This window comes from Epinephelus lanceolatus, chromosome 1, assembly GCF_041903045.1.
Source record: "Epinephelus lanceolatus isolate andai-2023 chromosome 1, ASM4190304v1, whole genome shotgun sequence".
Classification (NCBI taxonomy): domain Eukaryota; kingdom Metazoa; phylum Chordata; class Actinopteri; order Perciformes; family Serranidae; genus Epinephelus; species Epinephelus lanceolatus.
In genome coordinates, this window is record NC_135734.1 from 16,632,508 (window position 1) to 16,764,170 (window position 131,663).

The 131,663-nt window shown below is 40.5% G+C and overlaps 6 protein-coding genes and 2 non-coding genes across 12 annotated transcripts; 3 read left to right on the forward strand and 5 right to left on the reverse strand.

Moving 5' to 3' along the window:
- Positions 1-11,613: 11,613 nt before the first annotated feature.
- On the reverse strand, positions 11,614-58,455 carry camk1b (calcium/calmodulin-dependent protein kinase Ib). 2 transcript variants are annotated; one of them, XM_033627114.2, is made up of 13 exons: positions 58,346-58,443; positions 55,703-55,715; positions 49,192-49,305; positions 25,178-25,309; positions 18,907-18,981; positions 17,526-17,664; positions 17,278-17,404; positions 16,838-16,913; positions 16,474-16,586; positions 14,295-14,373; positions 13,973-14,060; positions 12,690-12,813; positions 11,615-12,538 (listed from the first exon to the last, which is right to left on the reverse strand). In XM_033627114.2, exons 2-13 carry the CDS (start codon positions 55,711-55,713, stop codon positions 12,441-12,443), a joined length of 1,176 nt encoding a protein of 391 aa, XP_033483005.1. In that variant the 5' UTR covers positions 55,714-55,715; positions 58,346-58,443; the 3' UTR covers positions 11,615-12,440. The 2 variants fall into 2 exon arrangements, with proteins under 2 accessions (XP_033483006.1, XP_033483005.1); XM_033627115.2 differs by lacking the exon at positions 55,703-55,715 and having other exon boundaries at positions 11,614-12,538; positions 58,346-58,455.
- Positions 58,456-61,153: 2,698 nt separating this feature from the next.
- On the forward strand, positions 61,154-69,030 carry nek4 (NIMA-related kinase 4). Of its 4 annotated transcripts, none has more exons than XM_078166319.1 (16): positions 61,154-61,444; positions 62,265-62,531; positions 62,625-62,822; positions 62,908-63,015; positions 63,358-63,512; positions 63,743-63,869; positions 64,617-65,291; positions 65,373-65,423; positions 65,532-65,681; positions 66,064-66,228; positions 66,478-66,544; positions 66,841-66,953; positions 67,160-67,248; positions 67,375-67,592; positions 67,674-67,810; positions 68,312-69,030. In XM_078166319.1, exons 1-16 carry the CDS (start codon positions 61,358-61,360, stop codon positions 68,408-68,410), a joined length of 2,706 nt encoding a protein of 901 aa, XP_078022445.1. In that variant the 5' UTR covers positions 61,154-61,357; the 3' UTR covers positions 68,411-69,030. The 4 variants fall into 4 exon arrangements, with proteins under 4 accessions (XP_078022445.1, XP_033481456.2, XP_033481454.2 ...); XM_033625565.2 differs by having other exon boundaries at positions 65,535-65,681; positions 67,157-67,248; XM_033625563.2 differs by having other exon boundaries at positions 61,155-61,444; positions 67,157-67,248.
- Positions 69,031-69,203: 173 nt separating this feature from the next.
- spcs1 (signal peptidase complex subunit 1) lies at positions 69,204-70,631 on the reverse strand. Its single transcript, XM_033625566.2, has 4 exons — positions 70,474-70,631; positions 69,879-69,938; positions 69,699-69,785; positions 69,204-69,493 (listed from the first exon to the last, which is right to left on the reverse strand). The coding sequence occupies exons 1-4, from the start codon at positions 70,507-70,509 to the stop codon at positions 69,368-69,370; spliced, it is 309 nt and encodes a 102-aa protein (XP_033481457.1). The 5' UTR covers positions 70,510-70,631; the 3' UTR covers positions 69,204-69,367.
- A 285-nt stretch (positions 70,632-70,916) lies between these two features.
- Positions 70,917-76,005, forward strand: glt8d1 (glycosyltransferase 8 domain containing 1). The gene is made up of 9 exons (XM_033627275.2): positions 70,917-71,301; positions 71,462-71,560; positions 71,704-71,914; positions 72,070-72,187; positions 72,291-72,375; positions 72,520-72,632; positions 72,749-72,915; positions 73,083-73,195; positions 74,659-76,005. Exons 1-9 carry the CDS (start codon positions 71,286-71,288, stop codon positions 74,841-74,843), a joined length of 1,107 nt encoding a protein of 368 aa, XP_033483166.1. The 5' UTR covers positions 70,917-71,285; the 3' UTR covers positions 74,844-76,005.
- Positions 76,006-76,102: 97 nt separating this feature from the next.
- Positions 76,103-82,470, reverse strand: gnl3 (G protein nucleolar 3). Its single transcript, XM_033627274.2, has 15 exons — positions 82,345-82,470; positions 82,075-82,133; positions 81,773-81,913; positions 81,497-81,616; positions 81,322-81,402; positions 81,092-81,227; positions 80,866-80,969; positions 79,011-79,161; positions 78,695-78,782; positions 78,384-78,561; positions 78,131-78,273; positions 77,545-77,681; positions 77,046-77,194; positions 76,742-76,811; positions 76,103-76,654 (listed from the first exon to the last, which is right to left on the reverse strand). The coding sequence occupies exons 1-15, from the start codon at positions 82,430-82,432 to the stop codon at positions 76,554-76,556; spliced, it is 1,746 nt and encodes a 581-aa protein (XP_033483165.1). The 5' UTR covers positions 82,433-82,470; the 3' UTR covers positions 76,103-76,553.
- Positions 78,000-78,074, reverse strand: LOC117257575 (small nucleolar RNA SNORD19). The gene has a single exon (XR_004501712.1). It is a non-coding gene; the product is annotated as a small nucleolar RNA SNORD19 (small nucleolar RNA).
- LOC117257577 (small nucleolar RNA SNORA47) lies at positions 79,312-79,447 on the reverse strand. Its single transcript, XR_004501714.1, has one exon. It is a non-coding gene; the product is annotated as a small nucleolar RNA SNORA47 (small nucleolar RNA).
- Positions 82,471-84,705: 2,235 nt separating the features above from the next.
- LOC117256280 (uncharacterized) lies at positions 84,706-89,515 on the forward strand. The gene is made up of 2 exons (XM_033625588.2): positions 84,706-84,950; positions 86,934-89,515. The coding sequence occupies exons 1-2, from the start codon at positions 84,770-84,772 to the stop codon at positions 87,851-87,853; spliced, it is 1,101 nt and encodes a 366-aa protein (XP_033481479.2). The 5' UTR covers positions 84,706-84,769; the 3' UTR covers positions 87,854-89,515.
- The last annotated feature ends 42,148 nt before the right edge of the window (positions 89,516-131,663 follow it).

Sequence of the window (131,663 nt, forward strand, 5' to 3'; positions counted from 1 at the left end):
TGATGTCTGCTTTGATCTTTTGTCACCACAAACAAATCAGTCACATCACATTCTGGATGTGCAAAGGTGTGGAAACAACGCTCTTTCATGATTTTCCTCTCCATCTGTCCTGCTCTTTTCATGTTTTCTTCCTGACAGTGTGTTTCCTTTTCATCTGCCGTGGTCAGGGTCCGTGTCGTCTGACAGACAGAGTCGGGGTAAGCTCTCAGCACAGGCCAGTTTCAGATGTATTACTAATGCAAGTAACATGGATGTCAAGTTTCTGGCAATGTTTGACCCTAATTGCAGGCTGAATTTTCCCCAAAGTGGAAAATTAGTGGCTCTCCTCATGCTGCCAGATACTCTCCATCCTGCTCTCCATCCTGTTTGTTATTACCAACTGTGGTTTGCATAGTCATGCAGGACTTTGAGGTTCTGCAACTTTTCATAAAGTGCGGTGCTCTGGCTTTAGCAGCTGCTGCGTCGGTACTCAGAGAAGGCTGACAGTTCAGTCCATGTTTTTCACAGAGATCCCTGAAAGTCTTTTTGTATTTTAACAAACTTTGAAGAACTTTGAAATTTTATGTTGCAAAGCACTTTCACATCATCTCCCCCACGAAGATCTGCGAAAATGAGTCACTCACAGCGAGCAAACTGTTCACAAACTGCACGTCACTCATCTCCAGGGCACAAAGAGGAGGGTGATCTCACTGTTTAGTTGAGTCTCTTTCCCTCCGCTGTGCTCCAGCACCTCGGGGACTTTGACTCGCCTAAACTCAAACAACCTGGTTTTGCTCCTAAAACAATGTGAGGCCAAAGGACCGAGCAAACATGGAACTGGAAAATCTTTTTACAATAATGATTTTTGTCTGTTTTTCCGTGTTTTGGTCCAAAGAAAATATTTGGCCAAGATGCTCTGAACTATCTGACGCTGCATCCAAAACAAACGCACAACTGAGATATAAAGAAAAGATCCCAGTGATTAAGTGTAGAGGGAAACATGAGTCTGTGTGTGTGTTTGTGTTTGTGTGTATGTGTGCCTGTCTATATTTATTTGGTATTTTGCTCATAAAGCCACTCTAAATCTATCCACACAGCTATTTGTTAGTTAAGCTTTCAGGCTGCATGCCACGGTGTGTTTGTTGGCTTGTTCAACACACAGTCTGTAAGATATGTGTGTGTGGGAGGGTTTAAGTCTTGTTAAAAAGAAAGTCAACGCTGGATCACTTAACAAAATAATTAATTATTGTTATTTTTAGCTACTGCAAAACCTCAGCTGTTTTGGCAGCACACTCTTATTTAAAATCAAAACACACATCATATGACATCATACGCTGATCGTGCTAAATCTGCATAATGAGATTACATTTTGGATGTTCTCCTGTGTGTGATATGGAAATAAACAGCATATCTGACTAGACATAGCGTGTTATTGAATTTGTTGTTACCTCCACCCAGCAGGTTTTGTTTTAATTTGTTTATTTGTCTGTTTCTAATCAGATTCTGATTGAATTTGCTGTGAAGTTCAGCCATGGGACAAGGAAGAACTGATCTGAATTTAAGTGCAGATGCAAAATAAGAAATATAGGTATACAAACTATAAAGGAGTTTGGGTTTGGGGACCTCAGAATGGCGTCTCTGCTCTTTGTAGATGATGTAGTTCTGTTGTCTTCATCACACCGTGACCTCCAGCATGCACTAGGGGGGTTTGCAATCAAGTGTGAAGCTGTTGAGATGAGAGTTAGCATCTCCAAGTCTGAGGTGGTTCTCTGTTGGAAAACGTTTCCCCCTTTGGGGTGGGAGAGAGTTACTGTCCCAGCCAAAGGAGTTCAAGTATCTTGTTCATGAGTAAGGGTAAAATTGAGCATGGACAGAAGTAGAAGATATACTCTATTAATCCACAAGGGAAATTCAAATGTTTCACTCTGTTGTCATATACACACAGGCCTGAAATACACACATGCACAAACAAGACCTATAGATGCATTAAACTGAGGGATGTCAGAATGAAGGGCCTGCTTATGGATGGCACCGTGAGCAGCTGGGAGTTCGGTGCCTTGCTCAAGGGTGCCTCAGCAGTGTCCAGGAGGCAAACTCGCACCTCTCCAGCTACCAGTCCATGCTCCATACTTGGTTCATATGGGAGGGACTTGAACCTGTGACCCTCCAGTCCCTATGAACTGAGCTACTGCTTATAGCGCTGTGTCCGCAGTGATGCGAGCATTGTGCCAGACCCTCATGGTGAAGAGGGAGCTGAATCAGAAGGCAAAGCTCTCAATTTACCTGTCCATCCATGTCCTAACCCTCACCTGTGGTCATGAACTTTGGGTAGTGAGCGAAAGAATGAGATAACAGATACACCAATTAGCCAAAACATTAACATTAGGTGAAGTAAATCACATAGACCGTCTTGTTACAGTGCAATGTTCTGCTAGGAAACCTTGGGTCCTGGCATTCATGTGGATGCTACTTGACATGCTCCGCCCACCCTAATACTGTTGCAGACTAAGTAAACCCCCTCATGGCAACAACACTGGTCGATGGCGGTGGCCCCCCAGCAGGACAATGCACCATGCCACACCACAAAAACTGCTCAGGAATGACCCCAGGAATGGGACAGAGAGCTCAAGGCATTAACTTGGTCTTCAAATACCCCAGATCCCAATCTGATCAAACATCTGAGGAATGTGCTGGTACCCCAGAGGTACCGAGATCAAATGTGGGTCCTCCTTGGACAGGACTTGGTTCTGACCTGTCAAGGCATGAACACAGGATCTCTGGAGGGTGTCATTTGGTGCCTGGCATCAGGGCGTTACTTTCAGATCTTTTAAGTCCTGTGGGTTGTGAGGTGGGGTACCAGCATATCTTACAGATGTTTGATCAGATCGGGATTCAAGGAATTTGGAGGCCAGGATGATGCCTGTCACGTTCCTGGGACCATTCCTGAGCCGTTTTTGTGGTGTGGCATGGCGTATTGTCCTGTTGGGGGGTATCTGGTCTGCACAGGTGTTTAGGTGGGTGGAGCGTGTCAGGTTGTATCCATGTGAATGTCAGAGCCCAAGATTTCCCAACAGAACATTGCATTGTAACAAGATGATCAATGTTGTTCACTTCACCTGTCAGTGGTTTTAAGGTTTTGGCTGATCAGTGTACAATCAGCTGAATTGAGTTTCCTCTGCAGGGTGGCTGGCTCAGATTTAGAGAAAGAGAGAGGAGCTCAGACATCAGGAGGGAGCTCGGAGTAAAGCCGCCACTCCTTTATGTTGAAAGGGGCCAGTTGAGGTGGTTCATTTGATCAGAATGTCTCATGGGCTCCTCTCATTAGAGGTTTTTCATGCACGTCCAACTGGTAGGAGGCCCCGGGGTAGACCCAGAACATGCTGGGTGGATTATATATCTCATCTGGCCTGGGAACGCCTAAGTATCCCTTAGGAGGAGCTCAGCCTGCAGCCCCTGCGATCCAGCCCTGGTTAAGCAGGTGAAAATGAATGGACTATAAAGCACATTTTGCATGAACTGGCCCATAACTCCTGAGCTGTGAGGTACAGAGACAAAATTACTTTTTGCTTCACCATATTGCACATTGCACAAAAACATTATTCATTTCTTATTTGACATTCCATGTTTGCTATTCTTCTATGTCCCATAAAAAAATTGACTGAAAAGAGTGCAAAGCTCAAACAAGTGAAAACTCTCCACACTTATGACAGCGCAGATGTTCAAGGACAACACAGATATATCAGGCACATAAACCTCCTGTGAGCACTGACAGACAGAAGCACAATAGGCTCCTGCTGACAGACAGGAGGGCAGCATGTGCGCTCGCTCTTTTGCTGTGCACACAACACATTTCATTTCAAACCTTAACTCAACACTTTGACATAAGGTGAAACAGGTAACCTTGGATAATGAAGGGTTATAAAGATGTTTTTGATTTGAGAAGTACATTTATCCAAAAGATGCCATTATAAACTCACAGCTTGACCTACAGCATCTTATCAGTTATCTTCATAATTATTTGAGTATAAATGTATGCCAGGTACAGCAGGTCACCTTGGATTGGAATAACAAAGGTTTGTGGACTTTTGAGAAAGTATGGTGGTCAGAAACTCACTGAGGCCAACAGTGCTTTGGCTTTTTCTATCGCATGGGTTGACATGGAAATTTTGTACAGACATTCATGGTGCCCAGAAGATATATCCTGCTCACTTTGGTGATTATCTGACTTTTCCTCCAGTTCCACTGCAAAGTTAATTCATTTGAGTTTTTAAGTGAAATGTCTTGACAACTGTTGGATAGATTGTCATGAGATTTGGTACAGACACTTATGTCCCCCTTAGGATGAAGTGTAATAGCTTTAGTGATCTATTAGTTTTTCTTCGATCCCTAGATGTTCCTCAGAGTTACTACAGGAGGGGCCCCAAAATTATTGTTTGATAATTCTTTTCAAAAATGAAATATGCCTAAGAATACACATTAACATAATTCAAATATATTTCCAACAGCCTCTCTTTGTGAAAGTGGAGTTTCCTCCCTCACTTATTTGGACAGCAAACTGGTCAAGACTGCAGCCTAAGGCTGATATGGCCCTCTGCCTCACTACCTCCATCAGCCCAGTTTAATATGCAATGCAGTTTATGCAATGCAGTTTTATACAGTTTGTGTGGTAGGGAGTCTCTGATCCACCTCTCTTTCAGCTAAGGCCTGAAAAATGTTTAAGACTTCTGATCTAGCGCCATTAATGGGTCTAAATTTTAATTTGTTTATGAACAATTTCCTGCAATACTAATTCCCATCAGTGTCAGCTGTACTTTGTGTTTAGTGCTAATTGGAAGATGTTAGCATGCTAACACACTAAACGAAGATGGTGAACATGGTAAACATTTGCTGCCTTCAAATGGGATTGTGTTTGTTCACAAGGAAAGTCCATAATAAATGCCCCCTCTTGTGGGTATTCACAACACTGACATTTTTTGAAAGCTCCAAGCTCACATGATGTGTTTGGTAATGTTTTAAAAATAGAGCAGTCCACTGAAGTTCATTTTTTGGCGTCTGTTAAGTTAATGTAGCCTCTTGTAATTTTACCCGTATAGAGATTTCTGTCATAATTTTGTATGTCTGAGATAAATGTAAATATACCCAACATGCCCTATCTTTTTCCTCTGTCATTGGCCTTTGCATTCCCTGCATTACATTACCTGCTAGCTTGAAAAATTGTTAGCCTCGGTGGCTTTTACACACCGTTGCCTAGCAGCAATGTTCTTACAGTTTAACCACTTGAATGCTTAGCATATCATGGCAGGCTACCATTTGTGACCACAAGATGAAGAGTTCCATTTGAAGGGAGCAATTACTTCTGGACTACATAGCATCAGCATGTTAGCATTGACATTGTGACCATGTTAGCATTATGATGTTAGCATTTAGTTTCAGTTTAGTGCTGTCCTCCATTTACCCAAGGAAACTATAAAGAAGAAATGATCATGACAACAGTGACAGCTCTCAAGGAGCCAGATTTTGGTGTCAGATGGAGTCAATGGGGAGGGTGCTGCAAATCACACTTTAACCCATCATATCTTTAATGTTTCAACTTTGACTGGAAAATTGTTCCACCAGATTAAAAAACACACATGATGTTGACTTTTTTAATCTAAATATGCACATTTGTTTTCCTTGTTATTGGTCCCCAAATGGGTCATGGTCAAGGATTTTTCAGTCAGAATTGAAACAACAAAGGTATGAGGGGTTAAAGTGTGATTTGTCATGCCTGCCCCATTGACCCCAATAGAACTAACAGCAAAATCTGTCTCCTCAGACGCTGTCACTGTTGCTACAACCTTTCCTTCTCTATAGTTTCCTTGCATTTATGTTGGAAGTTGGAGGGCAGAGCTGGGAATGATGTCACACCCCAGTTTACCACATTCCAATAAGTCAGATAGCCAAGACGTTGTTAGCAATATGCAGTTCTTGCCAGGTTAGCCATTTTTGGCGGTGGCAGTCGAGAACATACATTGTGCATACAAACACTGTAGCAGCATGTTCATGTTCCTCCAACTTTGTAAGACAGAAATCCAACTTCAAGGGGCGTTACAGTTAAAATTTCTGACTGGGGACTTGAAAATTCTGAATTCCCATATGGAGCCCAGGCATAGATGACCGATTAGATAAACTAAGTAGGCTGGGCTCTCTGCCATTAATAAAAACTGAAATGTGCAAGCAAACAAGTATTTTTCCAACAAAAAGATTTGATCTCATTTCCCGCTCAATTTTTCACCTTCTGCATTCGTAAGTGTATGCTAGAAATTTTGTGCTTTGTTTACTTGATAGTGCCGGTCCATGATTCCTGTCACAGTAGGAATTTGCTAACAGTGCTCATTAGAAGAAGGTTTGAACTGCTGACACCACTCAGATAAATCAATATGCAAATGTTAGTCAGTCAGTCATACCAGTGTTGTTCGTTTTTGGCTTGTTTCTGTTTCAAGTCTCTATTTCACATTCCATGCAAGCATGGGCAACAACACGCAGGATTCATGATGGGAGGAGGATGTGGAGTAAGCACAATCCTCATCACTGCGCTGCTGCTCTCGTATTGTCGAGGGAATTAAAGCCAAGCATAAACATAAGTGTGTTAGCTTTAAAAAATGTAAGCTCACTGTCTTCTGGACCCATCCTTGATGTAGTTGTACTGTTCAACACGGTGCCAAGTTTCACCCTTGGCCATGTTTCACTTCATTTTTTCCGCTCCTTCACATCTAAACACCGCCTGCGTCTTTCAGCACTCTCTACCTTGTGATCCATGCAATTTCTCTCCCATTATTTTGAATCAGTCCCTTGTTTCTGGTTTGACCACATAATTTTTACTCTGTCTACTGTCTCCTGAATGAGGTCGACCACCAGACTCACGCTCTCTCTCTGCTCTCTGGTCTGCTCCAGCGCAAATGAGAGCCAAACCACAGGCCTCAATTACCCAGCATTCCTTGGAGAGGACGAGAGAGGCCTCATGTAGCAGACTATGAAATTAACATTCATGACAAACCTCTCAAGCCACATAACTATTTCATGAAAGCAGCAGTTGCAGAATTTCACCACTGAGGAAAGTATCACTCCCATTGTATCATTATTATTGCAACTTCCTGCTGGTTTCTTGTTCCTAACAATGGGTGAGAGTAGGCTAACTAAAAAAAAGTAACTAAAAAACTGTCATAACATTATTCTGTTATTCATTTTACCATATAAAATGTTTCAGTGCCATAGAAATACGGCACTTTTAAACAATAAACAATGTGTTTAATGTGCAGTTTACAAAAACACAGCTTAAAAACAAGCAACAACCAACTAGCTAGCTAGCTTAAGCTTAACTTACAATCCCCTCTGAGCGTCTCCTGTAGGCTTACTGAAACATATGAGTTTTTATTAAGTAACATCTTGGTATTTTTTTTCAATTCCATGGAAGTAAAGTAAAGTAAAGTAAAGTAAAAATCCTGTCACAAAGAATAAAGTCAGCTAAGCTAGTCTTTCTAACAAGATAATTAGCCTAGCTTAGCAGAGTAGCAGTAGTGGAGACCGGGAGTCATTTTTTTGGTTTTGATTACTCACAAACCTCTCGAATACATGTTTTATGAAGGTAACTTGGTTCCTGTGTTCCTCTTGTTGACAGTTATCAATTGTTGATTAAACACGAGAAGTCAAATGGTAGCCCATGTCTGTCTCCATGTGCACGGGCCATATGGGGCAATTGTGACAATAATACACTTAATGCCTTCATACCCAGGACCGAAGTGAAATCTCAAGAATAGAAATATGTAGTTACAACAATTTAATATCGACTGAACAATTAATTCCAGTTTAATAAAACAGTATATTTAATGGTATCATGTATTAGACATCAGTTTGTCTGTTGGCAGGCAGAGAGGTATCACCACAGTGTTGTTTGTAAAGTTTGTGTCAAGAAGGACGCCTCATCTTTTACTGCAAACCATATCTACCAACGGGTACAAATAAAGTAGCCTTATGTTACCACAGAGCACATACAGAGTTTCATGGCTCTGTCACATTTCTCACCGGTGCAATTTGAGATGTTACAAATGCTTCTTATATAAAATGTGTATCTGTCAATATGTCTATTTTGATGATGTTGCTAGGATGGACACCATTTTGATGGTACATGACACAAGCTACCCCTCTGGCTAAAAACGACAAAGCTAATAATTGTATATATCAAATGTTAGACAAGGGAATAGTCATCAAAACTAGACAAATTTAAATTCATAGACATTAAAGATTAAGACAGTACGAGGAAAAATACTGGAGATGAAAAAAAAGATTATACCTTAAAAATTAGTCCTGGCAGAAAAATGTCAACAAATACGAGGCATCAGTTTGTACTTTGGCAGGCAGAGAGGAGTCATCAAAGACCATGTGCATAATGAGTTTCATGGTTTCATCTCATTTCTGATTGGTGCAATTTGAGATGTTACAATTGCCCTGGTCCCCTAATTAGCTGTCATCTCAGTTTTAACTCTTTGTGCCAACCTAAATTAAGAATTTAAATAATGTGGCTTGATGTTTAGGGGTTGTGATGTGTTTTGCTTATGGTGCTCCGTATTGTGCTGGTGTTATGTGCAATACATGAGTGGCTGATGTGCAATACTGTTATGAATAGTTTATGTTTTTTTTATTTTATTGTGTATGGTTTTCAGTCCTTCTGAACTATTACTGTAAGCCAGCAATACTTGTGCAGCTCCTGAGTCCAAGACAAATTTCCCTCCAGGGACAAATAGTATATCGCATCACGTCGCATATTATATCATATCATATCGTATCGTATCGTAGCATATTGTATCATATCATATTGCATCGTATCGTTTCGCATCGTACCATATTGTATTGTATCATAGCGTAGCATATCATATCATATCGCATCATATCGTATTGTATCGTATCGTATTGTATCGTATCATATCATATCGTGTTGTGTCATGTCGCGTCATATCGTATCGTATGTACCTATGTATGTATTTAATTGGAAGTTTATTTATTAGATTTATTAGATTTAAAAGTAATGGCCGATGGGAAGCTAAAGGATTTGTCCCCCCCGGTATTACCTTAAGTTTTTCTAAAGGCCTGAATAATAACTGAATAACACAGTAAAATATAAAGACAGACATTACACTCTATATATTTGGCAGGATTTGTTTGCATTATTTCCGCATTACTGTTGAACATGTGTGTGACATGAAGCTTATAAAATGTGGTGTTTTTTTCTTTTACAAATGAACTCAGACAGATTCGTAATGCATAGACAGGGATTTTAATGTATGTTCACTTACAAATCTGTTTCAAGCACAAGTCACTGGCTTTCACACTGAGCAGTACAGTCACTTTTCAACGACCCGTGATGCACTGATACCGTAGGTACTGATAGCATTTCTTAAAAGGCAACATATTTATGGTACAAATACCCAATTGTATACAGCAATTCTTATCACACATCGGTCATTCTCTACAGGCAGTTAATGAGTGATCAGACTGTCTCTTTCCTCCAGGCTGATGCACTTTAAAATCCATGAACGCAGTGTACAGTATTTATGTAATATCACCCCTGCTATTTTCCTACCAAGGTGGTTGAGTGGTGAGGTAATAGGACACTTCTTGTATTTCATCGTCACTTGTTTCATTGCACTGGAATGTAAAAATCTTTAGTTTTCCGTTTCCAGGTTCTTAGCCTCAGCAGAGAACAAAAACAAGAACAAACATTCAGTTTTTTTATTACGCTTGTTTGTTCAAGCCTCACTCATGGCACTTAGATTTTCCTTAAAATCTTTTTTTTAAATATTGAATTTGTGGAAAACATTTTAATTTGAGCACATTTGGGAGTGAGTGTGCTGAGCCAACAGAAGCTGGAGTATGTAAAAACCTTTGGATAGTACTACAATAAAATTAATCATCATCAGTAGGCAAATTACAGGAGCTAAATCAGCCTGCAGGAGATTAATGACAGTGTTTGTGGCTATATGTCAAATTAGCTGAGTTGTTTTTGTCATCAGGAGATTAGCTGTGATACTGTCAGTCTGCCAACATTAATAAAAGACTGCGGATGATGATGACTGCCTCCATGCCTCAGTTTCTTTGTGCTTGTTTGGGTCTTCGTCTGTCACAGTAATTCATGAAGTACAAAAAAATTCACACTGAAAATCCCAGAGAAATAAATCACTCATTTAACTACGCTTTACAGTTTGGAGTCACCAGTTACATTACTGTCCAAATACACCACAACGCTTAGCCAATAGGAATGCAGAGTAAAGCTCAAAAATTTTGAAGCAGCACATTGAACTTTTTGACCCGCTGAAACTTTTGTTGCTCTTTATTTATCCGCATGACAAACTTTTAAAGAGGATTTTGAACTTGTTAAGAGTAAAACTTTGAGCAAAATCTCTTCTTGACCAGCACTCATCTCATGGCAACTGTTACATTATCACAAGAAGTGCACACACTATTCATTGTTGGTCATAGGATTGACAAATTTCAAGCCACATCATGCAATTCACATCAGTACCAAATGTTTATACTGTTGAATCAGAGAGAATAAAAAGTATGAAAAGAGACTGTGATCCTGTTAAAGACAGGGCGGAGCGATCAGAGGATGGAAGAAGCTCATGTTGGTGGAAGATCTCAGCATCTCTTTCACCACCCTCAGGTCCCGACTGGAACAGGCTCCAAAATGAAGCACAGAGAATCTGAGCAAATATGCATTAAGCTCCTCTACATCTGACACCCAACACCATTCTCCTCTCAACAATTTACATCGTAAAAGAGCCAACACTGCTGTAAGCGTGTCTACGCATGTTTTTAAAAAGGGCTGAATGAATGAAAAATGAACACAGAGTGCGTCTTCCTCATGCACACACAAACATACAAAGCACTGATGGACGCACAATAAAGATGAAGTGAGTCGAATGGATGCATATTCACATTCTTTAATCCAGGTTTCCTTTCTAAACAAGCTGCACGTGGAGGAAATGTGCCTGTGAAAGAATGTAATGATGGTATGATTACAGTACACACTGACAGATGCATATCAGATTTTGGTTGCAGTTTTTGTTTTGCTTTTTTTGCATTCACATGACCTACTTCAACCCACTAAGAAGTCTAGTCTTGAGTATGGCCAAGAGCACTGATCAATGATTTTTCAGGCTTGCAAATACAATTTTTTTTGCACAAAATGTACTGTAGGATGCGTCATAAAGGGGGCTGGAAAATACTTATATAATTCTAAAAAAACCCCCAAAACATTAATTTGAAAGATTTTTTTTAAAATAAATGAGGCTCCCGGTGAAGCTCTCCAGAAAGATTTAACAATATTACAGTTTCATATGCTAATATTGATGTTATTTTTTAATTTAGACCGGTGTATAATATGTATGCAGGCCTTCCCTCTGAGATTACAGTACTTAACTTTGAGACAAAAAGCATAAAAGCTGCATCTTAAAGCTGAAAATGTGATACATACAAAGTCCGAGCTGCAAGAAACAGACAAAAAAAACATTTCAGAAGTTACCCGAAAATAAACTCATCATACTGTATATCCTAAAGGCACCTTAGACAAAGATATATCCCTGTGCTTGAATGGGTAAAAAGGTTCGGGGGTTGAAAACTGCTGCATTGAAACTCTATATCGCCACAAGAAAGGCTACATAGTAGATAGATGGAGTTCATTGCATAAACTATTCTGTCACTGATTGTCTAAAAGCATGACTTAAAGACAGAATGCAGATCTGTAAAATTACAAGATGTGACTTTCATTTCAAATACTGCAACATATTTAAATGCTCTATGTCTTTCCACCTTTAAGAACTGTTCACACAACACTCCATCAGTTGCATCGTACTGCAACGCTGCATTTCTGCAACAGGGTATATTTCTAAGATAAAACATGCATGGGGGAAACTCTCTCCTGATCATGCAGATATTGTCTCTGGATTTACTCTCCACAGTGGGAAGATAAAGAGACAACACAAAAATATATAAAACAATAAAACAAACAAAGAGACAGGTTGAATCAAAAATCATGAATAAAAACAGTGTCCAACAACAAGCTCTGCCCTGCATCGGCAAAAAACAACCCCCCCGACATGCTGGTGGAGGAGGTTATCTTCCCCTCCTTCCATTGTATCCTCTCCCCATTTTAACTCATCCCAAACTACCAGCCCAGTCTGTAAAAGTAATCCTCCAATGCATCATCATCATCATCATCATCAAGTCTCCCTCTTCCTCCTCTCATCCCATTTTCTGTCTTCCTCCTCAGGCTGGACAGGCTTGCTCCCCCTGCAGGCGAGAGGTTGGAATGACGCTGTATTCCTAACCAGATAAGGGGGGAGATGGTGCCTCCGGTTCCACCGAGGGGGTTTAAATTGGAAAGTCACTGGGATTGATTAGGCAAGTAAGTGGAGCAGGCGCAGGGATCACACCCTGCTGGTCGGGTGGCAGCGGTAGGTGCAGTTGGAGAGGTGGTCAGCTCCCCCGTCGACGTTCTGGGAGCATCCACCCTCACAACAAGCCTCTGAGTGAGAAGAAGGGCATGATATCAGTACTGTACCAATACATTTGTCACACTGAAAACATCTGTAACCCACACAATTGTTCACTGCTGTATTCACAGTGTGTGTGAGACAAACAAAGAGGGACACTAGGAACTAAACCACAGCTTGTACCTGCGTCTTCCTCCAACAGATGAGTTCGGCACGGACTGGGCAGGGTGGGGTTGGGCCCCTCGCTACTGGTTCCCAGCTGGAGACGCCTCATGTGACGGACCACTGCTGTGGCATTAAACGCTTGCTGCAGAGGAAAAGACACAGATGTAATATAACCCAAAACCTGTAGAGTCTCATTCATCTGAATCTGAAAGTCGGCCAACTGGGACCCAGACAGCAGCCTACTGCTCCAAGATTTTTTCGTACAAAGCAATACTTCTCACAGCAGGGTACACAGCTGTGAGTTGTGAGCAGTTCATTTAAGGAGTGATTTGTGGCTTCTCAGATTATTTTATTTTAGTGGTTTTCTCAAGAGCTAAACTGTAGAGTATCTGGCTCGGAAAAGAGCAAAGATCAAAGAAAAGCTTTAAAAATCGGGAGTGGGGGATTCAAGTCACAAATGTGACAACTTGAGACTTGCTTGACCAACACTGATAAAGACCCGACTTTGATTTATTATTCATGACTTGAGTCTAGACTTAGACGTGAGACAGATGACTCAAAAGGACTATTTTAGATAGGACTATCTAGATACTGAGAAAGTACGTTTTGTTTTTGGTAAATTAATAGGCGACTTCTGGTGCAATGCATGCAAACCTGGCAACCTAGAGGGACGCAGCCGGCCAGCAATGGCCAACGCATGAGGCAGCTATCATAGAGGAGGCTAGCTCGGAAATAATGAAATTTGGATTCAAGGATTATGTTGTCGATGACAGTACTAAGAGAGAGCAAGGGTATACAAAGTCTGCAGCTACAAAAATTGGTGACACAACCACCACAACATCCAACTCCTCCATCACTAAAAACCCACAAAGAAAGGTACATGAGTAACTTGGGGACTTGCTTGAGTCTTGAAGGTTAAGACTTGCGACTTGCACATATGTGACTTACTCCTACCTCTGTTAAAAATACACTACTGAGTGGAGCATTTTTTCTTTTTCATATATTCCACAAATGCAACCATCTTGTGATCCCACAGATTCTTCTCAATCCCGACCCTCAGGTTGGAAACTACTGGCCCACAGATTTGTGACAGTCCCAAATCTTTAATGTTCCTGACAATTCAAACAAAACCCATTCCCAAAAGTTCAAATTAATAAAAGCTGTTCGGACCAAGATCAGACTTTTTATTGCAGCTAAACTCTTCTCTTTCCATGCACACTAAAAAGTGAAAAATCATATGGCATAAATCACGCATGTAAGAAATCAAAGCACATCCAAGATAAACTGAATGTCTGATTTACCTTCCACTTGCTCTTTGCAAAGTTCTTCTTGATCTGAGCACTGACAGACTCGTGGATATTCTTTTCCAGAGCAGTATCCCCAGCAATCCTGACAAACAGAGGGGTGAGGAAACATAGGAGTGTGTGTGCATGAGTGTATGTGCCATGGGTAGAGGTCACATGTACAGCCACAGTCATAATCAGAATTTCCTAAGCAGTAAGGGTTGCATAATACGCTCAACCTGGATTAGTTAAAACAAGTAAATCACTGAAGTTAGAGTATCATGGTTTAAACCAGATGACAGAGTGAGTGCATCATGATGGAGGAGTGTAGGACCAGTACCAGGGGTGCTGCAGAGCCTGATCACAAGTGTAACGTATGTTGGGGTCTTTCTCCATCAGGTGGACTATGAAGTCTTTAGCTATAACAAAAAAGAAGGGTTAAAAAAATTCAGAACTACAAACTTTACCAGTTGCACTGATGCAATAACATTTCAGTGCTGTAAACAAGAAAAAACTAATCTCAAGGTAATTCACATATGCCAGAAATTTGGCTGCTGCGTCAAGTGTAAAATTTGTTCTAAACTTTGGAGAGATCCTCGCCTAAAGCAGGGAACAGAGATCGAGTCCAAGAGCCAGGACTGGAGAAAAAATCAACATGGGATCATTGCCTTGGCTTGTGGGCTCACCACCTGGTAGGGTGAAAAGGAGGGACTGGATTTTCAATCTCAGAAAACTTGAGACATCACTCTCTCGAAACGCGAAGGAGGTTGACTGGCTCTGGAGACACATTCTTATATAAGAGGTGGTCTCTGTCTTGTACTCGGACTTGCTCGAGGTGAGAAGTGTCAGGTGGGTGAGAGGATACTAATAAGTCTGAGCTGCCTATGTCTTTATTTCTGCAGGATGAGAAGGTCTCTGTGTTGCAGAGAGGCTATATGCCGCTGTTGTTTGCACAACAATGAGCCAAACAGCTGCTCAGAGTATTCAGTCACCTTAAGGGAGAGAGTGCAGGAGAAGACTGTTTGAATTTTTTTAGATTGCTTTTAACTGTGAAAAATGTAATTGTATTCCAGTGTTTATCTGGGTGATTGTAATTTAGTTGCATATTTAAAAAAAGTTTGTTTACATGACTTTTTCATGACTGGAAGCTGCGTTAAACAATCCCAGGTTGCTGAGGTTTTCCAGAGCATGTGTTGGATGTGGAGTCGACTTTCCAACCCTCACATGTGATCACAAGCTTTGCGTTGTGACTAAAAGAGTGACATCACCGATATAGGCAACCGAAATGCAATTCATACTATAAAGTGAATGACCTCACTCTACGTGAGCTCAGTGAGGAAGGAGGATGATGGATTCTGGGCTACTATTCAAATAAATCCAGAGGAATTCAGATGCTTTTGGCACTGGGAAGATACAAGGCAGACCCAGGGCAGTGTCCGCACTGACCTGAGGTCAGAGAGGTTGTTGACAAAAGATGTTCTGGCTGCTCATTGTGTTTCCCTACTGACCTTTACTACATTATGCACCTCAAAAACATTAAAATTCTTAAGAACATTAAAGGACAGTTCACCCCCAAAATCAAACAAACACATTTTACTCATACCTGTGGTGCTATTAATTAACAGCCTGGATTGTTTTGGTGTTGGAGATGACTGCTTTCTCTCAAATGTTGTGGAACTAGATGGCACTCGGCCTGTGGTATTCAAAGCGCCAATCAGTCGTACAGATGTCTGTCATTTCTTGAATGTAATGGAACTAGGTAGCACTAGATGGCCAAAAAAATACATTGAAAAAACTCAACAGCAATGTCTCTCTCCGAAAAATCATGACCCAGTTTCTCAAGATAATCCACAGACCTTGTTGTGAGCAGTTTCATGTAGGACCCGTTTTCTTTCTACCGAACTACACCTGCCAACTGTATCACCATGGAGAAGAGAGTGTGCATCTACTGATGGACGAGAGGTACATGGTCATGACAGCGCAAAATGCAAACATTAATGGCGTCCTCCTTGGCTGAGCTGTGATGTTAGTTTGCTCAGTGGTGCTAGGTGAGCTCGCATTAGATGCACGGTTCCTTTTGGCAGTGATATGGTTGGTGTATGTAGTTCAGTAGAAAGAAAATAGTTCCTACATGAAACTGCTTACAGCAAGGTCTGTGGATTATCTTGAGTAACCGGGTCATGATTTCTGTAAAGAGACATTGCTGTTGAGTTTTTTTAAATGTATTTTTTTGGCCATCTAGTGCCATCGAGTTCCATTACATCGGAGAGAAGACAGACATCTCTACGGGCAATATCTCCAACACTCTGCAACTCACACCAAAACAATCTCGAATTATGAATACCACTAAAGGTAAGAGGAAAAATATAAAATATTTTCAATTTTGGGGTGAAGTGCCCCTATAATGCTCAGATCTACACATTGTAAAAGACATATACACATTTGTTCTGTCTCTGTGAGAAATCTACAACATGCCTTTATGAGAGGACTAGAGAAAAATAGCTTGATGCGCACTGTACCTGAATCAGAGATATCATCCCAGTAAGGAGAATCAAACTCGTATTCTGCCTTCAGGATCTGCTCAAACAGTTTGGCATCATTCTCATCGTAGAACGGAGGATAACCACACAACCTGAGACACACAGGAGAGCACAGACGTCAGGTTTCTCAACTAGGAGAATCCCAAGAGGTTAAAGTGACAATCACTGAAGTTATAAAAGCAGTCAGCAGGCAAAACGAGATGATTACAACTACATCAATGACTGGTTTGAAATAAGACTCAAATTACATGGTTGTTAAAGTACAGTTTCAAACCTTAAGTCAACATGATAAATGTTCTTATCCTGTGTTAGGCTAGGCTCGTGTCTTAGAAAGTGTACTCACAGAATATAGGCTATGACGCCAATAGACCAGCAGTCCACTGCTTTACTGTAGGGTTTCTGGGCCAACACTTCAGGGGCTGCAAGAACAAAAACAACGGAATGGAAATACATTAGCAAGACGAATGTTTAATGATTGTTCAGCACTATTAATGCCGTAAAAACCAAAGTAATTAATTTGGTAGTTGAGCATGTGGCATTCAGCAAAGATACTGTGGTTGCCAAAGCAATATACAAATTATGCTGACTTTTTTTTTTTTACTGAGTTAAAATGATTAATGATTTTGAATGTCTGTCTGAGCTTCCAAGTAGCTGTCAATGGTGTTTAATGAGAGATTTTGCAGATGGATTTGCTACTATTGCATCATTCTGTGTTCCCTGCCATGCAGCACTGATTAATTCAAAGCAGATTTTTAAATTTCAGACAGTCTCTGACTTCTTTACCAACATATCCAGGTGTTCCACACGCTGTCGACATCACACTGCCAGAGCCCTCAATTTTAGACAGACCAAAGTCACTGATCATGATCTTGGAGTCTTCATCCATGCTGTAGTACAGCAGGTTCTCTGGCTGAAATGAGGAGAAACCAGAAACGTTAATTAACACATATACACACATTTTTGGCTGGAGTGAAATAATGTCAGTGACACTTTCCAGTCATATCTCTGATATCTCTGGCCCACAGACTGACCTTGAGGTCACGGTGCACAATGCCCATGTCGTGGAGGTATTTGACAGCGTCCAGAATCTGCTGAATGAGCTTACTGGCGTCTTTCTCTGTGTAGAAGCCCTTCTCTATGATACGGTCGAAGAGTTCCCCGCCAGACACCCTGGATAAACAGGGAGAGATTTGTTCATTAAAGCAAAGTGAAGCTTGTGGAATATGTAGTATTGATATAATATACTTTATTTCAAACAAGTCAAACAAAACAAAAATAACAATAAATTAAAGGAACGATAACCTATAAAAGAAACTCAATGAATAGATACAGTAGTAGTACAGTATTGGGACAACAACCACCAAGGCATGGAGTGAACATATTACTTTGAAAATATCTGTAAACAAGACAAACTTAAGAGTTTGAGAGAGAAAGGACACGATGGAAATATAAAACCGGGACTTTGTTAAAGAAATCATCACTCATCAGAACAAGGAAAGTTAATTTCTTAAATAACTGCTATAAAACTCCTTTTAAAATGTACTTCAGTTATAGATCTCTAGTGAACAAATGCATGAAAGACAAAAGTATTTTATTTTGGAGTCAAAAAAAGTCCACTGTGGGGTGAATGAAAGCATCAACAGTGAGATAACGTCCGCTTGCTGTTATACGTAGAGGCCACTAGATGGAGACTTCACTCTGTCTACAGATAATCCCCAGCAGTTTGTTTGAGACGCCAGCATTAACACACACACACACACACGCGCGCGCACACACACACACACACACACACACACACACACACACACACAAATAAAGGAGGAAATAAATAAATAAAGAAGGTTGTTCAGGTCTTTCTCCTTTTTGACAATGAAATTAAATAAGTAGATCCATGACTGTAGCACCGGCTGTACTGTGGGAGCAATACGTTTTGTATTGTGAGGACACACAAATGCCATTCTGAGGAAACACAAATATATTGCCGGGGAACAGGGAAGTACTCAAGGAAAGAATAGTCCTTTCATTGATAAGCGCACACCCTCCCCCTCTGCTGCGCTCTTCTATGATTTGCCATTGAATGTGATTAATACATAAATGATTTACATCTTCTGGCACCTCAGTTAATAGCGCTTCTGATCCTCATCAGTCCTCTCTCTCTCTCTCTCTCTCTCTCTCTCTCTCTCTCTCTCTCTCTCTCTCTCTCTCTCTCTCTCTCTCTGACATTTCAGTGGCTGAGGTGGGTGGGAGGCTGACAGGCTGCAGGTGTGAGGGCGAACTCCCCACTGGTGTTCATGAGTAGGCATAGTACCGTTTTGTGTGTGTTGCAGAGTGCAATTAATGGCGTGTGACGTGCAGTGTGTGGGAGAGAGAGTATGGAACACATATCAAACCCACACACACGTGAATACTCACAGTTGCATGACAAGGTAGAGGTGTGATTTACTTTCAAAGATCTCTTCCAGAGAAACGATGTTGGCGTGTTTAATCCTGTGAAGACGGAGAGAAGAGGAATCAGACAAGAAATTCTTATAATATTATTAATTCTTCTGGTCCATTTTATTGAGCCATTAAGATGTCGTAGTTAAGGTTCAGTGTGTGTGTGTGTGTGTGTGTGTGTGTGTGTGTGTGTGTCCACCACAGAGTCATATGTACTTCTTCCTGACTGTAGAGGAGGCAACACTGTATGTTGGCATTCAGCTCCCTAATTGGCTGAACTCTGTGCTCTGCTGCCCCTTGAGACCCATGGGTGCAGTGACAGGGGTGTAAAGATGATCTCACTAGATTTATATTGGTATGGTAACAGTGTGTATCATGCCTGTGTTACACTTAGAGGCCACTTTATTAGGTACACCTGTACAATGTAATGCAATTCAGTACAACAGCTCTGCCATAAATTCTACCTTTACAAAACTAAGCATGACAGAATCATAAAAGTAAAAGGTGTACCTATTAAAGTGGCCAGTGAGTGAATGTCAAACCACTCTCTCATATACACACATTATCACATACTGCATGTTTCAGTATAATATGTATAACAAACTGATTCATGGGTTGCATAATTTGTTTTTAAATGTAATATTAAACAACATTTCAAATAATTGTCGTGTATTTATCATTAAATGTTCCTCACTTATTCAAAGGGACTGTGTTGCGTGATGTTGCGGCTCATTTGCATTTCTCCTGGAAGCATTTTCTGAGGTTTACTCTTCACAAGAAGACCTTGTTTATTGTAAACCACAGTGACGTAATTGTGTTCCTAAACCAGGGGACACAACAGTCCTGAGATATGTGAGGACAAGATGTCTGTTTACACCTGTCTCTTCCGTTTAAAAAATATGGGTATTTAATAAGTGTATCAATAGAAAACTGATACTTTAATATCTGTTGTTTTGTCATTCAGCTCAATGTTCAATTTGTCAAATAAAAGAATGTTGGAAATAATTTTCTTTCATTTTTTAAAGGTCCAGTGTGTGGGATTTAGGGGCATCTATTGGCAGAAATGGTGTGTAATATTCATAGCTATGTTTTAATTAGTATATAATCACCTGAAAATAAGAATCTTTGAGTTTTTTGACGTTTTTTTCAGAATGAGTTGTTTATATCTACATACGAAGAGAGTCCTCTTCCACGGTTGTCTCTACAGTAGCCCAGAATGGACAACACAAACACTGGCTCTAGACAGGGCCATTAACAGTTTTGTTTTGACCACCATAGTTCTTCCACACGCTTGGCACACTGGAAAAGGTTCAGTTTTACAACCTCACTGCTAACTTACACACTGGGCCTTTAATTCAAAAGCAATCTGGTGTATTTTGCCATTGAAGAAAGGCAGAACTGAGGAGTACATGTACACACGTACACATTTAAAAACATGTTTTTATTTCTAAAAGTAAGATACAGTATGGTTAAATGTACTGTTTTGTTATTGTACTATAACTCAAGAACCATATATGCAAATTTCAAATGATACCCAGCCTTAGATACACATGCACGTGTGTGTGTGTGTGTGTGTGTGTGTGTGTGTGTGTGTTATCATCCCATTCCAAAACAAAAGGAGGTTTTGTTTGCATTCAGTGTCTCTGACCACATTATGTGTAGCATGTTGAGCGCTTCTCCTTTCTCAAAAAGCATTTGCAAAGCAGATCTTTCAAATACATCTGAAACATTTTACCATATTTTTTGTGTGTGTGCAACCCATTCATTTGATTCACCTCAGTATTTCGTCTATGAATGACTATGAATGAGTGTTATTGAATTGACTTGAGGGTGGGAGGACAAAGCCAACACAAAGTGCCTGAGCTGCACCAGAGGTAAATGTGTGTGAGTCAGCGTGAGCTCATGCTGGATTACGCCAATGACTCTTATCCAGATTGTAACGATACATGGACACCTTCATTCAGCTGCTTAGCTTGGTGTGGAAGGAGAGATGGACCCGGCTGAGGATGAATGATGGATTAAACCTGCCGGGTGAGCAGGCACACGTAGAGCACATGTTGAGCATGTGAGCTCGAGCACACACTGTCACACGCAGGAAAGGGTCAAACACATGCAGTTAATGTGCACTGACTTGGATTCCTCTGCAGGTGTGTTTGAGCGTGTATATAGTGGACACCAATCATGGTGATTGTCAGTGAGCTGAGATGTCTATTGAGGGCTGGTGAGTCATCTGAACATAGATGTTTCCAGCTCTGCAGCCTGACATCTGGGTGAAACTGGAAGATCTACTTATTCTTTAATGAATATTCTGTTGAGTTTCTCAAATAATTACAAAGTTTATTAATTTATTTAAAGATATTTTAGGGATTACTCTGAATATTTAACAGCCTTGTGTCCACTGGCAGTGCATATATTCAGCTTTAAGTTTTTTGCAAATTGACTTTTGTATTTCATTTGTTTTCCTCACAGCTGTGACACCATTTTAATTTATTTATTTAGTGCTGAGTGAGCCGGCCATGAATGCATGAATGCTTCTCACAATATCTGCAGTCGGAGGAGGCGTATTTTTTTTCCCTTTAATTATCTGGATTAATTGAGATCAACCCACTTGACATTTCTAGCTACAGGTATGCTATACAGCCGTGGAAATAAGTCTTTTCAGAGTTCTTACAGAGCCTCCACACCAACTCCTCCGATTGGCACGGCTTCAGGTGACTTAGCACCGTGGGATTAGTCACTGTATTTGCACATGTCTATGCTTGAGTAAATATTTGGTCTGGATAAAATGGGACGAGGATGAACAGCCAGCTTACCAATATGATGATATCATATGGCTACATGAGGGGTATATGAAACTACCATTAGCAGGGGTGAGTTGACTGAGTGTATCCATGAGGATCCTCTGCCCCGACACAAACTGGGCCATTAGACACTAAATTGACAATAAATTAACTGATTGTCATATTCAGACCAAAACACTGTCACAAGTGCTTGACACACGTTGGAAAAATGAAATTAAACACCGATAAATTACAGCGGGAGACATAACAGAAGTCTTAAAAGAAAAACTGACAGGTCTGGTTCATCACAGGAAGGAGAAGGGGTGATAGCGTGGGATGTAAAACGTTCCGCCACCATTTCAGTCTCAGCATGTTTATGCTGGATAACATTTTTGTGTGCCAACTATCTCCTTTGGTCAAAAACAAGAGAGCAGGTTTACTTCACTGTTAATATTCAGTGTTGTGGGGAGGGATAAAAAGTATTCTGCAAGTTTCATTACATAGGATTAGAGTTACATAATCAATTTAGGGCTGTAAACACATGGGCTGATTTTTAATTGTTGTATTCAAACAACTAGCTGGACTGAATAATCCAAAGGGAGGAAATATGTTTTCAATCTGATGATTTCATGACCTTGTACACCAAAGGCAATGTTAATATATTACAGTGTTTTACTTACAATTACACCTTTTCAAAGCATTATAAAATATCTGGTTCTTAACTCATAAATGCTGCTGGAATAAGACCAATGGCAGCGGTGAGACCAAATCTAAACAAATTCAAAACAATGCTCTGAAAGACCGCAGAGCTAAGGGTGATGCTTCTCTATGAGCCATGCCTTCCACGTTACATGTAGTCATAATATTAAAATATATTAAAATAATATATAATATAAAAACATGAGTGCAGCTTTAAGGTGTTTTACCTTTTGATACCACTCAGTTAGACCCTGTCCCCGTGCTCTGTGTACTGAGGGGGAGTCGAGAATGACGTCTTAAAATGAGTAATGAAACCTTTCAGGTGTGATGTCTGCACAAACTTTAGACAAAGCCAGGATTTTCATGCCAAGTTTACCTCAGTTTACCCCATTTGTCAGAATCTGTAACTGCTAACAAACCCCCCGTCACTCTCATTCCACCAGCCTCACCTCAGGAGGGATCATAGCTGTATATTGGCTGGAGTTGTGTCTCTTGTAACCCAGGCAACAAGAGCTCTAAAAATAACTTTGGGACCCAATGTAGATCAGCCATTTTCACCATGGCTTGTAATTCCCTGCGTCTGAGGAGAAGTGTGTTTGAAGTGCTCAACAATTACAAGGAGAGTTACTGTCACTTGCCTTTGTCTTTATGTAACATAAAAGCAGTATCCCCTGCACAGGTAGAGAGGAAACGTGTGCATGAGCTCAGTAAAGAGGAATCATGTATGGTAGTTTCTGTAGGTGTGAATGCACCTGGGCTCATGACTCTGTATTACAAGCTAACATTTACATTGATGAGTCTAAAAGCATGAGTTAAGGTACTGTTAAATATTTAGGGCAGATCACAGGACACTTTGTACAGCACTGTGATCCTAGTTTACTGATGTATTGTCTTTATTGTAGTCTGTGCTTAGGTTAAAGGGTCCATTCTCCCAATTTACAAAAAAAATGCCAACTTCTTGTCACCCCAACAAAATGGAAGTTAATACTATTGTGTTTAGTGTAATGATTGTCACAGCATTGAAAATTTACATGTGAAGAACAACTGCAGTCTTTTTTCTCCAAAAGCTGCTGTTCGGGAAAACTCAGGTCAGGACATGATTCACAGGAAATATTTCCTCAGTAGAAACTAGTTCCAGTGAAATACCTCAGAGTGAGGTCTGTGGTTTTTCCAGATGAACCGAGATATCATTTCCTAAAATACAAGCTGCTGTGGAATTCCCTACCTTGATGGCTAGATATCAAGGGCGGAGCCAGATGCTGGAAACATTCAGGACTCAGCCCAAGTCTCTGGAGCACCGGGGGGCAGACTCTGCGGCAGCTATATGCAATGTTTTTTCAAGCCATTTGAGATACAGAATGCTAAAAAAACATCATTTGGGGAAAAACAGAATGGTTGCCAAAGAAAAAAAATCATCCTGTATAGAGCCCACATCCTGTTTTGTTTCTAATTGTTCTCCAGCTGTCTTCATCATTCAGAAACCATTACAAATGTTGAGGATGACTAATGTTCACTCCTGCCACATAAACAGAGGCGGAATGTGTCTGATGATAGTATTTTTAAGTTACATAACATAGATAGGTAGGAAAATGGGTGTAAACAGCATTACTAATCTTGAAACCTTATTTTGTCGTACTATGTTGTAGCAGAGTTCACAGACTGAATGTTTAGCTGACAAACGTGCTACATTTGAATCCATCCCATAGTAATCTGAGCCGCTTTAATTTCAAATGAAGATCCCCAACAATGCCAAGTAAATGTAGTCTTCAATATTCTGAACCGAACATTTACCCACTCATATTGGATTGCTTTAGGGAAGAGCACATCAGGGTGAACAGGAACGCAGAATGAAGGTTGTATGCCTCCACAAACCAGTCAGGTTGCAGTTAAAGTTTACATGGATGCTTCACACACACGTCGTCTCCCCCACAGCACAGAAGATCTGTACAATCAGCACACTTTCAAGGTGAAAACCCAAGATTAGAGTCACCAATTCAGTATCTGAACAAATGTCTCCCTGCTGTTCCTGATATGTGAGGTTGAAAGAAGTGTTTTTGCAAAACATTATGATGTCACAGTGAAGCTGACCTTTGACCTTTTGGATATAAAATGTCATCACTTAATCATTTTATCCTATTGTGACATTTGTGTGAAATGTTGTCACAATTAGGGTATAAATTCTTGAGTTATAGCCAAAAACCTGTTTTGTGAGGTCACAGTGACCTTGACCTTTGACCACTGAAAGCTAAGCTAAAAAGAGTCCAACTGGGCATTTGAAGAAGATCCCTCACAACGTTCTTGTGATATTGCACTCACAAGACTCAGACAGGAGTTATTTTTCAGTAATTAGAGTGGACTGGCCCTTTCTTTCTTCCTTTATTGAATATATACATCTAAATATATGGATCCAACTCTTACAGTGATCATGTGACAAGGTCAATGCGATGCTTACTACTACGTGCATCATATTACAACAGCACATATCATATACGAGACATATATGATATGAGGTAATGCGACACGGCGTACATGATGCACTAACGGAGATACAGTGATGAAAAATTTACCATGTGGAACCTTGTGGCTAGTATTTCAGATGCAGGCTAATGCTGCACATCGCTAAACATTGAACGGTTTGTGGTTACAATACAGACTGGCCTAGAAATGCAGGTTTATTTTATGTATCATTATGCATCATGTTATGTTGATTAATGAAGAAATTCAGGGTCTATTATTGCTAATGTCTGAAATCACAGACGTCCACTTACTTGTGCAGTACTGCGATCTCATTCTCGATGCTGTTTTCTTTGCCCTCCAAAGCCTTCTTGGGAATGCACTTGATAGCCACCAGTTTCTGGGTCCTCTTCTCCTCGGCCAGGACCACCTCAGAGAAAGCTCCCCTGAAACACAAACACAAAGGTCAGTCTGTCAGACCTCAGTCCATTTGTCTTCATGTGTTTAGGCAGAGCTCTTGACATGCATCAGTAGCATCGTGGGGAAAAGAAAGGAAGCTCCTGCTTTGATGTTTAATCGGCCAAACTTGTGCGATAACCCGGCGACTTACACCTAATAGCTGGTAGAAATTCTGGCATGCTGATGCCAGATTGGGTTTATTTTTAACTTCAGCCTCCTCCTGGAGTCTTTAGTGTTGCTGCTGAGTCAAGTTTTGGAGAGGGGACAACTTGGTGGGATGATTTGGAAGCATCAATATCAAACGCTGAGGTTCTGCTGACAAGTTTTGAGACTGACCCAAAACTGTTTTAAATTTAAAGTTTTACCCATCAGTCACTTGGATGGTCACTGTGTACATGATCAATCTGTGGAACGCACTGTAGAGTATGGCCTCTTTCTCTCTTTCTGCCTGTCTTTCTTTGTCTTCCTTCCCTCCTTTCTTTTTCTTCCTTTCTTTTTTCACTTTCATCTTTCTTTCTTTCTTTCTTTCTTTCAGCATGCTTTACTGATGGTAATTAATAATACTGCAACAGCATCACTTTGGTATGAAATATTTAATGGGTTGAAATATTTGGTGTGTGTGTGTGTGTGTGTGTGTGTGTGTGTTTAAACCAGTTTAGAAGTATATATGAATTCAGGAAGCTCCCCATAGCTTGGTTTAACAGTGGCCTATATGCCATTAACATAGCAGAGCAGCTAACTCATTATTCAATTTCAGCATATACCTGGACTAGCAGTAATATTATCACTTACCAGGTATTTTATTGCTTATATCTAAACACCAGGTACTGTATGTTCCATATGTGTACAGATAACATTGCACAACAGTCTACTGCGAGGCTGTGACATGCTGAAGCATACACTGGTACTACATCAGCCCTGGCTCCTTCTACAATAACAAACTACTACATGTCATTTTTTTCTCCCTGCCGACTAAAATCAATAATGAGGAACAAGTAAAGCAACAGAACCCAAACTAGCATTTTTTTTTTTTTAGCATTTTCCCACGACCCATTTAACTATAGAGGGAGACATTTCTTACAACCTCTGACGTTTTGGCCGAGATCCAGAGATTTTTTGACTCAGATCCAAAGCTGTGCAATAGCTATGGGGAAACCCGATCGCACAATTATATGTTTCCACTGAACATTCAACCAGTACTATTAGTAGTACAACTGCTATGACATATATGGTATAGGAAGGAAAGGGAACTGATGACACCAATACTGATTTTAGTTGAGCATAAGCAAAGTGTGAAAGTAATGCTGCTGCTGAAGATGGCGCAACATAAGAACCTGCGTAACTTCTGATTGTCTCATGTTTTGTGTTTTTGTGTGACAAACATATTTCTCCAAGCAGATGATTTAATAGTTAATAAGTTCTACAGTGGGAATCATCTCTTTTATTATATATATGAAGCTCCTTGAGGATTAGGCAACTTAGTGTCTACAGCAGTGATACTCATCTTACGGCCCGAGAGCAAGATAGGGTGCCTGTTGGCCTGCCAACCATTTCTAATTCACCATTGAAATAATTTGATCACACAGAAATTTTTCTTTGTAAGTTAAATGTAAACAGGGTGCCAGGGTGCATGAAAAAGCATCAAAATAGAGCTTGTTGATAAGAAAAATTGCCAGAAAAGGCAGGGCAGGACCCCCCAAAAGCCCCAACAGAGGCTAAATATTTATATATTAACTAATTAATCATTAATTCCTGTCATTTTGCAACTCTATTTTTATTCCATACATTTTGGGTCATAGATGTTCCAAAGGTATACTGGGAAAACAGAATGAAGGAACACTCAGGTGTATATACAGATACAGCATACAAACAAGTGTATATACAGTATATACAGTCTATGCTATATATAGACGTTCCAGTAATTAGCCACATTGCAAAACATCTGTGTATCCTACAAACAAGACCTTATGGTGCGTTCATGTCATATGGGATGGATCGCAGAGACGGGAGAGATCACACGTTTATCACGTTTCAGACTTGCAAGCGTTCTCTCACCAGACAACTCAAGACTGTTGTGTGATTGCAGAGTTGGCCACATCAAGGCCAAATCTTTTTGACTGTATTAATTCAGTTAAACCTTGTGGTATGAACGTGCTGCACTATATGAATACATCTATAAAACAACTGAGGTCCTGTTACATCTCTGGCTGTCACAAAATGTACCTAACTGCAGGAGGTAAATAGTTTTTATCTCTGTTCAGCTGCTCAAACAATAGCCAGCGTGTCGCACACAAACACAGACCACTGAAACGGGTTACCTCATCTCAAGAGGCAATACACCTGGATGATGGTGGCTGCATTTTCACAGGGAAGTTTGCAGATCATATCTTACCCACGCTTCCTCATGTTTTGCTACCAAGCAGTTATTCACGCCTCATCAACTCATGGTGAACAAATGCGTGTTTGTTTCGGAACAGGCTGTTATCTTATCAGTATACTAACAGTGCTGCAAATAAATGTCGGCAGTATCAGCATCTTCAAACCCTGTCTCCTAAATGTAGCAGGAAGGTTGAAGGGATGTTAAAACTCATTCAGATTTCCTGCATCACTGTTGGTGAGGTTGAGAACTGTTCACATTTGAACTGGTACTGATTCCTATACCTAAATTGGTACCAGTATCCAAACAATACTTTTTTGTTAGTACTTAACTTTTTCTTAAATAACAAAAATTACATTTTTGAACAAGCTGCAGGGGTGACATATAGACTAAAAGCAATTCTGCTCCTCTGCTCTTTCCTAATCACACGGAGCTAAACTTCTGTCTCTGTCTGTCGGCTTGTGTCTGTGTGTGTCTGCTGGTCTGGCAGTGATTCTACGATATTATTAAAATAATATAGAAAGTAAAGAGATAGACCAGATGAAACTATAGCGGCAGATCGGCGCTGCAGTGATAGTTTCAGCTCACTAAGAAGCAGACAGACAATCTGCAGTTACATGGCCAGCTTCCAGGCTTCAGGGTGCCTCGTAGCACTTCCACCTCTAGTCTTTAACTGGCGTTTTCACCCAGATGTGCGCTCAGGTACCAACATTTGGCACTAATTGATTTAATAGTGCCAACATAATTTGGTCAGTACCCTTAAAAGTACCGAGGTCAGTACCCAATCCTACTGTTGAGAATCAAACATTGACCACCAGCGGCTGATACAATTTGCAAACTGCTAAATGTAAAAACATCTCCTGAAGTTACGTTATTAGTCATTAAAACAAAACTGTGTGTGGGTGTGAGTGTGGGTGTCGGTATGGGCAAGGGTGTCAGCTGTCTTACAGTATCTCTTTGGCCACACATAGCCTGTAAGTGTGGGGAGAGGAACCACAATCATCCAGTCACTAGGTCTGTAGATACTTTATCAGCTTACAAACAAGGAAGGACTGCATGCTTCCATGCCACTGTGACCAGAAAAGAAAGTGCATGACCCACAAACCACAACCACTCAGAGCAACATCCTCTTCAGAGTAAAGCAACTGTCCAGAAAAATCATGCTAACAAGTACATTGTCAAAATCAATGACAAAGTAGAACCTCTTCTTGGTCCAAACACCGGAGAGGACTTAAAGATTTTATTTTTCCCATAACTCAGTTTGACTGTGTGTTTGACTGCTTGGACACAAACTATATTTGTTCTCCCACTGTGTCACTCAGCTCTGAACAGGAAAATGGTCTCTTCTCCTCAGGCAGATCCTCTGGGTGCTTAATCAGGAAAATAAGTGTGTACTTCCTGAAAGTGCACCAAGCGCAGCATGTACTCTCTGACCTGAAAATGTTTATCATGTTGCCGCTGTTATTACAAGAGTTTCCTGACCAAACAACTAAGGTGGGTTTGCTGATTCCATTTTTAAAGTGCTTACATCTATACTTGAATTTTGTACATTTTTGCAGCATTAAATCACTGTAGGATTCTCAAAGTTTTCTGGTACTGCAGAACGGTGTATTTCATGCAGAAGCGCAGCCTTTTGAACAGCCAAGAAACACCAATATATGTAAGTTGCAAATGTCCTGTGATCCCTGCCGCATATCAAGGAATACCACAAAGGGTCTGAAACCCAAGACTGAGAAGATATCATAGGAAAGAATGTAAAAATAATTATGGATATGAAGCAAGGTGCACTAGTTAAACAAGCAGTATCACAGCTAATATGTATCGAACTCATTAAACAGGTACATTTAATCTCTGGTTCCAAAACATACTTTGATCTACATACAACTTCTCTGGTGTTATTAACCTCAAAAGCTCAAAGCTAACAGAACACTGAAGCCATTTCCTGATCAAAGTAACAATTATCCTAGGATTGAGGCCTTGTGGTCACATCTCAACAAGAAAGTAAAACTGTCACAGAAAGGCCATTAGCTCTGGCAGGAATCCAGCTGTGTGGAGGAGGCTGTCAGTGCTGCAAATTCCTCTGTAGCATCTGGAGGATTTACTTGACATTCTCCATGCTCCCACCGAGGGGCTCTGGGGAAGTGTCAAACAGTGGTTCACACAAACATTGGGAAAATCTGAGAACACTAATGTATCTTTTGACTATGGATAGTCCCATTGCCTAGTTGATTGCGGGCAAACCCCCTTCCAGCAGAACATAGTTGTCTTGTGAAGTAATCACACACTGCATCATGTTTTCCCTTTTAAGTTATTCCCCAAATTACGTGAAACAACAAACATAGTTCAGCTGGACTGCAGAGAAGCCTGTTTTTCAGAAACAAGAGTCTTTCACCTCTGACTTCTTGTCATCAAATGGCACTGGGCACTGTTTACATGTAGTCCCAGAGAAGACTTCCTTCTTTCTGAATGTCAGTGAACTGCACGGTAACATTGTCATTGTGGTGGGCAATGATCTCTAACATGTCATTTAAAACAGGTGAATTCTGCATGTTGTGAACTATGCAGCACATTCCATGAAACAAGACCTTTTTGCACATGGTGATGTTTATTCTGAGCATGACAGCAATATTTATATTAAGCTACTGGCTGGCAGTGGTCTGCTCAGTTCTACTGCCAGTGCCACTTGCTTACAATAACAACTCACTGTTGTGTCATCCAGGTAAAAAATGCTGAGATTAGAAAGATTTTCATTTGCACTGATGAAGAAGATGGAGATGAGCAGGCGGAGAATAAAATCATGCGCAGTTTTTATGTTTGATAGAAACGCTTAGGTGTTGCAACAACGACATTGTTGAAAGGTTTACGTAGGGAAAAAATACTGGTTTTGCTGGTCTGGTCCGGTGTATGAGATTAAACTGGTTGGATTTTATGCGAACTGGCTGAACCAGAATTTGTCATTTTGATACGTTTTGGCAAATTAAAAAGTAGCCTAAATCTAAATCCAACTCATATAACATTAGTAACAAATAACACGGTTTTTTGGCGTAACAAGAGGAGACATGGCAAAATTTGTTTTTCAAGAAAACTAAAACTGCCCCAATATCAAAATATAATTAGATCTGAAGCCGACAAAATAGTTGTCCCAGCTGGCTGCAAGCACCGTTTTGAGCTGCACTTTGCACGCCATGTTTTGATTTATTCCTGTCACTTGCTTTAAGCGTTGCAATGGATGAAGAACAGTCGATTCACAAAGCTGAAATGAGGAATTATCTACATGATACCTGCTTCTTTCACCACAAAACCTAAATAGGGGAGCAACTGACTGGAGAAAGATTGCTGAAGAGCCAAAAGTTTCTGCTAACGTAAATGACCATGCTAATAACAAGCGAGGCTAATTGCTGTTGGCTACAATGTAAAGTTAAGGTCAAAATATAAAATGTGTGTTTTCTGCTTTAAGAAAAAAACAAGATAGCAAGAACTCACCCATCTTTTAACCAGTTCCAATCTGACCTGTAGCACACAGCTGATATTTACATGGTATGTTTACATGATGTAATGGAAGTGCATATTTAATGTATTCAATGTGGACACAGAGCTCTGATGTTATGCACTGCGCAATAGTCAGATGCTAGTTTTCCGTGGGAACATGGTGTCACTATGCTCTGCTCAGGAGCGGCTGCTGACTCAAGTGGGACACCTGGTAAAATTTGGTATACTGGTCCTATCCTGAGTTTGGCTTAATACCAAAGAATTTTGAAAATTTTCACAGTGGTCCAACCCTAATGTCAAACACTGTACTGTCTCTCTATTTCATTACTTTCAAAAGTACTAAAAAGCAGACAACTAGAATGTAATTTGAGTGCTGCATAGGCTATATCACTGTTGACTGCTATAGTTTTAGTAAGGAGTTAGTATGTCATAAAAAAGTCATAAAAAGTAAGTAAAGTGTGTGCATCTTTCCTGTGCTATCCTCAATCATATGCTGGCCCCCCAAAATGACATTCAGTCAACAAAACCTTCAGAATCCCTGATTTAAGATATAGTTTCAAAGTGCTCTATACTGTCAGTTTAGCTGTTAAGTTTCTAAAAATATCTCCTGAGGGGAACTGCCCCGACACCTGAGTGGAAGGTTGGGATTGCAGACGGTGCTGATTGAACAGGGTTCCCACACATTTTCACTGACATAATTTCAAAACTTTTTTTGCCACACTTCTCTTTCCCAGCATTTTTTAAACATGTCAGATTCAAACTCTATTCAAACGTAATTTTAGCAAGCTGGTAAACATGAAGTGAGAGACGTAACATGGGGAGAAGACGAAAAGATGTACGTGATGGTAACCAAAACGGGGAACTGCCCATTGGTCCGACATCCCATTGTTCCGACCATATTAAACCCATTGTTCCGAAGTCCGTTCCGAAATCATCATGATGCCCTGTGGTTAAGGTCTGGTTAGGTTTAGGCACAAAAACCACTTGGTTAGGGTTAGGGTTAGGAAAAGATCATGGTGTGGGTTAAAATGAAAAAGAAAGTAGCAAACATAAGCTGTGAGCCTGCTTCGCCGCAAGCCTTTTCCAGCTGACCCAGAGCCGGTCGCGGCGCACAATAAAGGTAAAAATACGCCCGCCGGGAGCCGTTCAGCACCGTGGACCGTCAGACTAATGGGATGTCGGACCAATGGGCTGTTGGACCAATGACATGGACCCACCAAAACGTTGTCACACATCGATGCATATTAGAGCTATGTTATGTCGACATCTTCAGGAGATAAATTTGCTGTTAGGTTACATTACGTGGAAGGTTATGACAAAATTCCATGACTATTCCAAAACTTTCTATGATTTTCACTAATTCCATGACTTTTCCAGACCTGTGAAGTGTGATTCAATGACTTTTCCAGGTTTTCCATGACCATGGGAACCCTGCCAATGTTAAGTAGCTGATTATGACCCCATACATTTGGAAAGCAACAATATTTCTACTATAGGGACAGAATGGTAGAAGATGCCTGTGTCCAGCTGTGGCACAGACATCACACAAACCTTACTTGATGAGGGCAAAGAAATACAATCTAATGGAAAAAAAAAAAAAAAAAAACCATACAAAAGTCAGTTTTTACCCTGCCACAATGCAGGCCCAAACAATATGGAGAGCATTTCTGTGATGAATATTTGATGGGTGTTGAGTACTGTGCTGAGTTTGCTGAGAGCCTACTCTAAGCAAAGGTTTTGGCTGGATTATAAGGTAAACAACTGTGTTTGCTGTTCCTGTTCCCAACAGGACATTCCTATCACCACGATGGGACCTGTGTCCAGGAAGAGGATACACACACACACACACACACACACACACACACACACACAGTTCCACTTCAAAGCTATTAGCTGTTAAACCTTCAATAAAGACACGCTTACTGCCACTATCCAAACAGTAGGGCGTGTTCTCAGGAGCTCACTGCGCAAATATGTTATACAATAGCTTAAATATAGGCAGGCAGCAACAAAATGTAAATGTCTATAGCCCCAAACAGAATAAATATTTACATGACAATCAATAACATATATCCTAGTGATGGACACTGAGCTATTGTGCACAAATTCCGTTTCCAAACACTTTGTATCCTGCACAAACAGTGGACAAGAGGCAGCCTTTTGGTTTTCACTGCTCAGTAAGTTCAAATATTAGCATAGTTCATTCACTCATCTCTTTATTACTCTTCTCTGTCTCCGAGTAAGCTGCCTGCTTAAAATACAGACTCGGCGTTGCTTAATTTCTGTTGCTACAAACAACCTTTTTATGTGTGTATCCCACGATGCCTCGCTCAGTGCATCAAAGGAATGAAAAAAACAAGGAATTAGGATCTCACATGCCATCATGCATGCATTATGCTCACTCCCATGCACCAAACACACTGGCACATTACATCAGTACAAACATGTTGTCGCAGACCAGTATAAAAGGCCGTGGCTACATCTACACAGATAAAACCAGTCCAGCTCTGATGATTTACAATGACGACAACCAGTACGGTCAACATATTGTTAACTATTACTGACACATTTTTACATGCAATCACCACAATACAAACACAATCTGCATTGTCTCATTGCAGATCCAAGCCAGGCCCGCTCTGTATGTCATTACTGCCATGACAGCTGTAGCTGGTTCTTGGATTTAACAGGAGCTTGTTCTGTTTTCTTTTTATGACAACACTTTTGGTCCTTTGTTACCATCTGGTGTGTTACATTGGTGTCTGTGCCAATGTAGACGTGCAGTACAAATGTCATTTGGAAGTAAACTCAATATCAATGTTGATTTTCATTATGAATAAAACAGGGAAGCTTTCCTCCTATGCTATGGCGTTTAGAGAATACTGAGCTTCCCTGATGATCTGCCATGTATTTTTTTCCCTGTGAATCCCACATTTCTCAAACTCCAACCAACTGTGCCATCTGTCCTGCTGAGAAGTTGGTCAAGAAGGTATGTAAGCAGATGACAAAATGGTAACTGTGGAAAGGTCAGAGAGACATAGGGGAGGACCATCTGGTCCAATCAGAGCTGAAAGATACCCAACTGTGATATTGGCCCTGATACATAAAAAGACCATCTTTGCTCTGTGGGTCCTCCAAACACAAAGATCTGCAAACCACAGTCGCTCTCCTTATCTGAGAATTAACACAGTGCTTAACAATGTCATGTAAGCTAGCAATATGAGCTAGATTTAATGCTCAATTGCAATATAAAGCCATTTAAATTCGAGATATATTTCCCAAAAATACTGAGGGGAGATAAATTGTTTTATACCAAGAGTGGATTAAATAACTCATCATAAACCCACAGAAAATAATCACCCGACTCAGCAGTTAACATGAGCTCCACGGAGTGTTTCAGCACATCAACTTTATGTGGTGATAATATGTCAATGTTGTGTTTGTAGCTTAATATACTGTCCCCAAGTGGCTGAAAAAAGCAGTTAATGACGGTTTAAATCAAAAATATATTTGAAAAACTTTACAGCAATGTCTCTGTCCAGAAATCACAACCCAGTTACTTTACAGTTTCATGTAGGAGTTTTTTCCTAACTACACCTGCTAACCTTATCACTGCTCAGATGGAAGGTTGAATCTACTGCTAGCTCACCTAACACCACTGAGCTTGCTAATGTTACAGCTCAGCCAAGGAGGAAGCCATTAATGTTCACTCCGTACTGCCAGGAGCACGAGCCTCTCGTCCATGAGTAGATGATTCCTTCTGTGTGGTGATATGACTGGGGGGTGTAGCTCGGCAGAAAGAAAATAGGTACAACATGAAACTGCTCACAACAAGATCTGTGAATTATCTTGTGTAACCGGGCCATTATTTCTGGAAAGAGACATTGCTGTTGAATTTTTCAAATGTATTTTTTTTGTCTCTTTGAGCACCAGAAGTCGAGTGCCATCTAGTTCCATTATACTGGAGAGAAGGCAGACATCTCTTTAGTCAATATCTCCAACACTTGGCAACTCACACCAAAACAATCTAGACTAATAAAAAGCACTACAGGTAAGAGGAAAAATATGTATCTTTGATTTTGAGGTGAACTGTCCCTTTAAAGTAACGTAACCAAACAGTTATCTACTGAGTCATTTTAATCATTTATTATTTAGTCTAATACTTAATATATATCCTGTGGTTTGGGGTGTATGTTTTAATTTCTTTTTATTTGTTTGGACAAATATTACACTCAACTGTATCTGGTGGGCCATAAATTGTCAATCCTGTGTTTCACTCTGAATTAAGTCACAGATGTGTGATAAGAAACATTCCTATGCTCTGATTGTGTACTGAACTAAAAATGTGTCAGGATGATTATCCAAAAATCGCAGTTGTGATAAAAAAGGGATATATTTAGTCTACTTTGAACTGATAACAAATATAATCTGCTGTTATCATCATGTTTTGCTCACTCTCATCTTAATAATCCCTTAATATGAGTGTTGCCATGGCGCTGGTATGTTTGACTCACTGCCAGTAACTGTGTCTTTTGGCTGAAGACCTCGGTGCACTCCACACTATGACTCACCGAGAGGAAATGTCATGACCATATTAAGAAATATAAAAATATACTGAGTAAACAACTGAGTAAATTTAGCTTTACATAGCAATGTTTTGACTTTGTTAATAGCCGGTGTGTGATGTATATCAGGTGGCTGGATCTTACACATTGCAAAATTACATTTGAAGTGCCCCAATCGCTCATGATGGGTCACAGTATGTGTGGTTAACTGTTTTATTAGGAACTGTTTTTTAAGGAGAAAGACACTCATACACAGATTCTTAGGCAAGTTTTGCTGATTGTTTTTAGTTCTATGGTCTGTGCATTTATTAGTTCAGTCTCAAACCTCTCAACAACACAGTTTCCAGCAGCAGTAAGTCACTTTTTCCAGCAAAAAATAGCTCCCATAAACCCACTGTAAACTATCTGCCTCACACCAAAGACAGGCCAAAGACAGGCCAATTTAGCAAGTAGCTGCTAAAGAATGTCAAACATCTAGCGAGCTAAACACAAATAATTTGCTCAGGAGGCTAAAGTGGAGCTAAAAGCAGAGCAAATGTCGACTTAAAATATGTCAGGTGGCCAGAAACATGACTCAAATGGAAGGATTAAGTTGCTCTTTAGTTTACTGACACATTAGTCGATTAGTGGCCTAAACTCAATTAATGCAACTTCAAGTGCTTTATTCTCCATGTAAGAGCAGAACAGATCCAAGTTTCCACTGTTTCGAGTCCATTTACTGGAAGGAATTGCTTTGAAACACACATGAAAAAACAATATCCCTATCCAAATCGTATAGTGGATTGTAATTAAGCTGCAAAGCAAAGAACTTCCTCCCTGAGGATTTCTGGACTAGAGATAAAACGCAGGGAAAAGTCTTCTGAAGCCAGTCTGCTGATATGTGGACAGCTCGTAATGTGGGGAATATGGGCAATAAGGGATTATAACAATTGTGAAAGACTGTGGGAAGATGTACATGACAAGCCTGCAAGTGTACTTAAAATTGTTAGGGGGGATATAATGCTGTGAGCAGATGGAGATGCATAAGTGTGCCAGACAGTGGGCATATATGTGTGTGTGTGTGGTGTGTGTGTGTGTGTGTGTATTCCAGGAACTGCAGGCTATGCCATGCTGAGCTGTGCTGTGCTGAGACGCAGGCTTCTGTTCGAATTAGGTCAGGGCAGGGCTGAAGGGCTGAGGGTGCCATAAGCAGGGATGGATTTTCAGGATCGGGTTGGAAATTTTTCCAAGTTGTCATTTTTTAAAAGAAAGGTTAAACTGTCGTTGCTCTGAAAGCTGGGGTGTCTGAGTGAATATGGCTTAGTCTCTTAGCTGACTTGTTTTTAGCCTATCTGTAATGTATCTTACTATGGATAACAACTTTGCCTACAGGTGACTATCTGCACACTTTTTGAACACACATAATGTCTGAGCACTGAAACAATAAAGATGCAGAGAGAGATGAGAAGACAGGTGACGAGAAAGAGGCGCAGCAGCATGCCAAAAGCCTTACTCATAACTCCCGTATGGTCTTATCAGTGGCTGAGACAGAATTACAAGGGCAGACATGGTAACGTGTTGTCCTGCATGTGCTTTGAGGTCCAGTACAGGAGCCGGGCACTGTGTGTGCCTCATCCCCTTTAATGAATCTTAGCTCGATCTCATCCTACAGCTTAGACACAATCAAACCGTATCACAAAAGAAAAGCCTAGCAAGGAAAAGTAATTCTTTTCTAGAAAGGCGGTGTGGGACATGCTTTTAGAGAAACAAAGGCATGATCAACGGACAATAAAGACGAGTACAAATTGTAACAAAAGATATCACAGGAGCGCAACGGAATAAATAAATATATATAATACAAATTATGGGGAGAGAGGAGACTTACGATAGAGACAGAAAAAGAGAGGCACAGAGGGAGACAGAGATGAAAAATAGATGAAGTGGGACAGCTCTCATGCTGCGAGACTCATCTGCTCTATAAAGGTGGCTGTTTCCTTTTGTCGGAACCACTTTGTTAATCATCATTTCGAAATCATTTGATTCTGACTCAGCACACAAACACTGAATAATGAAGAAGCAACAAAAATAGTACACAGAAAGTCGGTCTGGGCTAAAATTCCCTCAAACCCCATTTCTGGGCTCCCGCCGTCTCTACACCTCAAATAAATGTTTCAATTGCATGTTGATATTAAAAGTATGGTGACAGATGGTTACATGCTGCTTTACCTGCTCACTATCTGGAAATCAGAAAGATAGACATCACAGCAATGAAGCAAATTCAGTTTAACAAAAGGGATGCAACGTAAAAGTCTGGTACATCTTATTGATATCAAGCAATAGCTGCAATACAGTAATACTGTTATTAGGATATGGCTACGAATCATCTAAAAAATGTGCCAATACGAGTACACTTGAGGTGATACCAACAAAGTTCTTCATCTGATACCTTTTTTCTACCTTATTCAGTCCCCAACATTTGAATGAATTCATTCAGCTGTGTAAAATGCCACCATACGCCAGGTGTGGAGAACAGCCATACTTTAGTATAGCAAGAATGTTTTAATGGCATCTTTGCTGAACTGCCAACTCTGTCAAACACAATGCGCTTCACTTCACCACACCATAGACTGTGTGGGTTGTAGCTGCTACAGTTGTGGGCCAATCACAAGCTGCATTAAATCAAAGAACACTTGCGGTGATTGGCTGTGAGCAAAACTATTCAAATAGTCACCTTTTTCTAAATCTGGGTGCAAATGTAAATAAATCCTGAGGGTTTTTTTTGGTGAATACCTTAAAGGCATCGATACTAATACTGAGCCCTGTATTTGTATATGGATTTATTCAAAACGAATAAAAAACGATGCACCTCACAGTGTACATTTTACTTTGTGGATGAATTAATACTAAAGTATAAGTATGTATTTATTATTAATTTTGCCCATAACAGGCTTTTTCTGCTTTCTTTTAAATAATTTTTAATTGATTTTTACCATTACATTTGAAATTAAGAGTGACCTTAACTTTCTCAGAGATAAAATATACAAAATAGAAATAACAATAATTAAATAAATAAATAAAACAAAAACAACATCTATGCTCAAAAAAACTTCCATAGCCCAAGACTGTCACCTCACCTTTTCGGCTATATCCCCAAATCCTGCCTCTGTATCTCTTTACCACCCCACAAACCTCCCACCATGTTCCCCATCCTCCCAAAAAAGAAAGAAAGAAGGGGATTCAGCTGTTTCTGTTTAAATGTGACTAAGTTCTGGATGGACAAGGTTCATACTGTATAACCTTCAGCACATTCGTATTAAGCACATTTCCAAACAAAAAGGAAATGTTCTTGCATACAAAAACTTACAAGTTTGTCTTTTGCCTCTGGAAATGCACCCTTGTCCAGTAGCTCTCCCCTCTCTGTCCCCTCCCTTCAGACGAGCACACTCTTCATACATTAACTTAGTATTTCCCATACATTGCTTTATTTATTTCTCTTTAATGACCTGTGTCCACATGGCATTTCTCTTAAGCAGAAAGGCAGTTGCAGGGCGCTGGGGAATGCTTCATCCCTGTCCTGAAAGCACTCCCAGCGCTTTTTTTTTTTTGCCATGTGTGAGTTTTGTTTCTATAAAAACAATATCTTGAAACAAAAGTTACCTAGGTAGCCTGGGTTGACTACCCAGTTGACAACAAGCTTACAACGGCACAGTGATAAAAGCACAACACTCACCAACAACATCTAGTGTCAGCCACCCGATTTGCTAACACAAATGGGATTTTCTGTCTTTGTTGTGACAGTAGCCTAGCTAAAGGAGCAGTTGTGACATCCCCAGCACCTTTCTGAAAAGTTCAGACTTTCAACTTAAAGCGCTCGGAGCGGCCGCACAAAAAGCTGGAGCACTCTGAAAAAAGCACTGGGTGTGGCACTTTTTCTCTTGGTGGCGGCATGTGCTCATTCCTCATTCGGAACAACTGAAAAAAAGACGCTGGCATTTTGACTCTATATTGCTTTACAGTGTAGTCAGTTGTTGCCAATACTGGTATAGCAATTTTTATCTAAAAGATTATCTGCCATTAAATCAGGCTTACATTATCTGAAGGGACACGCACATCTGCATGTGTGGACCAGCCAATAGGAATGCGCTCTCTCTGAAATGACCAGAGATTGGCCAAAGTCTCCCAACACAGGCTACATTTTCTAAAGCCAAGTGGAGGTGCAGAAGTCCTGTTTTCTCTCAGACCACTTGAATTACAATGTGCTCAAAGAGGACTTTAGCCCCATGATGCCAAAATAAAACTGCCTACCCAAGCTTTAATGCGCTCTACTTTTGAGTTGAAGGCACCCTAACTTGTACTCAACTTCTGCAGTGCACACACAGGAATTAATAAAGTACATGACGTAATATGAGAACATTCAGGTACAGTGGTTCCCAACCCTATCAAATGATGGCTTTTTTTCCTTCAAATATATAAGTTACAGTCTGTGACTCATTGCATATGCTATTGTGTCTTGCACCTCAGTTTATTAATGGTACCATCTATCACCTGGCTGTAGAGTATTTCATGAATCCCGAGCACGTAAGCTTCATAGACATACAGTCTCAGACACCTCTCTGTACTACGGAAATATTCTGAGCGTTCCAACATAAAGTCAGGTCTAACGTGAGAGTAAGCCTTTGTCAGTTACATACAGAGTCTGCATTTTTTTTTTATCTCATAATATAATTCAAGTGCATTTGACATTATGGCAGAGCCAAAGCCTCATCTCTTGTCACACAATTTATAGTCTTTCACAAATGTCTCTGCAAGCACCAGTGCACGCACAAACACACACACACCCCAATGAGCGTCGAGTTATTGAACCCTTCCACTCAGAAGCAGAGAGCCCTCAGCCTGAGTGGTAAATCAACGTTAAAACCTGTGTAATGTAGCCGAGAGGCACGAATGTGAGGGCACAAGTGGAGCAAAAGGTTCCTCTCTTGACTAGCAGATTGTGTCCCAGCCCTGACAACAATCTGTGTGGATTCTGGGTACGAGATTTGAAACATTTAAAGTAACAAAAAGAAAACACCTAGTCTAATATATCTTGAGCATACTTGTCTAATGAAAATATATAGCGCTAAAACCACAGGTATTTCATGTTTGTAGTCTTTTATCCACTGAATGTGGATAAAGAGGCAATGAGAGATAGGTTCACTCAGAAGTTGTGATGCACATAAAATGCCCAGGAAAGGTTTAAATGAGAGATCCTCAGCCTGTCAAATCAAAAATAACAGCCCGTGGGCGAGAGGGCTCCTCACTGTAAAAAGAGAAGATGCGCTATGAATGGATGCTACTTGTTCATTCAGAGGGAGAGAGACGGGAACACTGGGGGCAAAGGTCATAAGAAGAAAACACAAGGGAGGAAAGACATAAAGAACAACTATGAACCATCAATTAGAAACACATACGCTCCAGGACACAAACAACAGTGCGGAAAAAACAAACACACAACTATGACCAGAACAAAGTGTTGTCTCTCTCGTCCGCACATCCACACACATTACTCTTCCCAAATCAATTCTGGCCAATAAGCTGATCATACGTGCGGCAGCGAGGGCAGGGGCTACTGGGTCGCTGTTCGACACGAGTGACAGAAGCAGGCGGGGGTTAGTCCATCAGCACTAATGATTTTAGTTGTTTACACCACGCTGCTCTGCCCTCCACTTCCTCCCATGCCCCATCTCTCCATCCCCTCCGTGATTTGCAATGTATTCTGGGCTGAAAATGCTGAGAATTTCCCCTCACTGCTCTCGGCATTTATTCAAATGTCAGAAAAGGCAACATGGCCCATTTGTGCAGTTTGTCATTAGGAGAGAAAAACCCTCAAAGCCAGAAGCTGAGTGTGGGAACATGGGGGGGAAAAAACAACAAAACACGAAGCTGATGTTTTGAATTTAAGAGCCTTCATGATTGTCTATCTACAGTATTTTATATCAATATTACAAGACATACAGATTCAAAATAATACTGATTAATAATGACTACATCCACCAAAGACCTGTGAGCTGGTAGAGAGTTGTTTGAGATGGAAACTGAAGTAGAATCAGTGCGCTGCTAAAAATAGTTTCTGCTGTCATGTAATAGAGTTACAGCAAAATACAGAAAATATCAATACCAATTTTCCAAATACGCAGACTGTGAATCTGTAAGCAGCCAGGTTTGAATGATGACATACTGAACAACATATGCTGGAGACTGCAGGATAAGTCAATATATGAAATATAGCCAAGGGAGGCTCCGGGGAAGCCAAGGGAATCCAAACTTTCCCAGCAAGAAGGTCTGGATTTATGTGTATGTGTGTATGTATGACGTGGTATAAAAAAGGTTTTAATTCATTTTGTGACCAAAAGCTAGCAGATTATTGTGACAGAGGTTTTTAATGTATCCAATAGGGTTCAGCAATATGTTAAAAACAGCCACATAGTCAGAAACACAGGCTTTGATTGGTCGACAGCTAGTGGGGATGGCTAACAATAGCAACTGTTTTCAACACAGAAAAACTGTTAATTACAGACGACACTCAGTGTTAGATTTATTATCATGGATTATTTTAAGTCTCCAAAAAGTCACTGCTGGAGTTTACGGCTGGATTACAGGGCTTTTAGGCAAAAGTAAGTATGTCTCTCACATGCAGTATTCAGACATATCTAAAGTTAACAATGTTTTGTCATGCATGACATCGTCCACCCCAGAGTTGACCGCTGTAGTGTCCAGTATGACAGATCTTTCTCAGTAGTTCTTTTCAATGCTTTGTAATGAGACAGACCCACGGACACAGCTAGAAAAGCTCTGCTTCAATGATACAGTACGCAGTTTATGTTCCGATAACATTACATTAGACATCCCATTTATTTTTCACTTGCCGAATCCAACAACTGCAAGAGGCATTCCACTTGCCCAAACACAGGGTTTACTTGCTCAGGGCAACCGTTGAACCCTGATTCCCCGCTGTCTCTCTCTGCTGCCTACTGAGCAGCATCTAAAATAAAATTACAAAAATCACCCAAAATGTTGCCCTAAAAAACCCCAAGAGGCCTTTCAATCAATGTTCTCAGCCAATCCCTGATAGACAATATATTCCTCCAATCACCCACCCTATAGTTTCCAACAATTTAAGTGTATGAGTAGATTGATGTTTGACTGTGTATACTATCTTACTGTGTATACTATCTTACACAATTACTCTGAAGAGGATCAGTGGTTGGCCCTGTGATTAGCTGTGTGTCCTCTCCCTGTATAATGAAAGCTTTAATTTCAGCTGAGAATCAAAGGGTGGCAGGGCGCATTGGGATCCCTGTTCTTCAGCAAACACAGTATGAAACCAGTAAACAGTCAGAGAGCAGGTGACAAGAAAGGGGAATCAGAACAGAGATGGATTTGTAACAGCGGGGATGTGGTTTTGGGCTGGGCTGGACAGACATAAACACAAACAGAAAGACAGAGAGAGGAAGAGAGAGAGGGGAATAGATTAACATAAGTAACAGACATGAGAAAAGAAGGAAAGCAAAAGAGGATTTGAGTTGATTGCAGTGACAGTGCTGTTGCCTGTGTGTGCATTATTAATTCCCATCTGTTTTGATTACAAAAACAGAGGCAGCAGCAGCTGGGGATTCACAGTACAAACCTGCACATGCCACTGGTATCTGCTTTACCGCCTTGTATCATTACTGTTTGTGTCACTGAAGTGAGACATTTGAAGGAAATCTGCCAATGTACCTGTCACTGTTAACATGGGCTAAAAACATATTAATTACATCTAATCATAGAAACAAGATCACTAATTCTATACTATGTTTGCAGAGGCCAATAAGTGATAAGTCACAGAAAGATTTGAATGTGCTCATGTTTTAGATGTAGCTCCTAATGTTCATCTTCTTCGTGGTCAAAATATCAGCAAGGGTGGCTGCAGCAACACGAGCACATTTATAGAGAAACGTCTGTTTCTGTGTTTTCCTGTAAAAGAGAGAGCGAGTTCATCTCTCGCACAATGCACACATATGCACCCGTTGGAGGATTATTAATAGCAAATCAAAAACTTTGTTTCCATAGTGACTGTTTGAGTCCATTATGGAAAGTGTCTGCTGTTGTTACCAAGACAACAATCCAGCAATGGCAAATGAATGTGGCGCACAGCTGAGTGATGCGGTGAGCTGGTGATCTCTCCATAAACAAGCTGAGCACCAAACTGGGGGCAGGTGGAGGACTGGAGGGATGACAATGAGAGGGCTGAAAGGATGGCAAACAGTTTCATGTATGCACCCATCAGCTGTGCTTAGACACTTATACAACTTCAATTTGACTTGATGATGCTATATTTACCTGAGTATAATATCCACATTCTGTTTATGTGCATAGTGTGCTTGCTAAATAATCTAAACATTTCATGTATCAGACTTTAATTTGGAAGTAACTAACACAGTTATGTAAGCTAGCCACATTAGGTTGCATATCTAGCACTGTCAGTCACTCCACATTTAAGTCATCCCTATTATAGAAGTTCTACACCTAAATTAAGAACTCCAATATGTTATTTCCATGGCCTAGGAAAGTTCAATCAGTATTTGTGAACATGAGCTACTCTTATGTCTCACACTTGTGATGTCATCAAGTATAATGTCTGGAGCTGCTCCAAGCATGATGAATGGGAGCTTGATTTTGTGGCTCCACAGATAGAGATGTTCTGATACCATTTTCCATCCTGATACTGACTCCATTTCCTAAACTTGCATATCAGTCAATACCAAGGACCAATCCAATACCATTGCTCCAAAAAAATTAACAGCTAAATACTACAAACCCTGTATGAATATGAAATGATTACAATCTTTGTCGTATGGCTTATTTTAATCCATTTGTAAAACAACAAATACAGAGAATGAGCTCCATAGAACTTTCTTTTACTTTTTTTTATTCTTTACTGCTGTAAGACAGTAATTGCCAGTGGCTGCACAGCGCATTTTTCTGTGAAGGCTACTGTTTTAGAGAAAACTGCCATTGTATCCAGGTCTGAAACTACTTTAAAGTTCATAGATAAATTACATGATATCGGATCGGTGCATGCACTTTTATAACAGCAAATGCTGGATACCCCATCCAGCATTATCAGAGGCATTTCAGATAATGGTAAAGGAACAACTCTACCCACAGAATGTTTCTTTTCTTTGTTGTTACACCTAAATGAACTTTATTCTATTGTAGTGTTCTCAATTGTGGAACATAAAAATGTCCCTGTATACGCACAACTTCCCCTGGCTGCTTTCAGTGTCATCTATAAACATCTCTCCCAATTCATTGTCTGTGGAGCAGGTCCACATTTTATACCCTTTAACATCACAAATTTGAGTTTTAGCATTCTAGTTTTTGGATTTGGGAGAGAGTTGTTCATGATTACTAACATTTTTGGACTGTCTTAGACCATGGGAACTGCATGTATGAAGTTTGAAAATAGACATAGTTTCCCTTTAAGTTCTTTGAACTGAGGTCCACTGATCCTCTTTCTAATGCAGTTTATCTGTGTTGGGTATGCTGTCTTAAGTGAGTTAGAGTCCCATACATCTTAAATAATTAATGCATTTTTTCATCAATGCCTGTGCCAATTATCCCATGGATAATTCAGCCTGTCTTTTGAGTATGATTTTGCCTTTAGTATGTTTACAGTAGTGATACCGACAGGACAGATTTTTGTTGTTTGTAACTGTGAAGTTACGTCAGTCCTTTTCAGTTTCTGTTTACACTATTTTTCTACCCTCTGTGCATCGGTGACTGAAGAAGCTAAGGAAGGCTTCACAAACTTAGAAAACAATCTTAGGTTTCATCTTGGATTCAGCTTGTGTTCACAAAACATAATCCTGGACTAACAAGGATGTGCGTGTATGTATAAGGTGCTTGGAGTGAGACACCTTGGATAAACATCCTGTCTTGTGACATTCAGCACCCATGATCAAGGATCATAAGCAAAGAGTAGCAGGATTAAAAGTTATACTTAACTACAGTGCAATTTGTTCTTTGAGAGCAAACTAGGGTCCAAATGGCCTCTACCAGTTTGGGAAGGCTGGGCAGAGGCTTCACTGTGGGATGGATAGCAGGACCATTTAGACAGGAGGCCCGAGTCAACCCCAGGAGGGGTTAAGAGGAAAGAAATGATCTTGTCTTGGTGATGGAATATGTTCTATTGTTGCGAGTGCCAAATTACATTTGGACAAGTGTACTGTATGGCTAACAGAATTATGCTCCTACTCACTTGCATAAATATAGAATAGACTGCCATATAAGTCGGGCCTGAGAGATCAGGCAGCAAATGAGTTATGGCTCCACAAATGACAAGCAGTAGGCATGCCATCATGCACTCCCAAAAACAAGCATGACCATTTTCAGACAAATGGGCGCGCGCGCGCACACACACACACACACACACAATGCTCTCAAAAGTTAAGAGGTTTAAGAGAGATTCCAAGGCACCAAGAAAAGCGGAGCAGTGGAGACACAGCGAATATAATTCATGGCAAAATACCCCGACAATACTCCTCAATATAATTCCCTTCTCAGAAAGCACTGCTGATGAGATTTTATGTCCCAATGGCTTCCAACAGGACTGTCATACGTTAAGGCAATGTCAACCTTTTTTTTTCATTTTCAGGTCAATTGAAAATACCAAAATAGGGATAAAAACATACTATATCAATATCAAGTTTAAAACAAAAAACTGATCAAAATAACAACCACAACATAAAAATGGATTGATTCCTTTCCAAGTCTAAAACATAAAGAAAAACAAACTTTCATACAAAAACCTTGTCAAAACGTGGGCCTGCAGTAGGACTGATCCCAGTTTATATGTGGGACTGAATGGGGTGGCTGTAGCTTGAAAGATAGAGTGGGTTGAACACTAATTGGAAAGTCAACTGCTAGATCCCCAGCTCCTCCAGTCAGCAGTTCAAGCCCTGGACTCCTTCAGTCCAGGGCAAGATACTGAACCCCAAACTGCACCCAATGGCTGTTCCATTTGTGTGTGTGTGTGTGTGTGTGTGTGTGTGTGTGTGTGTGTGTGTGCAGTGAATGGTTTCTGAGTAGCAGGTGGCATCATGTATGGTAGCCTTGGCCACCAGTATGTGAATGTGTGTGTGAATGGGTGAAAGTGTAAAACAGCTCTTTGAGTGGTTGGAAGACTAGAAAAGTGTTGTACAAGTGCAGGTACATCTACCATGTATAGCTCCTTTCACACATGCACTGCAAACCTGAAATTATCTAGACATTACCAGGAGGACCTATATGTGAGAATGCAAATGTCTGAATCAGTTGGATCGGGCATTAAGTGCACATTATCCTGCTAGTTCCCTAGCACAAAGTCTGTGTTATGTCCAAATGAGCCGATTGTGACTAGAGCAGGTCATTGACCAGAGAATTCATAGCAAGCAAGTAGGCATGTTCATGAAGCAAAACCAACAGAAAACATGCAAAGAAGAAGACGGGTAATTTATGTGTAGCAGAAAGATGACGAGATTGGCTGAAGCCAACATTGCCAGACAAATTCAAGGAATGGGAAGAGACGCTGTTGTTTATGACCAAATTAAGAACAGGCTATATGACTGCAGTGTAATCTGCATCATGTCCTGCCTCCTGCATGCTCTAGCCTATATAACATGGAGTATTTCCAGCAGGTGAGAACGCTTCTGACACATACAGTCTCCTGTCGTATGCTACATTCGAAAGAGAAACAATGTCGAGACCTGATTCTCCTGACACTGTCCAGAGTTTCTTTTCATATGAGAAAACGGCTTTTGTTATCCTAATGTATGAAGTGTTATCTTTACATAGGCACAGGTGTACATTAAGATTGCCACAGCAAAAAACCTTGTCCTAAAAACAAAAATAAAACTCATGCCTGACAGTAAAAAAAACAGCCCCTCCCCCTCCCAAAATATCTCACACTCACCAGCTATGCAGACATAAACACACAGTGAAAAATAGAGAAGCTAGAATCCAAGGTTGGAACTGATGTCAAGTAAACCTCATTACTGTCAATAATGGTCTATATTTTTTTCCATATAGTTAAGTTGGGCTGTGTTCAGCTTTGTTGGCAGCTCTAGCTTTATAAATGATTGTTGATAAGTTAGGTCTAGCTGTACTGTGCCTTTTTAAAATCATTTGACAAATTCTTGAGAGTTAAATCTTTATTCAGAACACCTATACAATCTAATGTAATCTAATACAACAGCCCAGCAATAACTTAAAGTGTATCAAGTTCAGTTTTCATCAACACTGTGTCAGAGGTGTTGACTCAACCCCATGTTAATTTATGAGGCTGTTTATTCAGTGGTGCTGTTCCACTGTGACCTGCATTTCCTTAAGAGGTGGTTCTTATGTTCTGAAAATTAAAAAATTATTTACATGCGGGGAGCAGAATATCAGCCTCTCAATGTAACGCTTTGTGGCTGGTGTGCTGACCCTGTGTCACAGAGGTGCAGTAAATCAACAGGGTCCTAATGACACAGTGTCAACAAAATGGAACATTATACGCTGCTCAAAGGTGTATTGTAGTGCTATTGTATCGCAGCATGGAGAGACTGACTTAACTGCCTGAAATATTGTATTTTAATGTGTTTTTAAATGTGAGAGAGGTTTACACCATTTTGTAGAAGTCTGTGTGTTTCAACTAAAGCACAAAAATAGCTGATAGTGTTAACATGACACAATTAGAGATGGTCAGAGCAGCCAACAATGCAGGTGCAATTTCATTCCAAAACAAGTTCAGTATAAAATTGCGATTCACGACCACCTGATGTACATTATTCAAACTCATCTGTGCCACACCACCTACCTTGGCAAAAACAGATTCATTAGGGGTCATGAAATCCCCAAACTGGTAAAGATGCAAAAACAACCTCAGAAAAAACGGCATTGCTGCTCCCACTGGCTTTGCACTGACACGGTTACCATATGTGTGCTGCTTGCACCACATCAGGTTCCCATTACAGCCTGTTTTGTCCGATTAAGCATCAAGCTGTTTGTATAGGAACATTGTCTGAAGCAGCCCAGCATAAATATCCACTGAGCAGAGACACATTTATAAAATGCAGCAAAACCTTGTCACGAGGCTAGATGCACTGTAATAAATTGTTGGCCTGTCAGTCCTTATCAAACAGGGTCTAATTAGTAACTACAAGGCAATATTTACTTGCCTTGCATGATAATTTATAAAGTTCAATCCATACAAAAGTATCATGATCAGAAACAAAACAAATGCATCTGTATTTGTCCATCTGAAAGAACGGCGAACAGATACACATTAAATGCATTATTAAAAATGCAAAACCCCACACCCTTTATTCAAATGGTGGTAATGTTCCCTAAAGTGTGAAAAAGCGATCATGCACAGCTGAAACACAAGCATTTTTGCCGCTGGCACTGACACACTTACGTTCCCAGGATCTCTTTGAAGTCATACTGATCCTTCACATCTGTGGTCTTCTTTTTCCAGGCATGGCAGTCGTCACCCAGTGGCATCTTCTTGTTGTTACGGTCAGAAACAATACTAGTGAAGAAAAAGAGGATAAGGAGGAAATGTTCATTAATATAAACAGTTTAACTGTCTCCATCCCCACCTACATTACTGCGCTGATAGTCCTGCTCACTTTTGTTTTCTGATTAATTATAAATGTGAACATAAAATAAGTTAAGATGTTTTTATGACTTGGATTACTGACAGTGGGTTTCTGTGTTTGCCACTCGTGATGACACACTAGTAAGCAACACATGATGTCGTGTTGGGAAATGCTGACATTTGACTGATGCCTCTTTCAAACAAAGAGGCAATGCAAATTACTTTACATGTACCATGTATGAAATTACAGGGTAGAGCTTTGCTTTGTGCACGTTATGATGTTGCTGTGTTATGAACATTCAAATTTTTTGGCATGACCGTTGGGAGTTTGCATTAGCCCTGTGGGTGTGTATTGCAGAGGAGCACTTCCTGCAGCTATAAGTCCCATAAGGAAGTGAAGTAACTGACTAATTGTTTCGCACAATTGCATGTCATGTTGCCAAAAAGATAACTTCTGTCTCACGGGTTCAGGCAAAAAACTGGCCTAAACCAGTGACGATGTTACAACCAGCTTGACAAACAGAATGTTGAAAAAATGTTGTTGGTCTGTCAAACAGACAATTATATGTGTCTCGGATGACTTAAGACTGTGGTAAACCTTGCTTCCTCTGTAAAGTGATTTTCACACACATTTGACACAGGCTCAGGCTGCATTTCATCCATTATACTGAAATACTACACAGGTAAATACGTGGGTCATTGTTGTTTTTTTGCAACTTAAGGGTGGTGACTGAAATTTTGTGGTTACTTGGAAGGTTCAACATGGCAGACAGTGTAGAAGATCTGGTCTAAATCAGGGCTGGGCAATATGGAGAAAGTCAAATATCACAATGTTATTGACAAAATACCTCAATATCAATATTGCAAGAATATTTTAGGGTTGACTATTGGTGCTTTCACAAAATGTTTACTAGGGCTTCCCCTGAAAGTCAGAGATTTGAATCATCAGTCAGAGACCCCTCAGTCGACTGAGATTGCTTCAAGTTGAGCAATCGGTTTTTTGTTTCTTTGTTAGTTTTCTTTTTTTTCCAGTCAGTGTACAGTGTAGGCTACTTCTGGGGACATTTCGCTTCACTTCCACTCTGCTCTTCGATACAGGCTGCTGTGGAGCACTTAGGCAGCTGCTGTGGGAGGAGAGGCTTTGTACCATAGGGCTCTGAAATAACATTATCTTCTGCCTTCTGCTTAGAAGTGATGAATTAACTTAATACGATACAGTCATCTAACTTCTGTTTGATATCTCGTTAGCGCAGTTAGCTTGTTTACTATATCACGTCTGTTACTGTTACACTGAACGTCCAGCTGAACCCCTTTCAAACACTCAAACTCTATGTGGAGAAATAAAGGAACGAATAGTGGAATATTTGTATTGAACAGCCAGATCTGGCTCACTGGCAGCTGAATTAGGTTAAGCTCTCATATTTATACAATGAGATTTTTGATAAATAATCATCAGTAATGTGGATATAATGACTAAGTGGGCAAAATCAAATACTTAAAACAGCTAGAACAGTCTGGTGATCATTTTATTATAAACCAGGAAAAGACAGCAGTCATGATATCCAAAATCAAAGAGGATATCTCATCTTTTATCACGATATCAATAAAGTATCAATACACTGCTTTGGTATGTTTGTCAGCAGGATTTGGACAAACTACTGGCCTTATTCTCACAAAATTTGGTGGAAGGGCGTAGCATGGGCCAAGAAAAAAAGCCATCAAATTGTGGAGCAGATCTGAATCACATGATAGATAAACAAATTATATTACACTGTCATTAACATTGCGAGACAAGACATACGACCCTGGGAGAGGGCTGTTCTCTCTGAGTGCCCTTCTAGTTCTGACGTTATGAAAAGTGTCCTGCAATCACATTTAGGTATTTTTATGATCATCAAGATTGAATTTTATTGTAGAGGAGGCTCAAAGTCATGGCCAATATCTACCAGGTTAATAAGTAAACTATAGTTTCACTCTAGAAACCCAACTGTTACTATAGAAGTTTGGGTACAGTGATTCACCTTTTTACACCAGAGCCAAGCAGTGTAATGTAAAAGAAACTGAGTCTTAGATGCATTGCAATTGTCTCTTAACAGATTATGCAGAAAAATCAATAATCATAAATTTAAAACCAAATTCTTCACATTATGATCACCTGTAACAATGTTGTGTCCTTATGGCTAAACCTATTGGATGGTGAAATGTAACTGAGGTAAATGTGTGCATCATGTTTACCATCAATCTTACTAGTACTGTATTAATAAAAAATAACAGAGGTAAATTCATCTGTTTATTTTAATTATGTCGGACTACAGAAATGCTATGTTTTTAGCAGCCAGTAGTCACACAGTTGGAGAAGAAAATCATTCATGTATAGGAATCAAAAATTCATCAATATTCGCTTTATAATCACCCTCCGAATCACACGTGAATCATGAGGCGCTTCGCTGTTTCCTTTGGTTTAACAATGATTTTGTCAAACTTACTGACTGAAACTTTAAGATGAGCCTCTGCCTGAAGAAGCAAAGTGTTGTGAAGAGCCAAAACTGTCAATCCATAAAATGTCAGCTTATCTGAAATATATTTGATACTCTACTGTTCTTGTGTAACGCTCAGGTTTAAGTGAGGTGACACAAATTAGCGCCACAAAACTGGGCCAAATCAAAAATCAGGCCAAAGTGTAAGGTACAAAATACCCCCCTAAGAGTAAGAAAACGATACAAACAATACGTATTCCACTTTAGTTTCACTTGCTCATTATTTTTTTTGTTTGTCCTCACCACACTCTGGAGTGCTGGAGTGATCACAGAGGACCCTGCTGTCACAGCTATCATCATCTAAACCCAGAAAGTGCCTATAACTCAGACCTGGGAGACTAAAATAGCTCTGTTCATATCAGCATGCCTCACTCCTCCTCTGTTCCTGCTGCCTGCCTGGCAACTTCACAGTCTGTCTATATGAGATGATGTAATGTATTGTTCTGGATCGTACAAGAGCCGTTTTGTTAAACACAATATAATGTCACAATTAATCATGTCTCTGTTAGCTCAGAGTCAGCTCATTTACATGCTGAATTGTGTGTATGAGTGGCATTAAGCGATAGACAGGGGTGGGCTTTACACCGCTGTTATCTCAGAATAAATGTTAATAGGACATGGCCTCTGCTAGCTGCATTCAGGTGCAGTCACTGATTGCTGCACACACACACACACACACACACACACACACACACACACACACACACACAAACATGGTGGCCCTCTCTCTGCCTTCACTAATGTCAGAAGTCAGCTTCATACGTGTCGTCATGGCAACCCAAAGGAGCTGCTATGGTATCTGAGAGTCGACATTGCTTTAGCGTCTAATAGCAGGTAGCAGCTAAGGTGGAAATCATTCTGGTCACTCAGAAGCTGGCTGCAGTGGTCTGGTGTGTGGTTATTGGATATGTATTAGATGGACATCTCACATGAAAAGCAGTGAAAAATGATACAACCTCATCAGGTATACACTACGTACAGCATCTGATAAACAATGTAACCAAAAGTGCCAAGAAACTAAGTGTACAGTTGAACAGTTGAATTGGTATCATTCATCATTTCCTCCACTACATTTTGCATGCCATTTAAAGCAAATGAAGAAGAAGGAAGTACCTCTGAAGTTTGCACAATATAGCAGCATGCAAAGTAAAGTGCTTAAGGGAAGCAGTAAGAGGAAGTCCAGTGTAATGTGTGTGAAAGCTTTACTGGTAAATCTGCTGTGTTGGGGCCTCTGTTCCTGTAGTCTAATAACTACTGTAGGGGACAAACAAACAATACATAGTAGACTGTAACTCTATTCCTCAGTACATCTTCAACTTGACACCAGTCCCTTTCTTTGAGTATTGAGGATCGATTACCGAGCATGATTTTTTTTTCCACAGTTTTCATTGAAAAAGGATCTCTAGTAGGTCAATGTGTGCTAAACAACCTCTGTAAGTACAAAAGAATACAGAGCAGTGTTTATGCAAAGAGTAGGGCGATTTTTGTTCTGACATGTTGAGATTCTTTAGCCTTTCTGAAGTCTGGTTGTGAGAGGAGGACTTTGAGTTTGAAGTGCTGAAACTAACAGACTTGCTGATCAATACGGAAATATTTTGTGAGAGTTATACAAATAAACATTGAGTAGGCTAATTATTTATTATTGAAGTATTTCACTGATGGAAAGACGGTGTTTTCATAAAAGTGGTCTGTCTATGCAGTAGAAAGATGCAAATACATTTGAAATTGGTGCTACATGACCAGAGGAAACAGTGGAAATGGGCTGTGACATTTGCTTTTACTCAAGAGGTGTAAAACCTGCAACTACCAGAATGCACTGCACCACACTGGACTAATAAACATCTCCGCTGGTGGGTGACATGATGCGAATTTGACACAGGAAACAGCACGGCTGCCAGCTGGTAACAAACAATCTCAAATTACAGTTAAACAGTAAGCTAGAAATATTTTTCTGAAAACATCTGAGGCAAGAAATAGGCAATGCAGTAACAGAATCCTGGTTCATATTTGAGCTGTGCTGCCTAGTTTTAAAATTTCAGTTTTTTTCAAGTGCCCACTTACTGTTCACAAATTCTCATTTACAGCCAAACAGTGCACTAAAATATGTCTCTGAAGACGTTTTAGGTGACAAATAGGCAATACGGTAATAGAATCTTGGTTTATATTTGATCAGTGCTGTCCAATTTTATCGTTCATTTGGAGTTTGGTCTGCGTTTGAGAGAGAGAGAGGTGGGCATATGAAAATGCAGAACTACAATCAGTAGTCCCTGCAACAGCTTCAGAGCCAGTGAAAATCTGCATTTCACGTCATCCAGTGGATTTAAGCTGAGAGATGAGCAGGAAGAGATAAAGAGAACTTTAGCACATTTCATTTCCACATACTATACACATTGTTATGAAACAAAGCTGCTTGAAAATTAGTGAAGTATCCCTTTAAGTACAACTGTCAATCATTTGCTGATTACAGTTTCTTAAATTTGATGATTTGCTTGCTTTTCTGTATTTGAAATTGATGTAACCCAAAACACTTTTTCATGAGTCCGCGTCAAAAAGAGCATTTTTGGCACTTCAAATGATCCGTCTTTTTAAATTATTTAAAGCTCTAGTGTGTAGGATTTAGTAGCACCTAGTGGTGAGGTCGCAGATTGCAACCAACTGAAACTTCTCTCGGGAGCCAAGCCTGTAAGGACACTACAGTGGCCAACGCAAATCTAGAGGCAGTGTTTGGTTTGTCTGTTCTGTGCTACTGTAGAAACAATAAGGCAGAGGACCCTTATTAAAGGCGCATCTATTTTCAGTTTTGGGTGATTACTTACACTGATAAAAATATAGCTATGAATATTAAATTCAATTTCTGCAAATGTGTCCCCCTGAATCCTACACGCTGGACCTTTAAATTATGAATTGATACATCGAAAAGATGTGTCATGAAAGAATAATTAAAAACAACTACATCTATACAGCTCTAACCTTATCTCCTGACCAGCATTATTTAGACACGGCATCACAGTATACCTGCTTAGAGAGTAGTAACCTTTAGGCTAAAAATACCCGCAACAGCACAAGACTGTTTGGAGGAAACAATGAAGGCAGAGAAACAGTGAAAACACCTCTCACAAACTGCGTGTTTGTAGCATCTCACCTTGCTCATATGGAGATTCATGGAGATTCATGTTAATTCATGCACTGAGAATGGATGATATCGAACATCAAAGTCATTTTGACATCAAAGTCATTTAAAATCTATGAACGCATCAACCGTCGCTTGACACTGGTTGTGCTCATTTTTGAACCAGGAAATATCAACATGCACCTAAATCTCCATTACACTTGGATTTCACTTAAATGGCACAAACATACCTGGATATGTTTTAAATTAGGCAACTTCATTGACACATTTCAAGCAATTTGAGTTTTATGGACAAAACTGAGCAAGGGGGTCTGTTTTTCAAACAGACAAATGCTATAAACAACAAAATAAGGATCAAGTTTATGACACGCAGGGGCAGATATGGGCAAGTTTAAAATGTAGGAGAGTAGAGGAGAGAGACACATGCAGGTATCATAGGAGCATGTAGAAGGCCAAAAACAGCCCCTTCATGTCCACTGATGACATGACTTTTGGCCAATGGGTGAAGATTAAGCTGCTCAAAAAACCCAAGAAGCAAAAGGATTGAAGAGGCTGGAAACAGGGAGATGCACGATACCATACACACATTCCCTGACTCATATGTGACATGCAGCATTCATCCTTGTTTAAGGTTTACACAAAAGAGAGTTGCTGTACTCACTGGTTTCCCATTCCTGTGATGTGCAGTGGACAGAAGAAACACACACACACACACACACACACACATGTACACACGACCACAGTTAAATGTGACAAAATGACACGTGGTTACGGTGTCAGGGCATGAAATCGAGTCTGCAAGGGTGTTGAAACTTTTGGCAACACTTGCATACACACACAAAGAATCAAACATTCAAACAGACAAACTTATGGAGCTATATTAAAACCACGTGTCGATACGTTAAATTAAAACAAAAACAAATTGAGCTCTTGAACACATTCTTAGTCACATCCACTTGTTATCTCTTAACTGGATGGCTCATGTCTCGACAGAAGTGTCGATAACAAACTAACACACTTACATGTTGGCTCTCTTTTGTCTTTAAACACTTTAAAAGATTGATCTTGGCTCGAGTTTTCTACTATTTCTCATATCTCAGCAGACAATCTACCGCAGAGCTCAAAACTGTGAGAAATTCTGCTGCCAAGTTAAGAACAGAGACTTAACTCATGTCAACAGACTGCATTCCTGTGAAAGCAGCTTCACTTCACAGGAAGCCAAATAGTTTTTGTAATGATTTCATTTTACTAATTCTTTTCAAGGCTATGTTAGGTCAGGTGCATAGCTACACCTCTGATCTTTTAAAGCAGGGGTGTCAAATATACGGCCCGCAGGCCAGAACCAACTGGCCAAAGTGTTTGGATGACTTGCACACCTAACATTGATGAACATCTGAGGGATAAGAGGTGTATAGTTTCAGGAGCAAGTTAAACAATGAGTGGCTGATTTCATGTAAAAATGTTAAAATAACAATGTATACTTATTGTGGTCATATTTAAAAGTATTAAACATTGTGCAAAATATCAATGTCAATCAGCAGCTTCAGTACAAAAGAATCTGTATAAGGCTTCTATCTTGAAACAATATTGGAGGAACCCTGTTGATAAGACTGCCAAAACTTTATATTTGTAAATGATTTGTAAGGCAGGGGATAATTTATCCTGCTCCCCCAACAGCTTCCACTTCAGTTTGGTGTGGTGATGCCAGAATACACAGGAGTGGAAATGAATGGGAAAATGCACATGTAATGACAGTGAGTAGAGGACTAACTAAATACGGAAAAACTGAGACATATTGTTGAAACTGCACTTAATTTTCTTCAGATATCTCAGGCTGTTCATCGTCTGACGGTTAACTTCAGCATGTTCATCATCTGTTTTGTTTCTTAACACTAAATAAAATGTAAAAAATTTGAATTGATACCCCTGTTTTAAAGCTTTCAGAGCTGCAAGCAGGACCCTCGTAGTCAATCTGAAATCAGGCCTAAGGACAAAAGCCAAGCCGTGTTTTTCACATCCAGCTGTCCAGGTTTTGTGTCACATTTCATGCAGTATGATGTATTTTTGAAGGACAGTAATTCCTGTTTAAACCCCCAGCGTTTATTTATTTATTAATTTGACCTTAATGGCAGTATTGTCTCTTTGAAAATCTGGGGTGTCGGTACAGACACACAAATTGGCCACGGTGAAATGCATGCAGCTCAAAGAAGCAAAACAGTACAACTCCATTCACACAACAAATACAAAATGATTCACTGGGTCGAACGGGTGAACTGACAAAGATCCCAGGTCTCTGCCGTGGTGGGCGAGTGTTTTTTCCTGCTTGCCAAGAGCAAAATGTTTAAAAGCACAAACACACAGTGTGTGATTCTTATTTTATTAACTTGTTCACATCATTACCTAATCGAGAAACAGAAAACTATCCAACTAATCTTCGCCATCGTCCCCTCAACAGATGCAAAATCCATGCTGTCCATCTAAAAAAACCCTATTAATAAAACCCATGCATCCACTGGTTGACTGTCTAACACAGAGAGATTTACTAACAGAATACTGATTGGTCAGCTGGTGTCAATGACGCACAACAAATCTCCTCTCAAAGTGAGCTTATTAATTGATAAGCAGACTTCTCCTTACAGGATCCCAGAGACAGAGAGAGGAGGAGGCGCGAGAGTGAGTGAGAGAGAAACAGAAAGAGAAAATGAGAAATGGGTAAGAACTAAAAATACACATCAAGTCTTGTTTACTGAGTAAACCACAAGACATTTCTGCTATGAGAAATAATAATAATACCACCAAGGTTCTCCCAAGACATAGCCTGGAGTTATTTTTATTTAATCAGACCATACTACATAAACATGACTTTATTACATTTAAATTAGAGCAGTCTAGTTATACTGGTTTGAATGGGAGAAAACAAGTAAGCTGTCACTTCAGTCCCTCCATACTCCATGTCAGTATCTGATCCTTCAAACTGCAGCTTCAGTTACATTGAGGTCCTCTTCATGTCAGTGACAATATCTGCATCTGCATAACGAGTCTGACGGTTAACTTCAGCAGCCTCCCCTGTAGTAACGCTACAGTGACTTACAGCTTTAAATCTCCCTCAGAGTTGTAAAGCGTCCCTCTAAAACCAAAGGTCCCCATATACCACGGAGTGAACGTTAAACTCCGTTAATGTTAGCTAACCTTAGAGCTGTCAAACCCCCCTGACAAGAGACCACGCTCCGGCACCTCTCGAGCCTCTGACACAGAGACAGAGATAAAGTTTGTGTCATGTCAGTGTGGCAGCAGCGGCTCCTACCTGAAATTTAGCGGTCACTAATGTCCGGCAGCAGTGTCCAGTGTCCGTCTGTCTATCTCCACAACTCGGAGCGCTCTCACGCGGAATCTGTACTTGGCAGCCTCACCAGCAGCGCTCATCCTGACGTCACCTCGGGGCAGGACGGCCAGCGGACCAATCATCGCCCGAGCTGGGAAGCACAGGTAAACGGTTCTGCGACACTATTGGTCACCTCTCTGTCCACCCGTGACACCCGTGTGCTGTGTTCATGATAAAGCGCTTGGAGGTGAGCTGGTGTCCGTGTGCAGGCTCGGTAATGCATAAAATAAATGACCCCAGCTGAAAACTAATACACACTCATGCTAAGGCCAGACACAGAAACATTAGCAGCTCCAAAACTAGGCCTTACTGTAGCAAGTAGTAATGGCATGAGTAGTCATAGTGACAGTGATAATGGACTTGAGGTTGTAGGTATTATCTCTAATGCTGGAGCCCTTAATCACTTACAGGAGATCTGGATTTGATCCAGAGGTAAACACACAGAAAGAAACTACAGACCCAGTGTTCAATACTAATATTAGCCTTTAAGACTACTATTAGGGACTGTTCGTTATTTATGAAGGGGGAGGGGTGGTGCAAAAAAAGAGGGAGGCCTGTCAAATATTTTTTAAGCATTGGGGAGGAACTTGTGCTTTCTATAATATTTTTACGGTTGCATTTCGTTTTTATTTTACCGCTGCCTTCCAAACCCACCCGCCAAAATGATACTATTTGTCATAGCTAGAAACCATAAAAACAAATAATATTGTTGGGTTTTCAAATTCCTTGGACACATCATGTGTTACAAACCCTTCCATCAGAAAAAAAAAAACTGAACTTAGTTATACTTCATCAACATCACTGCATCTCATTTAAAATTTGGCCCAAAAATAAAGCTTTTGCTAACTAACCACTAACCGTCTTGAACTTTTAACTTTGAAGCATCAAAGGATATGTTTTAAAAACCAGTGACTCGTTTATGGTGGAGGGAGGGTCATGCATTTTCTGCCAGGCTTGAGGCCAACCCCCTTCTCTGATAGGTAAAAAACAGTCTCTTGGTAGGCTGCTGGTTGTAGAGGTGGTAGTTGCTGCAAACTTAATTTGATTTCAAGAAGGTTTTCTGTACTTACTGCCTAACCCTTCATCCAGCAGCAACAATTCTTTTAGGCTCATTCATTCGTGTACGTTTGGTGTTTTTATCATGTGTCATGCTTCACCTTCAGCCACAACATCTTGTCTTTATCACATGCTACACATCTGTATACCCAAGCTTAACTGAATCTTTGTTTTTGTCTTATCCACATCCTATACCTATCTGTGGACAAGTAGGTCCACTTTCATTAATTTATTTGTGACTTCTCTTCAAATTAAAATCTAGTATAAAGCCCACAAAAACTAAATTCTCCTTGTCCATTCACCCTGCCAAGTGCGAAGGGACTTTGGTATGCAAGCTTGTACGGTCTCAGCTTGTGGTGGTCTTGTGCGCCATCTAGTGGATTGCATGTCCCTAAACAGGCAAGGTCAATATGGCAAGTCTAAAAAGAACTGATAGTATGCAGACACATTGAGTTGGGTGCACATTTTAGGCTAAGTAGACGTGTTGGTCATTTTTATGGCAGTAAAATGTTGATATATTGGTGTTTTGTTATTGTAAAAGGGATTAAAGGACAATGTATGTAATGACCATTTGCTTTTTTATAATAAATCATATAATTTATAATAATCTTAATTCCCTTAAGATTGTTGTTAGTTTCATGGCAGACATTAACATGTCATGGCAGAAAGAGTGGCCCACAGGTGTGATTCAAAACTTTAACCACTGAAAGTTCCATCTCATATAGGCCTACCTAGACGAAAGGAAAATTCAAAATAAGATCTTTTATTGTCCAGACTATTTCTCCTATTCATAACTGAGCTCAATATAGCATTGTTATAGGATTTTGACCATTTTCCATTACTTCCTAAATTCAGCTCCTGAGAAATAACCCTCCTCTTCTCTCAGCCCGAATTTAAGATCTTAAAATGCTCCTTAACCTCTTTCACTGCAGTAATCTTTATCTGTCTGAAATAATCAGCTGTTGAGATAACACTAAGTTCCAAAAGAAGACTTCATTGGCTTATAAATAAGCCTGCACAACTTTAGAAATTTGTCTCAATGACCAAATTCACATCTCAGCTCTGTGTATTTTATCTGTTTTAAGAGTTGAGAAACCTCTAAGAAGCATATGAGCACATAAAAAAACAACTCCTGCTTATTTATTATATTGCTTCTTATTTCTCCCAATGTAGTGATTTAAGAGAAGATCTGAAGTTAGTAATCTCCAAATAAGAAGCTGATTTATTTCTGACGAGACAAAGAAATAACTATTGTGAGCAGCAAAGTTTTCCTCTAGGTAATGTAGGCTAGCAGTTCCAGGGTCTGGTGGTGTGTGTGCTGGCTAAATGAAAGGGAACCTGGTTTAAATTACTGATTACACATATCGGTGTTGTTAATACACCCAGGCAACTTGCTTTTCCTGCCTTGACAATTTACAACAACTTGGCATTGTACAATTCCAGGTAAGAACGCAGAAAAAAATATTTAACTTCACAATTTTACATTTGTAAATAAAGAATTTCTCTGGTAAATTTGTAAGGAAATGACCTTTTGTTGCAGCTTCTTGTGATAGAGCGTCACCCTGCTGTCTACCTGCCGCCGCTGGGGGCGCTGTGGTGCGCGCACATCAGTTTTTGGACCCTCACGCTCTCCTTCCTCGACACTGAGCTGCCAGTTGCCTAGTGACGAAAAACTGTCGACTGCTGCTGATTTCCTGCGTTTTCAAAATCTCATCGCTGGCACTGTGAGCTAGCCCGAAGTTTTCCCACACAGATTTCATGCGTTTATCTTGTCTTTACTGCTGGAAGATGGGACGAAATAAAACCGCTGATATATTCGTTGCTGTCGACTAACGTTTTCAGTGTTTCAGGTCGCGTTATGAAGCGTTTTGATGAAGGATGAATAATTATCTTTTCATCAGGGTCGTTGGGAAAGGGAGCTATGGGGAGGTGAACTTGGTGAAACACAAAACAGACCGAAAACAGGTGAGAAACAAAAAAGTATGTTTGGAGTTCAGTACAGCCCACAACTGTTAAAATAATTAACGTGTAGATTTAACAAGTGTAACGTTAATCGCTTGAAACGTCATAATAGCAGGTTTGAGGCTACACAGACCAGCTAGGCTTCAACCAGTTTAAAGTTAGCTAAAGTAGGCTAAACATGACGGGTTTGTTTATGCTCTTTAACGTTATATTTCAGATTTATGGAAGAACAATAATTTTAGCACATCTAATGAGGTGGAAGACATGACGAAACAAAGTCATATGTTAGTAAAGATGATGTATGTTGGTATTTATAGGGCAATAACTCTCAGTTTGACCGTTGTTTGCTGTCTGCTGTTGTCCCTAAAGAGTCCTTGAAGGGTTTGAGACAACAGGGACACTTTATTTTAACTTATTTAACCTTAAAAATGGTAGCTGGATAATTAATACTTCTGACCATCCTGGTGGCCTGTAAAGAAAGTTTTGTAGTTTGAGCATAAGACAGAAAACATGAATTATACCAGGTGCAGGGCTCCTATGTCAGTGTTTCATAACTTGAGAAGCACTTATTAATATGTAGATCACTATCATTGACAGGGTTTGTGATCACTCATTAACTTTTATAAATGAATATGTTAATGTAAAACTAACTAAAACTGAACTTAATTTATTGCAATCTTCTTGGAAATTCTTCAGCTTCTCCACCATATGGTGACTTTTCCCAAGTGTATCGTTTCTAAATGTGTTCACAAATATAGTTTGACAGACATGTACTTTTCTTAATTCAGGGAGTTTGACTGTGAATTTTTCCTTTTTTTACCAGTATGTTATTAAGAAACTGAATTTAATCACCTCCTCCAAGCGGGAGCGGCGTGCTGCAGAGCAGGAGGCACAGCTTCTCTCCCAGCTGCGACATCCTAACATTGTGACATACAGGGAGTCGTGGGAAGGAGATGACTGCCAGCTGTACATTGTGATGGGCTTCTGTGAAGGCGGTGACCTTTATCATCGACTCAAACAGCAAAAGAGCGAGCTCCTACCTGAGAGGCAGGTGGTGGAGTGGTTTGTCCAGATAGCAATGGCACTCCAGGTACAGATTGAAAGTAAAGACCATGCAATATCAGTTTATTTTCTTTGAGAAGTATGCAACACATGAAGTCACCGTTGTGATTTTGCTTTGCAGTACCTGCATGAGAGGAACATTCTTCACCGGGACCTTAAAACACAGAACATCTTCCTGACTAAGACTAACATCATCAAAGTTGGGGACCTTGGCATCGCACGAGTATTGGAGAATCAGAATGATATGGCCAGCACACTCATAGGGACCCCTTACTACATGAGCCCAGAGCTCTTCTCAAATAAACCCTATAACCACAAGGTAATTTGGTCATCTGCTCTCACTCTGTTTAGTTATTTTGGACCTGTTACCGAACTGTCTTACAAATTGATGTTTTTTTTTCTAGTCAGATGTATGGGCCCTGGGTTGCTGTGTGTATGAAATGTCCACACTGAAGCATGCCTTCAATGCCAAGGATATGAACTCATTGGTTTATCGCATTGTAGAAGGAAAGGTGGGTTTCATCTTTTTACATTTATTTTGATATTCTGCTCTGGTCAGTCCTGTTTTTGCAAACATGTGTAATTTAGTGTTTGTCATTTCCTGAGAGTGTCAGAAGAGGTCAGGGTCATGAAGTTGGGAATAGTCTTGTCATCATCCCCAGTAACCACAGATAGAAAGCTCTTATGAGGGGATATTGATTGGTAACACTAGCCACCTTGATCAACAGTTTAATAATTGGTGCTCTTGTAGTTAATACAGTACATTATTTTTCTGAATCCTAATAATAAAAAAAATAGAATTTAAGGCAGAATAGTTTCACAATAACATGACATTTTCCTGTTTTTCTCACCAGCTGCCTCAGATGCCCAGTAGGTATGATCCCCAGCTGGGAGAACTGATCAAGAGCATGCTGTGTAAGAGACCTGAGGACAGGCCTGATGTTAAACTTATCCTCCGGCAGCCCTACATCAAAAGACAAATTGCTATGTTCCTTGAGGCCACTAAAGAGTAGGTGGCTCTGACAGCAGACTGCTGCTTGCTGTGATTACTAATGTCTGTAAAGCTTTATATTGGATGCACATTTCATTTCTTGCTGTGTATACTTGAATTGGAATTATTTTCTACTGTCAGATCTTCAGTTCTGTCACTGTTTTTTTTTCTTCCACAGTGTACTGCCAGCATTACATAGATTGATAAATCTCTTCTTACATGTTTATGTTTAATTGTGTTTTTACCAGAAAAACTGCCAAGTCAAGAAAGAAAGCTGTGGGTGGCAGTGGTGACTGTAGGGCCAACAGTGTGATGTCATCTCAGCCAAAACCTGAGAGAAGTCCCCAGCCTGAACCTATAGCCAGAGTGAAACGGGTGAGTGAGTGGAGAATATAAAATCTGATTCAACACAAATAACTTAACGATAATATTATTTTAGAATATTCCAATAGTAAGTCATGATGTCAGTCACTTAGTATTGATGTACTCTGTTGTCACTAATCAAAATGTATCCTGTGACTTTCTATTGCTTATATTATTTCTTATGATAGATGAATAGTAACATGCAGGTATTTTCTGTTACATTCAACAAAGTTTCAGTATAAGCAGGAAGTTTTTGATTTGACTAGTTGCTTGACATCATGTCTTTTGCTGCATTTTATTTTGTCAACTTAGTTGTTATAGTTGTTGAAATGAAATGCTCTCTTAATCTCTTAATCTTTTTAATGGACAGTATCACTTAGCCACTGAGATATGGCTGTAATGGAAATGCAATGGCTAAACCTGAACAACAGTTATGATTAATCCTAACAGTGGGCTAACAGCAATATGGACAACTGGTATCAGTATTTGTGAATTTAAAGGAATACTTTATCATTTTGTATCAAGGTTTTTCAAATCGCCATGACTAATCTGAAATAAGTTCCATGATTCTATATTTATTCTCAGAAGGTGTGTGTAAATTTATTGTGGTTGTGAAAGTAGTAAGATGTTAAAACGGTCCAGTGGATTGCTCCAATTACTTTTTAGTTGAAGCTGTTAACCCAAAGTTCTTTATTTCTGATGTCCGGAGGGGAATTGTCAGTGTTGTTTATTATGGTTTTTGTTTCTCTTCATTCCCAGAAAGACGAGAAATCACAACAACACAAAGTTCGGAACGGCATCGCAGATTGCACTCCAATCCAAACACCTCTGCCACCCAAACCCTCCTCACCTGATGCTCTCAAAGCCAGCTTGGCATCCCTGGCAACCATCAGCAACATTAATATTGATGTCCAACTGCAGGAGGAAGAGGACCTGATGAAAAGACAGGTGCAGCGGCCCCAGTCAGTTGTGTCACACCACAGTGCAGTCAATGAACCTGTGACTCACACTGTGCACAAAGACAGCAAGGGAAGAGTGAAACCAAATCCGTCTCCCCCTCCTTCCCCTGTTAAGCCCCCCCTGAAGTGTGTATCAGGTGTTGGCAGTCGGGGAACCGACGAGAGGAGGGCATCCAGTGGATTGTTAGACGTTCATCCACAGGGCGCACCACACCCTGGGGATACATTTTCTGTATGTGGGGGGAAGCGGATGTCAGATGTGGATGATAAAGAGGATACCATCGAGTTACTTAAAGAGGCTGATATGCAGAACCCAAAGACAGAGGCTGCTTCTAATGTCCCTGAGAGGAGATCTGCACACAAATCCAATGCAGAAAATATCGGAGGGCTTGTGGACGTGAATATGGACAATAAAAATTATACTGTGAACCTTCTTAAGGTAGCTCGGACACAACACCACACCTCTGACATCCAAGTAAGTGCTCTATAGTGGTATCACTGTGGTGTTCTTATATGATGTTCTTTTGTTTTTACGTATTAATTTATGTCTTTGTAGGAAAGCCTAGAATCTACTGAAAAGCTGTTAGAGCCACACTCTCCAACAGTGGTGAGCATTGAAATTCTTGTACTCATTCTGTGAACTCTAGCCAGAATAAAGCCCATTATTTGTCTTGTATTTTGCCACAGTGGAAAGAGTATACTTGTGTCTGTTTAGGAGCCAGTTCAGGAGGAATGTCCCTCACCAGCCAGTAAGCCGGGTCTGACAAATCCATGCCAAACACCCCTGTACTTCTCATCAGAACCATCTATATCACAGCAGCACAAAGGGAGAGACATAAGACGGACACATGGGGATCAGGACAAGGTAAAGCGATATAAGGAGCTAATGTAAGGAAATTTAGGAACTTTAAGTGCAAGGATTGTTGGGTTTTGAATCCAAATATAAAAATCTTAAAGTAATTTAATAATGGGATTCAGTTTTTCCTAAAGGCTAGTGCCTCGCAGGACAACATGGAAAACATTGGAGAAAGGTTTTTGCCCTCATACGTGCTGTTTTTGTCAAACTGACCATGTTGCATTCGTGGACATGGACACTCAATTAATTAATGCTGAGTTCAAGCCAAGATAGGATTTTTTGAAATGTCCTCTTTAACAAGTACATTTTGACAAATATCACACTTAAAATAACACAATAATCAACAGTCAGCAGGGTTGATTAAATTCAATTTTTTTTTGTCCTCTGTTAGTCCAAGGTGGCTGCTCCAAGACCTTTACCTCCACCTCCTGTTGAGAGCATAGCTGTGGAGGGGAGGAAGAGAAGCAGGAGGAGCACAGAGAGCAAGAAAGCCAGTGTAGCCGCAACCTCTGCACCAGTTAGTTCCTGTAAGGACGGATTCCTACCACTGCCACAGGTGAGAGTGCTCATCCACTCGCAAATGAGTGTATACAGCCACATTACTGAAAGGGCATGCATATTTGTGCCTGAGACACATTTTATGTGTAGATAAAAGAATAAGCTGCATCAACATTTCTGCAATTTTGATTTGAGGCCATAGTTTGTAGAATATTATACTGAAAATTAAATATGATACAAAACAAAATCGAAAATAAGCAGATGCTGTTTATTAATCACAGAAAATGCGGGTCAATTTTATTTTCAGGATCGTCCTCTGTCTGCCAGAGAGAGAAGAAGACTGAGGCAGTCCCAGGAGAGTGTCAGCCTGCCAGGTACTTACTGTCTTTCCTAATGAAAACCAGAATTTATAGTTTGAACTATATAAAAAACAGTATAACTGAAGTTCCAGTAGGCTTGAATAGAGCAATACAAAATAACAAAGCAGTAATCCTAGAATATGCACATGTTTATATATACTATACACCTTTTACAGGAAACAAACATGTATGGGCACATTTTGGGTCAAATATTCTGTACATTTTTAGAAATCTATTCAAACAACAGCAACAAAAAAAGGAATTCTTGATAGTTTACTTTTTTCTTGATTACTTTTCTGCTCTTTCCACAGTTGTTTATGTTGTAAGAAGGGCGTCTTATGATGTCACTTCCACCAAGGATGAGCACTACAGCACTCCAGATACCAGATCTGTTTCAGACTTTATCACTAACACCAACAGTAAGGTACTGACACCCCATCACTGTGACATTCAGTTGTACTCAACACGGTCGTTAAAAGGGAATGGCACTTTTTTAATGCCTGCTGGTATGGAGGGGAAAAAGGCTGGTTGTGCCTTGGGAGGTTAATCTGATCATCTTAGAGTGAATTTAAAGTAGAAATCTGTTTCAAAACATCTGTCGCAACAGTTTGATGTGTTTTGTTACAGCAGGATAAGTTACCAGAGCGAAGGTCAGATGAAGACGAGTGCAGCTCATCCACAAGTTCCACAGAACGTTTAGACGGAGACTGCAGGGAAAGGTGAGAGCATTCACAGGAGAAAATAACTCAACTCTAATCTAGTTACCCTACTGCTTTGCTATTCATAATATCAGCTCTGGAAAGTCTGTGTTAACACATTTGCTGTGTCACATTGCTTGAGTGCAGGAAGACAGAATCCAGCGACATGCAGGATTTAGTCCACATGATGACCCAAACTTTGAGAATGGATATTGGAGACGGTGTGAGTGAGGTGGACAAGGGCAGATTTGGCTCTACTGCATTGCCAGAATTCAAACTGAACAGAAAGTACAGAGACACCCTGGTGCTTCATGGGAAGGCTCGGGAGGAAGCAGAAAACTTGTCACTTGGTGAAATACCACTAGGTCAGATACTTAAATTGAACTCTCTTGTCATCAGTCTGCAATTCTCCACCATTGTTATGTTTAACCAGCTTCTCTCTGCAGTAGGCTCCACGTCTGGTCTGGCCAAGATAAGGAGAGCCATAGAACACCTGAGAACAGATGTGGTGAAGGGACTGGGGGTCAAGTTGCTGGACAAAGTCCTGGAAATCATGGAGGTGGAGGATGACACCAAGCGAGAAGTATGATTTTAAAGACGTTAAACACACCACACCAGATTTTATATACTTTATCTATACCCAGGATTTAACTGAAAATGTTGAGTAACATCGAGTGTTTAGGAGTAGCAACTAGGTAGGTAAGTAGGTAGGAGCTTTGATCATTTGTGCACAATGCTTTGCTAATAATCAGGGATGTTATGGTTACATTGGGCATAAGTTACACACAGAAGCGACTCTGATTTCCTGATGCATTCGTTAAGTTAGGTTGGACTTCTGACATCCAAAAATAAACAGCTACAAGTTAAATAAGTTAGACTGACTTCTTAGCTCAAAGTGATACCAGAACTTTAAGATCAAATTGTAAATTCCATCACACATTAGAATAGATCTGTTTGCCATATTAGTGTGTGATTACTTTGTCTGTGAAATTCAAAACCCAGGTTGTGTATAACTCAAGCAGTTACTTCAGCTGTCCTTTGATTCCAAAATGATCACAGTTGATATCCCTTTTTCTCACTGCAGCTGTGCCTTCGTGACCAGATGGGGGATGAGAAGTACCAAGCGTATGCTGTGATGGTGAGGCAGCTGAAATTCTTTGAGGACATTGCCATCAAGGTTTAGAGAAATTTCTGTATGTAAGGGAGTGGACACATATGCATTTCCATGACACCACCCGTGAGAAGAGGCAAGCATCTTGACATATCTTAAACAGGAAACTTTGTCACTGGGAGAAATGTTTCAGCTTTGAAGTAGAAACTTGTATGAACTGACAACCAATCAATATTGTTCACGAAAACCATTTTTTCTTGTAAAAACACCATTGCGCTTGTGTGGCACTGCCACTTTCTTCCTTCTGCTTGCATGTAAATCATCATTGATGCCTGCAGGTCCTGTCATGGAATTGTCACACTGAAGCTGCTCTTGTGCGAGCAGTCTTTTGTAAATGACTGTGCAGTTTTTTAACCTAATTTTTCAAACACAGAATTTGTAATGGTTCCTGTAATTTTCATATCTATGCAAAGATTTTAGGTCATAGTTATATGTTATAGCACTCATCTTTCCACTTTCTGTTGTGGATGGTTATTATTTATAATGCAACCTAGAATATAAGTAATTGTTACGCTGTAGCTTTGAAGACACTAGTCTGCTGCTGTATTTTATTTTCTTAAACACAAAATAATGTAATGTAGATGCACTGTAGATATTAACATTTGAATCTTTTTTAATAAATACTAAATGTTTTTTGTTCACCCTCAATTTCCTTAATGTTGGGAACCTCAATAAAACAAACCTGACATTGGCAGCAATGAAAAGGAAAATAGAAAGGTACTAATTAAGAAATGCATTTTTGTACACATCGACATACTAAGTCCTGCAGATCAACCCCAATTCTAAACACAAATGAAACAGCCCATTTATAAAACAGAGTATCTGATGTTTATTATGTGGACACAAGTATTTCATTGACTGACAAACACTGTAAGTATGTTTTCTTTTCAAATGCGAACCGTGAGACGAAATTCAAAATAGTTTCTGATATAAAGGATGTATTCACAGTCAGGCAGGGAGCATTCTGATTTATTTGTGTTTCTTCTTCTTGAGAGTTTCCTGAGGTTTTTGGGTGGGCTCCCCGCTGGTCTCTGGTATAACTGGCTGCCAGGACAGAGGATTCTTTCTGTACATGGGCCATGGAGGCAGGGTCAACTAAAGACAAGGACAGAAGGAGAAGTAATCATATAATGTTGGTTGGTATTCAACCACAAGAACATGAGCCACCAATGTGCAAGAATTTTGTCTAATCACCCTTGCACACTGACAGACACCTCAGTTAATTATCTCGAGTGCACAACATATCTAAAGCTGTTCCTTTCCCACAAACAAAACAGCAAAACAAACAAACAAAACTTACCACACAAGACACAGCAAAACCAGCCAGGACGATGTACACCGTCCATCCGAACTGCTCAATGATCAGACCATACACGAATCCAATCACCTTCAAGGACAAAAATGATATCAATGAACCTGACAGTGTCATTATAGTGGGATGTTTTGATTGGCTAATTTGCATGTGTCAAGGTGAGATTACCGCTGAGATGAGAATTATTCCTTGGAAAATCTGTTCAGCCAGTTTCTGGCCTTTATAATCCTGAAACACAAGGGACAGGGAAACAACAATTAGACAACATTAACAACACGAAATCAGTGTACAGACTGAGGTTAGGAGGGTACTGGGTCCGTCTGTGCAAAATAAGTACATGAGCTGGTGTGGCCTAATAATGATAGCTTTGTTTAATGTTGCACTAACCTTAGGATCAAGTTACATCACGCTGGAGTGATGAAAATTAACTGACTGACGATGCTATCGTTACAATAACAAGCTAACGGTGCTTAACCGAAGATGTAAGTTAGACAAGGCAAAATATTAGCCAACACCTAACAACAGGTACATTTCCTGTTTGATATGTGACTCTATTAAAAGCTACATTGGTTCAGAAACATTAGGTGGCGGGTTAACTTGCAGCTTTTAAGGACATTATAATGTGAGCTAGCAGCTGTTAACAATGTAACGTCAATGTAACCATCGCACAAGCTAGCTACAACCGTTTGCTTGATAAAATAGCATGAGTGAGTAGCTAGCATAACTCTGCGGCTCCACACTAAATAAGCTTATCATCTCTTACCATGTGTGAGGGAATGGACTTGAATATAGACAGCATCTTTCCGCTTAAAAATGAACAAGCATACGGACAGAATTTGGTGTAAACGGTGCAAACCGAAACAGTTTGTCTTCCGGTTTTTAAAAAGATACGTCGTGTAGTGAAGGACCCGTCCGGCTGCTTATGAGTGTGTCAGCTGCGCAGCTTCACAGATCTATAAACACTGGGGAGTAGGTGAAGTGCGCCATTTTGTTGACTCGTTCAGGTTGGTGTTAGCGGAAAGCTTTGCCTGCCTGAATAACTGCCTGTCAATATGTGCAGCGACTTTTAGCTATTATAGTTTAAACCCACATTTTTTCCTATTATCACAGTAATTTAATCATATATAGCTAAAGAAGTTAAACAAACATTTTTTATTTAGTGGAAACAGCATGCTACTGCAACTTTACAAACAGGCAAACGCATGGGCAGCTATTACGTGCAATCACAATGGCGGATAAACTTGTTGATGTTGAGTTGGCAGTTTGGCTTCAGCGTGAATTACTTCAGCAGTGCTATCTGGTTTTATTTTAATAACTAATTGCACCTTCACTGCATATATTTTAAATTTTAGCATATGAGCACAGTTCAAAGCCATTAGTTTGCTGACGGTCCCGTTGTGTTTCAGTGCGGTCGCCACGCATCGGTCCAGCAGCAGCCAGAGTTCACCTCAGTCCACATTAGCCAGCCAGCTAATTCATCTCTGGCTGCACTCAGATCAGCTGTGAGACTTTTACTTGTTTTTATATGTTTTTTTAATCAGACGTGTTATTGGAGTGGATGAGGCCGTTGTCATCATGACACTGAGGAAAGGTGAGTCAGTGTGGAGGAAGCATGCCTGTCATCATGACTAGATAATGCAGTGTGAATGGAGAAGTTCCTTACCGCAATACTGAGGCAGTTTCTTCATTGACTCTTTTGGCCTGTTGCACCAAACCTATCATTGATATCAGCTTGTCATTGTGTCTTTCAGTAAACGTGATCATCCTTGTGCTACTGGCTGTAGCCTTCCTCATCATAGTACAACGAAATCTTCTCAACCTCAGTGATATTTTACACAAAGAAAACCCAGGTATGTTGACCTTGGTGCTGGGGGAGAATATTGTGTACCTACACATGGGGTTCACATCTTCCTCAGAAGAACAAGTGTAGTGTTGTCAACATCTTTTAAACCATGGAAGTAATTTGTGAAATCCTAAATATGTGTGTATCCAGATGCAGGTATGATTCTTCCCTTTGAATCTGAGCTGGCTCCGGACCTCAAACAAGAGACCGTGAGGAAAGGAGAGGAGATCCCTGTCCTCATCACCGCTGCTGAGGAGAGACTGGGAGCTGTGATCGCTGCCATGAACAGTGTCTACCAGAACAGTAAAGCCAATGTCGTCTTCACCATAGTGACTCTGAATGACACAGTGGAACACCTCAAGTAAGACAATGGAGCATTTCTGCATTGTTACACCAAGCATACCATTATATCCCTTTGGCCATTTAATGCATAGGACTTTGTGAAATGTCAGTCATTTGATTTCAGTCACCATTGTTGGACTCTAACACAACCTTTTCTCCTCGTTTTACCAACAGTGCATGGCTAAGTAAGTCACGGCTAAAAAATATCAAGTATAAGATCGTCATTTTCAAGCCTGAGCTCCTGAACAGGAAGATATCTAAAGATCCTCAGACGCTGGAGGCTACCAAACCGGTGAGACTGCAGAATGTTTTATCACTGTCCCAGAATAAATATTCATGCTACTCTTTACAAATGTTCATCTCATGCAAACTTTGTTTAAATTTTTATTTTCCAGTTGACTTTTGCCAGGTTTTATCTACCTGTATACATACCTGAGGCAGAGAAAGCTATCTATTTGGATGATGATATCATTGTACAAGGTAAGATAAAGGAAGAGAACTACCTGGGCCGCAAAATTAAAGAGACTGTTTTACAGCTATTTGTCATTCAGATAGTTCATTTTTAACGCACCTAATGCATAGTTTTAAACTATACATGTTGATGCCTGTTGTGTTGGATCTCAGGGGACATTCAGGAGCTCTATGACGCCAACATCAAATCGGGACATGCAGCTGCTTTTTCTGATGACTGTGATTCAGCATCCGCTAAGGGCATCATTCGAGGGGCTGGAAATCAGGTGGGCCATTTCTTGCATGAGTTTTTTAGTAAAGGAGTAAGTAAGAGTGTCATAATGTTGAATGTTTCCATGTGAATATGGTGACTTTTAATTAAATAATGAATCTTCTCCAACAGAATAACTACATAGGTTTCTTGGACTTCAAGAAGGACGCTATCAAGAAACTGGGAATGAGGGCCAACACATGCTCCTTCAACCCCGGCGTCATCATCGCCAACCTGACTGAGTGGCGGAACCAGAACATCACCCAGCAGCTGGAGCACTGGATGGAACTCAACACAAAGTACGTTACTCAAAAGATGGATGAATATGAAGCAGTCTGTCTTGCTAAATATACAAAAACTGAAGGCAAAAATCTGGATTTTATTTCTCTGTTTTACATTAATTAAACAAAAAATGTAATCTAGTGGACTCTTTCTGTTCTTAAACTTTATTTGTTGGTTTCTTCAGGGAGGATCTGTACAGTAAGACACTGGCGGAGAGTATCACCACCCCCCCACTCCTCATTGTTTTTTACAAACGTCACTCCGCGATCGACCCAATGTGGCACGTCAGGCACCTTGGTAAGTTCTGCTTAGTTACTAGAAGACATAAAGAGTTTATTTTCAATAAGCCATAGGCTGCAGATCAAATTGATTTTATGCACGGACAACCCTGTGCAAGGTTTTGTTACACTCCCACACATCACAGTATCCACAATACTGGACATATGAGTATTAATATCTATAAACAGACATATGCATGTGTTTGTAGAATCTTTAGGCATAGGGAAAAGATTTTGGTATTGGAAGTGATCTGGTTTTCGTTTGTAGTCCGAGTAGCATCAACTAATCAATCATGTCTGAGCAAGCTTTAGCTTTTATTAGCGTATTTTTATATATTTTTATTATATTTAAGATTAAATGCATTGATATGCAGATGCCTTTCAGTGGTAGATGTCATCTCTCAACTCTTATTCCATTCTTGTGTCTTAAGTTGCTTATTGAACTGTAAACATTTACTGTCGCACAGAAGAGACAGTCTTGACCCAGATATCTGCTGGCTACTCCAAAACCTCTGAAATATTGGCTGTTGTCCCCAGAGGCTAACTCGTCATCAGGCCAATAGCCAAAGGGTTCTGAGATCGTATGTGTATATACCCAGGACTTGTACTGCATGAGTGTTTGAGAAGCTTTTATAGTTTGCAAAGAAAAGGTTCAACATTTTGACAGATATGACAGCATGTAAATGTATGTAAATGGTAAACTTTTTCTTTAACAGACTTTAACAGACTTTGGGGGTTTTCTAGGTATTTTTCTGTTGTGACAGCATCTAGTCAGTTGAATTTCACTAGCAATCTTAACTTGACCTGTACAAATGCCGCATTTTTTGCGCCCTAAAATCCATTGCTGTCTATGTGGATGCATGGAAGGTGCCCTCAAAAGCGAGAGCAAAACTGTTGCAGTGCGAAAGAGTTCCCAAGTGCCTGTTTTTAGGGCAGGACAGCTGCAATCTGAGATAAAAAGTTAAAAATGTAAAATGCAGCAATGAGCACTGCATGTCATGTGACAAGAAACAACCAATCACAGCCAGCAGATAACTTCCATTTCTTTAGTAAATATAAGTCAGTGGTTAATATAAGGAAGAAGTTGATATTTTAGCACAGAACTAACCAAAGCTTTACACTTATCCCACAGACAATGTTTTAATAAACCCCTAAAAAACATCTGGAAGAAGAGAAGCTTCAAGCCTTAGATTTTGGGGAAGTAGGCTATGATATGGTGATGGTTGAGGTTGCTCAGCAACATCAGGCGCAACCTGCCTCTGTGCCCTTTAAAGTTGGCACAGAGCGCCCAACTTCACATTTTCCAGGTGGTTAAAGATGTGGCATGTGTCCCAGCTCTTAGGTAGCTCTGTTCTTTGCGAAGGATGCCAAAGTTTTCAGGTTAATTTTTGTTTTGATGATTTTAATGTTTTGAACAAAAAAAACACAAGGGACAGAGTGACTTAAATAAATTATCATATGATGGCAAACCTTGTTTTACAGGCACTACAGGCGCTGGAAACCGTTACTCCCCCCAGTTTGTGAAAGCTGCCAAACTCCTCCATTGGAACGGACACTACAAGCCTTGGGGGAGAACGTCCTCCTATCCTGACGTGTGGGACAAGTGGTTCATTCCAGACCCCACAGGGAAATTCCATCCTGTGCGAAAACACACGGCGGATAACTAGACTGAAAAATTGTTTTCTGCAACTTTTTCGAGCAGCCAAGCCAGCCCTGTCCCAGCAGGACCACGCCTCGCCATATCTCAGGAACTAGTAAGGCCTTTTCACTTGCCAGACAGTACATGAGTCTTGTCATCACTCCAGACATGTAGACCTGTGTACTCTCACATTCCCTCAAACACACAGAATTGACTTTTTTCTTTTATCCAGTGTGTTACTGTTGCTTAGAGCACAAATATTTTACATTCTTTAAGTTTACAAACTCAGTGCCCTTGAGATTGCTTTGACGCGCTTCTCAAAAATGTTCGGCTAAACTGTTAAAGCAGATTGTTACACTTGAGAAGCGAAGACTGTTCTCTTCCTTAGCAGTTTTTCATCCTGAATATGATTACAGATGTGTTGCATCTGAAGGGTATGACATTAATACACGTGTGTGCATCACTCCCAGTCAGCAGCAATGAGATACCATGTGACAACGTGCCAAAACAACCATGTACAACTGCAGCCATTGTCAAAATAATGAAGTAGGTTTGTTTACATGCAGCTCAATACTAATTTACTTTACTTACATTCTAGAGGAGCTCAGTTACCTCAGCTATAATGGTATAGCACCATCAGTCCAGCAGTTTGTTTCAAACATATTTCCCTCAGTTATCCCTTTAGTCTGATTAGTAATTATGTTAGCCGTGCAGATGCCTCGTGCCATTACCTCAATTCAGTGATTCCTGTGGAAAAGTAGTTTTATACCTTATTGCACATACACTCATCAGGTCCTTTTAACAGTGGTCTGTGCTCAGTGCAGTATTTCATCATAAAAATGCCGTAACTCCCTCTATCACTCCATTTTCACAAATGAATTGGTTAATGGTGCGCCACCATTTTGGTTTGTCTCACCTGTCAGTTACAACTATGCCATAAATGAACACTAACTCAGTACTGTACTGCCTCTCATGCTGAACAGTGTGGTTTTAATGATTTTATATGCAGACCACTAAGCAAATTGCACCTCTGCAGAAACTGAAGAACATAATGTTTGCACAGTATTGTCATGATCCGTATCCCTTCGGTCAGGATTTTTATAAGCATCAAAGCATTCGCCTTGCTGGTGTAAATATTGGTCATCCTTTGTATATTACATGAAATAAAACATACATTTTTATCATTTAAATTTTGTAATTGTATTATTTAATCATCTGTGTCCAGTTTGTCGTAATACATCATGAAAGGGATTTGAAATACAAGCAGAGAAATAACAGAATAACAGGTTTAAGCTTTGTAGAGGGTTTATTTATAGTACGTCGTCTATATACAGCGTTCTGCATGAACACAATAATACAAATGACCTCTGGACATTTAAAAAGCAAACTTTAACGAACAACATCTGGAGGAAGAAGCCAGCGGATATATACATGACCACTTAATAGATAAAGTCCATCTTCTCGGCAGGGATTTGTCCCAGACAACCAATTCAATTACAAACTGAAACATGTCTAGAATAAAGGTTAGTCCTGGTCTGCAATCGGTCTCACTATGTTCCAGACTCAACGTCTGCAGGAAGGGCACAAATGCCAACAATTAGGCAGTGGCTCTCAGACCGCGACCCTGAAATCAACTTTGTCATGAGCTCGTCAAAGGCAGCCTTCACAATGATTCTTGACATCAGCGTATTAGTTTATGCTGACAAATCCAGGTCTGCATGTTCTCCAGACGGAGAGCTCATTTAAAATCTGTGTTGAAGTCATAGGCATCATCTGTGGTGGCTGCAGAGAGGTTGATGTCAATAGGGACAGACTGGAACTGCACATGGGCTGGTTTTTCTGGAAGACAAGGCAAGATGTAAGAATACAGTTTAACAAATTGAGATTTAGTAATAACTTAAAGGACAGTTTGAAAGCAGAACTTACTTGTAAGAGGCGCTTTCTGTGGTTCCTCTGGTGCTTCTGTTTCAATCGCCTCCTCTGCACTTTGGTGAGGCTGTAAGAAAAGCAGATGGTTCAACTATTTAAGTCCAACAATCCTCAAGATACACACAGTGATTTCAATAGGAAAGTTCCAGCCAACAGGATCAGAGTTGGATTAGAAGTCCTCATAAACAAATCAAGACTTGCATTTTTGTCCTCATTTCCAGGAGACCAGGCTGCTAGTATTATTTGAAGCAGCTGTAGTGTCTGGCAGTTTTCCCGAAAAAACAATTACATCTGTAGTTACCTCATTATTCTCATCATTCTGCTCGGCTTCTTTCTCTGCGGCTGCAGCAACAGGTTTTTCTTCAGAGATGTCGCTGACACTCAGCAGACCTGCCGTCGGGCCTTTGGAGGTGAAGCTTATACTGCTGGCCTCATTGGGGAATTTAATACCTAATAAAGCAAATGTTTTCAGAATTACAGACAGAAGTGACTACATTCTTTCAACGGCAACAATACATTGACGAGTCTAAAGACCAATTATTGGCCCCATTGGCCATGTTAAGAATATCAGTTGATACAGCTGACTGGCCTTCAGTGCTTCTGTATTTTGGAGCTGTGCACTCTCCCTAACACTTGCAAAAAAGGGGCCTGCAAACTTCACACCATACTGCTACAACATCAAGATGGTGCTGGGGGTCGGCGGCCTGTTGCAGCAGCTCTGACTACTTGAATTTCCCCCCTGTGGGATCAATAAAGTATATCTTATCTTATTCAAAGAATCAAATTCAGCAAGCCAGTACCTTTTAGAGTTTCCTCGTTGGCTGTTTTCAGAGTGTTTAAATCCCAGCCATTCTGCATCTCAGCGACAACGGCATCAGACATGTAGGAAGGGAGGCTGTGGTTCTGCGGTGCCTTACAGTGGTAGCTCAACTTGGCTCTGAGGAGACATCAAATAGAGACAGACTTTTGTGAAATCAAGTAAGACATAGCACTCCTACTCTACTTAATAAATTTACGTTAGCCGTTCCACCAAACACTTGAAATATAGTACCCTTCGAGCTCATACGGACATGTACCTAAACATAAGATCTGTTTTGCATTTCCACCACAAACAGTACTCTCAGGTTTAGGCAGGGTTGTTAGCAGATCTATCTACTACTTTTGACAGCCGAAACCCAAAAATAACCGTTCTAATGTGAAAGGAACTGATTCAGACTGTTTGGTGGAGACAAGGTGCTGTCTGCAGTTATCTTGGCACAGTGTTAGGATCAGAGTTGGATTAGAAGTCTTCATTGTGAAATCCAGACTTGCGTATTTGTCCTCATTTCCACACTGCTGTGCTACAGCTCCCCCCTTCCCAATACTTTAGATAACACAAACACTCACCCTGTCCAGTCAGCAAGGAAAGCTGTGGCTGCCTGCTCTGTGTTGGGGACTCCACCCTTCTGCAGATATCCACGCTTTTTTGCCAACATGGTTAAAAACTCAAAAGAGTTTCTGAAGTTGGGGACATTATATTGAAGCATGAGCTGAAACCATGACAACACAGGACATGATTATTAAATCCATTTCATTCACACAAGAGAACACCCAAATCCATTACTCAACACATCTCTGCTGTGATGGGAACTCCTCCTACCTGGCTGTGGTCACACTGTTTGAGCAGAGTCCTGACAGCCTCCAGCACACTCTCCTGGCCCTCGTCCACCTGCAGACTCCTCAGAGCCATGGAGGCTGGTGGGTTCGATGGTGAAGCCACAATCCCTGGGCTGTCTATTAGCTTCACGTTCTTCAAGATATGCACCTCCTGCATGGATCTGAGGGGACGGTAACAGGCAACATTTGACAACTGGAACAAGCTACAAAACAGGAGGCCTAAGAAATATGCTGATTACAATGTTGTACAATTTGCACTGTGATACTGTGTTTTTATGCTTATTTCTCACTCACTTTGTGATGCCTCTCTTAACACCAGCATTACAGGCAAGGATGCCCTTCATACTGTTGATGAGACTGCTTTTACCCACATTAGGAAAACCTGAGGGTGAAAGGAGATGGCATCAAAGATGAGCACTCGGATTATGTAGTCTGAGCAAATTTAAAGACATGAACACAACCACAATCAAGATAGTTGATCTATAACAGAGCTGCACAAGGCAGTGAAGGATTTAAAGTCCTCATAGAAACCAATACTTCATTAAAATCCACAACTGACATGTCATGTCAAATGAAATGCAGTTTTATGTTGGGAAGAAAATGTGCTTACCAACTAGGCCCACTCTGAGAGGAGTTTCTTTCTGTATGGTAGCAGTGTAACTTGAAAGGAGCTCAGAAAGAGAAGTGTTTCCAAAGCATGCTGCAGCTCTGGATCTGTCCAGGACTTCATTAGAGGCCACTATCCTGCTCTTCTTGGCTTGCTGATGAAGACACAACCAGACAAGTAGAATTCATTTTAAGAACCATCCACAAATAAACAGATTTTTAGTTTCATTTCAAATGGCTGATGCTTCCTCCTGCTGTCAGATACAGCATGCGAGTACTGGAAATTTCTTTCTAAAAACACAGTTGTTTTGTTCACAAACACACACACACAAGCTCTGCTTTTGACAGAGCCACTTGATCATGTGGTTTGTGTGTTACTCTTGGAGGTTATAACCAGTTCTAACAGCACAGCACAAGCTGCTAAACCTTCTCAGTCCTCCAAACTACAGCAATGTATAAAAACTAAATCAGCAGAAGTTTGTGGTTAGTAATAAACAAAACCAACCAGTGGGAGGGAAGAAGTGGTAAACACTTCACCTTCTGCCTCAAGTTAAAAAGTTGGACTCTGTAGCTTTAACATTCATTTACTGATAGTTGACCCCCTCACACATTTGCAATGCAACTAATTTAAATTCTAAAATTTTTAAATTTTAATTATATTGCAAAAAGCTGGATGAGGGTGAACATGTATTAGTCAGAAAAGAGTTTAGTTGATTCTAAAAAGAGGGTCCCTGACCAAAAAATCTGTTCAACACTGCTCATATACACTCAGCCACTTTAGTAGGTACACCTGTTCAAAAATTATTTAACGCAAACAGCTAATCAGCCAATCACATTGCAGCAACTCAATGCATTTAGGCATATAGACACGGTCAAGATGACCTGCTGAAGTTCAAACCGAGCACCAGAATGGTGAAGACGGGTGAGTTAAGTGATTTTGAACGTGGCATGGTTGTTGGTGCCAGATGGGCTGGTCTGAGTATTTCAGAAACTGCTGATCTACTGGGATTTACACACACAACCATCTCTAGGGTTTACAGAGGATGGTCTAGAAAAGAGAAAATATCCAGTGAGCAGCAGTTCTCTGGGTGAAAATGCCTTGTTGATGCCAGAGGTCAGAGGAGAATGGCCAGACTGGTTCAAGAGGATAGAAAGGCAACAGTGACTCAAATAACCACTGGTTACAACCAAGGTCTGCAGAAGACCATCTCTGAACCAATAACACGTCGAACCTCGAAGCAGATGGGCTACAACAGCAGAAGACCACACCAGGTGCCACAATTGAAATGGGTTCACCAAAACTGGACAAGAGAAGATTGGAAAAACGTTGCCTGGTCTGATGAGTCTGGATCTCTGCTGCAACATTCAGATGGTAGGGTCAGAAGTTGGTGTAAACATGAAAGCTGGATCCATCCTGCCTTGTATCAATGGTTCAGGCTGCTGGTGGTGGTGTAATGGTGTGGGGGGAGATTTTCTTGGCACACTTTGGGCCCTTTAGTACCAACTGAGAATCGTTTAAACACCACAGCCTACCTGAGTATTGTTGCTGACCGTGTCCATCCCTTTATGACCACAGTGTACCCATCTTCTGATGGCTACTTCCAGCAGGATAACGCACCGTGTCACAAAGCTCAAATCATCTCAAACTGGTTTCCTGAACATAACGAGTTCACTGTGAGTCACAATGTTTCCAACACCTTGTTGAATCTATGCCATGAAGAATTAGGGCAGTTCTGAAGGCAAAACGGGTCCAACTCGGTACCAGCATGGTGTACCTAATAAAGTGGCTGATGTGTAAAGCATTACCTGCTGCAGTCTAAACATTTGTTTTTGATCACTGACATGTAAAAGGCTACTACCATTGTTCTGTCCTTGATCTGTGTTGATGCTTTGAACGCCACAACTGGAAACTCCTGTTGTAAACACTGCATCCACTTCTGCACATTTTCCTTTGGTACTAGATCTATGACACAGAAAACCAAAGAAAAGCAATTATTTTTCATTCAAATTCACAACACACCACAAACCCTGCTTACCAGTGTGTGCACATGACTGTTAACATGGCAGTGTCTCATGTCCATTTACCTATTTTGCTTAACACCAAAAGCAGTTTCTTGTTGCCTTCCCTCTGCAGCACCGCCTCCTCCACCTGTGGACACCTGCACCCCAGTGGATCACGAGCGTCGAGGACTTCTATTACTACATCAGATGCATCGATTACCTGAGAATGTAGAGAGGGAAATCAGGTTGAAGATTATCAGGTGGTAGCCATTTCAATATCTACAATGAAACAGTGTGGGATTGTGAAGTTTTACCTTATTTAATTCAGAGCACAGATACTGTTTTGAGTTCTTGTCGAGGGCAGACTGTTTCCCTGACTGCTTTCCAGCCTCATCCTATGGAAACAACACCACCAACAAAAAGTAAAAGTGAGTCAACAGAGGAGTAAAAAAACCAATTCAGAGCTGATGGATTATTTCAGTGTTTTACCTGCCGAGCTTTCTTGACCCTGGGTTCTGTGTCTTTACTTGCAGCCTCCCTCTCCTTTTGCCTCTTCTGGGCTCGCTCCTCTTTTTTAGCCTGTCTCTTTCTCTCTTTTTCCTCCTCAATCTGTAAAAACAAAAATGTTTGAGTATAACGTCACAGCAGACAAGAACAAAGACACTTAAAAACAATGTCCATCTTAGCCAATTTGAAAAGTGACGCTACATTTTTACAATGCAGTTGTTATAGTGATGAACTGTATTAGAAGAGAACGTTACCTACCTGCAGCCTCCTCTGCTCTGCCTCCCTCAGCACCTCCTCTTTGAAGGGAGCACTGTTGGGCACTCCGGGATCTTTCTTCACTCGTTTACCCACTCCTTTCTTCTTTGCATCTTTTCTTAGCTTTCTGTTGTGCTCCCGGACCTAAACACACCACACCAAAATGTAACTCAGCTTATTGTGGACCTTAAAGTGAGCTCAAACACGTTATACATTAAAGTCGCAGTCTCATCTCGTTCACACAGGCCTCATCGACCAAAAACTTTTATCTTTAAAGTGCTGGGTAATAAAGTCAAGACACTCACCTTCTTCTGTATCTTATAGCGTTTGGAGCACGAGAGCCGCTTACTGGCTTTCTTTAACTCTGGAGACAAAAGATAAAACAGTTAAATGTTAGCTGAATAGTTAACGTTCGCTACAGACGAAGCTAAAGCAGAATTAGCACAGGTGTCTGTTAGACTGAGTTACAGTTAGTTCAGTAGCCGGGTAGAATAACCTAACAATAAATACCTAAAAACAAGTTATGTTTAATAAGTTCATTTATTAAATAAACGCCGCTGTCACAGTTTACTTACTTGGTCGTTTCATCGTGAAGCTCCTGGTCTGCCAATGTGACTGGAAGTGCTCTGTACCGCACGTGGAGGAGGAGGGCGCTAGCTTCATATGACGTCATTTCCGCTTTTGTCAGCGCCAGTTTCGCCACCTGCCGAGCTGGAGCAATAATACATGCTTATCATTTATCTGGTAATAGAGTATTCTTAACAACAGCAACAAAAAAAAAAAAACTTAACTGTTTTAATTAACGTACCATTTAATCAAGTGCAAGGGCTCCAGGTTGTGTCAGATTTTCCTCTGAAGAATTAATTGGTGAAAATAATCATATGGTAAATTGATAATTGAAACATAATTTTAAGACTGTAGACTGACTTCTGTTTTTTATTTGTTTTTCTTTCTTTTATTTTATTCTATTATTTGTGAAATACAAAAAAAGGAAAACATCTTTAGCTTTAGCTAGTGCTACTTTATTTCAAGATATTTATTACAATATTTAGATTTCAGAATCAGTAACTTTTTTTGTTTTGTTTTGGTTTTTTTACTACGTAGGTTGCAAAAGTCAGGAGACATAACATAAAAAACGACTCAATATAATAATGATAATAATAATAATAAAGTTTAATTGTATAGCACTTATCAATACTAACTTTACAAAGTGCTTTACACGTAAAATCACAACAATATAACACACACACACACACACACACACACACACACAGGAATAAACTTGTAAGAGCAATGGATAATTAAAAACCATAACTATACAAAGGAAAAGTTTAAAAGCAATGGGTGACTTTTAAACCAAAAAAGAGCAGTGCAAGACTTAAGTGCAATGTCAGGAGTAAGATACAGTGACTCATGATTAAGAATAACAATAAACCTTGAAAATATAATGAGAAATTAAAAAGAGTCATAGGACAGCCTTTTGATCAAAAATAAGTCTTTAAAAAGAAGACACTGATGTCGCACACTGGAGTTCCTCAAGCAGGTCGTTCCACAGCCATTGAGCCCAAACAGCAAATGCTTGGTTCCCTTTAGTCTTAAGTATCTGCCACAGTACTTATATTTATATTATATTTATATCATTATAGTCACATATTGATTGTTGCATATTACAACATAATAGTATGAACAGTTTTCAAAGGATCTATTTGTTGTTAATTTTGATATTGCATATGATGACTCAGACATGCAACTGTAATTGTCTTGTTGAGGACAATGACGATGACAATCTGTCTTGACATCTTGTATACTGCAGTATACAGTAGGCCCTGTAATCCACATGCTGTATACACACATAGTATAAGTATGGACCACGTGTGTGTGTATCATGAAGCTAGATGCCACACTGGGTTTTGTATATCTGGGACTTCAATAATTGCTCAATTGTCACATTTTCACACAGAGATGCAGAATTCTTTGTTTGGGCATTATACAATCATGTCAAAGCTGTTAAACAGTGGGTGCTCGCACTGGGATGAGAACAACAAAAGTGAGAAACATCTGTTAAGATATGGCCCATAACTAAACTGTTGCCAACCTGTGTCTCATTTACTTGTCGATGCATTTTGAATTCTGTAAGTGATAAACTATTTTGACCTCAGCCCTAACTAAAGTAAATCGTACCAAAGCTGCATGTTATAGCCTACTTTAGATTTGTGGGAACTTGTAAATCTACTTTTAGACTTTGACAATGGTACTAACATTGATGATAAAGATACAGATGTCTTATGCATGCATATGTATGTATGTTTACTTTTTTTAAAATGTGATTTCTAGGATGTGATATGTATGTGGTTGCATTGAAATGTGTTGGATTTTTTTACTTTGATGAGAAAACTAATTGTGGAGGCTGTCAGGAAATAAAAACAGCTGACTTTTTAATTTTTACCAGCTGAGCATCACTGATTTCTTCTAAAAAAGTACGGTTATGGCCATGAAACCAAAGGTGAATGCCATTGTTGTTACCAATTTGCAGCCATATGACAAACATATTATATAGGAGTCATGGTAGAGTTCTCATATTAGGATTAGATCAGGTGTTACACCAAATTCTGTAACCCATCAGATTACATGGCCTGACAAGTGCTGCCTCATTTAAACTTCAAGAAACCAGCTTCCTCACATAAGGCATTAACACACTACTTTTTGCCAAGTTAGACAAATGTAGGTTATTTTGTATCAAATGTTTTTCTTTAAGATGTTTTTAAACTTTAATTATTGCTTACTTAGTTACTAATATTTAGAGAAACTCTTAATATTTGAAGCCATGTTTCCAGGAGGTTTGACAAACTAGTCATGGGGTCACAGAAAGTCTTGAGTAAGCGATGCAGACGGAGCAGGCGAAGAAGAAGAAGAAGCCATAACTCCGGGTCACGTGATTGGGTCGAGCATCTTTTTTGGTCCATTTTGGATGAGAGCAGCAGCTCCGTGCAACCCAAGAAAATGACCAAACTGCAGTTTCTGAACGTCTTTCTGACTGAGCGTCTCATGCTTGCTGCGCAGGAGATCTACAAATCCGTCGAGGACACGATTTTGGAGTACCAGGAGGAGATAGCGATCAGGGAGCGGGAGAACGACCATCTGAGACGCAGGCTGCGAGACGCTGGGATTGAAATATGGCCAGGTTAGCTCCGCTGAAAGCTAACGGTGCAGTTGCGCCTCTTTATGTCCCAACTGCCGACTCTGTGGGGTGGCGTTAGACAGGAAAATAGAAACGACCGTGTACAGGAGAAAAGTAGCAACACAACAAATAGTCTCATAATAATGTTGCCTCACTTCCAAACTAGTTAACTTTAGCCCTTAGCGAGCTAGTTGACTTTAGCTGCTGTTGTTGTGGAGCGGCTAGCGCGTTAGCAACCTTTGTTCGTTAGCCAAGCAGCTAGGTTAGCAGCCTAGCCTACACCCGGGTTAGCATTAGCTATATCTATATAACAGTGTGCATTTCGACGTAGTCAGTGTACTAATTCGCGATTTAAGTAGCAGGGACAGACACAAGTCAACACTTTAAATTTGAATTCACAGTAGTCACTTGTGACATAGTGTTTTCATTTGTTTAATCTAATTTTAAAACTCCCTGTCCACAGAGATTAGACCTGCAAAAGTGCAACCAAAGGTACCAGTTTTTAATGAGTGAAAATATGCCATGCACTCTTCTATCTAAACCTATTTGCAGTGATATTTTACGCACATTTCAAATGTTTTTTGTATGAGCAGTGTTAGTTACCCCAGTTACATCCACTGTGACTGACAAGAATTTAAAGATCATGGGAGGAAATACTTAGTGTTGGTACCACATTCAGTGTTGTTGACTATTATAGGCCTACATCAGGATTTCCCCTGACAGCTTTATAGTCAAGTTAAAGCCATTACATGAGAGACTTCATTGCTTTGGACATAATTTTGTATCTAAATTGCTCATGAAACATGGCAACACATTTCCCTGGGGAAACACTGGTACTGTACTATATGTTGACCAACTCTTTTAGAATGTATAGTTCTTCTATATAGTTTTGTTGTTTGTTTTGTTTTTTTGCATTTTGACATAGTAATACTGGAATTACAAACCATAAAAGAAGACAGAGCAGGAAATTAAATACAGAAAGATAAAAAAAAAAAAATTAAAAGGGGGGAAACGGCACATATAAATAAATAAATAAATAAATAAAGTATACTAGTTAGTGGTTACATGAAAATATGTTCATAGGAAATAGTTTAATAGGTTACATAACTTTAATACCATAAGATATAATTTACTGATAACTAATAAATTTGAGTCAGGGGATGCATTTTACCAACATAGGTCACACGCATATACACATACAAGCATACACCAACAAATATGAGTGTGCATCCATGTGCATACACATATCACATGCACATTCTGTTGTATACCCCTGTACAAAAGAAAAACACAAGTACACTTATTATCATATTATCTTTATATCATTTAGAATCATTAGAATTACTCAAGCTATCATTTTGAAACTAGTTCCTTATAATGAGCTTAATTATTGCTGCTTTTATAACTTGGAATAAGTGTGAATCTTCGTTCATGGTTTCTTCTGGTGTTGTCCCAAGTAGTAGGATTAATGGCTTTTATTTAATGAAGTACAAAAAATATTGGACAGATCTCTGATGAAATTTTCCCAGAATCCTCTTTCAACTTTACGGTACCAAAATGTGTGACTGTGCTTGCCGTCTGCTCACCACATTCTCTCCAGCATCTCCAGCTACAGATTTCTCTGTGGATATTTCTACTAAAACATTTTTTGATTAGTTAACAAGGCAGTGTGTTCAGCTCTGTGTGTCTCTGATGGAAAACGCTGTCTGTAAAAGGATGTTTTATAGAATGATCACTGCAGTTATTATGTCCACCTGCTTTTGTGGCTCTGCCATAGCTTTACAGTCTCTTCCCCTTGGGTTAAATCACAAATCATTTGAGGACCAAGTCCATTTTGATATTTAAACACAACCATCATAGCTTCATAACAGTGAAATTCTGTGAACTTCAAGTGCCATACGTGGTTCAACGAGCGTTACACTGCACCATGGCTACAATTGTTTTTACAGCAAAGAAGTTTATGTTTCCATCCTGTTTTGTTTTTAGATCGTCCGTCCATGGCGCTGTTGGACGAGGAGGATGGTGAGCATCCACGGCGTGAGTGGAGTCCCAGCATGGGGCATGAGGAGCGCATCCCTATTCAGATTAAGGATAAAAGAGATCTCCAGGCCAACCGAGGAGATGATCAGCTTCGTGGTCATGGCTCTTGCAGCACACCAGAGAACATGTTCACTCCTCCGCGTGTTGGAAATGAATATCCGCAGGATGGCCCCCACACATCCAGCCTCCCTCAGAGTCAAGGTGTGGAGAACAGGGAACGGGATCCTGCCTCTCGAGGCTCCTCAAGGCATGTGAAGGTAGAGAGTGGAGGAGGCCACAGAGGCTCTACTTCCTCAAACAGCGGCGCCCAGCCGCTCGCACCGGTCAACCCAAACTGCTCAAATGAGAACAACATTGACATTATCGGGGTGGAGAATGGAGGACAGATGGTTGGTGCTAAGGGAAATGGAACTGGAGCTAACAGAGGACAGGCCTCTCACATGCGCAACCAAGGAGCCAATGCTGTGGACTGCCCTCATCAAAAATCCCCACTACAAGGCCACATGTCTTCCTTTTGCTGCAAGGTTTGTGGCGAGGCGTTTAGTCACATCGGTCACCTGCACGTGCATGTACAAGTGCACACTCGAGAAAAACCGTACCGCTGCGGAGTATGCGGGAAATGCTGCAGCTCCTCCGGTAGACTCCAGGAGCACCAGCGTAGCCACACAGGAGAAAAACCATTTCGCTGCCAGATTTGTGGAAAGGGCTTCACACAGATGGCTCACTTGAAGGTACACATGAGGATCCATACTGGGGAGAAGCCTTACAGTTGCCCTGTGTGTGGCAAATGCTTCAGCCGCTCTGACAAAATCAAAAGGCATCTCCAGACCCATAGCCGCGAGGGAACATATTTCTCAGGGCAATGATGCAAGTTGTTTAACAACCCATATTGATGAGGGAAACTTTCCTACAAAAAGCTAAAATCGCTGCCATTAAGACAAGGCTTTTTTTCTTCCTACTTTCCAAGAACTATTGATTCTGCAACTCTTACAGAAAGTTTCTTATCTAACCTAACACTCCTCCACGCCATAGTCCCTCAATAGAATTTGTATTAGCCAGTTTAGTATGTCATTTACTTAATTTTGTACTTGTCACTGAGTATTAAATCTCTAAGACACAATTTGATTTATTAGCTAGCCTTTCTGAATTATCTAGCCTTTCCTTAGTCATATAATTAGCATGATGAAGTCTTCCACACATGCCTTGAAACTGAGATGCATTAAGAAATGCAACAATGTTCATCACGGTCACGGCTTATTATCAGCCAGTCACTTCATATCCGTAAGTTTACACTTGAGTTTAAAATCTTCAGACTTGACATCCATCTTGTAATCATTATTTAAGACCTGAAATTAAGAGTAAGCGCATGAAATGATTTCCATTTTTCACAATTACTTAGAGAATTGACGGTCTGACAAATGAAGCCTCTGTGTCTTCTGGCTTAGTCTAACACTGCCAGTTTTTTTAATGTAGCAATTAAACAATGACACAACATTTAGGCAAACAAAAAGCCACTGAAAAGCACCTGTAAACTGTGGACTTGACTGACTTACAAGGAGAAGTCTGATCCGGCACTTACTTCCAATTTATTTTTTATTTTCCCTCTCAGTGCTGTTACATTGTTGCAGAGCTAAGTAACTGCCATCTCACATCGTCAGTGCTTCATGTTGTCCATGGAAATATGGATCAATCTGTTGTGAGACTGCTCCACTATTTTGTGAAATAATGTGATATTCTGTAAAATACCACTAGTCTCGATTTATCATACATTTTGGAATTCTGTGGTGTCTTTTTTAATGACATGCACTACAGCATCTGTCTAACACGGTGCAGAAATTCACTCTATAATAGGGCCGTACAGTATTAGTCCAACCTATCTGTGGTTTTTTCAGGGGTCTTGAGTCTGCAAAGATTTATGTTCACCTGTGTCTCCACCACAGTAGTCATTCACATGTGAGGTATTTTTGGAGTGGCCTCAGTTGTGGTTGATTTTCAGAGGTGATGGTTGGTTTATCATGGAATCAGGTACTTCCTCTGCCCATCTCGGACTGAACCCCTGAACAGTAGCCCCCACAGTCACCTTCCTCCTCTCAGGACCAATGCTGCATTCACAACACGAGGGCATACCAGAAATATAACGTCTGACTTGAACCGGCTATTCTTAAAGTCAGAAACTCAGGGTTTGTGAGTTTTCTTGTGGGATTTGTCCCTTTGTTGCAAAAACAAACATGACAACAATGATCCAAAACATATTGTATCTGAACATCCTGCTAAAAGATGAACTTAAGTGTGATACCCTCAGTGTGTCAGAGCGCAGTTGCTGCTCTTGGTTGCACAGCAGTGAACCCCCACCCCATGTGTGATGAATGCAGCATGAGACAAGTACAGCACGTCCTCACAGCTGACCAGCAGCCCTTCACTCACAGTCTTCTCTGGGGCACCTTTGATCCCCCTGCACACACACAGTCTACTGTACAGTGTTGTATCATTGCGTATTAAATGTTATTTTTTAATAAAGTAGTAATTGAGTATCCATTGTAATTGTCTTTGTATAATATGCAAACACAGCTAAATTTAAGCACATGAATGGTGCTGACCTGTGTTATGTACCTACTATACTGACGTAGCTACAGGTGCAGAGGCTGATGTCCAGTCTCTTCTGGGCCAGACTTTAATCTGGTTATGTTTGGCATTTAAGGAAAAGCTCAGGTCGTACTAATAACATTAACAATGCCTCTGTATTCAGGAAGTTATGTGAGCCAACATGCATCACTGAACCCCTAAACTGAACGTAGCCACGGAACTTTTAATATTTATCACCTAATTAATATTTACGGGTAACATGCCTTTCTCGCAGATGACATCTTGACATGTCACAGTGGGAAAAGGAACAGGTGTAATAGGAAATTAATCATGGCAGTGTGCATGCTGGCTCACTGTCACACAGGGACACTGTCACACAGGGACACATTAATGCTATTAGTAACACCTGCGCTGTCCCTGTTATGACAAGTAAAAATGTCTGCAGTGGAAATATTACAGCAATGCAGTTTTAACTCTAAATCCTACTGCTGTGTGTAAAAAAAAAAAAAAAAAAATATTCAAACCATATTAATCCTCAAAGCCATCAGTGCTACAGCCAGTAAGTATTTTGACAAGCAAGGAGTAAAAAAAAAAGAAGTGTCAAAGTAAAGTATTCATGCTCTGAGTGTGTGTAGTGACAGATATTCAACACCTGGTGGAGTACTTTCCATTTCGATGTTTTTCTTCAGAGAACACCAACAGTTTTTTTAATTGCCACTAGCCAGAGTAAATTTACTATGTTTTTTTCTTGTCTGAGTGATTTGTTAAATACAATAAGTGGTCCTCCAACTATATTTATACCTGAAATGAAAAGCAGATAAATAATAGTTAATTGAAGGAACCCCTGAAGACTGGAATTTGCTTTTGCCATCATAGGATTATGCAGCCCTGTAGTATGATCAGGTGCTCTACATATTATGAGCTACCTGACACCGCTAATGTAAACATATCAGGCTGTATGCATCCTTGTGCTGGACCATGTTTTTACACATAGCAGCCCCTGAGGTTAATATATTTGAGAGAGAGACAATCACTGAAGGCCCTAACAAGCTTTATGCACCAGTTCATCATTCAGAACGACTACAATATGTTTCCAGACATCCTTATGATATATGCCTCTTGAGATATCACTCAGTCTTAGATTATTTACCACAGTCATAACAATGTATTGTGTTTCTATGTCAACAATAAAGACATGCCTGCCAGCAGCTGTGAATATTGAGACGGATTACAAAATAAAGTGACCTTGAAGCGAGGTGCCACATCTCCTCAGGGTGCAGGCGGGCAGGAAATGGTGGCTGCACGCGGTAGGGAGAGCCAGAAGGTCCAATGATGCAATGATGCCAGGAGGCTGAGGGAGATGCAGCTGATATGCTACATTTCATTTGCTCATATGAAACATCAGTAGCTGCCAAACAGGAGCTAGTGAGATAAACTTTGCTTTTAGGATAATCCAGTGTAACAAACACTATTCTGTCGATGCATAATTACATTAGCTAATCACATGCAATCAAATCAGAACCCTGTGGTGTAATCAGCCATCAAAATCAGATGATGATGCGTGTAAAGGGATTTATGTCAGGATCCCTGTCATTCATTCAGTGCCAGTGTTGGCTCCAACGTTTAAATAAATAATTTTCTTTGCTAACGGCTAACAAAGAGATATAGCTTTAAAACGGCAGCTATCATCATAGAAGTTTACACTTTCCTCAGCATTTCATTAACAAAATCTACCCCTCGCTGATTTGAGACACCAAGCCTTTTAGTGTGCTTTAGCTGGAGGCTTCTCAGGGCTTTATTATAAACTAGCACATAATTGATACCTACAATATGTGATTCAATTTCAAATTATGAAAAGATATATATTCACTCAATTACCGTGCCTCTCATATTGAGCCAAGCACATAGTTTAGCCTTATTTGCCCCTAGGTTTCAAAATACACATTACATCTGAGATTTCTGCCTCCACCCTCCACCAAAGAATGTGAATTGAAGTTTGATTGTGATCTTTAGTACATTTACTGATTCAACAGCAGCCTCTCTTTCCAAAATCAGTCTTCCATGTTACTCTGGATAGTGTTTTTTCTGGACTGTTTCCTTGGGCGAAACTTGTCCAACTCTGAAATGATAAAAGCAAGCCTGAGCTCATATGATAAACCATAGCTGATGTCTGTCTGTTGATTCACCTTTGCAATTCAGTCAGAAAAAGATGCATCCAAAAAGCCACTGTAGCCTACTTCTGTCAGATAATTTCATCCTGCATAATTCCCTAACTTCTCAAGAAGGGGACATTTGGAGCAATCACCATGTCATTTAGATCTAAAAATAGCAGAGCGCATTATTATTTTATGAGCTACAGAGGTTTCAGTGTCTTGACAGCTGTTGATTGATTGAGTGGGGGGTGAGATGAGAGTATTCTCCAGGGATCTTGTCCAAGTGTTGATGGATCTCTCCAGTTCAAGCATTCAGTGACGATGTTAGTTTGTAACCTACAATGCTGGCATGAATATTAAACTGCCTAAATATGGTTTCTGGTCAATAGCTGCATGTAGGTGAAAGGCAGAGGGCATTGGAGATGGATATCAGTCAAAGGGTCTTAAATATTTTCTGGACAAGTTTCTACATCAAATTTGTAAACAGATCTCTGGCTGCAGTTTATTATAAGAAGTGGCTTCTTTAACAAATGATCTAAGACACACAACAGAAAGGAACAGAAGAAAGCAGTTTATCTGTCCTATGATGTATGACCAACTTGACTTCAAGCTGACTTCAATCAGGAGAGACTCATTTTATAGTAAAAAGAATATTTATTAACATGTGCACATAAGAATGAAAAATGTGGAAAGTATTTGGCGATTAGAGCCCGTAGAGATGGTATGATTTAAGGGAGGGTGATGAATCCATTTGAATAGGGATCCCTCTCGGGGTCCAGACGCTGGTGGTGGTAGAGGTGGTGAAGACAAGATGAAAGGAAGATGGAAAAGTGCTGATCGTCTGGATGAGCAGAGGAATGAGTCTTTGTTGAGCTTGTCCTGGACTCTGGACACGATGGGTGGAGGTGAACAGGATGGAGGAGGGTGTGAAGATGATGGCTGACAGCGGCAGAGGTGAGAGCAGATTTAGAATTTTGTAGTAGCATCCTGATTGGCTGATAGAGATTGTGGCAAAGTTTGACTGAATAACTAGAAGAGGAGGAATCAGTGGGAGTGGGATAGAGAGAGTTGTGAATGGATGAGCACAGAGGAAGTCTTCCTGATTGAACTTACGCTGAACTTCATTGATTTCAGATCATATTTCCGCTTGAACATTTCTGGTTGTGTTTAGAAGCTTTTATTGGTGATTTTTTTTTAATCATATAAAGTGTTGCTATTCTCCATTAGCATCATTTCTCCAGCTGCAAACACAGTGCAGAGATGCAGAGGCTGAGGTGTGGAAGACCTGGCAATGTTGACCAATCTGAGCTTTTTTGACAGGGGGCTTAAAGAGACAGGCGCTATACAGTGTCTCAGACAGAGGATGAATACAAGTGTTCCTGCACCGATGGTATGAGGAAATAAAATGTTTTTAAACATGTTCTAGTTTAAACCGGAAACACAAGTATGACCCAGAATATGAGCATAACAGGTCCCACTACACATGTTGTATCTGATGTGTAGTATTGAGTATGTTGTACATGAGCGTTGTGTTCTGTCCTTGTTTCTGTAAGCCAGCTTTGTCTGACAGATACACATCTATTGACTTTCCCTTCACTCCTGGGGAGCACCATTCATCTCCTCAGAGTAACCTGCAGGGAGCCTGTACACTCTTTTGTTGTGGCCTTGCCCTGCAGGCAGCCACTTCAGGCGTATCTGGGAGAACAGAGTTTCTAACAGCCCAGTCTGTGCCATTATTTACTGAAGAACACTGTGTGAGTAAAATCGTTTATCATAACAGCAAAAAGAATACATTTTACTTCTTGATCACCTTCATGTTCAGTCTACATCCTGTGCCAATTTCAATAAATTGCATAAACTGGGAACATTGTCTTGCATAAAGAAGGAATCAGTCATTCACTCTATTTCCTGTACATCAACAGTTTCCACTTTAATTGGAAAGGGAAGCAGTGTGTGGCAGCGTGCATGGGTTTTCATCATTAACACATAAGTCATCATTTAAATGTCAAACAGCCTTAAAGGTATAGTTTGACATTTTGGGGAATATGCATATTTGCTTTTTTTACTGTGTCATCACTGAGAGATTGCCACACAACCACCGGCAATTTCACGAAGTCACTGTGTCCGACCAAGAAACAGTGTGGCACATTAACGCTTGAGACTACAGCGTGCAGTTTGTACACTTCGGTTGTACACAGATGAAACCATGAGATAAAACATGTTAATGAGTGAGTGGTAGATGAATTTTATGATATCTGAACAGAGCCTAGCCAGCTGTTTCCCGCCTGTTTCCAGTCTTTGTGCAAAGTTAAAGGTGCCCTGGGGATTTTTCTTGGGAGCAAACAAACGCTATGTATACGTACATTCAGTGTTTCTAATCAAAACTCATTGTGTGGACCTATGAGTTTAACACATGTGATTGTTTTTCTTTCCTTAGAGAACATCTGCAAAGTTGATTTCTCCCAGCAAATTTTCTCCAAGAAAGCAAAACAATTTGCCCATCACCAATTTTGTTTTTTGCAGCCAGAAGTGATTTGGGCGAGATGTGCTGTAGTGAAACGAGTTGTGACTCTGACTGAGAAACAGAGGACATTATCTGCACTCACACTGTCACATAAAGCAGCCACACCCTTAATTAGGCATAACTTTAAGTCTTAATAAAATGTAAATGGGTGGGTTATGGAAAAATTCACCCCCCGTACAGTTGTTGTGAGCGGGTAAATTAGCTATAGACACCAATACCATTTTCTGTACCAGGCTGTAAACATGTTTATTTCTGCTGTAAAGTGGAGCATTTAAACATTTAAACAAACAGGCTTCATTTTTCAGCTCTGGACATTGCTGCTTGCCTGTTGATATAAAGGAAGTGTGTATGCACGTGTGTGTTTGATCCTTTGCAGTGGCTGAAGGCCTCAGTGCACGTCCTCTCCCCTTTCTGCAGCATTTACAACCTCTCCAATGTGTTCAATTTCCTACTTCCCTGACCTTTAATGGTTTCTCAGAACTCTTGTACATGTGGCATTGCTTTAAAAATGACACACTGAACCAGATGGCTCGGTGTAGCTGCCTATTTAAAGACCATCTACGTGGCAAAGCTGTTTTATACATGTTGTGACACCTGCAGCTGATTCGCTATTTAAAAAGCTTCACATAAACTCAACATCACTGAAGTTAAAATAAATGTCACAATTCATAGTGTCACTTTATTATGTCTGAGTGTTTTATTGAATGCAACACCAAACCAGTGAAGTTCAGACATTAGTGTGATGGAGTGCGCTCAGTGGACGGCTTTTTTTTCTCCAGCTTGTCCTGTGGGTCGGATGTAAGTATTTCGTTGCTGTCACCAACGTAACTGTGGGTGCACTGCAGGAACACTGAGTCTGGGTCTTCCTCCTTTGCTTCCTGTGTGGGCGTTGGAGTGGTTCACATCATCCTGCAGACTCAAAGTAAGACAGATAATCTTTGATTTATTGAATGAGTGATAATATCAGGATAAACAGGTGCATATGTGGCTAGTTTACATGATAACATACATTATCTTTATAAGTGAAAAGCTCATACTCATCTTTAGTCCACAGTAAACAGCAGCAGCTCAGGTGGTGGAGGAAGAGAGGGAACAGAAACAATGGTTAGTTAGACAAATTATCTTTGAATTATTGTATTAAATACTATATGGATTAACAGGCGCATACATCAGCATTAATTACTATTTATTTCTCTGTATTATATCCTGTTCTACATCACTTTCTTCCTAAGTCAGAAGCTCATACTTACTTTTTTCATCCATGGTGAACAGCAGCAGCTCAGGTGGTGGAGTGAGACAAGCCTTTACTAAGACAAAAAAAATGTTAGTGAGAAAAATACTCTTGAATTATTGAATATGATGAATATAATAAATTTCAATTAGTTACTATACCTTTTTGGCCATGTAAAGGCATTTTAGTTTATGGAGGCAAATGTTCAGGAAGTGTAACTATGTGTGTGTGTCTGTGTGAGAGAGAGAGAGAGATATGGGCCTGTGACATGGAATATAGTGTTAATATGAATACAGACCAAGGTGACGGTTCTTCGCCCATGCACGGTGTGTGTGGACAGCCCTGCCAGACGCAAGGGCTACCTGCGACATTGCCAGCCTTGCCAGATGCAAAGGCCAGCCCTCAGGATGGAAGAAACACCAATCAATCCACCGTGCAAAAAAAATGAGGAGACACTTAAAAAAGTCCCAGTGCAAGACGCTACCTGGGGTCCTAAAAGCCCCGCCAGACACAAAGGCTACCTGAGGCTTTGCTTGCCCAGTCTGACGCAAAGGCTAGGGCCTCAGGGTCGAAAGGGTCAATCCAGCAGTCCCAGTGCAAGACGCTACCTGGGGTGTCACCAGCCCTGCCAGATGCAAAGGCTGCCGTGGGAATCACTGGTCCTGCTGCAATGTGGAAGTGATAGAGGGCAGATGTGTGATTGCGCTGATGTTCTAAGCAGGATGTTTAGCCCGTTCATCATAGAGTCAATCAGATTCGCTCTCTTCAGCCCACCTCCCCCCTCATCGCAGCAGCCTCCTCCCCATTGCTGTCATCCCTGGTCCTCTTCATGGCAATCTACCCTGCAATCAGAGGCTCAACATCTTCCAAGGGGTTAGCATTAGGGTAAGCAACAGCTGCTCCTTATGCTGCAGTATGAGGAGCAGCCTGAGGAGCAGCCTAAACATCAGCGGAAGGATGCTAATCAGCAGGGAGAAAAGCAGGGGGTAACACAACAGGGGCAGCAGGAGGAAACACAGGGGGGAAAGCAGGAGGGCAGGTGGGAGGGAGCTCAGGAGGGGAATCAGAAGGGAAAGGAGCATTGGGATAAGCGTAAGCAGCAGGATGCAGCAAAGCATAGAGAGCAGGGTAGTTTGCAGGAAAAGGACGAGCAGGACCCATCACCCCAGGGTGCAGTGGTGGGAACCAACGCTCACCCTCTATGTTACCTCACCGAGGCTCAGCCTCCTGACATCTGACCAGATCATCCACCCCGACAGCAGGACTGGGTGATCGGGGCCTGACAGCGACAGCGGACGCTGTTCCCAAAGGCCGAGAGAAGCCACCTGAGGGAGAAAATGATTATTCAAATAAAGTCACATCCTCCACTTCATAAAACAGACTTAATTGTTGAATCTCAACAAATAAGCTGTTGAAATGTTATAAACACTTTGTAAACTTTTTTATGCAGACTGTCCAAGAAAATGTTACCCACAGTTCTACATAATAACAATAACCATGTTCACATTCTTGGTTTTGCCTATGACAAACTTATGTTTCTTATAACATAATATATAATAAAGTCAGACATTAGTGTTCAGAACAATCAGCCACAGTTGTGTCATGAGAGGAGAGATGATCTGACACTGTGGGAACTGTGGGTTTCTAAGAGGATGTCACTGCCTCCAAGATAAGCTGTGTTAAACACTGAGATGTAGCCACAATGTTAGAGTGCACAGACCTGCGTGTGCAATTATGCATGATAAAACATGGGCACTTTGAATAAATTATGCACAATTAATAAAAGGGTCTCTCCAGAAAATAATCACACCAAAATCTGTGCTTCTTGGCACAAAAATTATTTTTATTCAGCTAACTCCACTCTCCTAATTTATGAGTTGCAAATCATGCAGCACAGAGGAGACGGTGGCACTTTGGACACAGGACACGCACAGTTACTGCATGAAAAACCACCCTCATCTCTTCCCTTCATAAGAAAATACCACATGAACGAGTGAAGCATATTTCAATATTCAGACATGTCAGGTACAAGCTCTGAGTGAAGACTGAACAGCTTTGGTTGTAGGTTCAATAACTGTCACACACTTCAATTCACTTCTTCTCTTTTATCCAGACTCAGAGCAAAATATTGATCTGTTTGTGCATTTTGTGGAAATTCAGAAAATAAGTTCATTAATGTGACACGTTAACTTAAAAGGACCCGACAAGATCAGCATCCTCAACTATCGATGCAGAGGAACAGGCCTCGGTTTGTTTCCACCTGCGTGTCCTGACGTCCTGATGTTTGGCACACAAGATAAACTCATTTTTGGCATTATTCAAAAATGGTGTAGTCGCTATTGTTTTAGTAAAACTTTCGACTACGAATTTGGACTATTCAATGCTCTAAAATAAAAATAACAGTGTTTTCAAATCACTACACCATCAATCTGGAAATCCATTGGTAAAAAAAAAAAAAAAAAGTTTTTTCTTCCTTTGCCAACATACTTTTATTTTATTGATTTGTATTTCTTAGATACAAAATAATGAATAGAAATGGGTGCAGACAGTAAATATGACTCAGCATATTCTTCATATCATTGCATTTCATTGCTGCTTCCCATCTAAGGTGGCATTTTAGTTTAGTTTTTTTTTTTTTTAAATTAAAGTGGACCTATTGTGCTTATTTTCAGGGTCATATTAATATCAAAAGTCATATTGGGGTCTAGTGGAATAGATTTATATGCTTTAATGTTCAAAAAACACATTATTTTAAATCTTACACTGCCCATTGCTGCAGCACCTCTGTCTGAAACTGTGATTGGGCTTATGTCCTGCCTCCCCAGCAGCCCAGTCAAGCCAAGTGGGAAACATAGAACCCTTTTTTGTTGAAATGAGAGCCGTGTAAGGCAACCACTTTCTCCTTTGAGGGTCTCTCATACTGGAGTGCCAGTTCCTTTGGGATGGGGATTTTCTGCCTCTCCTCAGCAAATGGCACTAGGTTCTCAACAACTCCACAAAGACAAGCCTCATCATTTCATCTACAGTCTGTAAGATATTGCATTTAAATATTGATTTCCTTGTGTTTTTAAATTAAGTGCTTCCCTGAAGCCACCTTTCTTGTGTATATTTCAAGTAGGGATGCACCGAAATGAAAATTTGTGGCTGAAGCCAAAGCCGAATAATATTAAACGCTTGGCCGAATACCAAGTACCGAATACCGAATATCGTTGTTTAGTTTTTCATTAGTTTTTGCAGATGAACTCCAGATTAGTGTTGTCATGGTACCAAAATTGGATCCCACTGTACGATACCAATGAAAATATCATGGTTCTGAGTAGTATCACGGTACCACAGCGAAAATGAGACAGATGTGCCTTTTGTCATTTATAAAAAGATAAATCACTTTTCTATAATACATCAATGATATTTCAATGGAATAAATTACTTATTGACTTATTCATACTTCAAACAGCATCAATAAGTGATTAACATAGGGGGGATCAAAATAAAATAAATAAATAAAATAAGAATCAACCAGCCACCCTCCTCCCCTGACAAGTCCCTTCATAAGTAACGAACAGTCCCTAAAGTGCGGTGAGGTTTGTGGACCGTGAACGGCTCGTTTCTCCTCTGACACGTCACATACCTGTGTTCGGCTGGCTCGGCTGTTCAGGTACTTCTGGGCAGTCATGACGCCAAGAAGAGGATATTATTGGAGTTGACTTCTCCGTCGCCGGTAACGTTAAGCCGATCGCCGCCGTATTTGACAGGAATACATTAATGTTACTGTCTGTGTCTGTGACCCCCGTTCAACCCACAATCGGTGGGATTCGCCTTTCATTTCTGCTGGTGGTTGAAATCTGTAGGCTGCTTGCACAGCGTGCTGAATGATTTAAGCCTATTTTGCTCGCTCAAAACTATTTTTAGTCGCAAATGCAAGTGCAGTGAGGGACGGATCGCCACACTGCCGACATTTTAATCCGGGCGTCACGGACGCTGTTTGATTGCATTATCAAAACACGCCACTATTATTCGGCCGTGCTTTTAACTTATTCCACCGAATACCGATTGTGTGTTTTTTTTGCAATATTCGGCCAAATATTCGGTGCATCCCTAATTTCAAGTGTTGCCACAACTATTTCCTATTTCTTATCTGATGTTATTATGTTGGTAATAAAAATAGAAGTATTTACAAATTACTGCATGTATGGTCTGTTTTTACAGCCTTCGCTGAGGGTAAAACTAAACTAGAAGAATACAGTTTTGCTTTACTTTCCCATTTCCCAAAATTAAGTATATTTAACTGATATTGCACCAAATGAAAACAGTAAAAATTAGTGATGGGTATTGTTAAAATTTTATCGACACTACTACTTTTATCGATACTCCTTATCATTTCTTTTTCATTTCTAAATAATTGCTTTTTAGAAAATATAATAATTTAAAAAGAATAAATTCAGAACAGGATAACTGAATATTTTGAATATAACTAAATGTTATCCAGAATTTTTTACAATAGCAACGTCATATAAATAATATTCCTGACATCACAATATTGAGTGAAGTTTACTTTTTTATCAGTCACTGTAAGTCAGTCCTGCTTTGTCCTTCCCTCTGTGCTGAAGTGATTCACTGTGTGCAGGTTACATTAGTGCTGGTAGAGAGAGGAGGAGCTTTATGTCTCAGCCAGCAGCTAAGTTTAAAAGTATCTGCCCAATTGTAAGACTGAGCTTACAGTAATGAGTGTAGCTGCTGTCAACTCAAGTAATTTTTGAGTTATCTTCACTTTGTTTCCACCGCAGCTGCTTGGCTTTTCACTGATTACCGTGTCATGTAGGTGTGTGTGAGAGTGTGTGGACATAGTTAAGTGGAGGAGTTCAGCCTGGCACAGAGCGCAGATGAGAGGCTGCAAGATGATAATAAATTAAACCAACATGTGTCAAAGTACTGATAAAAGAACCGATATCGTCGGAGCTTATCAATACTACGGTTTTTCTGTACCCATCCATAGTCAACATCTAAAACGCTAAACAGTGTTGTCCCCTCCCTGTAAAATCAGCAGACCAAACATACGTATTCAAACACATGTAGAGACAGACACACACACACACAAAGTCCTTTCATTACATAAATACCTCTCCAGCTGTATAACTCAGACCAACTACAACGTGACGATATTGTGAACGACCTCCATGTAATAGAGCTCCAAGTCAAAAAACATGTTGTACATTTTCCATAAAATGTATATTAAAAGCCGATTCACAATCAAATTCGTACAGCCACACACTGACAAATAAACGCAGCACTTGCTTCCACCCCAGGTCTGACTGTTGCCCTGCTGTCAGCCAATCGCTTGAGCTAGCAGCAGTTAGCCGCTTAGATCGGGCATCAAACTTTTGTCAATATGGACATGCTACACATTGTTAGCTCAGTTAGATTCTCCACAATTTAAACATTAAAGTCATCTTACTAGGACTAGCAGTGTAACTTACTGTACGCCGCATAGCAAAAGCGTTTCAAAACAATAGCTTTGGTTAGCCAGTTAGCCGAGACCTACAGCTATAATGCTGTGTAAAACACGAAAGAAAAGGGAGAAAGCATAATAGGTCCTCCTCAAAAGCCGATTCACAATCAAACTCTGAGTGCAGTCACACATTTTGACAAATAAATGCAGGTCTTATTTTCACCCCAGGTCTGACTGTCGAGCTAGCAGCAGTAGCTGCTTAGCTCGGGCATCACAGATAGAAATGTTGAAACTTTTGTTCGTATGGACATGCAGCACATCTTAACTCTGTTAGATTCTCCACAATTCAGTCATTCTTTTCATCTTACTGACACCACCCAGCTAGCAGTTTAACTTGCTGTACGCTGAGTAACGTTAGCAAAAGCATTTTAAAACAATAGCTTTGGTTAGCCAGTTAGCTGAGGCCTACACCTAAGCACTGGGTGTACAGCCTCACATTAGTTCCTACAGCCATCTACTCCACACTTCAACACTCGGTAGCAGCTTCCTAGTTTGTTTTAATACAACACATTCACAACTCATAAAGCATACTTAAAGGTTGTGATAGGGTGACCATATTTTGATTTCCAAAAAGAGGACACTCGGCCGGCCACGACATAGCCTACTTAAATGATACTTGCAGTTTACTCAAAGATGCCTTATAATTTTAATATATTTAAAATTTATACGTATGGATAGAAAATTCAGTTATATCACAAAATAATATCTCTCAAAGACAGAAATTCAGATAGGCCCCAATAGGGGACACATACACACACTAGAGTGTGGTGATCCGTGCCCGACAGTACCCGACGGGTCGGGCCGGGTTTGGTCAAAAATGTAGCTATAAATTGTATTCTGGCTCGGGTCGGATTCGGTCAGCTTTCAGTGAAAATGTAGTGTAAAAATAAATAAAGTACTATTGTCTGTCCTGTTTATTGCTTGGGCACTGTTATCTACATGACAACACCTGAACATAGCACACACAGACACACATTGGCTGTTTGTTTCTACCTCTCCCTTCTCTGGAAGTCTCGGACCTCCAGCCGCCCGCCTCCACCTTGATTAAACGCTGAAAATAAAATAAAAGAGGGAGACAGGTTTTTCCTATTTTATCTTATTTTGTTTTATTTCTCCATCTCCTCCCGCTGGAAGCGTCGGACCTCCCGCCTCCCGCTCCCGTCTCAAACACGGAGGTCTCCCTCTCCGCAGCTGAGCACCCACGGCGCACGCCTGGCCTGTTAAATAGCCTGTAACCACTGTGTGACACAAAGTCAGTGCTTTGGTCATTAAATAATGTCGGGCTCGGTTCGGGTTCGGGCAGAAATATGCGGTCCGTGCCGCACTCTAACACACACACACACAAACACACAGAAAACCGGACATTATCATCAGTTTATAAAAAAAAACCCGGACGCCCAAGACAGGATGTGAAAAGTGGACATGTCCGGGCAAAAGAGGACGTTTGGTCAGCCTAGGTTGTGATCCTGAATTTCCAGATTTGTCCAACAAAGCGAACTGCCCCGTCTTTCAGCGGTAACTGCTGTGAAAATCTAGCTGTAACCTGTTGCCAGTTTGTGAAGCAGTCCTCAGGAAAATAGAAGGAACATAATAAAATGTCTCTGAATGACTTCTGAATACACCACTCACATCATCTTCCTCCATTGTCTAAACAAAAACATCATACTCTGTTTACTGACAGTAAAAGGATCTATAAACAACCTGGCATCACCACCAGAAGCTGTGTTTGCCATGATGACATTTTGGGGCCACTTTTAGAAACCACCTTTTCAAAAACACATAGCCTAAAGCTTCAAAACTGATGAGTGGGGTGTTAATGGATGTATTTTATTTTGTAGACCAAAATGTGAAAGTCTCTTAAACTTGTGTTAACCACAGCTTAAACACTCATTGAATTCACGATGAGGGAAGCAGAGTGCTAAAGCTCTGACTCATTTCCAGATTTTAGGACTCATTCCTACACCACACTATTGTTTTTCAAAGTTTGGTTTGCAACGTGGTAGCAGATGTATCATGAAAACATTTCTGCTGGCAAGTATCTCTTCAGATAGAGCCAGCTGAGCAGTTTTCAATCAGCAGTTGTGAAATTATGTTTAGGAAATGCCAACAAAAGGGCATTCATACATATTGATGTGGACCTGCTCATAATAATCAAATACAGAGAAGATGCTGCTTTGTTAGTTATGTGCATTTATGTCAAGAAAGATTCCTCTTATGATTTCACGCTGCTGCTGCTGATTTAGTTGGCTGATAGAGTTTTTACAGCTCGACTGAAGCTATCAGTTTTCTCCTACTGATTACTGAGCAGATGACTCACGTCAGCCTTAAACCTGTTTTGACTGGATAGATTTAACAGACATAAATAATTGCCTCAATACTGTCATAACATTTTAGGTCAGAAAAATTCATCATTGTCCAATTGTTTAGCAAAGAGGAATCTCGCAGCTGTGTCTCAAACTCCTCGATAGAACAATCATACTAAGGCTCTTATTTAGACATCACATGTTGACAAAAGCTTGACAGAAAACAACCTTTTCACCTCTGCCTTTAGTTTATTACCTTGCAAAAATGATCTAATCGATACAGTGGCAAACATAATATCTCTGTGGATGTTTTCATTTTCCAGCTATCTCTGGTTGTACCCCAAACACACACATACACATCTGCTGAAAATATTAATGATACGTCATTGGTTTCTTACACCTCACATAACCTGCAGCTTCACTCTGACCGCTCTATGACACATCGATCTGTTCTTCACAGAAGGGAGATAGCAGGATTACGCCTGTGTCTGTATGATCCCTGTTTTATCTCAAGATACAACATCGCCTCTGGAGGACTGTGGAAATTGGAGGCATATATTGTATGTTGGCAGGAGTTTAAGTGATTTGAGGGCCAGCCAGAGAGATGTGGCTGCAAAAATAATGCCTCCTCAGTAATTACAGAGGGACAAAATAAGTCAGTAATGGGGGTAGAAAGTGAGTAATGTGTTGTCACTGTACTCAGTAATTAATGTGATGCCCTGGAATAGGTTGCTCCAATGTATACCCAGCTGATATTTGGTTAAATTTGGGTTTTGACATTGGGTGACCAGAATTAAATGTCAAGACAACATCTAATGCCTGTGTCAATTTTAATTAGAATACTGTTGACAAATGACTTTGATATTTTGTTGGTTTTAAGTTTTGTTGTTGAGTAACTAAAATCCAACGTTTTCCAAAGGTGTTATGCCAACGACATTTAGTCATGAGGTATGCATTGCAAAACTCAACCTCTGGAAAACGTCATAATGTCAATGGCATTATCCATCCATCCATTTTCATCTGCTTATCGGGGGCCAGGTCGCGGGGGCAGCAAGCCGAGCAAAGCACCCCAGACATCCCTCTCCCCGGCATCACTTTCCACCTCCTGGGGGACCCCAAGGCGTTCCCAGGCCAGACGAGATATGGAATCCCTCCAGCGTGTTCCAGGTCTGCCCCGGGGCCTCCTACTAGTGGGACGTGCCTGGGACACCTCCAGCGGGAGGCACCCAGGAGGCATCCTAGTCAGATGCCCGAACCACCTCAATTGACCCCTTTCAACGTGAAGGAGCAGCGGCTCTACTCCGAGCTCCCTCCAGATGTCAGAGCTCCTCATCCTATCTCTAAGGCTGAGCCCAGCCACCCCATGGAGGAAACTCATTTCCACCGCTTGTATCTGTGATTTCATTCTTTCGGTCACTACCCAGAGTTCATTACCATAGGTGAGGGTTGAGACGTAGATGGACCAGTAAATCGAAAGCTTTGCTTTCCGGCTCAGCTCCCTCTTCACCACAACAGACCAGCGCAGCACCCGCATCACTGCAGAAGCCGCACCGACCCACCAATCCATCTCACGCTGTATTCTACCCTCACTCGTGAACAAGACCCCAAGATACTTGAACTTCCTGGCTTGATTCAGTAACTCTCCCCCAACCCGGAGAGGGCAATCCACCGGTTTCCGACAGAGAACCATGGCCTCAGACTTGGAGGTGCTGACTCTCATCCCAGCTGCTTCACACTCGGCTGCAAAACGCTTCAGTGCATGCTGGAGGTCACGGTGTGATGGAGCCAACGGAACCACATCATCTGCGAAAAGCATTAGAAATTAAAAATTTCCTCAAGCCAATTTTCATTCCAACCAAAACGGTAACACTGTTAAGGGCCAGTGTCCACCAAAGCGTTTTTTCTTAAGGCCAGCATATTTTTTGAATTCTTTGCAGTGGGAGCTTTGTGTATTTAGACTACGCAACAAATGCCAGCAGCATGACAAGACGTTGAGTGTCTATTCTGTGCTAAGTGCTGCCAGTTGGCATTGATTTACGAGTGTTTAGAGTTAAAAAATGTTCAGCTTTGGGTATAATGCTACACTTGTCACTGTTGCTTTTAACCCACTTGTCCAATCACAGTGGAATAGGGGCGGAACAAATATCACAAAGACCAGCCATCACGTCTTACATGTACAAGTGCTGAACAACAACAACAAAGGAGGAGGAATATGTTAATATATGGTACAAACATGGTACATATATTAATATATTTATGAACCCATATAGACCTGGGGGTCCATCTTTTTACCTGTACGTGTGCTTCAGCCTTCCCTTCATCCAGAGCAAGTACTCTACCTTGTACCAACATTTTTACTTCTGTTTACTTCTCCATATCATGGCAACCAAAGCGACTCAGTTGGCAAAACGTTGTGCCTCCAGAGCACTCTCAAGCACTGCCAGCTGGGCATTTTCTGAGAAGCATCTGGTGTTTTTAGCTAAAAAACACCTTGGTGGACACAGGGCATCAGGAATACGTCTTTCTGATGTCACATTGACGTCCAGTGCCAGCTGGGTAGGGTCAGTGAAGACTGTCGCTGCAGCAGTATAGCTTTTTATACACTGTGAGTGATGCATTGACAGAAGTATGAAGATGCACTGTATAAGTTCTTTATTAAATTCATTAGTGAGGAATATCAATGTTAAATTTCCCTTAAAACTAAGACTCCTCAAAACTTTCCTAAATACCAAGGATTAAAACTCAAGGACTAATTATAAAGCAGTCCTTCCCTCCTGTTAATTTTTGACCTCTTAAGTCACTGAGGCCAAAGTCTCATGCTATAAAGAGTTGTGGCTTTACACTAATATGATTTGCCATGTGGACTAATTACAATGTATAATCTCTTGGAAAATCCATAACAAGCATTACAGGAAATTAATTTGTCCATAATAGGATTAAAGACCTCAGCCACAAATACCATCAACAGTACAGTACCCACTTCACATTTGTTTCTTCCTCTTACTGTCAGCTTTTAGAAAGAGTTGGAGGAAAATGCCTTAATATGAAATGCTACTAAAACCTGAATTTATGGGGGTGAAACACCTATAGTGGAACAGAGGGATGGAAGTTTGAGAATGTGTGTGAAAGAAACAAGTGGAAGAGTTACGAGGTATTTGGGAAATAATTGTTCTGAGAGGCAGCACAGGACACAGTATTCTGGCTTTTTACTCACATTTGTTCATCCTATATTTGGAGTTACTCTGAATTCAAGAACAATCTATACAAATGAAGTTCACCTCATCATGGATTCAAGAGAGGACTGTAGCATCAATCATCTTTTCCACATGCACCCATTCTGCAGTGTCAGTGAACAGTCCACTGCATTGTTTATCTATATAAGTCAAATATCTGCCTCTTCAGTCAGTGTAGGCCTCATCCTTTCATCCTTTTACATCTGTGCTTCCCCCTCTGTTTCTGTTTCATCTCAATGCTACCTTTTTTCCTTACGTAATAATAGCCTTTTTATTTATCCTCTCTCACCTCTCCACACCTCTGTCCTTTCTTGTCCCCACCTCCTCTCTCCCCATTCATCACTTCCTCCTCTGCTCTCACTCTCACTTGCAGCCTGGCTGTCTCTTGGCCCTACCGCCATATTTCACAGGCGTCTTTTAATGTTGATGTCGGCCTAGGTGCACATGCACTGCCATAAGTCTCTTGGATTACAAGCGCAGTCGTATTTCTGATTTCCCCTATTCAGGCAAACAGGGAGATCTGTGTATTTTTTCACCTGCTGGCAATGATCGCCGGTAAGTGGCGAAATAAATCACCCAGCTTTAGAGTTTTATGATGCTGTGTGGGGTAGCACAACAACAGGGAGCGGCAAAAAGAAGGATTCAATGACACACATGTTGTCAGCCCTCCTTAGAACGTCATGTTGACAGAACACATCAAGCAGTGTCATGCTGGTTGTATCTGAAAAAGTGAGAAAAAGTTCTTATTTCAACAAATAAAAATGCCTTAAGTATATCTCACATATCAAATATACCACAGAGCCTCAGTGTAAGTCACTGTTTGCTCAACCGTACCCTCCAGCTGTAGCAACTGTAGCTAGGCACTGCAGGCCTGTCAAGTTTGGGTTTCTCCACATGTTGCTAAAGCGTTCAAAAGGTGTTAGTCTAGCCTGTATGTTCTCTTTAACGTTTTCACAACCAAAAACAAGACAACAAGACAAACTGTAAGGACTGCGTGTGTATTTGTTTATTTGCCCTAAGCTGCAAATGTTAGCATGCCTGGCTAACTAGCTTACCACCTCCATTGTCGCACCACTGAGGGGTTGCACGAGAATTTTGTTGTACAAAAATGTTCAATGACAATAAAGCATTCTGATTCTGATTCTGATTTATAATCTTGTGTCACTTTCAAACCCAAGGAGTACATATAATCAATGTTTTGTGAGGTCATAAGTTACGTAACTCTGCTCATCCTCATACTATTGGACTAACTTGCCTTACCCTACACAACTGATACTCCTCCTTGATTCCCATGTCTTCTACATGCAATTTTTATTCCTCTAGACCCAAGTGCAGCCTTCAACACAGTAGATCACGCCATTTTAATCAATCTTCTTAAAACCTGGGAGGCATCAAGGACACTGCACATAGCTGGTTTTATTCTTACCTTTTAGAAAGAACCCACTCAGTTAGCATAGCAAATCACTCCTCCTCCTCTTCTACTCACATTACCTTTGATGTTCGGCAAGGTTCAACATTAGAATTGATTTTAAGATTTTACTAATCACTCTAAAGCTTGTCTGGGTCTGGTCCCAAACTACATAGCAGAAATGTTGACTCCACATGAGCCTCCTGGCTGTTCAAAGCCGAGGCTTAAATCCGAATGTGACTGTGCTTTTGCCATCAGGGCCCCTGTGTGCCTCTCGCTGTTGGAACAGCTTGCCAGAGGAGATAAGGTTTGCAGAATGACCTCTCTTTAAACACTTCTCAAAACCCATTTGATAAAATTGCTTTTATGTGATGCTGTCTTTTTATTTAACTTTTTATTGCTCTTTTTATTCTGTTTCAATCCTGCTTGTTATTATTTTGTGTTTACTGTTTTTATATTTTCATTGTATTTGCTTTTATTTGTATTTTTATTGTTCTTGTCTCAATATGTTATTATTATCTGTCTTCTGTCTAACATGTTCTTGCATTTGATCTCTTGCTTAATTCTAACTTAAAGCAGCTGTGCGGAACTTTTTACCATTAATAAAACTTTCCCTAGTTCGTATCACCCCCCCCTTGAAGATCCGCATATTTATTTGAACCTAACAGCGACAAAAAAGCCTTTCTCTATATGGCTATTTAGCATAGCCTCGCGCGGGTCGGACGGACAGCGGAAGTCAGCAAACCAGTATACAGCACCCGAGGCGGAAGTAAGTCTGCACGCCCGCAGTGGCCCGCAGCCATTAAACCACAGAAGAAGAAGGAGCCATGTTTACAGAGAGTGTTCTCCAAGTAAGCGGTACACAACAGGCAGAACACATAACAGTTTTACCAGAGATTTATCTATAAGGACTTCGTTGTACTTTTGATGTCATGGCGGATAACGAAGGAGCACCATCTAAAAGAAAAAGAACAGAAGAAGGCTAAACGGGACAGTGATAGGGCTCGTGTAAACCTCGGTCGGGCATTCACCAAGTGGAGAAAGCTGAGAGAATTGAAAGGTTTTAAAACTGATCCCAAGTTGGCCATTTTCCTAATCGACAGGTATGTAATTAGGGGCCGGGCAGCCTAAGCTGCCAGGACCCTATTGTTTTGCTACATGTCCTTCTTCTTCTTCCGAGGAAATCATACTTCCCATGTGCGAAAAATCACCAAACTTTGCACAAAGGTCCAGTCCCATGCCAGATTGCCTCAGCTGCAAAACAGGCCAATAGTCCTGATGGTGGCGCTACAGCAAGTCTCTAAAGTTCAAAATTTTGAAAATTCACAACAAATCAACCATATGTGCTACAGATTTGCAACTTTCACCAAAATGTAGCCCCAATACTGAAGAAACTTTTGTACATTTAAACCTATTGCAAATTATGAAGTCCATCACTGTTTTTTTTCAAAAACTGTAAAACTTCTTAAACCTATCTCCTCCCACAATTTTTGCTCAATTGACACCAAACTTGCTACAGAGCATCTTCAGACTGTCCTACACAAACGGTCCACACAGATTTTTGATTTATCAAAAATTGAGCCTACAGTGCATCAAAATGTTTGACTGTAAATGGTATTGTAAACATATACTTGCAAATTTTTGCTAAATACATTTTCAATGTTCATTAAAAAAAAGACAAAATTTTGGAGTCATGGTAGATGATGTTTGGAAAATATCAGAACTTAATCTCAAAAACTGAATTTTTTACAGCATTTTGAATTTCGCTCTCATGTGAACAATTGGAGTCAATGCAAAAATGGCATTTTTAAACATCAGTTTTTCACTTATGTGATCATGAACACAAATATACAGCGGGCAGTTGTCCTCAGTTTATAAGAAATTCAGAGCTACACCAGAACATTTATGAACAGGTCTTACTTTACTACTAACTTGTGTGTAACGTTAACATGTTAGCATATTTCCACTAATTACTTGGACTGACCTGATGTTATTACCATTAGCTTTGCAAGCGAAGGCTGCAGGTAACAGCTTTGCTGTGTTGGATTAGATCAGAACAGAAACACGACAGGAGAATTTACTGAGTCATTTTGCTGTTTCCACCAATTACTTGGACTGACCTGACGTTAGTTAATCCTCTCGCTCTCCAAAACAAATGCATGCGGTAATCGCTGGTTGCAGTCGAGATTTTACGACACCAGGTTGTGGGTGTCATACCACTTCGACCAAAAGGTGCTATAATCAACGAAAACGAAAAGTTCCGCGCAGCTGCTTTAATTTTTATCTTGCTGTAGTTCAGCATTTCTTTTTGCCTTCTATTGTTATATTTCCCTTGGGGTATCTTGCATCTGCTTTGCTGTGTTTGTCAAAGAACACGACTGTGTTTTCAAAGGTGCTATATAAATTAAGTAATTATTATTACTATTATTACATTAATCATATTATAAGCATGCGAACGTTTTGTACGTAGCCTCAGTCTTGCAGCATTGTGTCATGTAGCCATCATACTGATGTCAGCAGGAAACATTGCAAAAACACAGTGTTTCAGCCAACTCACAGAGTTATAAGCCCCTTTTACACTGCCAGATTTTCGCTGAATGTTGGGCCATTTTGCCTGCAAGCTGCAAGTGTTTATACACACAGAGGCAGAATGGCAAGTTGATCCGAGGTGCCAAATTTTCCGCCTCGTAGGGCAGTCATATTGGTGGAACCCTTTTAGTTTAAAAAGACCGAGGCGGCGTTCCGCAACGGGAGGGGCTGTTGATGACTTGTGGGAGGAGCTGTTGATGACTCCACACGTGCAAGCCACTGGTGGTGGATAAACATGAAACAGCTGATAGCAGGAATTAGCAAGCAGCTAGTAGCAAGAGGGAAACGCAAACCTGACAGACACTGTAAAGATGAGCAACTGAGGAGACAAGGAATTGCGCGCCCTCCTTGTCCTCGCAAACGAAGAGGACATTAACCGTCAGATGATGGGGACGGTGAAGAACGGACCGACTTACGAGAGAATTGCCAAAGGACTGACTAGCCGGGGCGTCTCCTCCCATGTCACTGTTTACGTCACACGTTGAGCTACACGTTGTGTTACTTGCTCACGCCCCCCATTGCCCCGAAAAAGGTGCATTCTGTAAACAAAAGTAGGTAGTTTTTTTTTTTAAGTCATTTTGCCGCACTCCCCAATTTTGTTTTTATACTGCCAATGCTGAAAGAAGACTGACTGGGCTTTCCTGCAAATTTGCACAATTCCTATCTAAAAAGGGCTATAGAGTCAGCATTAGGTTATGCTAGCTTGAGCCAGGTCATAAAAACATGCTAGCGACAGTCGTTGGGTCAGTCGCCCGCAAGTTCCCACTCAGCTCAGAAGGCCCGTTTCCACTGCAGGAACTTCGGGGTAATTTTACAGGGCTGGGGCCGCTGGTGCGTGTCTCCACCGTAGGAACCACCCCGAAGGACATATTTCCGGAACTTTTACAGGGGCTAAACAAGTCCCTGCCTCAGAGTAGGTACTCAGAACGGCCCCGAGAAACTCCTGGCTGGGGCTTGGGGATTACTTGGTGCTGATTGGATATACTCACGGCGGGATGTGACGTCAACAGAAAGCGGCAAAATAGCCGACATTTTTAAAACTCAGTAGACGAGGGTTAGCTTGCTCATAGCTTCAGTAATTCAATAAACAGTCTGTGAAAAAATATTTTTTCCAGTGGATATCTTAGTTACAACATGATTGAGCTAGCAAAGCAGTTTTGTGTTGCTATGTGTGGTATTTACTCAGTTTTGGGAAATCACAATGTCTAGAAAGCATCAGTGGCTGCAGCTGACAGGGACAGCTCACAACAGCAGCAAAGCTAACATCAGGACGTCATCTGTTAAAAGCCGACCATATTAAATCCATTGTTCCGAAGTCCCGTTGTTCCAAAATCATAATGATGCCCTTTGGTTAAGGTCTGGTTAGGTTTAGGCACAAAAACCACTTGGTTAGGGTTAGGGTTAGGAAAAGATCATGGTGTGAGTTAAAATGAAAAAGAAAGTGGCAAACACATAAGCTGTGAGCATGCTTCGCCTCAAGCCTTTCCCAGCTGACCCAGAACCGGTTGTGGTGCATCATCAAGGTAGAAATACGCCCGCCGGGAGCCATTCAGCACCGCGGACTGTCCGACTAATGGGATGTCGGACCAATGGGCTGTTGGACCAATGACATGGACCCATCCCTATGTCCCTACGTCGCCCTGGTCAAAATGGTCGTGCAACGATTATGTCACATCCAGAGCCTGGTAACTTTACAGGAACCTTCCTCCTACTCCGCTCCCTCAGTGGAGACACGGCGGTTGAGAGCATAGACATATATACAGTACAGGCCAAAAGTTTGGACACACCTTCTCATTCAATGCGTTTTCTTTATTTTCATGACTATTTACATTGTAGATTCTCACTGAAGGCATCAAAACTATGAATGAACACATGTGGATTTATGTACTTAACAAAAAAAGGTGAAATAACTGAAAACATGTTTTATATTCTAGTTTCTTCAAAATAGCCACCCTTTGCTCTGATTACTGCTTTTCACACTCTTGGCATTCTCTCGATGAGCTTCAAGAGGTAGTCACCTGAAATGGTTTTCCAACAGTCTTGAAGGAGTTCCCAGAGGTGTTTAGCACTTGTTGGCCCCTTTGCCTTCACTCTGCGGTCCAGCTCACCCCAAACCATCTCAATTGGGTTCAGGTCCGGTGACTGTGGAGGCCAGGTCATCTGCCGCAGCACTCCATCACTCTCCTTCTTGGTCAAATAGCCCTTACACAGCCTGGAGGTGTGTTTGGGGTCATTGTTCTGTTGAAAAATAAATGATCATCCAACTAAACGCAAACCAGATGGGATGGCATGTCGCTGCAGGATGCTGTGGTAGCCATGCTGGTTCAGTGTGCCTTCAATTTTGAATAAATCCCCAACAGTGTCACCAGCAAAACACCCCCACACCATCACACCTCCTCCTCCATGCTTCACAGTGGGAACCAGGCATGTGGAATCCATCCGTGCACCTTTTCTGCGTCTCACAAAGACACGGCGGTTGGAACCAAAGATCTCAAATTTGGACTCATCAGACCAAAGCACAGATTTCCACTGGTCTAATGTCCATTCCTTGTGTTTCTTGGCCCAAACAAATCTCTTCTGCTTGTTGCCTCTCCTTAGCAGTGGTTTCCTAGCAGCTATTTGACCATGAAGGCCTGATTGGCGCAGTCTCCTCTTAACAGTTGTTCTAGAGATGGGTCTGCTGCTAGAACTCTGTGTGGCATTCATCTGGTCTCTGATCTGAGCTGCTGTTAACTTGCCATTTCTGAGGCTGGTGACTCGGATGAACTTATCCTCAGAAGCAGAGGTGACTCTTGGTCTTCCTTTCCTGGGTCGGTCCTCATGTGTGCCAGTTTCGTTGTAGCGCTTGATGGTTTTTGCGACTCCACTTGGGGACACATTTAAAGTTTTTGCAATTTTCCGGACTGACTGACCTTCATTTCTTAAAGTAATGATGGCCACTGGTTTTTCTTTAGTTAGCTGATTGGTTCTTGCCATAATATGAATTTTAACAGTTGTCCAATAGGGCTGTCGGCTGTGTATTAACCTGACTTCTGCACAACACAACTGATGGTCCCAACCCCATTGATAAAGCAAGAAATTCCACTAATTAACCCTGATAAGGCACACCTGTGAAGTGGAAACCATTTCAGGTGACTACCTCTTGAAGCTCATGGAGAGAATGCCAAGAGTGTGCAAAGCAGTAATCAGAGCAAAGGGTGGCTATTTTGAAGAAACTAGAATATAAAACATGTTTTCAGTTATTTCACCTTTTTTTGTTAAGTACATAACTCCACATGTGTTCATTCATAGTTTTGATGCCTTCAGTGAGAATCTACAATGTAAATAGTCATGAAAATAAAGAAAACGCATTGAATGAGAAAGTGTGTCCAAACTTTTGGCCTGTACTGTACGTAGACGCAGCATCGAGCGCTGTGCCGTACGTCAACGTACGTATACATTTATATTTATATATGTAGGCCTATATGTATGTATATGTATATATGTATGTATATATATATATATATATATATATATATATATATATATATACACACTTTTTTCGGCACTACCTTGTTCTCTATATCTGATGTAAGGTGAATTACTCCTGCGTGGGATCAATAAAGTTCTTATCTTAGCCATCTGAGAAGATCAAATATGTTGTTTTTGGTGCCTAACGTAAATTTCTTTGTAGAAAGGCGCTTTATGAAATTAAGTCCATTCACTTCTATTAGTTTACAGCGCAGCCTTGCCCCATCCAATATGGCGGCGACGTTGACGTATCGCAGCAGCGGGTAAACCCACTCGATGCAGCGTCTACGTATATATGTCTATGGTTGAGAGGGCCGAGTGAGGGGATGTTCCTGTAGTAGTTCCTGCCCCCCAAATAGTAAAAGGAACTTCTTCAGTGGAAACAGGCCTTCAGACTTTATATTGTGATGATGTTGTGGATTTTTAAATTGCTTTTCTCATCTCAAGGAAAGTTTTACAAATATTAAAGCTCAATGGATTAAAAATTCACAATAGAAAAAGTCATAATTGACCTTGTTTGCAGTTCAAGGTGTGGGGTCAACAGTTTTACAGATGTGTTTTTACAATGTTAGCCTATGGGGAAAATGCCTTTTTGGGTTGCAGTGGATTTTCTTTTTTTTGCTGCAATACCGTGAGTGGGCACTGTGAAAAAATGGAAGCAAGGCTGAGACGTGTTCTGGGCTCCTGGTGCCATGTGAGAGTGGAAAGCTTGAGAGGCGTAGCAACAGTCAACAAGGAGGCAGGGCTTCTTCTTTATATATATATATAATTTTTTTGGCTTTAAATGTCACCATTTATGGCCCTGTTCGCCTCCTGTTGTTGTCCAGTTATATATTTATACACTGCATCACATGCTGTTTTTTTTTTTTTTTTACAAGATCTATTTAATGCTTTTCTGCTTCACTGAACAGTTTTAAGTGGAGAATGACATTTGGGATGGAACATTGTTAAGCCAGTCTTGGTCCTGATTAACTCCTCTCTCTATTTAGGTTTGGTCTGGCAGGCTTCCTAGAAGTACACCTCTAAACCAAAATTGCTATTTAATTGAAAGTGTTGAGTACACAGTTCTGTGTGTCACATTTCTCAACAATGCTGAATTTGGCTTTAGCCACATTGTTTGATTTAAGATTATTATCAGTTCTAGTCAAAGCAAGCAATTTCCGGCAAATAATGCAACTTAAAAACACATTAGGTAATGTGGAACTTGACAAAATAAGTACTTTATTGGTGTTTTCATGTGGCAAATTGCTATTTTTATTCTGAAGTTACAATGAATTGGTGAGATGTTGAAATTACAGTAATACTGCCTATTGCTACCAGTTTGTGTTGACAGAGAGAGAAAGGGGGCAAGAGAGAGCAAATGAGGGGATGAGGGAGTCTTGGTTGACTGGGCACTTAGTTTAGTGGGCCTCATTAGAGATGAAGCTTCATAAAAGAGGATACTCACTAACAACCCTGGTGGTTTGACCCCAGTGGGGCGATGGGGGTGACGGGGTCCAGAGAGAACAGGCCTGGATGAATGCATCAGGATTAGAGGTGCCCCATTCGGGTCCCTGAGGCTCCTCTGTTGTTTCCCAATTCTAGAACTTATTTACCCTGATGAAACAATTACCCTGAAAATCAATAACATTAATAGACTCACCCGTTAAATGACCTGGCCTAGCTCCAGGAAAGGATATAGGATTTTAGGAAGTGATTTACTGCTCTCTTTTTCCAGCCTCCTGCCAAAAGCTGTACTGAGAGGCAGAATGATGATTAGAAGACAATAAAACTTCAAGTCAAAATGACACATCCGTCCTATACTCAAAGCCATTTTGTTACTTATGCCACCATAAAAGGAAATTGAAGTAAAATTGAGGGTACTAGTTATCTTAAAACTTTTTTGGGGAAATACCTGTCCTCTAGAAGATAGGCTCATCTGTCTTTTGAAATACGTAACAGTTGATTCTCCAATTTAAGGCACAGGCGTTTTGAACCACTTTCTTCAAGACTGCAGCATTTTCACCTATGACACTTCCTCTAGTCAAGTGCAGGGATGGTTCATGTAAGCGTAGTACGAAATGCAATAAGAAGCTGCTCAGGAAACTATTCAAAACAACTGATAAGATCAGTAAGCTTTGCTTGAGTGTATCATCAAAGCTCTCCTTCTTCCTCCCTCCATCAAAACAGCCTTCTCTCTAACTCCCTTATCTCTACGCAGTTTAAAGGTGAGCTGCATCATTTCCAGGTACTCAGATGCCTTTGACTTTATTATACATCACTGTATCAGAGCTCTGCAGAGATGTGTTCCGAATTGATAAACTCACTCACAACACATTTATAGTGACCTTCGTTCAGGACAGAGTCCTCAGATACCCTGAGAGGATGTGATTAAGCTTGGTTACACTGTGTGCACTCAATCTCGCTGTAATCTTCCAGATCTCTCTTCTTCTTCTTCTTCTTCTTCTTCTTCTTCTTCTTCTTCCTTCTGCTAAACGGCTAAAACATAATATATACCCCCTGTAGCTACTCCTATGGTCCAGTATATGGGCATCTTGGGTGACATATGACCGGAACCGTGTTATTCATGATATTATGTATTGAATATATTTTTTAACTATTTAGCTGATACATATTTCCTCATTGCTTAAAGGTCCAGTGTGTAGGATTTGGGGGGAAATGTTGACAGGAATGGAATATAATATAATAAGCACGTTTTCTTTAGTGTACAATCAACTGAAAATAAGAACTGCTGTGTTTCTGTCACCTTAGAATGAGCCTTTTATGTCTATATAACAGGCAGGTCCTCGTCCACAGAGATCACCATGTTGCACTGCCATGTTTCCAGAGCAGCAGAACAGACAAACCAAGCACTGACTCTAGATAGAGTCATTTGCATGTCTTGCATTGGCCACAGTAATTAGTGGCCCCTCCGTAATGAGAGTGTCAGAAAAACACTGATTTTTTAATTTATTTTGAAACTGCTTTCTTAAGTGTTTTTACCAGTTTACATCATGAGGTTTATTTGCATTGGAGAGGGAGAGATGTCTGCAGATAATTCAGCTTGTGGTAAACACCTGCTGAAAGTCTGGATCTTTAATTATCAGAGAAAAAAGATGAGCGCACATTAGCAGATGCTGAGCAGCTGTCCATCTCCCACATGCCAAATAGCATAGGAGAAACACTGATTTGTAACTTGAAACTGAAGAGACCTCTGCGGATAATTTAGCTCAAGATGAAAATCTAAACTTCTGGATCAGAAAACAGGTGAGCAGACATTAGCAGGTGCTGGGCTAGCAGCCCGTCTGCAACATGCTGAACAGCATCAGAGAAACATTGATTCACATGAAACTAATTTATTCAGTATTTTTACCAGTTTTAATATCACCTGGGGTCTCATTTGCACAAAACGAGGCCTGAAAGAGGTATACGCCACTTCCCTGGCAAAAGTTGTGATAAATAAAAAACAGACCTGATGAGGGAAACTTTAACCCATGCTCATGAACATTTTGGAGACAGGAAATTCGCAGTGCAGATGGTGAAGTGGAAGCCTGATCATAAAAATTGTTGAATATTTTTTGGTGCACACTATTTTTGGCTTTCGTTTGTACATACATTTTTAGTATGGATCCTATGCATTGTTTTATAAATGAGACCCCAGGTCCGTTTGTTTTGGAGAGGCAGAGACCTTTACAGGTAACTGAGCTCCCACTAAAAACCTGAACAACTGAAGAATTTCTATCCAGGAGAAGTTTCAGCTGATTGCAGTCTGCAGTCTTCACCACTAGATGCCACTAAATCCCCCTAAATCTTAAACGCTGTTCCTTTAAGATAAATGCTTTTTGTACACAGTCCCTCGCAAGGTAGGCTACATTTAATTAAACGTTAGACAGATTAAGATCAGAGGCACGGTATGGTATGGTGGTGCAGTGGTTAGCATTGTCGCCTCACAACAAGAGGGTTCATGGTTCAAACCTGGGGTGGGGGAGCCCCTCTATGGCTCTTCCTGTGTCTTCGCGTGGGTCTTCTCCAGGTACTTCCACTTCCTCCCAAAATCCTGCAGCTTAGGTTAATTGGTGACTCTAAATAGGCGGTAGGTGTGAATGTGAGTGTGAATGGTGGTCTGTCTCTATGTGGCAGCCCTGTGATAGTCTGGCAAGCTGTCTAGGGTGCACCCCGCCTCTCGCCCAGTGTCAGCTGGGGTTACGGAAAATGAATGACTGAAGATAAATATTTCACCTCTCATAATACCATTTAACATTCAGCAGTTTATTCAATTAACATCACAAAGCTTAGCAATGACAGGCAAACAGATTAACCTTTCAGATTAGTATTCCTCAAGATCCTAGAGGCAACAAACCCAAAATATCACAAAAACAGTCTGTTAAGCATACAAATATCCCTCAGCGTATCCTCAGAGGTTACTTTACATTTAGTCCAGTCAGTCACTTAGATAGGTATATCAAAATGTCAGAGTGAAACACACCTGCAAGCTGAAGCAGAGACTCAGAGGCATTTGAGCCTCCAAGCATCTCGGCTTGGTTCCTTGGAGAGAAGCAGTCAGTCAAGGCGGCGTGTTTCTGCATGGATGGTCAGACTGTTCTTTTAAGGCAGTCACGTATTAAACAAATGTCAGAGCACCGACCACCACATTTACAGCAGAAACACTGCTGGAGCCCACAGCTGTCCAAACTGACACGATATCAGCTCTCTCTTTTCTCTGTATTTTATCACACTTCTCTGTCTTGTGCTCGAAACTACAGTGCTGAAGAAGGTTACTCCTCTACAGGGACACAATATGAAAAGTGGGATGATGCTTATCATTTACCTGTGATTTATGAGTACTTCTAAGCATTGAATTAGTCAAAAGCTAAGCCCTTTTTTATGAAAGTATATCGATAAACACAACAATTCTAAAGGTCACCTGGATGGATGTTACATATACTTTGGCCTCTTCATGTCCTGTTTACACATTTTTCTAATCTACAATCTATAACCAACATGGTGTCTGAAACCCTGCAGTGCTGACATTTGTCGCTGCAAAAATGTTGTACCACAGATACAATGGCCTACCTGGGAAGAGAAGGGCACAGACAATTTTGAAGACATCACTATCACTGTCACTACCATATAATGTTAATCAGCGAAATACAGCAAACATCACTTATAGAAAATATTCAGCGGGGCCAACAAACACTAACCCCCCACGGCTGCGTATAGTTTGAGATAATGTAATATTCGTAACACACTGAGAGCAAAATGACATTCAGTAAAATCAAAGTCGGCGGAGGCTGAGGAAATAAAATGAAACTCCAACAGAAACAACAGTTTAATACAAACAAGTCATACAAAGGATTATACAGTCATTGGAAGGTTTACATCTTGGGAAATCTGCTTATTTGCTTTATTGCTGAGAGTTAGATGAGACAATCAATACCACTCTGTATGCTAAATATGAGGCCATAGCCAGGGGCAGGCTGTTCTCATGCACTCTTCATACACTTTCCTTTGAAAAGTAATGCACCAAAATTTGTTCGTATCCCATGTACTGATGAAGAACAATATTTTCACTCCAATCTCGTCACATATTGACGTTTGGTCATGGAATTTCTACATCCAGATACAATGTGCAAGGTACCCGGGGTACGTTGGTTGTTGATGTTCTGGGATGCCGTGTCAAGTAGTGCATGTTACTTGCATTGTCTTCTTAAAAAATACACTTCCATTTTCACAGGAAATTTAAAAATAAAGTCTCTTTCAAAATAAATGCACTTATTCACTACAACAATGCGAACAAAAGAACAGGGTTTGGCTTTAGAATCTTACAGGACACAAACACTGCTCTCTCGGGCAAAAGTCCGTGTTTGTTGGACCCATCCACCACCCCTCCTGTCTGCCCCAGTCGGACCTTCGCCACCTTAACTTTTGTCCTTGTCCTGCCGCATTTTCCCCTGATGCTGCCGGGCGCCATTAAACTATAACAGCAACCGGTGGTGTACCATTCCACTGTTAAAGGACGCCTTTTTCCTTGATTTCACTGTCCAAGTGCCAGATTTTGACGTCTTCGGAGTAAGACCGGGTAGATGCATCCACCACAGCAAAGAACAGAAACGCCCAGATTACAATACATGCAGATGACTTCATTCTCTGTTCATAGCACCGTTAGGTTTGGACATACTTTCTGCACTGAACTTTCAAAGGGAGCTGCGGTTATGCAGACGCACATGCGGTTTTATTCATAGAACATCAACAGTCTGCTTCAGCCCTTAAAAGTAACCAGAAGGGATGGGAGGTGAGCTTACCATCCACCTAATGCTGACATTGAGTAAAAGTGAAAGTAAGAAGATGCTGCTAGGCCCACAGTGAATGTCTGTCGATTATCCAGCTAACTTTGCCGTGGTGAGACACTGCGGCTGGCTTGACAGCAGTGTTTTGGACTCAAGTGTGGAGCAAGAGATTCACACGCAGTCGGCATGCTTGATATGCCTAAGGTCTGCATGGCCATAATAAATCAGCTGCACACAGATGTCCGCACGGGGGGGGACCAAAACGGCAGACATGCAGAAACTATGAATTGGTGCTTACTCCACTACACTGAATCTTAACATAGAAAATTGTATGCTGTTATATAAATGCTCTGAGTATTGTAGGCCTATAGAGCTCATTTATTTCTGACAGTGTGGTTGCTAGAAGACATTGTGGCAGTAAAATATCAATATGCCAAAAGTTCACTTAGCTTATGAGCCTTGGACCTGAGCAGAGTCCTCATATAGTGACATTTAGGAGTGTCCTTTGAGGTATAAAAATAACAAAAGGCCTTTCAACCACAACCGACATACATAAGTGATGGTATGCTGTCAGCAGTCATTCCCTTTAGTGATGTTTTTTATCTCAAGAGGATACGCCTCTCCTGTGTGATTCTCAACTTTAATATTTAAATGTTAGGCTGCATCAACCTAATTTAAACATGGTAGCACTTTACTGGACCAAACTAATTCTGTTGTCAGGTATGCAAATGTCTCTGTCCACAGGAAAATTGCAGTGACTGCTGCCATTTGGACCCAACAGTAAAGGGTAAAAATAATAACATCCACATATATACCACAGATATAAGTGGAGGTCGCTCTAACATTCCAGTTAGGAGAGACACTGTTCTGTCCCCATGCTGCGGTGTGCAGAATTACAATGAGCTTCAGCTCTCAGTCTGTCTAAGTCGATACAGAGCCAGAGGAGAAGAAATAGTTGTAAGTGGAAGAAGGCAAGGTAAACTACAGGGAGGGGGGTTCAGCTGAGAGAGGAAAAGGTGAACTGGGAGTGAAAACACAGAGGGAGTGAGATGCAAAGAAGATAAACTAAAGCAAAGAGATCACTGAGATAAAGGAATCTATTCTGTACTTTCTATTCTCTGTAGTATCTGTGGTGATAAATTAACCCAATTAAGCAATCACTTCTTATCGTGGATGTCCCCTTCTCATTTTTCATCTTCAAACATATTTTGATTAATTCCCTTAATTAAAGCTTGTTTCGAGTCACTGATCGTCTCACTCTTTGGTATTATCTGATACATGAGAGCAACCAGATGGCAGGGTCTTCATGGTGGGTGGATGCTGCTGAAGAAGTGGCCTAACTGAGAACATTTTTTTAATTGAACAGCAATAAAAGCTTTAAACTATCTGCTGACGACATGGACTTGTGTGGGCACGTTTGCAATTTACAACTAATCTCACATCAGAGTGCCATAAGATGTGGACTCAAGACAGTGTGTAGATGTTAGGTAAGCAGTTTTCTTAATGAAACTGACCTTCAGCAAAATTGCTCCTCTTGCAAGCCCACTGTTTCCTTTGATTGAGCTGAATCAATTACTATGGATTTAAAGGAATAGTCTGACATTTCGGGAAATGTTTGTTTAATCATTTTAAAGATGACAATTGTGTTATGCTCAGCTCATAATATTTGGGTAACATCCGTGGAACGAAATGTACATTTATTAACATTTTTTTCTGCTGATTTTCTTTTGGAATTTGGTTAAAATTGGCGCTTCATATGGATGGCAGTCTGTCTAATGACATTAGAAGAGAACATTGGTTGATGTTATGGATACAGATCAAACATACACAGTGACATAAGTAGGCCCACTTTACTGTAACTGTACGTTCAAACCAACAGCGACCAGAGCTTCCAAAACAGCAGTAGTAATTAATTTTCAATAAAAGCCCGGCGACTTGAGCGACTTGGGCGACTTGGAAGACCTGGTTGCCAGCTGCACGTCTTGGGTGACCAAAGCGACCAGAGAGGTCCGGAGGGGAGTTAAAACTTGTTTAACTTTATGGTAATGAGCTCTGACACAGTTTGGCAACAACCAATCGGAATGCTGACGTGCTTAGATTAAGCGAGTCCCAGAGAACAAGCCATGTAACTTTGGTTCCTACAGCACACTTGTTCCAACAATGGATATCAAGAAGTTTATTACTTGCGTTCGCACCCATTCAGTCCTTTGTAATGTGTTGCTTTTCGGTTATAGAGACCAAAAAAAAAAAAAAGAGGCTTGGGACAGCGTTGCAGAGGTAGTTGGTTGGTCTGGTGAGTTTTAAAGTGTGTAGAATTGCAGGCTAATGTTGCTTGCAAGTCTTCCTTGTTTGGTTTGAATCGGATGACATACTGTAAAGCAAAGCATTTTATCAACACAGATTTCGCAAAATGACATTAAAATACAGACTGCACAACAGCAAGCAGCAACTATGCTGCTTTCAAGCCAGTAGTCTGCTTCGCGGCTCCTTTAAATTGACATGCACGATCGAACATTCAATGATTCACGTGATGAGCAACTAGAGCGACCAAAGCTGCCACAAATATTTTTGACAGTCGTGCTTCTTGGGCGTCCGCGAGAGACTTTGCCTCTTTGGAAGCTTCTGGTTTGAACGTACAGGCACTCTGGTAAAATTTAATGGTAGTTGTCATTTTTTGGATAGTTATTAATTCACTGTTGATAAACTATTTTAAACTCACAACAATTTCATCTTCTAATAGCAAATTTTGTGGTCGATGCCAAGGTGTTGTAATATGGAAAGTAGAGTCCTGGCACCACACTGCCTTTTTTGTTTTGTTTTTTAAATTGAATGTCACTGGAAAAAAAAACAAAAAACTCCTTGCCTTTTTATTGTTGTCAGGCAACTACCCCATCACATCCTTACCCTAACCTTCCTGTGTAATCAAATCACCCTTTATTTATCTATTTATTTTATTTCCCATTAATCAGTAGCTAGTTACGACAGGCAGAGGGTACTTGCTGTAGCTCTGGTTGAGGGTGAGAGGCGGTCAGCAAATAGTTTATTGGTCACAGGAATCTGTGTGGGTACATGAGACCCTACAAAAGAGGGTGGATCATGGGGAGTACCACCAGTTGGTCCAGGGGCTTCACCTCGATGAAGGCCTTGTCCAGGCATATTTGAGGATGACTCTGGGGCAGCCTGACGATCTCGTCAGGCCTAGTGTAACAAAAATAAATACAAACTAGAGGGGGTCCATTGATCCTGCCGAGCAAGCAACCAGTTTCTCTTCCATTGTTTACCTACAGTACTGTAAACTTGTTGTTGTGACCACCACAGAGGGCCCGCCTCTCAAATAATCTGATTGGACAATGGGAAAAAAGCAGAGATTCAACTCAGGCGCATCACATTGCAAAAATAGTGAGCATAAAAGCTTCATTCTCATTTAAAACAATAACAAAAAGGCGCCTCCAGCTGCTAAAACGCTTTCTGTGTGATCAGGGGTCAAGAGGTTGCTGGCTGGTTTAGGCAACAAAACTATTTGGTTAGGGTTAGGAATTAGTCATGTAAGTGGGCTCACAAAACTAAAGTCTGACTAATGACTGACTAATAACTCATGCCTGACAACTCGTGAGAATAAATCAACGTTGACTTTTTGTTTTATATATGACACAAACACTGGCCTCCTGTGCTTTCTGGGCCTGTTCCTGCCGTCATTATAGTGACCCCAGGGGCACTGCCCAAGTGGCGCATTTTGACACCCTGGGAGTGAGACCAGGCTGGATTTTGTCACCTTTGGATATTTCCCAAAATGTCAGATTATTCTTTTAAAGTCAGAAAATACACAGCCACACACAAAAATAGTTTCATCAGGTTCCTTTTGGAGAAATAATGCTCTGGTGGTTTCACTTTAAACGTACAAGTAGTTCTCAACCCTCCCCAGGCATTTAAACCACTAATCCCATTTCTCCACCACAATGGCTCACTTGCTTTGTGCCAATATATTCAAGTCTAGATTTCACCCACAAGGTTAACATTTGTGGCATGCTTGGCTCTAAAAATGTGTTTCCCCACACAGTCTGAACTGTCAGTGAGAAAGAGAGGGAAGAGAAATGATTTAAAGCTCTGACCAGTGAAAGGTTTGGATGGGAGCACAGCCTTTACAGTGATAAAAGTGAATGTCACATTGAGTATTAAAAATGCATAATGAACTGAGGTTAAGCTAAATACAATATCTGTTCCATCCAGCAGTATCTTTTAGAGGGCAGTAAAAAGCCAGAGGCTTTTTGGTGGGTGTCTAATTCATTTATTGTTTTGCAGCGCTCAACAGATTCATCTAAAACATGCTGCGCACAGACTGACCTTGTGAGGCGAGGTGTGATTGAGTACAGATATTGTAATGCAGAGCGAGATTTTCCTCATGCTACATCTTGATTTGCATATGTTTCTGATTAAAATGGAAAGTCTGTGCTTTTAGTTTGTGGAACAGAGAAGCAAAGAATGGTCTCGGTGAATCAGAAGCTTGTCGGTGACCAGTCTATGGATTTAGTTCAAAAGACTGCTTTTATTTTGTGCCTTTGACCAGTTTGACATCACTCTACAATTGGAGACCTTTAAGAACAGTCTGCCATTGTTTTTCTTGCTCTCTTGAGACCCTCTCTGGACAAATCACTCTTCAGTCAATGCTGCAGATAATTTGAAGCTGTCAGCAGCTTCAAACAGTCAAGTGTCTGTTGTCTTATTTAATGCACCGGAGGTTCCTGATGAATTAACAGAGAGACGTTGCAGTGTTACAGTCATTTGCTCACTTTAATAGACCTGCTCAACTTCATCAAGAGAAACAAGAGAGATTTGAAGGTCGCAGCAACACTTCATGCAAAGCCAGGAGGCAATTTGTTGGTGCATCAGCAGGGCTATTACAGTGAACCACTGACAGGGAGCAATTTTGTGATTTGGTTGTAGGGAGAAGAAAATAGCTATTTTTAGCTGTAACTGAATTGAACAACAGCATAAGATGAAAAAATTGCCTCTCTTGTTATTACACAGCGATGAGAAGGCACCCTTTCCAAACATGTACATGTACAGATTAGGTGTCTCAAAAATCTGTGAATTCATCTTTCAAGAAGCTGAATTACTTTTTTTCTACACTTAAAACTGTCCGCTTGATATTATGCCTCAATTTTGACCCAGTGTGCATGTTAATTTGAAACTACAACACAAATTACAATGCCGGGGATGTTAATTCGCCTAATTGTGTGTGAATCATTGAATTCTTGGAAATAAAAGCCATCATTTTCTATCATTTTAATTTGAACGTCCACGCTTTGAATGATCTTGCTCTCAAGCCTCTTGGACTGGAACTCCAAAACCTTGTGGCAGACAGTTTGGAGATTAAGATTTTGGAGAGCTTAGTGAAGAAATGAGACAAAATCAATCAGAATATAAACCTATTTACATCCCACCACTAATGCTCAACATCCTTTTATTGTGAGCAAATTCATTTCCCTGGGGACTCATCTGAATGATAAATGGACGGTGCCAAGGTAAACCACAGACTCATAACTCACTGAGTGGTGTGAGGGAGAGGGCAGACTGGTACAGAATTTATCCAGAAATCTCACATCTATTCAAGGAATGCAAAAGCATAAACTCAGCCTGGCAGGGAAGGAAAAAAATCTTGTTTTATAGCAATGTTTTTTCACATCAGTTTTTAGTGGCTATTATGAAATCGCTTTAGCAGTCAAAGGGTTGTTTGGGCTTTATTAACAGTGATGAGGCTCCAATGACTACAGAGCTCAGTTTTATGAACACATGCACACACTCACACAGATTCTTTGCTTTGTTGCGTCGCCAGCTGTTCAAAACAGGCTGACTGCTTGACCTGTGGTATTTTTGCCTTAAGATTACTTGAGAACCGCTCACGTAAACAATCTCTTACTCAACACTGCGCTTCCTATGGGTCCTGAGCAATACACCTACACGGCAAACTTACACAACCTGCTCCGGAGCAGGTTAACTTCAGGGTATCGGATCACAGCCTGTCAGCACCCCAACCTCTGACCAATCAGATCACTGAAGAAAAAGTCTTGAGTTTCAGGAGTTTGCAGAAACATTCTGGCATCACTTTAATGTCTTTAAAGTGACATATTCAGAGCAGCTTTGTGATCTTCCAACTAAATAGCAAAAAATACTCAAGCTATACTAGTGTCACATACAGCCTAGTGATGCCTACATGTAATTTAAGTCTCGGCTGATATTTTTGGATAGTATTTTAATATCTCTGCATTTTCCGTTATAAGATTACAGAGTATCGTTTACAACCCATGCCATCGACATTGTAATGTCTTGCAGTACTTGTGGTACCTTTTCATCTCATATTATATGAAGCAGCGTACTTAACTCGTGGTTCTGATGATGTCAGAACCACGTAATAAACACCCCCGCCTCTTTCACATGACTGCACTCGTGGCTGGGTAGGAAAACCCAGAGTTGACTGAACTGGTTGATAACCAGCTTTGTAGGACCCGTTATCCAGACGGCCAATGTTTGGGTTAGTCAAGCCAGAAAAGATAAGATATCCTGGATAAGTTGAACTGGCTTTGTTGTACAGGCCTCTGGGAAGTGAAGAAGAGTTCGGCTGTAGTATATCCAGCATGCAGTAGCAAAAGTGAGCTACAGTCAGTGAGCTTGTAAAGGCTTGCAGACGTAGGTGAAGACATGCTTGACTCAGTCCACATAGGCCTGAGCCCGTCCTCCCAAATCCTGCTGCAAAGACCTCTGTTCATTTGTTGATATTAAATTTATTAATAATGAAGGTGTCATGTATCCAAATTGCACTAAATTCGACACTGCATATCCTTAGGTCCCCAGCAAAACACTCACCAAGTGTGAAGTAGATAAGATGAATGGATCTCCAGACAGACAGACAAACAGACAGACAGAGTCCTTGCTTGCTTGGATGGAATCACTCAGCTATGATATTATGATGCTGAGATGAGCCAGTAACATGCTACGGGGTCTAATTTTTAATATCACCAATTAACAACCAAAAACACAAATTGATCACTATCGAGTTAAGAGTGGACCTTTCTTATGTATCATGCCCCTTTCTCTTTCCCTCATTTCCTGTCTGCTTCACTGAAAGCTGCCCAAGGCAAAAACACCAATATGAAAATCTTTAAAAAATCATTTAATCATTTTGAATAACATCTTGACCTTTGAATTACTGAAAGAAAGAAACTGCTGCGTGACTCATACTGCAAACAACCATGTTGAACGGCACATGGTGAGGGAAGGATGGGATGTTCATTGTCTCAGTCCAGCGATTGCACTCAGCTGACGCAACAGAAGCTGAGATATTCAGACTTTTAGTCCTCCGTATGACTCAAGCTCAAAAGAATATTGGATGCCTCAGTCTTCATAATGCAGTTTGATGCCTGTTGACATCATCAGGATATTTTTTTTCAGACTTGATAAATCTCCAGCATCACAAAACTTATCATACAACAGGTTTTAGTAGAGTAGTACTTTGTCATGGGAATATTACTCTACTAAACCTGTTGTTTACCATGACAAATCCATGATGATCCGTGGATCATGATGTGTAACACTGGTGGAATGACCCTTTGAGTCTTAATTTATTCAGGCAGACAAAAAGCTGAGTCGAGGGAAGAACAACACTTAAAATAAAGTGCTGATAACAGGCCAAATGGATGAATAAAACATGAAACTACCACTAAAATGTTGAGGTAATGGCTGGATATACTGAAATGTCAAGTCTAAAATATCTGGACCTAATATATTATTGTAAAATTAGCATAATTATAGAATAAGAATTGAATATAAAACTACTTTTACAGCCATGAGAAAAGCCTTAAGTCCAAAGCTACAGTAAACGCCACAAACAAGAAGGCTCTTGCTCCATATTTCAGTACAAGGCTGTGTTTGCATTTTAAAAACGTCTCCATCTGTGCTGGTTCTTTGTCATAAATAGCGTCTGCTATTCTCCCTCTGCAATCCAAACATTGCTCTAATCCAGGTCCTGGATTGCAAAAAAGAAAAAGTGCAACAATCACAGCAATACTATTGACCAGAAGCAGATGCTGAAGCCTTTCAATTTTCCACAACGCAGCACAGGGGCAGGCAGATCTCATACTTGCTACAACTACAAACAAGAAACAAGCTGGCAGGTGCCAGAGAGTCTTTACAAAGCCCAGCAGGGCCGGCTGATTGGCCACAGCCACTTTCCCTTCCCAGTGAGCCAAACACAGATGATGTAATGGGCATCATCAAAACCAGCATTGTTAGAGCACTGTTATAGTTTTTTCTATCATCTTAATTGGGGCACAGAGACATATGCCGGGCAAGTCGCCGGCTCATCACACTTTCTTACACCCACAGTAATGGTTTATGGGCCTCTGTAACAGTTATGTGTCTCTACAGGTATTTTACACCATTTTTTCCGGGAGAAATAGTGTTAGTGTGTGTATGTTGCCCTGAACAGCTGTGGCACCATACTGACTCTCTATATTAGAAGCAATCTGTACCAAAGATGCGATATCAGAAGTCTGAAAAGAGATTTCATTCTGTGTTCTGCTTGTATCAGATCAAAACCATAATGTCAGAGCATGCTGTCATCTTTCCTGTCTGCTTCAAAGTAAACTGCATGAGGTTTGGGACATGTTTCATCTCAGAATTCAAGTGTATTCAGGCGTGTAGTGGTAGCTGATGTGGTGGGTGTACTACTGGGTACACTCTCTATATATTCCAATGGCTTTCTGGCTGACAGATGGCTATACTGTGAACAGCATGCTGTATACTCTCCACAACAAACTTGGGTGTATTAACATAGTGAGTTAGGTGGCAGGCAGGAGTACCCTAATTAATCCCATGCTCCTACTATTACTATTATGCTGTCTACTATCAAAGATAGCCTTAGTCCTAATGTGCAGAAAAAAGCATCCATTCTTGAGAACTGGGATAAGTCATGTCCTACCAAAAAAATATTAAATTAATTTGAAGGATTAAATAAAAACCCCAAAACAAAACAAAAGTACCCTGAAATTATAACTTGAATGTGTTACAAGCCTTCAAAATCTAAAACTAAAAGTATGTACAGATAACTTTGGTGTAAAAATGAACTGCTATTATCATTTTTATTTTAAAACATATTTTTGTGAAAATCTGGCCCTTTAGAGATGTGTCCAAGATTTTCTACAAAAACATCATTTAATCAGGCATAAAAGGGGTTAGCTATATCCTGAGGACTCCTGTCTCACTTCCTGGTTTCCAAAAAGGTAGGAATGCTGCTCAATTTCCAGTAAGCTTTCTATTTTTTGATAAATTTTTAAAATAATATTGCCATTGGGTGTGTCTCAAATATAACAAGTCAACTCTGTAGCTCTTCTAAATGAAAACTAAATGAGAGTTATGGTTTAAAAATGAGTATTTAATTAAGCATTAAGAGAACTGTTAGCAACTTTTAAAAGTAAAATGGCTACTTACTACAACTGCTGTGAAATTAATACATCTATAACTTTTTAGATGTCACCTCCGTCAGATCTTACCTCTGACATCCATTATGCTATTCAAGAGGTTGGCCCATTACAAGGTTTAACAGTCAAGACTTTGATCTTTTAACCTTTATTTCCCAGTCTAATTGAGGAGCAAAAATCAAAAACACAAAAAGGTAAGGTTGTCCAAATTCTCAAGAATGAGTGTCATACATAATCCCTCTCAATCATCACATATGAGCCACTAGAAGTGAGAAGACCCTACCCTGTGTGCCTGTATTTTCATATTTTCCTCCTACTGCGCTGTGTTCAGGACGTTCCTGGGCACAGCATGCAGGTGAGGTCTGGATTTATAAAAAGGTGACTGGGTGTCAGACAGTAAACAGCATCCATCCAAGAGGAAGCAAGCAGAGGGAAAAACAATACAAACACAGCAAGATGAAACGAGAGGGAATCGGTGGTTCACTTCCACTTTTGCTGGCGATACTGCTTACAAACAGGAAGCAACAATTTCTACATAGTATACCTTTAATTAATATGCTGAACTGTATGTAGGGATGAATCTGTAATTATGATTAGTTATGTGTGAGTTGGCAGTTACTGCTATACAGCTGAGCTAGTTACCTTTTAGCTAAACTTATTTGGCTGCTCTGTCATCATCATCATGATTAAGCTACAACTGCATTTAGTTAGGACTATGTGGAATAACAAACTGATCATCAAAATTAATATATTGTGATTTTGAGAGAGCAAAGCAAAATAAGCAGTAAATTAGTATTCAGCTGAAGAAAGCTGGAGCAATAGCTGTTAGCTTGATGATATTTTTAAATATGAAAAAACAAAGACCAAATATTCAGATTCAGGTCTTATCTGTATTTTTTCCCATCATTAGTGTAATTGATGCATTAAATGCATAGTATGCAATTTCCAAAATGGTGATCTGCTCCTTTAAATTGCTAACTGGATAAATGTAACTTAGTGATTTAAAGTTAATGTTACCTATCTTAGTTAGATTGATAGATTGAATGTTTTTTCCTTCCCAGGAGTCTTTCTGATTGTGAAATTGGCGCATTAAACCACAAAATTCAATTTAAAAATTATTCAGTATCTGACATTTCTAATTCTACTTGTGAAATCTCTTAGCAACAATCTCTGTCAGCACAATGATGACTATGATTTGATATCGCAACTGCTGTGAGACATGTTACTGAGAAATTTGTCCAATACAGGTCGGCAGTCTTGCTGCAAATAATCTGCAGAGTCCTGCTGAGACAAACTGAGTCTGATTATTACGTAGACCGCTTCCTCAATCAGACGTTTATCACTTCCACATGTTTGTTGGCTTGTTGTTAACACGCCATGTGACACTGAGGCGGTGTAGACAGATGGGCAGGTCACAAGAGGTGCACTGTGTTCAGGGAGGAAAACAAAAAAGACAGGACACACAACCAAAGGCCCCTTGCTCTCGCCGGGATTGGAGTTGACAAGTGAGGGCATAGCTGTCCGACTGTCAGAGTGGCTGTGACAGATGCTGACTTGGAAAAACAAGCAAAGATTGGGCTTGATGCGACATCTATACAGTGGATAGTTTGTGAGCAAATCTACCGAATTTCGAATGGAAATAACACAACACATAATAAAGGTGTCCAACGAGGAGACAGGGTTATAATGATGATTCTATGTGTATAACAGTATAGAAGACAGGACAAGTTTTGTGGACATATTTGAAATAAGAAAATTAAATGCTTAGATAACTTAAATATCTTTCACGGTACAGCAAGAAAAGATACAGCCACTAAATTAATCTTTCTAACGTGGATGTGTTTCTGTTATAAGTATTTGAACAATGATAATGAGAAAATATGCATGTTTATTTTTC

Bases quoted from the DNA above. Each gene is read 5' to 3' on its own strand.
- LOC117256280 (XM_033625588.2), top strand. From the start codon at position 84,770: ATGACCAAACTGCAGTTTCTGAACGTCTTTCTGACTGAGCGTCTCATG. The intron at 84,951-86,933 runs GTTAGCTCCGCT...TTTTGTTTTTAG, and splicing joins TGGGATTGAAATATGGCCAG to ATCGTCCGTCCATGGCGCTG.
- spcs1 (XM_033625566.2), bottom strand. From the start codon at position 70,509: ATGCTGTCTATATTCAAGTCCATTCCCTCACACATG. The intron at 69,786-69,878 runs GTAATCTCACCT...TTGTCCTTGAAG, and splicing joins GAATAATTCTCATCTCAGCG to GTGATTGGATTCGTGTATGG. The intron at 69,494-69,698 runs GTAAGTTTTGTT...CCTTGTCTTTAG, and splicing joins GTTTTGCTGTGTCTTGTGTG to TTGACCCTGCCTCCATGGCC.
- gnl3 (XM_033627274.2), bottom strand. From the start codon at position 82,432: ATGAAGCTAGCGCCCTCCTCCTCCACGTGCGGTACAGAGCACTTCCAG. The intron at 81,617-81,772 runs GTAGGTAACGTT...TTGTTTTTACAG, and splicing joins CAGAGCAGAGGAGGCTGCAG to ATTGAGGAGGAAAAAGAGAG. The intron at 76,812-77,045 runs GTAACTACAGAT...CTTTTCTTACAG, and splicing joins AGAATGATGAGAATAATGAG to CCTCACCAAAGTGCAGAGGA.
- glt8d1 (XM_033627275.2), top strand. The intron at 71,915-72,069 runs GTAAGACAATGG...TTTTACCAACAG, and splicing joins GACACAGTGGAACACCTCAA to TGCATGGCTAAGTAAGTCAC. The intron at 72,633-72,748 runs GTGGGCCATTTC...CTTCTCCAACAG, and splicing joins TTCGAGGGGCTGGAAATCAG to AATAACTACATAGGTTTCTT.
- nek4 (XM_033625563.2), top strand. From the start codon at position 61,358: ATGAATAATTATCTTTTCATCAGGGTCGTTGGGAAAGGGAGCTATGGG. The intron at 67,249-67,374 runs GTGAGAGCATTC...GCTTGAGTGCAG, and splicing joins GACGGAGACTGCAGGGAAAG to GAAGACAGAATCCAGCGACA. The intron at 67,593-67,673 runs GTCAGATACTTA...TTCTCTCTGCAG, and splicing joins ACTTGGTGAAATACCACTAG to TAGGCTCCACGTCTGGTCTG.
- camk1b (XM_033627114.2), bottom strand. The intron at 17,405-17,525 runs GTCAGTCTGTGG...TCCTCATTTCAG, and splicing joins TTGTGCACCGTGACCTCAAG to CCAGAGAACCTGCTGTACTA. The intron at 12,539-12,689 runs GTACAAGCTGTG...CTTCTCACTCAG, and splicing joins TCTGTTGGAGGAAGACGCAG to AGGCTTGTTGTGAGGGTGGA.